Genomic DNA, 107,084 nt, shown 5'->3' on the forward strand with positions numbered 1-107,084 from the left:
AATCTGAAATAACCAATTAAAATATTTTAATTAACGAGCACAGTGCTTTTCAAACATTGAAAATATTAATCCGGTATAATTCGTGATCTATAATATAAATTAATTATTGTCTTATCAAATTTTACAATAACTTACAACATCCCTCAACTCTAAGCTCATTTAACTAAAATTCATAGACCAGAAGATGCCATAATACTTTTATAGCAGTAGTGGAGTACAGGCGTGAATCCTAGCAAGGCAGACATTGGGTGCGTACCATAACTTTTGGTTTTTCTGAAGTGCTTGCAGTGAGTACTGTTCGGCTTGCTAATTTTGGCGGCGGCTTTTTTATAAAAACAACATATACCGTTGATTTTGTAACTAAACGCAAACCATTTGATCTTAGTATCAACCACGAATTATATTGAAAAAGATTCATCAACACAAAATGAGAATTCGCTTATTGTGTTTAGTTGGTCCTCGTTCAACAATACTTTCAAATCCATTATGTTGATAGCAAAGCGTTTTATACAAGAAGGCCACTGGGTTATCAGATGTCTTGCACCGCCAAGGACGGTATTATTTCACCAATGTTTTTGCCAGATCAAAGTCGAAGGCCAAACATATATGAATTGTAAAACGTCCGAACCAAAAAATCAGCATTGCATTACACAGCCGCCCCGTTGACTGCTAAACGAATTATATTACCAAATTGTCACAAAATTTGTGAGTAAATCTGTTTTGCGTGCGTCATGATGTGTGAATTAATAGATTCAACTTGGCATAAGACGTGAGTAGATTGTCTAACTCTAAACAATGCTCTTCGATTATATGTTGCTCTTTTAATTAAAACAAATAAAATAATATGCAAGCGGTCAAAGCTATAAATAAAACTAAACGTCAACACAATATAAATACAACATGTTATGCACCTCTGATCACATAAATAAAAATGAAGAACATTTTTCAAAAGAATCTTAATTAAGATGCTAGGTTGTAACTTTATAATTTGTCATATATTCTAGTTGATTTTCATCTTTATGTTCGTATGAGAAAATTTCGGTGATCTAAACAGTACGGTGGCGCCATCTCTTAGCTAAATGAATCAACGATAGCTCACTATGAACGTTTTACTCGCGAAAAAAATCTACTATAGGGCAAGCGCGAGTGCTGCGGAACTTGACATAAAGGCATTTTAAGTTTAGGTATATGTTTAGATATTGTTTCAAACGAACACGAATTGACAACTGCTGACAATTTTAATTAAAAAAAGCAAGAAACTGATAAGGATAAATATTGGTTATTCCAGTTACTTTTAATTCTTGTAGGATTTATTTCACTGTGAGTGTCTGATGAATGTCTGGGCAATTTTTCTAACTTTAAAGGTTCTTAATTCGTATAAGAAGTAATTCATGGTACCAAAATAAATAACAGTTATTTAACATTATAACAGAAGGGTTATTTTGATAATATCCTGAAAAGCAACCCACGCTTTTTTTTTACAATAAAATCATTTTTTCTTACTCTTTTTAATTCAAATTTATTAAAAAATATATATTTTTAGTTGGATTTTCTATAAAAGCGTATTTTGTTAGTTTTTTTAAACTGTTATTTATTTTTAATTTTTTAGTTGAATTTAAATTTTTTCAATATATTTTTTTTCAATTTTATTTTTAATATTGAATTGTCATCGGTCCTTAATAAGTATACCAAATTTTGAGTCAATCTGACGTTTTGAAAGGGGTCAACATCATGTTCAAAGATTCCGTTACAAACATACATACGTCTGAAGCTATATAAGCGTATTAAAATGGCGGCTGTGTCGCGATCTTGTATAGTCAAAAACATTTGCTTCAGAATGACGGTCGAGGGACGAAACAGACGACTGTATTTCTATGGAGTAAACACAAGAGACCTTTCTTCATCACTGATAGTCGACTCCACCGAAGGCGTTTCGAATCTTATCCTTCTTATCTTATTCTAATCTTCTGTCCACTAAGACAAGTTAGTTACATCAATTGTGGCTTAAACTAAAATCGAAAGTTTAGCGACTAGTGACGATCAACTCCTAGTTTCAATCATAATGGAACACTCTTTCGGAGTGTCAACTATCTGGAAGTAGTGAAACTATAAAATTGGTTTAAGCTGTTCTTTTCAAAATGGCCGCTTAAGATCAACAGCTTTTGCTATATTTCAGACTCACTCAGTAGCAGTATTAAGTCCTCGCGTATCTTCTTGTTTCTTATATGTTAATGCATTGCCTTAGGTACCTACTGAATTTGCCAACAATTCTATTTTCGATTTAGAAAATTTTGAAACGCGTGAATTCACTTTAGCAGGCATTGTGTTGGATGAATTCAAACAAAGAGTATATTTAAATTTTAAGAACCGAGATAAACATATTAAAACCTCATCTAAATTGAACTGGGCTGTGTTTTTCTCGTAATTATATTCTGAAAGAAGTTAAGCACTATGTTTTTTTAATATTTAATTTAAAGCAAGATTGCAATTCTAGTTGCATTCTAGTTGCAAGTTGCTATTCTATGCTAAACTTAACGTAGACCGCTTGTCTCAAGACTGGTGTTGGCTTATTAGGCTCATAGGCGATCAGGTGCACATCTAAATATGAAATGATAAGTTTGTGGCATTTGCAATGGCAGAAATGGCAGTTTCGTGGTTGCTAATGCAGCTCAGGCTTCATGCTACATTGCCTATCTAGTTTGCTGTGTTCATCCCACAGAGCCGACTTTGGAAATGACTTTAGTGAAATTGAACTCTATGTGCATGGATGTTAAAACTTTAGTATTTCTGATTCATTACCGGCTAACCTACTATTAATAATGAGACGTTTTGAAAGTATACATTTTGGTCTTATGTACATATACATCAAGAAGCGAAAATAGAAAAATATTATGATATACAAATAGCTTTGTGAATAATAAATATGTGGGTAGATACACAAAATCTAGTACTATAATAAAATTGCGTAAATTTTTTAGACGGCTCAAATCCCAGAGGCTTTCGGTAAGTCAAATAAGGATTCTTCAACATAAGGCTTCTACTGTGATAATTTGGGCTATTAAATAGCTCAATAATCTAAAGAATAGATGCGGTGAAGCGAAACCAGTAATGTTTTCATTAAGCTACCGACTAGATAACAAAAGCACATTGTACTACTGTCAGAAAATACCGGGAAAAGATCAATAAATAATACACGAAAGGTTGCTTATTCATCCAAATTTATTTTATCACCTTCAAAGAATGCTTTTTCAGAAACGATACACTTACGCCAACGAGTAATCCAATTATCAAAACATTTTTTAACGCTTTTTCCGCAATTGAGTTCAGTTCTCGCCGCGAATTATCCTTTATCTCTTTTACCGAATGAAATTTTGAATTTAGGAGAAAGAAAGAAGTCGACTGGAGCCATATCTGGTTAATAAGCTGGTTGCTCGATGGTATATGTTAAGTTTTTGGTCAAAACTTTCTTCGCAATTGTAGCCTTGTGAGAAGGCGTGTTATCTTGGCGCAAAACCTAAGACCTTTTTCGTTGAATTTTTTCTCGTAAACGCCTCATAACGCTCAAATACTTTTTTTTTTTTTTTTATTGCTTAGATGTGTGGACGAGCTCACAGCCCACCTGATGTTAAGTGGTTACTGGAGCCCATGGACATCTACAACGTAATTGCGCCACACACCTTGAGATATAGTTCTAAGGTCTCAGTATAGTCACAACGGCTGCCCCACCCTTCAAACCGAAACGCATTACTGCTTCACGGCAGAAATAGGCGGGGCGGTGGTACCTACCCGTGCGGACTCATAAGAGGTCCTACCACCAGTAATTACGCAAATTATAATTTTGCGGGTTTCATTTTTATTACACGATGTTATTCCTTCACCGTGGAAGTCAATCGTGAACATTTGTTGAGTACGTATTTCATTAGAAAAATTGGTACCCGCCTGCGGGATTCGAACACCGGTGCATCGCTTCAACACGAATGCATCGGACGTCTTATCCGTTAGGCCACGACGACTAATCCTCCTCCCTGCGTCGATAATCCTCAATGCTGAGGGTCGTGGCCACCTCTGACAACTTTCTCCTGGATTATCCCGCGCCATTCCTGCCTATCCTCGGCTGTGTCTATAGCAATGTGGACTGAAGTGAACTGAACGCTCAAATTTTATTCTTTTTTTCCGTTTAATCGTTCTGCATGAATCCCGGAGTGCACAACACCGCGATTGTCAAAGAAAACAATCAACATGACCTAGACTTTTGATCGAATTTGACGTGGTTTTTTCGGTTTCGTTCCAATTGGAAAGCGCCACTGCAAAGCTTGTTGACTAGTTTTCATGTCAAAGTAACAATGCGTTTCGTGAATGTTGATTGACTCGTTCTAGAATGTCCTGGGACTGTTTTCAGGGGGATTTTCAGGACTAGCCAAGCAGCAACATGTTTCATACCGAAATGATTGTTTAAAATGCTACAAAGCGACTCGTGGAACACAAAAAAGTTCGGCTGTTATCTCTCTCAAGCTTGCGATGTTAACTTCAGTTGCAAACGTTGATGGCTTATCAGAATAAGGCACATCTTCCATCAAATCTCGACCGCTTTTGGATGCTTTATATCCATCATAAGCATGTGTGTTTTATAAAGTTGACTGTCACTGTAACACTTTTGGTGACTCCGAACACGAATTTCCATTAACGCTGCAAAATTTAAGACAAACTTTTGTTCGATGTTTTTGTCCATTATGAAATTCGACATACCCTAGACTACACAACAGTATGGACGTATTTCAGTTCACTTGAAGGTAGAAAAGTAACAGTAATTTTTTGACATATTTATGTATAGGTACTAGTGGTCCCCCGGTAGTCGAAATTCGACTACAATTAATTGAAATTATAAGTTTGTACACTACTATGATTCTATTGTCAAAGACTATTATACTTCTATAATTACAGATTTCGCCAAGACTACACTTTTGAATATTGTTTGAGACAAATATTAATAAAGACAAACAATATTCAATTTATTCTCAACTTATCTACAAACTTTAACAATAAACAAAATCGTAGATATGCGTGTGTGTCAAATCTATCTTAGTGTGTGTATTTTTTTTTTAATTGGTTTACTGTATTTTTTTTGCATTATTTAAAAAAAATTATTTGAGTTGTGCACTTCTTCTCTATATTTTTTATAAGTGTGGGTAATTTCAAACTCCACCGTCCGCGCAATTTTGGTAAAAAGGGGTACAAAGTTTTTGCTTCACGTATTTACATATAGATCATAATTTGTATTCGATTAATTATTATTGCCTTCAGTCATCGATTGGTGTATATAGCAGTCATTTTTATTTCATTTAGCCTTATCTTTAAATCTGTTATGAGGTATTTTAATTAGATTTCACAAATTTTTGCGAAATGTTATCTTTTTTATATAAATGGTAAAATGTATAATTAGCGAGTGTTCTTAAGTGGAATTTATGTTACGTTTTGATTTAGATGGCCTCGGGTATCCTGTAAATTGAACTTTTAACTCTAGAATCGCGTACGATTAGGATACAGACATAATGTTGAGTCATCTGTTTATGGCCATAAACACAATGTTTAGTTGTCGATCTAAGACTGTAAAAACTATAACTTTTGAAATCCCCGAAACTGTAAAACAAATAAAAGCAAAAGCTGTATTAAGTCCTCGTGTGTGTTTAAAAAAATATATTTTCGACATTTCAACAAATACAAATCTATCTATGAATTGTTGTTCGTTAGTCTCGCTAAAACTCGAGAATGGCTGGACCGATTTGGCTAATTTTGGTCTTGAATTATTTGTGTTAGTCCAGAAAAGGTTTAAAAGGTAAATAAATATGAAAATGCCCGTAATTAAATAAAAATAACAATTTTGTTTTTCCTTTGATGTGTATCCCGTCGGACGGATTCCTTTTGTTTGTTTTAAGTTTATTTTATACAAAAGTTAGGCCTTTTATTTATCGATTAAGGCACTACGAAGTCTGCCGGGTCAGCTAGTATTGTATACAAATACAAATTTATACATACATTATACATTTATTTAAAGCGATTCGAAGCGATGCGAATTAAACACTAAGGGTTCGAACATCTTAATGCAAGACATTGTTCGCATTCCAATGTCGCACAAATATTCTGTTTTTCGAAGATGCTAAAATAATTTTGAACGTTGTTGCTCTTTTACAAATATTTTGAATCTTATTTCTACGTAATTATCATATTCAATGTTCGGGATTATAGGGAAAAAAGTGCCTAGTTTGCCGTATAAGCAGAAGTTATAATTACGATTATTAACGAATTATTACATATGGTGTTGTATCAAGTTTTACTGCGCTAATGGAAACAGGCAGTTCAGCTCAGGTGCTAACTTGAACTGTTGAACTCAACCCTGACTTCCTTATCTTGTGTTTACCCAATGCTTGCTTAAGCAATTACCCTTACCCTTGAATCTTTCTCAATCTGATACATAGGATGTCCTAAAGTAGCTAAATTGTTATTCATCGAATTAGCATGAAAGTACACTATTAACAAATAGTAATAGTAGCAGTAGAAAATAATTAAAAACCTGAAGTTCAAAGTCAGGAAATTTCAGTGCTATCAGCCGTTTGGCTTGGATTTTTATGATATACCTATATATACATATAATATTGTATTCAGAAAATTAGAACAGTTTTGAAGTTATGAATGCGAAAGTGTGTTCATTTAATTTTTTAGGCAGTTTTTTATTTCATTTTTTCTTGCTTAGATGGGTGTACCAGCTCACAGCCCACCTGGTGTTAAGTGGTTACTGAAGCACATGGACATCTACAACGTAAATGCGCCACCCACCTTGAGATATAAGTTCTAAGATCTCAGTAAAGATACAACGGCTGCCCCACTCTTCAAACCCAAACGCATTACTGCTTCACGGCAGAAATAGGCAGGGTGGTGGTACCTACCCGCGCGGACACACAAGGGATCCTACCACCAGTAAAAGATCCTACCACCACGGATCTATTATGCACACTTACGTCGGCCATCGTGTTGAACATAATCAGACCAGAATCGTCCACAGCTGGTGGATATAGTTCCCTTTAAGTTTCGCATTATGACCGGTCCTGCGCTGCCCGTATGTTATTGCCTCCCGCGACCTTTAACAAGTCGTCGGTCCAAGTTGTGAGAAGGCCCTATCTGCGCTACGTCTTCCGATAATTTTTTCATTGCTTAGATTGGTGGACGAGCTGACAGCCCACCTGATGTTACGCGGTTACTGCAGCCCATAGACTTCTACAACTTCAATTCCGCCACCCACCTTGAGATGTGGGTTCCGAGGCTTCAGTATATGTAATCGCTACTCAAGAACTTCAGTGACCATCAGTTCTACGAGCGATGTGCCCTGCCCACTACAACTTCAACCTCGGAATCCTTCGGGCTACGTCGCTTAACATAGTTCTATAGCAAATCTTCACATTCCTGTTCTGATATTTGCCAAGCAGTCAATAAATTGTATATACACATATGTCCTCCCGAAGACTACATAATGTTCCCAGTAAGATATCGATTTGGGGATAGTAATCTAGTTTGAGCTGGATTTGAGCCCAATGAAATATATCTCTAGCTATCGGGCTAGTCACAATACATTCATGTGGGTCAAAGAGACTATTGTCTCTAAAGAGTCTATTTAGTCAACAACAGGGCCGGTTCTCATTAATGATTAGCGCTTAATGAATTGTATTTTTATATTCAAATGAATTGTCGTACTCGTCGAATTAAATGCAAGATATTAGCTTTTTCCGTAGCACTTAGTCTACGACAATTCAATATGATAAAAAATTCTGTGATAAATATTCGTGTTATGAAGAAAAACAAGAGGAAAAATTTTCATTATGCCTAAGGCTCGCTCAGAATTAGTTTTCAACAAAAATAAACACTTAATATTACGTCGTTAAATGTGATAGCACCCGTAGTCGAGACGTCTACGGAAACCGAAGGACGCGACCAAGGCCGCACCACAGCTGGCACATTTATCGATTATAAAATTCAGACTACTTAATAGTTATATGTATATGGTAATTCGATTATTGTTTAGATATGGAAAGCGTTGGTGCGACCATATGGATGCGTAAGGAACTAAGTTACATTGAACACTTTCACAGTTTAATCTGATTATTTTAAGTTAACTTAAGATGCAGCTTCTAGCATTTTGCTTTTTACATAGTTTTGTGACTATGTTCGTAATTAAACTAATTAATTAAAGCGGTAATTAAAGAATATGGAAACATAAAGAAATTCACTAAATAGAGGAGACGATCGGTGACAAAAGGGGGAAATTTTAAGCGAAGTCTAGACAAAACAATTATCTACCGGATATGTCGCCATCGGATGAAGGAGTGAGTTCATTTAAAGGGTATATAATTAGGTTTTTTTTTAATAATTTTGGAGGAAGTACGTACGTATAGAGGTCATCATCGATGGTCGTTGAACTCGTAGCCTCGACTATCACGGTGTTCATCACAAAATCTTCCCCTAATTTTCGATTTTTGAAAAATTTTCGATACATTAACTTTTTTACAATCGGATATCGGTCGATATAGCTCTATTATAAGCTCAGGGATTACGGTGCAGTAAACCTGGTGGCATACTGGAATTGGTTCTTGGCTTGTTTTCGAATACCTTATACCGGCGCTACCGCTCAGAAATATGTATGTGTAGGCAGGCGGTTAGGGAAGATGTTAGCAGCGTGACGTGGCTTTGTTCCGGCGTCTGATAGTTCAACATTAGTGACGTCACAGCTATTTCTTTTCAATTTCGAAATTAACTCGTAACATTTTTATTTAAACTCAATACAAAAACGTGTTTAAACCTATTTAAAAACATAAGATAAGATAAGAGTTGCACGAGTTCGGTTTTACGATGCTATTTATTTGTTATTTTTATTGACGCAATTCGTCGCGACAAAGCCAGTGCGATCGGCGAGGGTTAAAGGGGCGCATGCTCGACTTTAACCTTGAAAAACTTCCTGGTTCACGGGCAGAGCGAAGCGTAGCTGTCACCTGAATTCTAGGTCAATGTGACTATAGAAACTTCGTATTGTATAACTGTTTGCGACGTAATATTTCAGGCGACTTAAATAGCTATTTACGAATCGGCACTTGCTAAATCAGGACTTGTTATGATGGCTACGTTTCTGATGAAATAGCGATAATTAATAATAATAAAACTATATAGGTCTTAGTAGTTGTTTTTTAGTTAGTCATTTAGGATTTTTTTAAAACGCACGTTATTCCATTATGAATATTGGGCTCTGATCTTAAATTCCTGATGTGACAGACCAGTTAATTGATAACACACATAAATATATAACGCGGAATCCACTATCTGTAATAAATAAATATTTACTAATAATCATACCACATTAACTGGTCCCGTGCTAAGTTCGTAAAGAACTTGTGTTACAGGTTCCAGATAACGGAAATAAATGTAAGATTTTTATTATACACATACATATATTTAATATACATCCATAACCCTGGAAAAGACATTTTTATATTTATCATACAAATATCTTTCCTTGGCGGGATTCGGACCCGCGACCCCCTTGTGTAGAGACCATGTCACTTACCACTACACCAGACGGCCGTTAGGTTAGGTTAATATGTAATAAGCAGTACCGATTTATATTTATTTTATTACAAGAAGTTTACGATCCGATCAATTATGTGAAACAACTGTTTTGTCGTGGTCTGAATTACAGGAAGAGGCTACAGTTACATAGCATTTAAATGTTATGATGACAGATATTCCGTCCTTATATATTCACTGTATTCTGAATCATTAAGTCTTAATCCAATATCGATCCGTGCTAAGTCAAAAAATTAGTAAAATTAAGCGGTACTTGTGCGACGTATCTAGTTTTTTTCCATAATATTTGTACGTGTAAAAATTTTCTAAGCAAAATGATTTCTGATGAAGGATGCTACGGTAATTATGAACATCATTTGTAATACTAGGGTTCGCCCAAATTTCAAAATTCGATCATAATCAGTGATACCTCAAGACTGAGATTATTTTAATATAAATCACATTCTATATTGAATTCTATTCTATTAGTATACTATATATATTAGTATACAACTAGTATAACACATATTTAAAAAAATTGACAAAACTAAAACTCGTCAATAGTTATTTAACAAAAAGAACAAGAAAATCGGTAGAATATATTTATGTAAATTTACTGTTTTATAAATTCAAAATTGAGTCCAACATAACAAACCTAATAATTTTTTTATATATATAATAAAGTTCAATTAAAAAAAGCATGTTCTACATTAACATCAATATGCACATGCACGCATACTGGCGCATGCTAGATGCGCGATTTATGTGCAATGAAGGTTGACCTTGGAAATAAGTTAGATTTATCTAATTAGTGACCTAGAATCGATCGATTGGTCATTACATATTTAAATCGACATTGGCCGGGTGAGTGTGTATGTGTCATTTCAACTTTGTTACTAGTTACCTTTGTTGTTTACATAGTCTATAATTTAGAATTAAGATTAGGAGCACCCGAGAACCAAATAAGCATCCTAGTCAAAAGTCGCAAGAACAAGCTAGATGAAACACGCCAACAGGTCTGTACACCGTTGTGGAACATTTATGTGCTGTGTTTCATGTCCTGCAGTTGATATAATTATTAAAAAGACGATTGTGGACTCAATAATTACGCGCATGCAATGTACGTAATTCAAAATCACATTTATATTTATTTCATATTACCTATTTTAATAGACATGTTTGTAGTGTCATCGGTTACTACAGCAACGGAAATAAGGTTTCGAAGCTAAGTCAATACTAATATTGACTTTAAGATTTATACCGATTTTTATTATTTAAAAAATTCGTTGTATTCTTTATGTTGGATTATAGTTGTGGAAGAAAAACCCGCTTCACTCGAGCTCTTCCTGGACAAATAAAACCATCTTCTCTTTAAGCATCTAAAGCAATGCCCTGCCAAACAATGTCTTCATGGATGAGTGAAACCGGAATTAAGAACAGCACATTGATGAAGGCAAAAAATAGTTGGTATTTTCTACATGTCGCAGATATAATTTAAACTAATTAAAATGTCACCTTTATTATTTTTTACCTTTCAAATATCTCACATCTTACGTAATTTCGAACAACGGCTATTCTGTAATAAAGATAAAGAAGGTTTTAAAGGTATTGTAACATAATAATCTGAGTGATACTTGAATTATTCAAGATGCACTCTATCTACTCCATCGTTGATGCGAACGTCTTATTATTATATCCTTTATTAACTTCGATGAGCAAGTAAAGAAAGAAAGAAAGAAATCATTTATTCGCTAAACATAGTAAAAATTAGTTATTACATTAGTTAAAAGCAACGTGTATGCTTTGTCATTATTTGACATGCGAATTTTGGAAAACATGGTTTATCGTCGCGTCGATTTGTATTTGCTACATTAGACATCTTGGTGAATCTATTGGGATAAGTTTTAACAAAAGATGCAACTTCTTATAAAACGAAAGTCCACCGATGCTAAGAGGAAATACGGATGTGCAAGACGAACAGTTTTAAAAATTCGATTCTACCTTCTAACCTCCACAAATAGAGCATAAGAGACAACCGCTGTTTGGAATAAAAATTCACGTGTAAAAAGTTTAAATCGTTATTTCATATTCCTTACTGTTTCTTGATTCTGATTCGACGATTCTTTTTGATGACATATTTACTTATTGTTATTGTATATTTTACTACTACATATCGTAATCTATACTAATATTATAAAGAGGAAAGATTTGTTTGTTTGTTTGTTTCGAATAGGCTCCGAAAGTACTGGACCGATTTGAAAAATTCTTTTTCCATTAGAAGCCGACATTGTCCCTGATGAACATAGGCTACTTTTTTTAATTTTTTTTTTTTTTTTTGTTTCCTGTGTATTTTAATGTTTCCGAAGCGAAGCGAGGGCGGGTCGCTAGTTTACAAATAAATGTGTATGTTTTTGTTCACTTAAAACTACATACATTTTTTGTTGGCTTAGAAGGCTCCCTACACTTTTAATTAATTTATTTAAGCAATTAAGTATACTGGGGTGATATTGCCAAGTGTAGTCGGAGTGGGTTCGGTGTTTTAAGTGACACGAGGCCGTCCCCGGGGACAATTGATATCAGCTCTGGTCACCCTTTCGCAGTCGAAGCCCGCTCAAAACTATATATTGCCAGATCTCAGGGAAAAATCGAGGCAGTGAATGCGCATATTAACTAGCCAAGAATTCCGCCCTACCGCTCAAAAAGGCTCCAAACTGTGATAGAAGCCCGATCTGATTCATCAAGAGAAAAATTCGAAAGGACTCACATGAGGAATTGGAGATACAAGTCCGCTGACACCGCCGCCGTGACAGAAATATTTTTCTTTGACGTGGTGACATCTTATAGGGTGATCCGAGGACAGAAATGGCAGTCAACAAGTGCCAGCTGCTGACGGTATACGGTGTGTTCTCCATATTTTTTCTCCATATTTTCTTAGATTCAGCTGTAAGGACAGCCAGTCGTGTGTCTGTGAACCGGGAAAGAAGGAACGGTCCTGAGTATTGTCTCCTTTGAGTGTCTATCAACAGCCGACAAAGATTAGCCTTCGCGCATGAGCTGAGTGTCCCGATAAACCCAAGAAATTTAAGTGAATTGATGACGCTGCAAAATAGAAATTGATGAAAAAGAACAGAACGTTACGAAATATTTTAACTTGTACCTACTGAATTTATTTGAACTCTGTTAAAATGTTGAATTTCAATTAGATTTTACTTAAATTATATGTTTAAAATTAAATACAACTTTTACAAATCTATACAAATATTATAATATAAAGCTGAAAAGTTTGTTTGTTTGTTTGTTCGTTTGAACGTGCTAATCTCAGGAACTACTGGTCCGTTTTGAAAAAATATTTCAGTGTTAGGTAGCCAATTTATTGAGGAAGGCTATAGGCTATATTACATCTCTCAAAGATAAGAGTACTAATAAAGAATGTTTCAAAATCGGTTTTTTTTCCCTTTTGAGAGCTTCCGCTGCGGAAACGGTTAAAGTTTCGCTAAAATAATGTATGAAACAATTGTTAACCTTTAAAAGATTTCAAAACAAGATTTCAAAGGCTTTGACAACTATAGATTTTTTTGGATATCTCCAGGATCCCATCATCAGATCTTGATGATTACAGGAACATTCGGGAAGCCTACCCTTTCGAACAAAAAAAGTTTTTTTTATCAGAATCGGTTTAAGCATTCTCGAGAAATCGGTGAACATAAATAGATAAAAAATTATGGTCGAATATGATAACTTCCTCTTTTGAAGTTTGGCACCTTAAATAGCTCCTTAACATTCTGTTATTCAAAAATATTTTCACTCTCTACGTAAATGAGGAGGTGGGTAAAATTTAGCGTTATGCCAAAGTAACTATTCCACGCGGACGAAGTCGCGAGCAAAAGCTAGGGATTTAAATAAAGGGAAAGTAACTGCTAGACCACATTCTTTACAATACACATTGTTACGCTGCGTGTACATTAAAAAGAAGGTAATATTAAGTAATTAGTGAAGGCGCAATAATACAATTTATATAATATGTATACATACTATTTGCAAAAGTAAGTTTTAAATATTAGAAACCAAACGAACACACTTAGCCAGGTTGTTTGACTTCGTCGTCAACAGATGTCACTGCTCTGAAAATATTCAACCTATCCAAATGTCCTTATGTCATTGTAGTCAATAGAAAGGAGTTTTCACCTATTCATTGTCGCGGTAACTACAATGCCCGAGTACCACAATATTTTTCAAGTTTACCCTTCGAAAGAAAGAGGTCTGCTAAAAGCGAAATTAAATTAGTGACTAATTAATTCATTCGCTAGTAAAAGGGTACAATATTTTCTATTGTGTTAAAAATTACTAAATACAAGATTATATGTCGTATTCAATATAATGATTGTTGTAGAAATGTCCGGTCGGGCAATCAACGCTCATATGCGGTACTGACTTTTATTATTAACTTAATTGTTATGTGTTTAAAATACTTTACCTGGAAGATATTTTAGTAATACATTTTTTTTGAGTCAGCAGGAAATCCAGCATTGTGCTTGGGAAAACAGCAATAGCAAACCTTCCTCTCCAGACCAAGCCCTTATTCTCGGCCATCTGTCTTTACCAAGTGGCAAGGTATCTTCCATTGCAAAAATGTTATCAAATTAATTTATTTAAATCTAGGGCGCATCAAGGAAATTATTCATTTTTTAAAGAAATCCGATGAATAATGCAAATAGCGCTATGAAATGAAATTTTATACACAATTAATATAATTTAAATACATTATACTCGTAAAAATGCTATTGGTATAAATTTCAACATTTAATGCGTAGTAATAATTTGAAAATAGTTTAGCAAAACAAGATTGCGTTCCGATTCTGTACTAGATTGTTCCACGAACGGTCTCATTACACCCTATATGAATATGCTACCATGACGCGCTTTTTATTCAATCTCTCTTTTATTTGTACTAATAATACGGATCGATCTGAATATCCGGTTTCAAAAAAGAAACGTTTAAACAAAACTCGTTTGTCGCCCGATCGAAATTCAGTCCGTTCTTTTCTTTTTATTTTTTACAGCACTCTTCAGCAGCGCTCGGGCACAACTGTAAAACAAAACTGGCGAGTTGATTGTCTTCTCTGTTCGTTTAACCATTTTTTTACAGTGTGAATGGAATTCCCGAGTTTCCCGCCATTTATTTATGGTTGTTGGAATTTTCACAAAATGTTAACAAGAATCGAACATTTACTTTTTTTTTTCCTTATGTAGTTTCAATGACAACCTATTGATAACAAAATGTGGATTAAAAAAATAATTCTTTGCTTACACAAAAATATAGAACTTGTTACGTTGAAAAAAAATATTGTTAATACGCTACAATAAGACCGAGCAGCACAGAGGCAGCTGTGGGCTGAGTGATACAAAGATCAGCAGTAAGATTCCGATGAAACGTGGTTAATGAGGACGCAGATAATTAACAGTTGCGATACTCTTTTTGGTCATCAGAGAGTGTGATAGGAACTGTTACACTCGACTTGATAAAATATGATCGATCTACAATAATCTGCATACATCTACAACAGTCTACACTAATATTTGTATCAGTGGGAAATGTGTTTCGTTTGAACGCATTAACTTGATGTAATATCGTCGTCACAAGAACTGCTCTAGTCTGATTTTATTGAAGTCATAAAAGTTATTTGTTTTATCTTGTATTCTAAATCGTATGAAAAGGTTATCATTGTAAGCAAACCTCTCCTTTCCAACTTTCGTAATTGATGGGGAAAACAGTAAAAAAAATTCAATCCACATTTTTTATGTTCATTTTGTTAACACGGTATACATATCTGAAGTGATTTCCGTGGCTTATGACCAGAAGTCGGAAGTAGGTAGATTGATTTAAGGTCGTTGACGTCAAACGTAGAGGATAATATTGATATGCCTCCAAAATACTGGAACATCATATTTATTTTGATATTTGTTCCGGAATTTCGAAATTAGCATAAATCTGTGTTTGAGGTGAAAAACGTATTAATAATATCAATCTACACTGCCGGCGTTAGCTAATGGTGAAAAAAAACATTACTTTATTTTATACAAAAACACCTTGGAATAGTTACACCGTATTTTGTCTCTTTCTGTTGAATTAGAAAAGACACTTGTCAGTATGAGGCAAAACTTAAACAGGGCTTTTTGATACTTTATCTCATGTTCATCTATGTTCACAACGTATCGACCGCACGCAACGACCAATCAGAAGCAAGTATCCTGTATGACTCATTGGGTGTTTGTTAGAAAAATCGATGCGCGTGCGCTGTGTTCCAGGTATCTCACTCGCTTACCTCGATTCGTAGAGTGCGCTGCTAACGTAGTTCAAATCCGGGAACTTGTTCCGGTACTTCCCGCACATTATGGATAAAATGGCATGTCCATATTATAATATCTTGACGCAAGTATATAAAATCATTCTACCTACTCCGACCACTACTTATGACATTTAAATAAGAAACTCAGTTTTTATAAGAGTTTGCTCGAGGCTAATGAATAGTGTTAGAAGCTGCATTTCTAGTAGATTTCAAAAACATTTGCATTGTTTCATTTTTTAGATTACCTACAAATTACATATCTAATAATAACTATTCTGCAGTTTGTGCTGTTTATTAGATTATGCTTTTTTCTAGTAACTGCTACATACCTTTGAACTTGGATAATACAACTGACATTATTCAAACAAAAAACAGTAAGTGCTTAGTAAACTCTGTGGCTTTCACGGGTAGAAGTAATAATTTTAATAGTAAATAATAAAACGAAAATAAATAAAGTGAAAATAATAAATAAAAAAAGTTAACCGTAGGTAAGTGGCGAAACAGCAAAAATCCCAAAGGATCGAATTTTTTATTCCCAAATTTGTGGGATAAGCAGGTTTGTTTCCTCTTTCCTGACTTTACTTATTCTAATCGATTTACACTATGACAAAAAAGTCACAAATAAGGTACACGTGTACATGTGACTATATTTGTATAGTGTGTTTACTAGCAAGAATAATAAGACTGTGAAAAAAATCCCACAGCTCTGCTTTTGTCTCTCAGTCAATAAAAGTTTTTGAAACAAATTTTTGGGGCTTTAAGAGGGGGCTCTTACAGAAACCGTTCAATTATATTAAGAGTCTCCGTTATTGTTACGCCATCGGGAACTGAAGTAAGGTAAGCAGTACAGCTGCCGTTTATTGTGCCTCAGAAAAGGGAGGGATAACCTTATAAATACACAAAATTTTAATCTTGAATTGTGTTGTATTCAGTCAGTGTTCAGTGTTCGTAATTCGTTCATTTTCAGAAAAATAATAATATAGTAAGCTATGCTGTCGTTGGAGTTGACAGACTTCTTAGAAAGAGTAAGTAGCATTACTATTTTTGCGTACTTAAATAATATTTATTGATATACCTTCAATTTTCTTTGCTAATTATTCGGAATCATGTTTGATTTAAACACATCGACTTTTAAAAATTTTAAGCTGGCAACTATAGACTTTGTTGATTCTATGCGAATTAAATTACCAAGTACTGGCAACATTGTGTCAAACTTTAGAATGATCACGTTTAAAATTCAGTGAATAGAGTTGTGTTTGTTTTATTTACGATAACACGGCGATATTGTTTAACAATTGTTTTTTCTTCAAAATGCAACAGTGAACTATAGCAAATGCAAGTACAGAGACGTTCGAAGGCATCGACGAGGAGGGACTTTGATGGTAGTTTAGAGCCGAATTTAGATTTGGTGTCTAGTAAAATAATGGAGACTAGATACTATGAAGGTTGCGGGCGGGAAGGCCCAATTCGATGTATATTCCTAGGGGAATTCCACCCTGTCGCAGGCCCAAAGATTTCATGCCAGGTACGTAACACTTCTAGGAACCTCATGAGTCATCGGTCACGCTGATTTAGATACTCTTTTTCGCAATGCGCAAATTTTATCGATTTTTTTTCTAAGCTGTGCACATTTAACGTAATTCACTGTTTGTATTAATTCATTTAGATTTCTTTGAATAAATTTCATCTTATGCATGCGTAATTGTTAAATTGCTTCAAATTTTTTTTCTCGGTTTATGCTGTACAGCAGCAATAAATAAGGTTATTAGCATTAATTATTGCAACCACAATAATGATTGGAGTGACATTCCTTTCCCTATATGTGGGAATGACATTACTGTAATGTACATATTTTTTTTAATTGCTTAGATCAGTAGATGAGGTCATGGCCTACCAGGTGTTAAGTAGTTATTGTAGCCCATATACATTTACAAGTTAAATTCCATCATCCACCTTGAGACATGAGTTCTAAGATCTCAGTTTTTACAGTACAACAGCTGCATATTACTGCTTCACAACAGAAATTGGCAAGGTGGTGGTACCTACCTGCGTGCACTCATAAGATCCTACCACTAGTACATACTTTGTAATTAATTAGAAATGTAATATTTAACAAAAACTAGATCATCATTTGTTACTCCAAAAAAAAATTTATTATAATTAGTTTATTCTTGGGCCAAAAATAAATAAATAAAGTAAAAATAACGGAAAGAGTAAAGGAACATACACAAACTTACCAAACCATTAAAATATGAAAATGATACTTCCAAATTAAAATTTAAATTAAAAAGTGCACTGACTTGGAAGAATATTTAAATATCAGCCATAAACAATTAAAAATCGCACTTAAATTAAACTGTAATAGTATTGAAGTTTGTTCTGACTTTCTCAATCAGCAGTACTGCAATGTAGTAGGCACAATCTGAATGGTCAGTTCATGGATGAATTTGGGACACAGAAGGTTAATAATAGAATTAAAATCATACCCCATAGCAATGCAACAGTGTTGTTTTGGAAAATGAAACATGCACAGAACTACAATAACAATGTTGTTGATAGATCTTTCTGTTGTTACTAGAGAATAGTTGAGCAACCTAAAATCATATGATATTGGTCTTCCAGTTCATAATTGTGCTATCTGTTGCTCTAGTTGATGTTATAATAAATGATTTTTGATAAAGTAACTAGTAAAACAGTCAAAGTAGTTGACAACAAAGATACAATGTTGTTAGTTGTTTATGTGATTGCAGTATTGCAAGTGTCCATATCAAATAATGAGGTTATTGTTCTAATAAGTGCAGTTCACAACAAATATCTTTGTAATGATAACAGTATAATTTTAAATATAACATTCTGAGTATGTTACATCTTGTAAACAGTCTTTGTTTGTCATAATAAAACAAGTCTTATACTAATTGATAATTTTTTACTGCCTTTGAAACTACACACACTGCTTACTATGTAGTCAACAATCACCTTCTCTCAAGGGCATCAGCAATATCCAAGGTCACAAATGCACAAAATTGCCTAACTGCTGAGTATTCCTAAGAACTTAAATCCCCACGTATGTCACTGTTAATAAATAAAATATAATTAAAATGTTTCAGTTCCCGGAAGACTATATTTCAAAAGAAGTTTTCGATTCAATAAGTGCATACATCATTCCTAAACCACAAATACAAAAATGCACTATGACCATGTAAGTATTTTGATTCAAGGTGTGATTAATTTGAAATGTTAGAAATGTAGACTAAACTGGGCACAATTTAAAGCCTAAATGTTAGTGGTAAATCTTTTTTTAATTAATTAATATAACTAATAAAATTCATTAAATTGATATAAGAATATTAATTAATTACTGGATGAACCAACAAATAAACACATTAACCCTTTCACCTTGCTTGTCAACTTATCAGAGATTTAGTTGTATTAGCAAAAAAGCAAAAGTATATAAATTGGAACTAAGATTACCATTAATATTCAATTGCTAACATATTTTTATTTGTTATTTTCAGAAATGCACTAGGGCACAAAATTGTTGGGTATCCAATTCGCATAGACAACCCCAGATATGAACGTAATGTGTACCTCTTCAATATCTGCTTTGTATGTGATAGTTGGTCCAAGACAGTGCAGTATGAGCCTGTTGTCAAAAAACTTGGTGAGCATTTGGTAAGTAAATCACTGTTACTACCTTTATCCATATTGGCATTATTTTAATTTCAGCTGTTATGTAAGCCTGTTCCCTCCTGAGCTAGCTGTATTTAAATTACTTTTATTGCCCTTTTTTGACAATTGGAAAGCTGATGAGTGCTGTATTTATTAAAACCTCAGTCAGGAGAGTTATTAAATATGATACTTATTATAATTAAATATAATATTCTGTTCTATATAAAATGGGTAAATGGTGTCATAATCCCTGGTTTTAACTAGTTACTGGAGCCCATACATATCACAATATGATACATAGTCGAAATTTCGACTGTTGCATATAATGGCCGTATCCCACAAAACACAGCACATTCGCTGCATAAATATGGCGATGGCGACCTCAGGATGAGCACTACGAATAGTAACTATTGTATTCACTGTTATATCATTTGACAATGATAGGTATAAATATAGTTTGTCTGAAGATTTCTGAATTTGTAATTAGTATGGTTCAATATGCAGACTATGCAGTTCCCGTTCTAATGTATAGCTACCATTAAGTTATTAGAATTTTAAACTAGTATGGGTTAATATAAGATAAGACAATTAATTCATTGTCATGGCATTATTATATTATACGTAAATTCAGTACAAATCCAAAAATCCGGCCTACATTAGGGAGGACCTTGAAATTGTCAATTAATAAAAAGAAGAAAAAAGGCGCCAACAGGGTGTGTCATAATGTTCCAAAGGCAAACTTCTGGGTTTTAAAAATAGGGGAACTGTACAATGAATTCGCCCTTGAAACTCAACTAAGTGTATTTTTGTTATTTTTACACCCCGTTGAGGCTTAATAATCTTCGTTTTCCTTGAAAATTTAAGTTAGATATTTTTACTATTCTAAATAAAGAGCAATTAGCTGAAATTTTGCAGACTGGCGTAAATAATACTAACTATTTACCAACAACAGACTCAGCAGACTATTATTTATATAATATTATATACATATTTATATAAGGCTTGGTATTCAGTAGAAGATGAAAGTTTGTCTGACTCACATCTTTTATATTAATAATTATAATATTTAATTACTAGGGATCTTGGGGGAAAGGTCATCCCTTAGTCATGAATCTGTCATTAGCTTTAGCCAATGTAAAATAAACAATATGTTCACGCAGTTTTTAATCAAGTAAATTTAAACGTTTACAGACAATAATGGAAGAAGAGACCGGGTTCGTATCTAGCGGGTCGTCCAAACTGCCCACTTTGCTGGCGCATCTTCTACACGATCTGAACACTCACAGGAAGGCAACCTTAGTTGGTAAATGAACCTTCATAACATTAATATTTATAAAAAAATGAATTTGGCATTGCTAGCCAACTTAGTTTTTGGCTCCGGTGTCAGCAAGAGTCACAATGGTCGAATACACCAATGAAGGTACAGTCAGTGAACATACGACGTTATTTATAATAAGTAGAAACAAAGGCTATCTCAAAGGTTATCTTATTGTGATGTGCCAAGACGAATGAGATTCAAACATCAAACTTTATACAAAGTATTTCGAAGTAAGCACATTCATATCGAGGGGTGAAAGGCTGTTTGGTTTAAGCGACATTTTTGCAACTTTACAGGAAAGCCCTTTAAAGTTTAAAATTTGAAAAAAATATCAGTACAAAAAGCTTCTCCAGCTATTTGAAACTTAATTCAAGTTGAATGAAACACATCGAACTGCTGATGCGAATACCAAATAAAACACACCTTCAATTACAAAGATAAATGTCGCGTATTAAGCGAAATGTCGCTTAAACCAAATGGCTTTTCACATGTCGTTAAGTAGAGGAAACAAAGAAGGAAATTGTTTATTGTCCAGCGCAAACCCGAATTTTCTTCGTTCGCTTTGACTTATAAGTGGCTTTTCAGGGCTTATATTTGATAAATTTGTTTTTTATTTTCTAAATACATCTACGAGGATGTATTTGGCTATTGGCGTTCATGTTTCCCTAGCTAGTGCGTAGCTGAACCTAAACCCAAAAAGTGTACGTGATACTAAAAAACTAACACGAATTGTGAGAAAATGGTCCGCTCCTAAAATTGTCACATAACCTGGAATCTTTTAGTAACAATCAAAGTTTGAAAAGTTGAAGATGCCCGACAATATGTATCTAATATTTAGAAACATTTACATTACATCGTTCTATACTTTACTTGATATATTACTACTTGCGAACATTATGCATGGTTTTTTATACTCACGTCATTTGTAATTCAATTCTATTTTCTCTCGCATCACATTAAGCTCGTCAAACAAATCTTTGTTTTTTGCTATAGATAAATCAACATTTGACTTTAGTATATCTCGTTACCTCAATGTTGCCGATTGCGATTGTTGTTATTAATATAGGTACTATGTTGTCTGGTACTTATTCAGGGAAAAATTTATACTAACATTAGAACTAATAAACATCGTTTTAGGAACAAGAGCCTTGCATTATATATGCTTTTTTTACGAGACGTTGGGTTTCATAGGGTTTAAGAGCTCGTTAGCTCAGTTATAAAGTGCCTCAGTTATAAATCACTCATAGGCCTTCAAATTCAATTCAAATTCAAAATCATTTATTTCAACTTGGATGTCATCAAAAACACACTTGTTGAATGTCAAAATGTAAAAGAAAATGTTAACTCTACCACCTTATGGGGAAAAAACAGAAAATATGTAAGGCATAAATGTATACTAAAAATTAATGCAGGAATTCATAGAACTGTAACACCCTATAACAAAAATGAAGCCCAGTTAAAAAGAGCATATTGGCATAGCACAGCGATGTGAGCGTAACAAACAAACGTAAATTAATAAAACAATAAAATACCGCGAATTGGAATTGGTTTTGTTTTTCAAATTGTAAGCGAATTGTTTTTAATTTTAATTGTTGAAGTGAGACTTCTTTAGGCGCGTTGAGAGTCAAATTTAACTCGCGACAGATTCGTTACGGCTAAAGAGAAAAGATACAATTTAGGAAGAGCGAGAGTGAGAAAATAGACAGAGCGTCTCGCGAACCACTCGACCGTGGAGAGAGGGAAAGGACAAAATGAGCTAAGTCGTTTCCTTATACACAGCATTCCCTATTACAAGACAAATTTAATTTAAGTATGGAAAATGAGGAAAACCTATACTACACACCGCAAAAGAAGTTTCACTTCTTTCACGTGCACCAAATTGCCGCGAATTTTTTTTTTCTTCTTTAGAACCAAGGTATTAAATAGGAGATAAACTCATAAATCGTTTGTTTGTGGTTGGCACGTCCAGAAACTGAGATCTGGTTTCTGGTCTGACAGAACGTGGCCGTTGATGACATCCACCTAAACATTGACCACCTGTGGCTTATCTACTTCAACAGAAGGAGACACAGTCATGCACCTCAAGGTCTTGGAGGTCCGCAAAGATCCACCTCCAGTTCACGACTACGACGTGCCCGTTTTGGTGGCGTCGGTGGGCCTACCCCGTCCTGGACGACCTCGCAGGCCTATCCCACCCGAGGGTACCGAGACACAGAGCCAGGAGCATTTGGATGTAGAAGATGACGAGCCTTTTGAAGTAGACATGGCTGCTGAATGGGACCTGACTACCAGACAGGTGATTATTTTCTTTCGATTGAGGGTTTGAGGGTGTCTTGGTAGACCATATTTTATTTTATTTTAAAATTGTTTTATTACTAATTTATTTTTAGAAATATTTGAATCGTTGCATATACATAATAATATACACCATGTAATTTTACTTTATTATTTCACTCGCTCGAGATATTTGTTGTGTAACTTAATATATTCGGCACGTAAGCGAAGATTATACAATTTATTAACTTATCAGCTTATTTTATAAAGAAAATTAACTACGCTAAAAATATATATCCGAGAATCAGAGCGAGAGAAACATTTTGAGGAATACCGAGGAACAGCTCGTCACCTCCCTCGTCTTCTCATTTTTTCTTTACGGCAGAGAGACTTGGCCCTCAACGCCCAACTCAGTAACGCATTTGAGATGTGGCGTTGGAGGAAAATGCTCGGGATTCATTGGACAGAATACCGAACCAGCGAATCCATTTTTACCGGAGTGCAGAGGAGTTTAGATTTCGTTAGATACATTTCTAGAAGGAGAGGTGACAATTTATAAGAGTTGCTAATAACAGGCAAGGTACGCGAAAGAAGGCCCAGTGGCCAGAAATCCAATGCGCTGGTCGAACCAGATACGCTCTCCTCTCAATACCTCTGTCCACGATGCCGCGCAGCCGAAGCTAGGCGGTGCTGGCGCAAGATAGTCTCGGAAAAAGTTATTAAGGGAGGTCACGACCCTCAGCATTGAGAATTATATATGCAATGAAGAGGACAATAGGTACTCGTATACAATAAATGATACTTTTTATCACGGTCAGTGGCATGATCCGAGCAACTGCCGGGTTAGTTGATATTATAAATAGGAACGGTCACTGCGTCGTGGTTGTACTGGACCAAACTTAATTCCGACTGGATAAAATACTAACACTGGTGCTCCGCGACACCCCGCTGGAACAGAACCAACGTCTATGCTGCTATCAGGCGATAGCAGCGATGACGTGAACGCCGGCTGCAAATGCCGTCGCCGCGTTGTACCATCCTTCGGGTACCAGTGCCCTAGAGTGACGGTAGCATGCGGCCCAGCTTCAACTCCCGCAAGTCACCGCGAGCGTGTGCTCTGCCGTGTTGTCGCGGCATCTACTGCAGTGATGGCACTCCGGTATCGACTCCCTCCGGGCAATGAGGTGCAAGTAGCGGCCAAAGCGGCCAGCCGTGTCCCGTAAACACCTGCGTCGTCGGAAGGTGAAACGTCCTCGCTCGCGATTCACCAAGTTCGAGAGGATCGGGCGGATGGACTCTATGGGTCCGTCGCTCGTGGGTGGGGTCCGCAAAGCGGCGACTACGGCCCGCAGTCGAAGTAGAGACCTCGAATTCCGCCGCGCTGAGTTCCTCAAATCCGCTGGGTCGCGGCTCTTCCCTGGAACGAAGGTCGCATTGGAATCGCGCAATTCCTCAGCGAGCCTCTGCCTCTGCCTCCGCCAGAAATATTAATCACCTGGAACCAGCTATACACGGTCATCTATTCCTAAACTAGTATTCTATGTACCTGTTCATCACATCACACATATTGAAACATTATCATCGTTTTGACATAAAATGATGTGGCCGTCCACGCAGTATTCGCAAAAATACAGTTCAAATTACATGATGAAATCTTTAAACGTAAAAAATCTTGTCTGTGGAAATAAATATAACACAACATATAGAGTTTTTTAAAGATATCTTAGGGCTTACAGCTTAAAAGTGACTCACTGGTCATTACTTGATCGATGACTTCAAATAAATGCAGCCGTAAAATGAAGGTAACTTCTAAAGCGTTATGCAAAGCGCACATTTTTTAATATGGGCTTAAGCTACATTAACTTATGCGATGGTTTGGTGGGATGTTAGCAGTCAAGGAGTACCTCGGGTCATAAAGGAAATTATGTTGTTTTTACAGCGACGCTGGCTTCATTCTCTTCAGTGTTTTCGTAGTGATTAAGACTCACTATCCAATGAATTATATTTATTGGATTTCAAGGAAGGAGTACTGGTGGCATTTCCAGTTTCATCAAGACAGGTGGACGTGCAAGAAGGGTGGGATTTGCTAACAGCTGCCCGATCGCCCCCGAAAGAGACCTAACTGCTCAAAGACAGCTGCTTCACGAATGCATCTACTACCGGATCGGAATCGCGACCCGCTAAGAAAATCCGGCGAGAAACTCAGCGGGCTGATATATGGATTAGGTTGCGCGTCAAACTCTTTGCTGAGTTCGACTACGGTTACCAGAGTCCCTAAGCCTGCTCTTAGTTTTAGAGCTGAAAGCATCTAATTTAAGAGGTATTGAATCTGATGAAACCGTAAAAACGTACCTAGGGCGTCAACGGTAATTGTTCTTACGTGTACCGGATTCGGGGAGTTGTCAGCGGCTGCAACGTTAGGCGATTATCGTGACGGATGTATTGTGCGACAATAGTTAGTCGTATTTATAGTAGAAAAGTGGAGGTAACTTAGTCATGAATTCTTTTGAATACCGTTATAAACAATTGGTTACACGCGTTGGGCTTGTAATAGTTAATCAATCATATCAACATTAAGGAAACAGTTAACTTTAACTAATGTTAGTTAACTAAACAGTAATGTTGCGCAGACATGGCCATTCTGACCGGCGATGCGAGCCTTGCACCAGCTTGTGCATACTGTCAGAGAGTTCTGATGTTTATCTGAAACAAGATAAGGACTCCTTCTGGGATTGGCACATGTGTGCCTTTTTGGCGGTGTACTCTGTGGCACTAAGACGGTTCGTCTTAACCATTTAGTTTAAGTCGGTTGACACACTGTAGTGCCTTGGCCATTTCGTAAACTTTGGTACTTATTCGGGCACTTTTACGTGGAACCAACTACATATACGAGTAAATGTTGTCATTAGTAAGAGCCATCAGGAAGGCTCTCACCGTTATTATTAAGTAGCGTTCATTTTCAAGAAACCTAGGAACCTGGTTAGGAATACTAAATTTAAGAAAAAGAGAGCCTTTGTTTCTAGGGCGGTAGTTGTTAAAACAAAGTACCCTTCATCTTTCTGCGACATCTTCTGTTGCACGTGACTGGTGTGGTTATATTTATTGAAATAGAAACTTACCCTTCATCTTAATTAGACGAGTATCTGGTTTTGTTACTCGCCCATTCTGACTTGCGAAGTAGATTGTAACTAGTCTGGCCATAAATACTGTTACATAAAAACTTTTCTTTTTTCAACTTTTTAATTATTTTGAATTTGGAACACGTATATTATTTTAAAAACTTCTTTCGATTTTGCTCCATTTCACATATTTTTCCTGATCGTTATCAAATTATAATATGGAATGGGGTGTTAAAGACGAAAGGATTCAGTGATCGCCTTGCACAAAGTGGGTATGGAGCCGTCGGCCATATTCCTTCACTTCAAAAGCTTGGTATCAGCCGTATGTTCGCATATCGTACTATCAACAAATACAACGACACTTCGTCTGTCTAAGACCAGAAAAGATCGGGGAGGCCGCGAGCTGTTAGAACTACAGAGGCTGTTAATGCTGTTAAAGCCAGAATTCGTCGAAACCCCATGAAGCAAATAATCTTATCCCGAGAAATGAAGATTCCCACTAGTACTCTGTCGCGTATTATAAAACAAGATCTGAAGCTCGGTGCTTATCGTCAATATAAGACATAGGACATATCTAGGATTTGCCCTAAATCAATCTTTACAATTAAAGAGAGTGGATCGATCAAAACACCTTCAGTCGCCATACGCAGGTGAAAGGCACAGAAATATCCTCTTTACCGATGAAAAAATTGTCACGATTGAAGAATACTTCAATAAAAAAAATTACAAAGTCTACTAAAGTGGTCGGAAATGTACATCGTGGTCATCATCATGCGTCAGTGATGGTTTGGTGGGGCGTGACTTATCAAGGAGTCACAAAACTACATTTTTGTGATAAAGGGGTGAAAACTTCAGCCAAAGTGTATCAAGATACAGTCTTGGATCAGAGCAGGAGTCTGCACCTGGTCACAAGACGCGAACTACCCAAGCCTGGCTTGAAACCAACGTTCCGGACTTTATAAGAGCTGAAGACTGGCCCTCATCTAGCCCAGACCTCAACCCTTTATACTTCAAATTATGATCAGTTTTAGATTTCCTTCGAGGCGGTGCGTGTGTTGGCGGAGACGCCGCCATGGGAGCTGGAGGCGGAGTCGCTCGCTGCCGACTATCGGTGGCGCAGCGAGCTTCGTGCTCTGGGAGGGGCGCGTATCCTTAATAGTGAGTTGCGGGCGCGGAAGGCCCATTCTCGGCGGTCCGTGCTCGAGTCATGGTCGAGGCGGTTGGCCAACCCCACGTGGGGTCTACGGACCGTCGAGGCGGTTTACGCGGTTTTTGATGACTGGGAGAATCGTGGTCGAGGATGCCTCGCCTTCCGTCTGGTGCAGGTGCTAACTGATCACGGCTGCTTCGGGAAGTACCTGCACCGGATAGGAGCTGAGCCAACGACGAGGTGCCACCATTGTGGACCCGACCTGGACACGGAGCATACGCTTGCTGTCTACCCCGCTGGGAGGTGCAGCGCCGTGTCCTTCTCGCAGAGATAGGACCGGACTTGTCGCTGCCTGGCGTCGTGGCGTCGATGCTTGGCAGCGACGAATCTTGGAAGGCTATGCTCGACCTCTGCGAGTGCGCCATCTCGCAGAAGGAGGCGGCGGGGCGAGTGAGGCAAAGATCTCCTCCTTTTGGACTCCATCGGCTTTGTGCGGGAAGGAACCTCTAGGCGTGGGGTGGCGTGCTCGGCACGCTCGCCCGTAATTCGAAACCGGTTGATGGTAGGCCGCATTTCCTCGACCGCTCTAGGGGAAGGTGTAGCGCGGCACCATCAATGCGAGCTCTTGGCCCGTCGACCGAGGGAACCGACGGTCGTGTCGCTGGCGGCCGCCGGTCCGGCGTCCGGGGGACGGTGGGATGGATGTAATATACTCTGCGTTAACCCTGTCCCGCCGTCTAAATAGCTCCGACTGGGTACCGCCCGGTCCGGGGTAGGGTGCCGGCTGTGAGCGACAGAAGTTTTTAGTGAGGTTCAACTCTCAATTACCCCACCCGCACGGCGGTTGGGGATCCGGCGATTTTCTCCTGAGGAAAAAAAGATCAGTTTTAGCGGACATAGCCTACTTTAAACGACACGGCGACATTGAGTCTCTTAAAAGATCTTTGTAGCAAGCAGTGGCGAAATTTCCCTTGAAAACAGTGTGTAGATCCATAGATTCGTGGCCAAACAGATTAAAGGCATGTATGTATAAAAGCCAAAGGTGGCCATTTCGAATAGAAATTATTTTTATTTTTTTGGTGAGACTAATAAATATGTAGGTATAAATTTTAATAATATTACACTATTTCATTAATTATGTAATATAAATACAAAAAAAAGGGGGTATGCACAAAATAGTGTAGAGGCTGTTTTATCGCCGGCCGGTAACATAGTGACGACAAGCCCGAACCCGAAAGGTGCTGAGTCATTTAAGTGTCTAACTCCCTTTCCTGCACAAACTAAGACAGATCAGGCAAGTACGCTTGCTTCCAGTAACTCTATGTCGATGGAACGTGAAATATGCGCACAAATGTCAGAATCATCGGACAGTCAACATATAGTTAATATTGACAGAATACAAAACCATTTAACCTCAAAGTCGAAGGAGCCCACTATGGCTGATATAGTAAGACACGGCAAATTTATACTGAGAGATAAACCAAACGATGAATGGATTTCTGTACAAAAACGTAGGTTAGAAACCGTTTTGCGGGAAAAACTGGGAAAGCTGTGACGAAACTAAACGGGAAATTTAAAGCGGCCGAAATCAAAATCCCTTTGTTTATCTCTAACGTAAACAAAGAGACCACCGAAGATGATATCTGCCAATATATTAAATTTAAAACATCTGAAGTTGTTTCGTTGGAAAAAAATTATAATGAAAAAGGACCCTATAAGAAGACCCTATAATGCATTTAAAGTTTTAGTGAACAAAAACAAATTGAAATGTTTTTGAACGACGAGATGTGGCCCGATGGAATTACATTTAGACGTTTTATCCATTTTAGCGGTAGAACAAAAGAAGGAGAAAACGCTTCACAAAGCGATGAGTTTAACAATATAAATGGATAGTACTGCAAAAGTGAATATAATTACATTTAACTGCAAAAATGTGAAAAGGTCGTTGAATTGTGTACGTACATTGTGCAAGACGGCTGACATTATATTGCTACAAGAAACTTGGCTATATTCCCATGACTTATCTTTTCTTGAAAATATCCATGAAGAATTCAGTTATACTGGGAAGTCCTCAGTCGACACTTCAGCCGGTATTTGTAAAGGCAGACCATATGGAGGCCTTGCCATATTATGGAGAAAAAGTGCATTTAATTACGTATCTATAGTGAAAAGTCAGAGTAATCGAATATGTGCTGTAAAAATATTAGTTAATAATCGATCATTTATGGTTATTAATATGTATATGCCAACAGACTGCAATGAAAATTTACCAATGTTTGCACAATGTCTTGGTGAAATGTATTCTCTAATAACAAATTGTAATATTGAAACTGTGTTTGTGTTGGGGGACTTCAACGCACATCCTGGTGAGTCTTTTTGCGATGAGCTTATTGGTTTTTGTACTGAGCAAGACTTAATATTTGCAGACATAGAGTATCTTGGTGCATTGTCGCAAACTTGTACTTTTATTAGTGACTCGCATGGGTGCAAGCGTTGGCTTGATCGCTGTCTTATTACACAGTCTGCGTCTAATGCAATCCTGGATATTAAGATTATTTATGATTTATTCTGGTCAGACCACTTTCCATTAAAAATTATGTGTGATATAAATGTTATACGAGAAAAAAGGTGTGATATTAAAGTTGCTTGTAATGGGATACGTTGGGGAGAAAGAAATATAAATGAAATAAATAAATATTTAGATTTATGTAATAGTGAATTAAAGAACCTAGACTTAAAAGATTTTGAATTATGTGCAGATAAATTTTGTGATAATCTACACCATAAAAGTTTGTTAGATAAAATGTATAAAAAAATTGTAAATATATTATATAATGCTGCCTGTAATAGTAAAGCACCGGGAGGTATTATAGGAAAAAACAGAGGTATAAAGGGTTGGAATAAACATGTAAAAGAATTTCATAAACAAGCAAGGATTATGTTTAAATTATGGATGTGGTATGGGCAACCCAGCTGTGGCCCTATTTTTGAGGACATGAGAATAGCTCGTAAAATCTTTAAATCTAGATTAAAATGGTGCATTGAAAACCAAGAAAAAATTGAAATGGACATTTTGGCTTCTCTTCATTCAAAAAAAGTTTCTCATCATTTTGGAAGAGTACTAAAAAAATTTGATAAATCACCAAGTCTTCCAGTTAGCGTGGAGGGTGAGAGTGACTACATTGGAATAGCAAATATATTTAAAGATCATTTTAAAGTAATTTCTCCATTAAAAACAGCATCGTTGAGGAATGGTGCTGAGTTCTGTCAATCAGGTTTGCCAGTTCATTTTACATGTAAAGAAATAAAAACTGTGATAAAGGGTATGAAAAGAGGCAAGTCTCCTGGTAATGATGGACTCAGCATCAAGCATTTCCAGAATTCTGGTGTTCACCTGCCGAGAGTTTCGACTATGTTGTTCAATTTGTTTGTAGGGCATTCTCACTTACCAAGGGACATGTTGGACACAATAGTTGTACCTATTGTAAAAAACAGGACAGGAGACATAGCGCACAAGGGAAATTATAGACCAATTTCACTGGGAACCGTCATAGCCAAGGTGTTTGACAGCGTGCTTGACTCGCATCTCAGTAGATACACTAGACTACATGATACACAGTTTGTATTTTGTGCTGGGCTATCTACTGAGAGTGCCATTTTTGCACTGAAGCATGCTGTCAAATACTACACTGATAGGAAAACACCAGTGTATGCCTATTTCCTGGACCTATCAAAAGCCTTTGACCTTGTTTCCTATAATATCTTGTGGGAAAAGCTACTGGGAGAGGGTGTACCTCCTTCATTTGTAAATATATTATCGCTGTGGTATGAGAAGCAGAGGAACTTTGTAAGGTGGTCCAATGTACTGTCAGACCCTTACAAACTAGAATGTGGTGTAAGGCAGGGTCGTTTGACCTCCCCGAGGCTCTTTAATATCTATGTAAATAAGCTACTTGAAGAGCTCAGCAGCACACATGTTGGTTGTCATGTAGATGATTTATGTCTTAATAACATTAGCTATGCAGATGACATGGTGCTGCTGAGCCCATCAATATGTGGGTTAAGAAAGTTGCTTTCCATATGTGAATCCTATGCTGAGGATCATGGCCTAAAATATAACCCTAGTAAAAGTGAGCTGTTGGTGTTCAGAGGTGTAAACAAAAGTCCACCTCATGTCCCGCCTCTAATGCTCGGTGGCTTACTTGTACAAAGAGTAACACAGTTCAAATATCTAGGGCATATTGTAACTGAGGAATTAAAAGATGATATGGACATGGAAAGGGAACGCAGGGCATTGGCTGTCAGAGGGAATGTAGTGGCACAAAGATTTGCGGGTTGTTCAGTGCCGGTCAAAATTCCCCTCTTCAAGGCTTACTGCCAATCCTTTTACACAAGCGGTCTTTGGGCTACTCATACCCAAAAAACGGATAATGCCCTGCGCATACAATATAATAATGCCTTCAGGGCGTTGTTGAGGCTTCCACCTTATTGTAGTGCATCAGGCATGTTCGCCGATGCGCACACAGATGACTACTTCGCGATAATGCGCAAAAAGATGGCATCCATTATTCGTAGAGTAGGAGGAAGCACCAACAACGTCTTGAGGGTACTAGCTGAAAGATTGGATGGCCCGACCCTGGGTAGGTTCATCAAGTTGCATGTTCTACATGCTGCTTGATGGGGCTGCCAGGGCCGAAGTTGATTTATTTATTTAAATGCTAACAGTTCGTAAGTTCTTTGTAATACTAACACAATATGAGACTGATTTCTTGAAATAAAAGGTTTTTTATTTATTATTATTAAAAAAATGCATTTACGTTTGTAACAGAACTTATGGAAGGACTAGGTATAGTGAACTCGATTAATGTTTCTCACAGTTGACTCGTTTCTGTCTACATTCTCTAATCGAGTCATTCTATTTACAGATTCTACCGTACATCAATAGCTACAACCACGTGTCCAAGATAGCGGCCGACACGAACGTCGAGAAGACCCTGGTTAAATCCTGCATTCAGAACTTGGTCTACTATGGAGTGGTGAGTACAATCTATACATATAAAAATGAATTGCTGTTCGTTAGTCTCGCTAAAACTCGAGAACGGCTGGACCGATTTGGCTAATTTTGGTCTTGAATTATTTGTGGAAGTCCAGAGAACGTTTAAAAGGTAGAAAAATATGAAAATGCTCGGAATTAAATTAAAATAACATTTTTGTTTTTCCTTTGATGTATCCCCCGTCGGACAGATTCCTTTTGTTTGTTTTAAGTTTACTTTATACAAAAGTTTAGGTCTTTTATTTATCTATTGAGGCACTACGAAGCCTGCCGGGTCAGCTAGTATTATACTAAGAATCAAAATCATAAGACTATTTTTAATTTATCATGGCCATTTTGATACTTTATATTTTGAATTTCTATTTTTAGAAGGCAAGAAAAAATTTAATAGTATGTAATGATCTGTAATTCGATTGTTTCGTAATAAGTTAACAATTTTTTTTTTTATTTAGGAATGACTTACGTATGAGAAGGAACTTTTCTTATCTGGAAATGTGCCGATATTGGAGATGATACTGCTACTGAGCCTCTAAACTGAAATATCCACATTAAAACACAATGTAATTAGTAAACGTGTGCATTTACATAACTCTTCATTTATCCGTCCTATTGTAGTTTTCTATATTCAAGCGTTAATAAAATTCTTCTTGAATCTAAGCAGATGTTATAGGATTAAAAAGAAATTATAAAATACTGTGGAATTTGAGACTCCGGTTTCTCTGTATCTAATAGTAAAATAAATTTAATTTTCAGCTCAATTTACTATATCTGTGGTTAAAAATAAAATCACCAGTGGCAATTGTATTTCTGTTCGTGACTTATATACATATGCAGACTGAAAATGATCTCGAATGTGCTAGAATGTTACGTCGTTTTATAACAAAGGTTGGGGTATGAAATATGATTTGAAATCTTTATCTGATGTGGACATCAAAATAAACAAAACGTCTCTTGTAGCTCGAAAACATTGTTTAACGTCGAGACCTAAGAAAATAAATTGCAAAGAAAATATATAACTGATAAGAGTACGCTGATTTCAAAAATTACTTACTGACTGAAGAACTGTGTTGTGAAACGTATCAAGATTATAATAAATTTAAGATCTAGTCTGGATAAAGAAACTTTCTTTTTATTCGAATAGTCTGTAATAATTGAAAGACTAATCCGCACTTGTTAACATCTATTTTATCATTATTTTTTTATTGTTTAGGTAGGTGGACGAGCTCACGTCCCACCTGGTGGTAAGTGGTTATAGGAGCGCATAGACATCAAAAACGTAAATGCCGTCATCCAACTTGAGACATGAGTTCTAAATTTCAATTTTATAGTACATCGGCTGCCTCGCCCTTCAAACCGCATTACTGCTTCAGGGCAGAACTAGGCAGGACGGCGGTACTTATCCTACATCCTGCGGACAGAATGAAAAGCAGTCTACGTCGCCCAAAACACGTCATTTCGGATTCTCCTGATCCACTAACGGTGCTTTTAGGTACCTCAAGCACTGGTCATCGTTCTCGTCGAACCCGTCGCTTGCGACGAAGGACTCGACGAGTAAATTAACCCACAAACACAGGCCACTGAGTTTCTTGCCGGATCTTCTCAGTGGCTCGCGTTTTCGTTCCGGTGGTAGATTCTGCGAACCACAGCTCTTGCTAAGATTCGTGTTAGCAACGTCGTTAGGTTTGAGCCCCGTGAGCTCACCTACTAGTTAAGGTTACGCTGAAATAGCCTGTCAAGGCTCAGCTCAGCTCAGCTTAGGTAGGAAAAAAAAAGGTACCTATCCGTGCGGGCTCACAAAACGCCCTATCACCACTCATAATTCCTATTTGTTATTCTATTATATTAATCTAAACTGTTCGTCTTGAAATAAATAAACTACAGCCAGTGTCGGCAATCCGATCTTTACTCTGAAACAGTTAATGGAGAAAAAATGGGAGTATGCACAAAGTATTCATTCGCTCTTTGTTGATTTTGCTAAGGCCTACGACAGCATAGATAGACCGACTCTATATAGAATCCTCACCCGCTTTAAAATCCCACAGAAACTTGTTAGAATGGTGGAGGTTGGTACTAGGGAAAGTAGAATGACGGTACGAGTTGGCGCTTCTCCCACTGATGAGTTTGACGTTGTGACTGGACTCAGGCAGGGGGACGCTCTGTCACCAATGCTGTTCAACCTAGCACTTGAACACGCCATACGCAAAGTGAACACACTTAATGGCGGAGTGTGGCTCAACGGACAGCATAGGGTGATAGGATATGCCGATGACCTCGCTCTACTTGGAGAAAGAAAGCAGCACGTAATAGACGCACTCAATTGCCTCCAACAAGAAGCCTCTCGGATTGACCTTCGTGTCAGCCACGAGAAGACAGAGTATCTTCACATGCATCGATACAAAAACATAAGCGAGAAGACCTAGTTGTAGGAAATACGAGGAGTGGCCAAAATCAGGTTCCTTGGCTGTACTGTAGCAGACACCAATGACAAGGAAGATGAGATCGAAATGGTGGTCCATGAGGTGTGGGGAGTAGATGTTGTTGATTGAAACACGTATTGTCTGTACGACGACTTCTATTATACTGCACTACTGACTTACACACTACAACGTGTACAAAATACCCTACGATGCAGTGCAGCCCTAAATCCGGTTCTCTCTTCGAAGCTACTAAGCAGGCGCACCAAGATTCGGATATACAAGACTGTTGTCAGACCGATCTTATTCTATGGATGCTAAGCATAAACGCTTACACAGACAGAAGAGGCAAAACTTCTCGTGACGGAGCGAAAGGTATTGAGAAAAATACTAGGGCCAGTTCAGAAAGAAGACGGTTCTTGGCACGTCCGGAAAAATTAGGATGTGCAGAGGCTTTTTGGTGAGCCAAATATTCTGGGGGAGATGAAGGCACGGAGGCTCGGATGGCTCGGACATGTAGTACGTATGGAGCAGGATCGGGCTGTGAAACGGGTGTACGCGGGTGCACCGGAGGGACGCCGCCCCGTAGGGAGGCCCAAGTACCAATGGTTTGACGCTGTGGTAGGAAATTTACGTAAGCTCCAAAAGTCGGACTGGCAAGGTGTTGCGAAGCGCCGGGATTAATGGCAGTGCTTATTGTCGGAGGCCCAGACCCACTTCGGGATCATAGCGCCAGCTCAGCAGTAGTGGTAGTAGTGTCAACAACGGGAAGCACACAAATATACCAAGCCAAAAGTATTTAAATTAAATAATTTATTGAAAAAAAAAAAGAACTATATTATTATTGTATTAATTAACGATGTACTATATCACTGTTTGAATTGTCTTTTGGCTGAATATTTTTCCGTTCCGTTTCCCGTAGCTTATTGACATGCGCGAACAAGAATTTACTGTATAACAATTATGAGGTAGTCGGATAGCAGCATTGGTCGCGTAACGGCGTGCTGTCCGACTTAAATAGTTAAAACAGTTTAAATTAAGTTTTAAAATAAGAAATACAACGAAAAAAACAATATTTTAAAAGTACTTTTCGGGAAACGGGAATCAAAAAATATAGTTTTCGAATTTCTTTGTTTTAAAACTACACAATTGTACCAAATATTGTATGCAGCCTTATTCTGCCACATAAAAACAGATAATATATATTTAAAGTGTGTAAAATTCAAATTCCATTCCATTTTTAACTAAGTACGTATTACGATATATACCTATAATACAAATAGCCGGATGAGTTGTATCTCGGAAATCGATAAATTATGTGTGCGCATGTACTCTCTCGACTCTGCGCATTACTTTGTTCCGCAAGCATGAACGCTCCTCTTGGATATAAATATTGATAATCACGATAATAATTTTAAAGGAATAAAAAAAAAACAAAAAAAAACACATTGTTTAAAGAAAGAACGGTATAATATCTGAGATTATTTTACGCAAGATACGGTTTGTGTTAGAAATTTTAAAAAAAATTGGTTTTAGAAATAAATGGTTGCGCCGCACTTTAGCATTAGGTACGCGGATGATTAACTTAGATTTTCACACGATAACGTCATCAGGATTTTTACTATTTTACCGTCACATTTCTTTATGTATCACGGATGGAGACACGTGGTACGTCGGGAAATGTACGGTAAAATATGATTGCATTTTCAACAAACCAATTATGCTGTTTTCATAATCAGACTGTAAATTATCACAAAGGCGTTCGAACTGTAATAATCTACTATTGTTGCTGAAACTGTTAGTGTATGTGGAAATGAACATGTTGAGTGTACATATGAATACTGAAGATCTAATCTAAAGAAGATACTGTAATGCACCATAATCTACGAAGAATGATGTTGAAGATTTTACTCGAGCTCCTGGGTGCGAGATGAAAGGTTCTGAACGGCTACTGGATATGGTGAGATTAATCCTCGTTATACACGACCATTTTTAGTTGCCAAAAATAAAAACATCGCGCTGTCGGAGTCCCGTAACCCTTTGTGAGAAAATTGAAGAACGGAACCCACATTAATCGATCAATAGTTAACTTTGACTCATGCAATCCTATCGCTATTTCACCCGTAGAGGAAATCCCCAGTGTACACAATTTCACTAAACCTTATCATCGGAAAGTATCTTAAACCCCGACTATGCATATTACGACATACATATATGCTCTTCTGTATTGCTACTGGTAATTTGTTTTTGGTAATTAAAAATGTTGTAGATAATAACGTGATTTACCTTATCACCATTGTTTACATATAGAGCTAAGAAGATTCAATGTTGACGAATATCTAAGAAATCTGATAGTCATCATTTGGTGTTGGGTACTCAAATCCAAAGCGTTGTACCTTGTAAAATTAATTAATGCTACGTGACCATAGAGAGTGTGGGTGATCTTAGAGCGCAATACTCAATCGTAGTCGAGAAAAATATTAAAATAAAAAAAAACATTTATTTTAATAAGTACATCGAGGAATACTCATAATATGTCTTTACCTATCAACTTACCGTTTAATAATAGGTACGTGCCATTTGAAAAGTAATCCAAATGAATTTCATTTTTAAATATATTCTAGGTGTTTTCGAATTTTGTGATTTATCAATTTACTCAAACGGAAACTTACCCCTAAAAAGTCGTGGTTACTGTTTAGTGGTTTACTCTCAGTGTAATTCATCACAGCTGCTTACGAAATAGCACCAGCATTACTGCGGAATTATACTGTGAAGAACTGGACACAATTTTGGAGAAGCTTGAAGATTGTCCGCGCTACTCCTCTGACGCGACAGCGCTCGACTTCATACAGCACAACAAACCTCCTCTAAGCTACAAGAGCTAGGGTTCGAAGTTTTACGCCATCCACCGTATTTACCAGACCCTGCATCGGCAGACTTGTACTTTTTTCAAAGTTTGAACAACTTCTTGACATTGAAGAAATTCATTAACCGAATGACGGTAGTACAAAATGCCTTAGAAGAGCTTTTCGTCCTGACTTCTTCAAGAAGGGCATCGAGAAATTACCACAGCATTGGCAGAGAATGGATACAAAGAGTGCATATTTTTGATTGATAAAAATAAAAAAAAAATAAAAAAAATAACATTAACTTTCTGTATACTGAATGGCAAATTCATAGCCAAATACTATATTTAATTTTATAAAGGTAAACGATGATTGTTTCCAGAAAAAATCTAACGACAGCCTACTCCTGTAAAAAAATGCGCATTCATTTATTGTGCAAAATTTGACAAAATTTGTGTTTTGATTTTATGATAAGTTTCATATTGTTTTGTGTATTCCTTAAGATGATTGATTAAAAAATGTGTAAAGCTTTAAATTTTTTATCACATATATTCTTTGTATTTGTTAACAATGATAATCAACAATTTGATAATACACATGTTTATTAATTTACTACTTTATTAAAATTAAATAGCAATATTTAAAAGAACTTTGGCTTTTGCATCTCTCCCTTTACATTCCTCTATTTTTTGAAAGTACGAATTATTAAAAAGTTATAAATTATTAAATTCGCAGTTCGACAATGTACAAAAGTCGAAAAGAATAGAGTTATTAAACTTTAATAAATATTTTTTTTTTCCTTGTCTTTTTTTTCTGGGCAAAGATCAAGTAGTGCGCTCCATGGTCTGAGTATATCAGATATATTTAAGTGAGTATTTATTTATTAAGTACACATGGAACTATCGTTCGATTTGAGTACCCCACGCCCTTGCCATCTCCTCAAATACAGTTATACGATGTACTGAGATGAATTAGTACTCCCTACTTATTGAACTCACTAATTATTAAAAATTATTTTGTGTAATTACAGGCATATTTTTGAGTTGAAATTTAATATGCCTCTTTCGTAGTAAATAACGAAGTGTGCCCAAATCTATAATTATGGACATAACTATTTACCTACATGGCTTGTTTGAAGTTCTTATTGGCAAAGTAAGAAAACCAACTATGTTCGTTGTCTACGTTTTATACTGAAATTTAATTTGAAGCTATCAGGATACGAACTTATCGAAAATTAACAATTTTCGAAATTATCTACCTCAGGACGCTTATATTTACGCGCATGTCCCAATAGTTCGTTGACCTGGGAATATCTGCAGTGCACAAAATGGCGGAAAGATAACTAGACAGCGGCTGCGCCGCACATGCTCGGAAAGATTCGAAAGTTTTGCGCATGTCTTGCTTTCCACTGGCAGTATGATTGTTTTTTTGAAAATATTGAATACAAAAACAAGAACAGTTCAAAACTGTTTACAAATAACTCGCAGAAGAAAACATGTTACTCAAGAGCATATGAAATTTGTTCACACAGGATGACGATGTTTTCGTTTGGCCTATTTGTTCTGATTGCGCATGTCACACCGCGCACGGATACAGCCTTCTACGGCGATACAGCTCTACAACGCGTCAGAATTTTGTTGTGTACTGCGGAGTGAACAACCGTAGTATACGACAGGATTCGAGTCAAAACCCTAGAATCTTTTCGTGTGGTAGCAAATGTTCTGTGATTCTTCTCAGTAGTTTGCGCTCTTGGCAGAGTGTTCGCGGTCAATATTTCGACTAGTGGTGGGCTTGATGAGACGTCGCCATTTCTCGCGTAACGCGGCCCTGCTTGTGCACACGTTGACGGAACCGCTTAGAGCTGCCTTCATTCCGTCGGTCCATCGTAACTGTGATCTGCCGCATTTGTGATAGATCTTTCAAGATTGATAATTCCGAATGTGCATTATAGAACATTTAATTGCAATGCATAGTAATGCCCGAGATGAACGATGGAAGTTGAAACGATTAACCTCATCCACGTGTTCATCACATGTTCTCCGTAATAAGTGTGTACGGCAAAAGAAGTATTATCACATCGAGTTGCGGTGACCAGGCTAATATTCAAGTTTGGCATATATTTATAATGTTTTTCTTTACGTGTTCACCTAAACTCCATAATATGTCTAGGCATACGCCTAATGAAACGTATACCCGTGTTCTCAAGCTCCCGTGTGGCAGTTCCAGGTGCGTATGTTATTTTATCTATTATTTAAATCAGATGTTCTTTAAGGACCATATATTGCTGGGCTGCTTGCTGGATATATTTACAATTGGCTACAAAACGCGTTAAAGAAACCCGGCGAGTAACAACGCGAGTCTAACAATAAAAAAGCGAATAGAAGAAAAAATATAACTGTTAATTTATAAAATGTTTTTCAAATTTGTACTTGACAAAATATGTAAATTTTTTTTTAAATATGGGAACCCACTTTCATATATTGAAATCGTTTTCAAACTAACTGACTTTAATGTACATACTGATATGATATTTTACCGCGTACTTAAGTAAATTACCTTGACGGCACATGTGGATTACAATGCTCGTACAAGTACAATACTCACTGGTCGGCGGATGTCACGTCACAGTTTTCTTTCCTATTTGACCCAGCAACATCAGTCGAAATGAACGAAAGCCGTTTACGAGCATCAGTTAAAATATTTTCTTGCCAATAAATTTCAAATATTGCGTAATATTGTATATACAGTTAGCTTTTGGATTAAAGCGCGAAAATCTTTCAGGAATTTGCATCTAACAAAGTCAATGAATCTAAACTAACTTAAATCAGCGCCGGCAAACACTTTTAAACGTAATAATTTCAAATGTTACTAAAAACCGGGAATAATGGAGTATTCTAATAAACATTGGCGTCCATCCGAGACCGTTAAAGATTACGCTGGTCTGCTCATATTAACTAGATTGATATACTGTAATTCTGGCTTATGATAAAATAACGTTTGGAATACTAAAGGCACCATAGCACAGTCTATGTAAACTTAAAAACAATAAAATTTACATGCGTTCTGGGTGAGATTACATGTTGACTAGTTCGAATTTGTATTCAACATAAAGGCGGCCTTTTGAAACAAACGCCATTTTAAAGTGCTGCTTTTAAGTTCATTTATTTATTTTATTTTAAAACGAAATGTCCCCCATATAAAAAAGGTGGAAATCATGCGTTTTCATGTTACTGAGACTCCAGTCATTTTTATGTGTAATCTGATTTACCGGTGCAAGAGTGAATCGAGAGTCATGAGCTCGATTCTCACTTCGGGAAAACCTTCAGCTGACGAACAGATTCATTGCTCTTTGTCTGGGGAATAGGAGACAGGTAGGTAACCTTTTGTGGTTTATCAGTGCAAATTTTAACCTTACGACAATAGACATAGGTTAAAATTTAAAAAGCGCTATGATAGTGCTGCATAAAGGCGTGTCTCTCATTTCGTATTGATTTAATACCCGCGCATGCTCACTACTCTTCACCATAGCCACTCCATATTCGGTTTGTGGCACGCAATATATGTACGTGATGCGATCATAAAATATTATGAGAATGATTGTATACTTTCGTTCAATAATTACTTTGTTTTGTTTATTTCGGTTGATAGATTGTTCTGTCCTATATACTCAAACACAGTAACTATCTATCACGTTGTCATAGGTAAACGAGCGATGGGCAGCAAATTTCAGTAACTGGATATTTTTTTGGTTTTTTTTTTATTCCTTAGCCCATAGACATCTATAACGTAAATGCCGCCACTCACCTTGAGATATAAGTTCTAAGGTCTCAATATAGTTACAACTGCTGCCCTACCCTTCAAACCGAAACGCATTTTGCTTCACGGCAGAAATAGGCAGGGTGGTGGTACCTACCCGTGCGGACTCACAATAGGTCCTACCACTAGTAATTACGCAAATCATTATTTTGCTGTTTGATTTTTATTACACGATGTTATTCCTTTATCGTGGAAGTCAATCGTGAAGATTTCTTACCCGCCTGCGGGATTTAGAATCACTGCAGTGCTAGCACTGCTGTATCGCTACATACGAATGCACCGGATATCATATCCTTTGGGACACGACGACTTCAAATGACTAAAAGAACAAAAACACTTATTTCAGTGAATTGTATGAATGGATAATGTGAAATTTGTTGAACTAGGAGAGTTTCGTGTCGTAGTTTCAATATATATAGATTACGCAACGATCAATCGGAGTATGTGTTATAAATAATTATATAAGACATGCAATCCTAACCAGTCAGTACTGAGAATTGAGGACAGATAGGGTGTTGCCGGAGAAACCTTTGGCGACACTCTGGATAGATTTCCTATAGCCTAAAAATTTTGGTTGCATTATTATATTTTTAGGCAGAGGCCCAATAAAAGGTGTTCAATCAATATCACGTGAGAGGTAGAACACATGCGCAGTAGACAAACGTGTACTGCATTCAAATTTCGACTTAATGTCCGTGCAAAACTGTACAGATAAGCCAAGTCGGAGCTCGAGTATGGTCATCGATGCGCAGACTCGCAAATACTGACTCCATCCTAAACTTCGTTTCGTTTAACGCGCAGTTAATTCATTTCAGTCTCTTCGTCGGGTTGCGCGCTTGTTTTGAGCTATTAGCAAATATTGATCGTTTATACGGTAGACTGTTTGCTCTATATTACAAAACAGAAAATAGTGGTTGTGTCGTCTTGTGATTAGAAAATATTGCCAGTAACCTCACAATCGGATCTAATGACCGCAACGTGCAGTCGTTGCACACGGCGCCATCTAGTCAACATGCATCTGCCGACTCCATCAGTCGCAAATTAGAAAGATTTTGTTTCAAGAATATGTATTTATTTAATGTTTTTCGTGAGTAAAATTCTAGTGACACGGTCCTCGTCTGATTTTGTGCTCAGTACCAGTAAGTAATTATTTAAATAGCGTTTTTATCATATTCTCGCGATTATCCAACACAGCAGGGTGAACCGCGCATGTTTTTTTTTTTTTGCCCTTGTAGGCAGACGAGCATACGGCCCACCTGATGGTGAGTGGTTACGGTAGCCCATGGACTTCAGCAATGCCAGGGGCAGAGCCAATCCGCTGCCTACCGCTAAAACCGCTAGACCACACTTTAATTCAAAAAAGGCTAGACTGCGCACGCTCGAAACTATCGATGCACCGCAGCGTGCAGTCGTTGCACACGGCGCCATCTAGTTAACATGCATCTGCAGACTCCATCAGTCGCAAATTAGAAAGATTTCGCTGCAAGAATTTTTTTGTATGTTTTTCGTGTGTAAAATTCTAGTGACACGGTCGTCGTCTGATTATGTGCTCAATACCAGTAAGTAATTATTTAAATAGCATTATTATCATACTGTCACGATATCCAACACGGGAGGGTGAACTGCGCATGTCTAGACCACACCTTAATTTAAAAAAAAGACTAGACTGCGCATGTTCTAAACAAAATATCGATGCACCGCAACGTGCAGTCGTTGCACACGGCGCCATCTAGTCGATATACATCTGCCGACTCCATCAGTCGTAAATTGAAAGATTTTGTTTCTAGAATATTTTTCTGATATTTTTCGTGAGCACAATTCTAGTGGCGCGGTTCTCGTCTGATTATGTGCTCAGTACCAGTAAGTAATTATTTAAATAGCATTTTTATCATACTCTCACGATATCCAACACAACAGGGTGAACCGCGCATGTGTAGACCACACCTTAATTTAAAAAAAAAAGGCTAGACTGCGCACGCTCGAAACTATCGATGCACCGCAGCGCGCAGTCGTTGCACACGGCGCCATCTAGTCAACATGCATCTCCCGACTCCAACAGTCGCAAATTAGAAAGATTTTGTTTCAAGAATTTTTTTCTGATATTTTTCGTGAGCACAATTTTAGTGACGTGGTCCTCGTCTGATTATGTGCTCAATACCACTAAATAATCATTTAAATAGCATTATTATCATACACTCGCGATATCGCGATAGACTGCGCATGCTCCAAGCTATCAATGTACTGCCGTGTGCACTCGTTGCACTCTCCGTCATTAAATAAAGGTACATCGGTCGACTTCAGCAGTCCTAAATTGGTAATATTACGTTCGAGAATTATTTTAAAAGTAAATTAAATACTCAACGATTTTCTGTTTCGTGAACTCGGAAATTTCTCGTCGGCTCAAATCATGTGATGTGGTCCTCTTCTCTTAATGTCAACAATACCAGTAAGTAATTATTGAAATAGCATTTTATCATACTCTCACGATATTCAACACGGCAAGGGTGAATCGCGCATGTCTAGACCACACCTTAATTTTTAAAAAAGACTAGACTGCGCATGTTCTAAACAAACTATCGATGCACCGCAACGTGCAGTCGTTGCACACGGCGCCATCTAGTCATCATGCATATCGCGACTCCATCAGTCGCAAATTAGAAAGATTTTGTTTCAAGATTTTTTTTTCTGATATTTTTCGTGAGTACAATTCTAGTGACACACGGTCCTCGTCTGATTTTGTGCTCAGTTCCAGTAAATAATTATTTAAATAGCATTTTTATCATACTCTCGCGATATCCAACACAGCGGGGTGAACCGCGCATGTGTAGACCACACCTTAATTTAAAAAAAAAGGCTAGACTGCGCACGCTCGAAACTATCGATCCACCGCAGCGTGCAGTCGTTGCACACGGCGCCATCTAGTCAACATGCATCTCCCGACTCCATCAGTCGCAAATTAGAAAGATTACGTTTTGAGGATTGTTTTTAGAGGTTTTTCGTGAACACAATTCTAATGACGCGGTCCTCGTCTGATATTGTGCTCAGTACCAGTAAGTAATTATTTAAATATCATTTTTATTATACCCTCACGATATCCAACAAGGCAAGGGTGAACCGCGCATGTCTTGACCACACCTTAATTTAAAAAATGGCTAGACTGCGCACGCTCGAAACTATCGATGCACCGCAGCGCGCAGTCGTTGCACATGGCGCCATCTAGTCAAGATGCATCTGCCGACTCCATCAGTCGCAATTTAGAAAGATTTTGTTTCAAGATTTTTTTTTCTGATATTTTTCGTGAGTACAATTCTAGTGACACACGGTCCTCGTCTGATTTTGTGCTCAGTTCCAGTAAATAATTATTTAAATAGCATTTTTATCATACTCTCGCGATATCCAACACAGCGGGGTGAATCGCGCATGTCTAGACCACACCTTAATTTTAAAAAAAGAGTAGACTGCGCATGTTCTAAACAAACTATCGATGCACCGCAACGTGCAGTCGTTGCACACGGCGCCATCTAGTCAACATGCATCTCCCGACTCCATCAGTCGCAATTTAGAAAGATTTTCTTTCAAGATCTTTTTTCTGATATTTTTCGTGAATAAAATTCTAGTGACACGGTCCTCGTCTGATATTGTGCTCAGTTCCAGTAAGTAATTATTTAAATAGAATTTTTATCATATTCTCGCGATTATCTGACACAGCAGGGTGAACCGCGCATGTCTTGACCACACCTTAATTTAAAAAATGGCTAGACTGCGCACGCTCGAAACTATCGATGCACCGCAGCGCGCAGTCGTTGCACATGGCGCCATCTAGTCAAGATGCATCTGCCGACTCCATCAGTCGCAAATTAGAAAGATTACGTTTTGAGAATTGTTTTTAGAGGTTTTTCGTGAACACAATTCTAATGACGCGGTCCTCGTCTGATATTGTGCTCAGTACCAGTAAGTAATTATTTAAATATCATTTTTATCATACCCTCACGATATCCAACAAGGCAAGGGTGAACCGCGCATGTCTTGACCACACCTTAATTTAAAAAATGGCTAGACTGCGCACGCTCGAAACTATCGATGCACCGCAGCGCGCAGTCGTTGCACATGGCGCCATCTAGTCAAGATGCATCTGCCGACTCCATCAGTCGCAATTAGAAAGATTACGTTTTGAGAATTGTTTTTAGAGGTTTTTCGTGAACACAATTCTAATGACGCGGTCCTCGTCTGATATTGTGCTCAGTACCAGTAAGTAATTATTTAAATATCATTTTTATCATACCCTCACGATATCCAACAAGGCAAGGGTGAACCGCCCATGTGTAGACCACACCTTAATTTAAAAAAAAAGGCTAGACTGCGCACGCTCGAAACTATCGATGCACCGCAGCGCGCAGTCGTTGCACATGGCGCCATCTAGTCAAGATGCATCTGCCGACTCCATCAGTCGCAATTAGAAAGATTACGTTTTGAGAATTGTTTTTAGAGGTTTTTCGTGAACACAATTCTAATGACGCGGTCCTCGTCTGATATTGTGCTCAGTACCAGTAAGTAATTATTTAAATATCATTTTTATCATACCCTCACGATATCCAACAAGGCAAGGGTGAACCGCCCATGTGTAGACCACACCTTAATTTAAAAAAAAAGGTTAGACTGCGCACGCTCGAAACTATCGATGCACCGCAGCGCGCAGTCGTTGCACATGGCGCCATCTAGTCAAGATGCATCTGCCGACTCCATCAGTCGCAAATTAGAAAGATTACGTTTTGAGAATTGTTTTTAGAGGTTTTTCGTGAACACAATTCTAATGACGCGGTCCTCGTCTGATATTGTGCTCAGTACCAGTAAGTAATTATTTAAATATCATTTTTATCATACCCTCACGATATCCAACAAGGCAAGGGTGAACCGCCCATGTGTAGACCACACCTTAATTTAAAAAAAAAGGCTAGACTGCGCACGCTCGAAACTATCGATGCACCGCAGCTCGCAGTCGTTGCACATGGCGCCATCTAGTCAAGATGCATCTGCCGACTCCATCAGTCGCAATTTAGAAAGATTTTGTTTCAAGAATTTTTTTCTGATATTTTTCGTGAGCACAATTTTAGTGACACGGTCCTCGTCTGATATTGTGCTCAGTTCCAGTAAGTAATTATTTAAATAGAATTTTTATCATATTCTCGCGATTATCTGACACAGCAGGGTGAACCGCACATGTCTTGACCACACCTTAATTTAAAAAATGGCTTGACTGCGCACGCTCGAAACCATCGATGCACCGCAGCGTGCAGTCGTTGCACACGGCGCCATCTAGTCAACATGCATCTCCCGACTCCATCAGTCGCAATTTTGAAAGATTTTGTTTCAAGATCTTTTTTCTGATATTTTTCGTGAATAAAATTCTAGTGACACGGTCCTCGTCTGATATTGTGCTCAGTTCCAGTAAGTAATTATTTAAATAGAATTTTTATCATATTCTCGCGATTATCTGACACAGCAGGGTGAACCGCGCATGTTTAGACCACACCTTAATTTAAAAAATGGCTGGACTGCGCACGCTCTAAACTATCGATGCATCGCAACGTGCAGTCGTTGCACACGGCGCCATCTAGTCAACATGCATCTGCCGACTCCATCAGTCGCAAATTAGAAAGATTAAGTTTTGAGAATTGTTTTTAGAGGTTTTTCGTGAACACAGTTCTAATAACGCGGTCCTCGTCTGATATTGTGCTCAGTACCAGTAAGTAATTATTTAAATAGCATTTTTATCATACCCTCACGATATCCAACAAGGCAAGGGTGAACCGCGCATGTCTTGACCACACCTTAATTTAAAAAATGGCTAGACTGCGCACGCTCGAAACTATCGATGCACCGCAGCGCGCAGTCGTTGCACATGGCGCCATCTAGTCAAGATGCATCTGCCGACTCCATCAGTCGCAAATTAGAAAGATTACGTTTTGAGAATTGTTTTTAGAGGTTTTTCGTGAACACAATTCTAATGACGCGGTCCTCGTCTGATATTGTGCTCAGTACCAGTAAGTAATTATTTAAATATCATTTTTATCATACCCTCACGATATCCAACAAGGCAAGGGTGAACCGCCCATGTGTAGACCACACCTTAATTTAAAAAAAAGGCTAGACTGCGCACGCTCGAAACTATCGATGCACCGCAGCGCGCAGTCGTTGCACACGGCGCCATATAGTCAACATGCATCTCCCGACTCCATCAGTCGCAAATTAGAAAGATTACGTTTTGAGAATTGTTTTTAGAGGTTTTTCGTGAACACAATTCTAATGACGCGGTCCTCGTCTGATATTGTGCTCAGTACCAGTAAGTAATTATTTAAATAGCATTTTTATCATACCCTCACGATATCCAACAAGGCAAGGGTGAACCGCGCATGTCTTGACCACACCTTAATTTAAAAAATGGCTAGACTGCGCACGCTCGAAACTATCGATGCACCGCAGCGCGCAGTCGTTGCACATGGCGCCATCTAGTCAAGATGCATCTGCCGACTCCATCAGTCGCAATTTAGAAAGATTTTGTTTCAAGAATTTTTTTCTGATATTTTTCGTGAGCACAATTCTAGTGACACGGTCCTCGTCTGATATTGTGCTCAGTTCCAGTAAGTAATTATTTAAATAGAATTTTTATCATATTCTCGCGATTATCTGACACAGCAGGGTGAACCGCACATGTCTTGACCACACCTTAATTTAAAAAATGGCTTGACTGCGCACGCTCGAAACCATCGATGCACCGCAGCGTGCAGTCGTTGCACACGGCGCCATCTAGTCAACATGCATCTCCCGACTCCATCAGTCGTAAATTAGAAAGATTACGTTTTGAGAATTGTTTTTAGAGGTTTTTCGTGAACACAATTCTAATGACGCGGTCCTCGTCTGATATTGTGCTCAGTACCAGTAAGTAATTATTTAAATAGCATTTTTATCATACCCTCACGATATCCAACAAGGCAAGGGTGAACCGCGCATGTCTTGACCACACCTTAATTTAAAAAATGGCTAGACTGCGCACGCTCGAAACTATCGATGCACCGCAGCGCGCAGTCGTTGCACATGGCGCCATCTAGTCAAGATGCATCTGCCGACTCCATCAGTCGCAATTTAGAAAGATTTTGTTTCAAGAATTTTTTTCTGATATTTTTCGTGAGCACAATTTTAGTGACGTGGTCCTCGTCTTTTTATGTGCTCAATACCACTAAATAATCATTTAAATAGCATTATTATCATACACTCGCGATATCGCGATAGACTGCGCATGCTCCAAGCTAGCAATGTACTGCCGTGTGCACTCGTTGCACTCTCCGTCATTAAATAAAGGTACATCGGTCGACTTCAGCAGTCCTAAATTGGTAATATTACGTTCGAGAATTATTTTAAAAGTGAATTAAATACTCAACGATTTTCTGTTTCGTGAACTCGGAAATTTCTCGTCGGCTCAAATCATGTGATGTGGTCCTCTTCTCTTAATGTCAACAATACCAGTAAGTAATTATTGAAATAGCATTTTATCATACTCTCACGATATTCAACACGGCAAGGGTGAATCGCGCATGTCTAGACCACACCTTAATTTTTAAAAAAGACTAGACTGCGCATGTTCTAAACAAACTATCGATGCACCGCAACGTGCAGTCGTTGCACACGGCGCCATCTAGTCAACATGCATCTCCCGACTCCATCAGTCGTAAATTAGAAAGATTACGTTTTGAGAATTGTTTTTAGAGGTTTTTCGTGAACACAATTCTAATGACGCGATCCTCGTCTGATATTGTGCTCAGTACCAGTAAGTAATTATTTAAATATCATTTTTATCATACCTTCACGATATCCAACAAGGCAAGGGTGAACCGCGCATGTCTTGACCACACCTTAATTTAAAAAATGGCTAGACTGCGCACGCTCGAAACTATCGATGCACCGCAGCGCGCAGTCGTTGCACATGGCGCCATCTAGTCAAGATGCATCTGCCGACTACATCAGTCGCAAATTAGAAAGATTACGTTTTGAGAATTGTTTTTAGAGGTTTTTCGTGAACACAATTCTAATGACGCGGTCCTCGTCTGATATTGTGCTCAGTACCAGTAAGTAATTATTTAAATATCATTTTTATCATACCCTCACGATATCCAACAAGGCAAGGGTGAACCGCCCATGTGTAGACCACACCTTAATTAAAAAAAAAAGGCTAGACTGCGCACGCTCGAAACTATCGATGCACCGCAGCTCGCAGTCGTTGCACATGGCGCCATCTAGTCAAGATGCATCTGCCGACTCCATCAGTCGCAATTTAGAAAGATTTTGTTTCAAGAATTTTTTTCTGATATTTTTCGTGAGCACAATTTTAGTGACACGGTCCTCGTCTGATATTGTGCTCAGTTCCAGTAAGTAATTATTTAAATAGAATTTTTATCATATTCTCGCGATTATCTGACACAGCAGGGTGAACCGCACATGTCTTGACCACACCTTAATTTAAAAAATGGCTTGACTGCGCACGCTCGAAACCATCGATGCACCGCAGCGTGCAGTCGTTGCACACGGCGCCATCTAGTCAACATGCATCTCCCGACTCCATCAGTCGCAATTTTGAAAGATTTTGTTTCAAGATCTTTTTTCTGATATTTTTCGTGAATAAAATTCTAGTGACACGGTCCTCGTCTGATATTGTGCTCAGTTCCAGTAAGTAATTATTTAAATAGAATTTTTATCATATTCTCGCGATTATCTGACACAGCAGGGTGAACCGCGCATGTTTAGACCACACCTTAATTTAAAAAATGGCTGGACTGCGCACGCTCTAAACTATCGATGCATCGCAACGTGCAGTCGTTGCACACGGCGCCATCTAGTCAACATGCATCTGCCGACTCCATCAGTCGCAAATTAGAAAGATTAAGTTTTGAGAATTGTTTTTAGAGGTTTTTCGTGAACACAGTTCTAATAACGCGGTCCTCGTCTGATATTGTGCTCAGTACCAGTAAGTAATTATTTAAATAGCATTTTTATCATACCCTCACGATATCCAACAAGGCAAGGGTGAACCGCGCATGTCTTGACCACACCTTAATTTAAAAAATGGCTTGACTGCGCACGCTCGAAACCATCGATGCACCGCAGCGTGCAGTCGTTGCACACGGCGCCATCTAGTCAACATGCATCTCCCGACTCCATCAGTCGTAAATTAGAAAGATTACGTTTTGAGAATTGTTTTTAGAGGTTTTTCGTGAACACAATTCTAATGACGCGGTCCTCGTCTGATATTGTGCTCAGTACCAGTAAGTAATTATTTAAATAGCATTTTTATCATACCCTCACGATATCCAACAAGGCAAGGGTGAACCGCGCATGTCTTGACCACACCTTAATTTAAAAAATGGCTAGACTGCGCACGCTCGAAACTATCGATGCACCGCAGCGCGCAGTCGTTGCACATGGCGCCATCTAGTCAAGATGCATCTGCCGACTCCATCAGTCGCAATTTAGAAAGATTTTGTTTCAAGAATTTTTTTCTGATATTTTTCGTGAGCACAATTTTAGTGACGTGGTCCTCGTCTTTTTATGTGCTCAATACCACTAAATAATCATTTAAATAGCATTATTATCATACACTCGCGATATCGCGATAGACTGCGCATGCTCCAAGCTAGCAATGTACTGCCGTGTGCACTCGTTGCACTCTCCGTCATTAAATAAAGGTACATCGGTCGACTTCAGCAGTCCTAAATTGGTAATATTACGTTAGAGAATTATTTTAAAAGTGAATTAAATACTCAACGATTTTCTGTTTCGTGAACTCGGAAATTTCTCGTCGGCTCAAATCATGTGATGTGGTCCTCTTCTCTTAATGTCAACAATACCAGTAAGTAATTATTGAAATAGCATTTTATCATACTCTCACGATATTCAACACGGCAAGGGTGAATCGCGCATGTCTAGACCACACCTTAATTTTTAAAAAAGACTAGACTGCGCATGTTCTAAACAAACTATCGATGCACCGCAACGTGCAGTCGTTGCACACGGCGCCATCTAGTCAACATGCATCTCCCGACTCCATCAGTCGTAAATTAGAAAGATTACGTTTTGAGAATTGTTTTTAGAGGTTTTTCGTGAACACAATTCTAATGACGCGATCCTCGTCTGATATTGTGCTCAGTACCAGTAAGTAATTATTTAAATATCATTTTTATCATACCTTCACGATATCCAACAAGGCAAGGGTGAACCGCGCATGTCTTGACCACACCTTAATTTAAAAAATGGCTAGACTGCGCACGCTCGAAACTATCGATGCACCGCAGCGCGCAGTCGTTGCACATGGCGCCATCTAGTCAAGATGCATCTGCCGACTTCATCAGTCGCAAATTAGAAAGATTACGTTTTGAGAATTGTTTTTAGAGGTTTTTCGTGAACACAATTCTAATGACGCGGTCCTCGTCTGATATTGTGCTCAGTACCAGTAAGTAATTATTTAAATATCATTTTTATCATACCCTCACGATATCCAACAAGGCAAGGGTGAACCGCCCATGTGTAGACCACACCTTAATTAAAAAAAAAAGGCTAGACTGCGCACGCTCGAAACTATCGATGCACCGCAGCTCGCAGTCGTTGCACATGGCGCCATCTAGTCAAGATGCATCTGCCGACTCCATCAGTCGCAATTTAGAAAGATTTTGTTTCAAGAATTTTTTTCTGATATTTTTCGTGAGCACAATTTTAGTGACACGGTCCTCGTCTGATATTGTGCTCAGTTCCAGTAAGTAATTATTTAAATAGAATTTTTATCATATTCTCGCGATTATCTGACACAGCAGGGTGAACCGCACATGTCTTGACCACACCTTAATTTAAAAAATGGCTTGACTGCGCACGCTCGAAACCATCGATGCACCGCAGCGTGCAGTCGTTGCACACGGCGCCATCTAGTCAACATGCATCTCCCGACTCCATCAGTCGCAATTTTGAAAGATTTTGTTTCAAGATCTTTTTTCTGATATTTTTCGTGAATAAAATTCTAGTGACACGGTCCTCGTCTGATATTGTGCTCAGTTCCAGTAAGTAATTATTTAAATAGAATTTTTATCATATTCTCGCGATTATCTGACACAGCAGGGTGAACCGCGCATGTTTAGACCACACCTTAATTTAAAAAATGGCTGGACTGCGCACGCTCTAAACTATCGATGCATCGCAACGTGCAGTCGTTGCACACGGCGCCATCTAGTCAACATGCATCTGCCGACTCCATCAGTCGCAAATTAGAAAGATTAAGTTTTGAGAATTGTTTTTAGAGGTTTTTCGTGAACACAGTTCTAATAACGCGGTCCTCGTCTGATATTGTGCTCAGTACCAGTAAGTAATTATTTAAATAGCATTTTTATCATACCCTCACGATATCCAACAAGGCAAGGGTGAACCGCGCATGTCTTGACCACACCTTAATTTAAAAAATGGCTAGACTGCGCACGCTCGAAACTATCGATGCACCGCAGCGCGCAGTCGTTGCACATGGCGCCATCTAGTCAAGATGCATCTGCCGACTCCATCAGTCGCAAATTAGAAAGATTACGTTTTGAGAATTGTTTTTAGAGGTTTTTCGTGAACACAATTCTAATGACGCGGTCCTCGTCTGATATTGTGCTCAGTACCAGTAAGTAATTATTTAAATATCATTTTTATCATACCCTCACGATATCCAACAAGGCAAGGGTGAACCGCCCATGTGTAGACCACACCTTAATTTAAAAAAAAAGGCTAGACTGCGCACGCTCGAAACTATCGATGCAGCGCAGCTCGCAGTCGTTGCACATGGCGCCATCTAGTCAAGATGCATCTGCCGACTCCATCAGTCGCAATTTAGAAAGATTTTGTTTCAAGAATTTTTTTCTGATATTTTTCGTGAGCACAATTTTAGTGACACGGTCCTCGTCTGATATTGTGCTCAGTTCCAGTAAGTAATTATTTAAATAGAATTTTTATCATATTCTCGCGATTATCTGACACAGCAGGGTGAACCGCACATGTCTTGACCACACCTTAATTTAAAAAATGGCTTGACTGCGCACGCTCGAAACCATCGATGCACCGCAGCGTGCAGTCGTTGCACACGGCGCCATCTAGTCAACATGCATCTCCCGACTCCATCAGTCGTAAATTAGAAAGATTACGTTTTGAGAATTGTTTTTAGAGGTTTTTCGTGAACACAATTCTAATGACGCGGTCCTCGTCTGATATTGTGCTCAGTACCAGTAAGTAATTATTTAAATAGCATTTTTATCATACCCTCACGATATCCAACAAGGCAAGGGTGAACCGCCCATGTGTAGACCACACCTTAATTTAAAAAAAAAGGCTAGACTGCGCACGCTCGAAACTATCGATGCAGCGCAGCTCGCAGTCGTTGCACATGGCGCCATCTAGTCAAGATGCATCTGCCGACTCCATCAGTCGCAATTTAGAAAGATTTTGTTTCAAGAATTTTTTTCTGATATTTTTCGTGAGCACAATTTTAGTGACACGGTCCTCGTCTGATATTGTGCTCAGTTCCAGTAAGTAATTATTTAAATAGAATTTTTATCATATTCTCGCGATTATCTGACACAGCAGGGTGAACCGCACATGTCTTGACCACACCTTAATTTAAAAAATGGCTGGACTGCGCACGCTCTAAACTATCGATGCATCGCAACGTGCAGTCGTTGCACACGGCGCCATCTAGTCAACATGCATCTGCCGACTCCATCAGTCGCAAATTAGAAAGATTAAGTTTTGAGAATTGTTTTTAGAGGTTTTTCGTGAACACAGTTCTAATAACGCGGTCCTCGTCTGATATTGTGCTCAGTACCAGTAAGTAATTATTTAAATAGCATTTTTATCATACCCTCACGATATCCAACAAGGCAAGGGTGAACCGCGCATGTCTTGACCACACCTTAATTTAAAAAATGGCTTGACTGCGCACGCTCGAAACCATCGATGCACCGCAGCGTGCAGTCGTTGCACACGGCGCCATCTAGTCAACATGCATCTCCCGACTCCATCAGTCGTAAATTAGAAAGATTACGTTTTGAGAATTGTTTTTAGAGGTTTTTCGTGAACACAATTCTAATGACGCGGTCCTCGTCTGATATTGTGCTCAGTACCAGTAAGTAATTATTTAAATAGCATTTTTATCATACCCTCACGATATCCAACAAGGCAAGGGTGAACCGCGCATGTCTTGACCACACCTTAATTTAAAAAATGGCTAGACTGCGCACGCTCGAAACTATCGATGCACCGCAGCGCGCAGTCGTTGCACATGGCGCCATCTAGTCAAGATGCATCTGCCGACTCCATCAGTCGCAATTTAGAAAGATTTTGTTTCAAGAATTTTTTTCTGATATTTTTCGTGAGCACAATTTTAGTGACGTGGTCCTCGTCTTTTTATGTGCTCAATACCACTAAATAATCATTTAAATAGCATTATTATCATACACTCGCGATATCGCGATAGACTGCGCATGCTCCAAGCTAGCAATGTACTGCCGTGTGCACTCGTTGCACTCTCCGTCATTAAATAAAGGTACATCGGTCGACTTCAGCAGTCCTAAATTGGTAATATTACGTTAGAGAATTATTTTAAAAGTGAATTAAATACTCAACGATTTTCTGTTTCGTGAACTCGGAAATTTCTCGTCGGCTCAAATCATGTGATGTGGTCCTCTTCTCTTAATGTCAACAATACCAGTAAGTAATTATTGAAATAGCATTTTATCATACTCTCACGATATTCAACACGGCAAGGGTGAATCGCGCATGTCTAGACCACACCTTAATTTTTAAAAAAGACTAGACTGCGCATGTTCTAAACAAACTATCGATGCACCGCAACGTGCAGTCGTTGCACACGGCGCCATCTAGTCAACATGCATCTCCCGACTCCATCAGTCGTAAATTAGAAAGATTACGTTTTGAGAATTGTTTTTAGAGGTTTTTCGTGAACACAATTCTAATGACGCGATCCTCGTCTGATATTGTGCTCAGTACCAGTAAGTAATTATTTAAATATCATTTTTATCATACCTTCACGATATCCAACAAGGCAAGGGTGAACCGCGCATGTCTTGACCACACCTTAATTTAAAAAATGGCTAGACTGCGCACGCTCGAAACTATCGATGCACCGCAGCGCGCAGTCGTTGCACATGGCGCCATCTAGTCAAGATGCATCTGCCGACTTCATCAGTCGCAAATTAGAAAGATTACGTTTTGAGAATTGTTTTTAGAGGTTTTTCGTGAACACAATTCTAATGACGCGGTCCTCGTCTGATATTGTGCTCAGTACCAGTAAGTAATTATTTAAATATCATTTTTATCATACCCTCACGATATCCAACAAGGCAAGGGTGAACCGCCCATGTGTAGACCACACCTTAATTAAAAAAAAAAGGCTAGACTGCGCACGCTCGAAACTATCGATGCACCGCAGCTCGCAGTCGTTGCACATGGCGCCATCTAGTCAAGATGCATCTGCCGACTCCATCAGTCGCAATTTAGAAAGATTTTGTTTCAAGAATTTTTTTCTGATATTTTTCGTGAGCACAATTTTAGTGACACGGTCCTCGTCTGATATTGTGCTCAGTTCCAGTAAGTAATTATTTAAATAGAATTTTTATCATATTCTCGCGATTATCTGACACAGCAGGGTGAACCGCACATGTCTTGACCACACCTTAATTTAAAAAATGGCTTGACTGCGCACGCTCGAAACCATCGATGCACCGCAGCGTGCAGTCGTTGCACACGGCGCCATCTAGTCAACATGCATCTCCCGACTCCATCAGTCGCAATTTTGAAAGATTTTGTTTCAAGATCTTTTTTCTGATATTTTTCGTGAATAAAATTCTAGTGACACGGTCCTCGTCTGATATTGTGCTCAGTTCCAGTAAGTAATTATTTAAATAGAATTTTTATCATATTCTCGCGATTATCTGACACAGCAGGGTGAACCGCGCATGTTTAGACCACACCTTAATTTAAAAAATGGCTGGACTGCGCACGCTCTAAACTATCGATGCATCGCAACGTGCAGTCGTTGCACACGGCGCCATCTAGTCAACATGCATCTGCCGACTCCATCAGTCGCAAATTAGAAAGATTAAGTTTTGAGAATTGTTTTTAGAGGTTTTTCGTGAACACAGTTCTAATAACGCGGTCCTCGTCTGATATTGTGCTCAGTACCAGTAAGTAATTATTTAAATAGCATTTTTATCATACCCTCACGATATCCAACAAGGCAAGGGTGAACCGCGCATGTCTTGACCACACCTTAATTTAAAAAATGGCTAGACTGCGCACGCTCGAAACTATCGATGCACCGCAGCGCGCAGTCGTTGCACATGGCGCCATCTAGTCAAGATGCATCTGCCGACTCCATCAGTCGCAAATTAGAAAGATTACGTTTTGAGAATTGTTTTTAGAGGTTTTTCGTGAACACAATTCTAATGACGCGGTCCTCGTCTGATATTGTGCTCAGTACCAGTAAGTAATTATTTAAATATCATTTTTATCATACCCTCACGATATCCAACAAGGCAAGGGTGAACCGCCCATGTGTAGACCACACCTTAATTTAAAAAAAAAGGCTAGACTGCGCACGCTCGAAACTATCGATGCAGCGCAGCTCGCAGTCGTTGCACATGGCGCCATCTAGTCAAGATGCATCTGCCGACTCCATCAGTCGCAATTTAGAAAGATTTTGTTTCAAGAATTTTTTTCTGATATTTTTCGTGAGCACAATTTTAGTGACACGGTCCTCGTCTGATATTGTGCTCAGTTCCAGTAAGTAATTATTTAAATAGAATTTTTATCATATTCTCGCGATTATCTGACACAGCAGGGTGAACCGCACATGTCTTGACCACACCTTAATTTAAAAAATGGCTTGACTGCGCACGCTCGAAACCATCGATGCACCGCAGCGTGCAGTCGTTGCACACGGCGCCATCTAGTCAACATGCATCTCCCGACTCCATCAGTCGTAAATTAGAAAGATTACGTTTTGAGAATTGTTTTTAGAGGTTTTTCGTGAACACAATTCTAATGACGCGGTCCTCGTCTGATATTGTGCTCAGTACCAGTAAGTAATTATTTAAATAGCATTTTTATCATACCCTCACGATATCCAACAAGGCAAGGGTGAACCGCGCATGTCTTGACCACACCTTAATTTAAAAAATGGCTAGACTGCGCACGCTCGAAACTATCGATGCACCGCAGCGCGCAGTCGTTGCACATGGCGCCATCTAGTCAAGATGCATCTGCCGACTCCATCAGTCGCAATTTAGAAAGATTTTGTTTCAAGAATTTTTTTCTGATATTTTTCGTGAGCACAATTTTAGTGACGTGGTCCTCGTCTTTTTATGTGCTCAATACCACTAAATAATCATTTAAATAGCATTATTATCATACACTCGCGATATCGCGATAGACTGCGCATGCTCCAAGCTAGCAATGTACTGCCGTGTGCACTCGTTGCACTCTCCGTCATTAAATAAAGGTACATCGGTCGACTTCAGCAGTCCTAAATTGGTAATATTACGTTCGAGAATTATTTTAAAAGTGAATTAAATACTCAACGATTTTCTGTTTCGTGAACTCGGAAATTTCTCGTCGGCTCAAATCATGTGATGTGGTCCTCTTCTCTTAATGTCAACAATACCAGTAAGTAATTATTGAAATAGCATTTTATCATACTCTCACGATATTCAACACGGCAAGGGTGAATCGCGCATGTCTAGACCACACCTTAATTTTTAAAAAAGACTAGACTGCGCATGTTCTAAACAAACTATCGATGCACCGCAACGTGCAGTCGTTGCACACGGCGCCATCTAGTCAACATGCATCTCCCGACTCCATCAGTCGTAAATTAGAAAGATTACGTTTTGAGAATTGTTTTTAGAGGTTTTTCGTGAACACAATTCTAATGACGCGATCCTCGTCTGATATTGTGCTCAGTACCAGTAAGTAATTATTTAAATATCATTTTTATCATACCTTCACGATATCCAACAAGGCAAGGGTGAACCGCGCATGTCTTGACCACACCTTAATTTAAAAAATGGCTAGACTGCGCACGCTCGAAACTATCGATGCACCGCAGCGCGCAGTCGTTGCACATGGCGCCATCTAGTCAAGATGCATCTGCCGACTACATCAGTCGCAAATTAGAAAGATTACGTTTTGAGAATTGTTTTTAGAGGTTTTTCGTGAACACAATTCTAATGACGCGGTCCTCGTCTGATATTGTGCTCAGTACCAGTAAGTAATTATTTAAATATCATTTTTATCATACCCTCACGATATCCAACAAGGCAAGGGTGAACCGCCCATGTGTAGACCACACCTTAATTTTAAAAAAAAGGCTAGACTGCGCACGCTCGAAACTATCGATGCACCGCAGCTCGCAGTCGTTGCACATGGCGCCATCTAGTCAAGATGCATCTGCCGACTCCATCAGTCGCAATTTAGAAAGATTTTGTTTCAAGAATTTTTTTCTGATATTTTTCGTGAGCACAATTTTAGTGACACGGTCCTCGTCTGATATTGTGCTCAGTTCCAGTAAGTAATTATTTAAATAGAATTTTTATCATATTCTCGCGATTATCTGACACAGCAGGGTGAACCGCACATGTCTTGACCACACCTTAATTTAAAAAATGGCTTGACTGCGCACGCTCGAAACCATCGATGCACCGCAGCGTGCAGTCGTTGCACACGGCGCCATCTAGTCAACATGCATCTCCCGACTCCATCAGTCGCAATTTTGAAAGATTTTGTTTCAAGATCTTTTTTCTGATATTTTTCGTGAATAAAATTCTAGTGACACGGTCCTCGTCTGATATTGTGCTCAGTTCCAGTAAGTAATTATTTAAATAGAATTTTTATCATATTCTCGCGATTATCTGACACAGCAGGGTGAACCGCGCATGTTTAGACCACACCTTAATTTAAAAAATGGCTGGACTGCGCACGCTCTAAACTATCGATGCATCGCAACGTGCAGTCGTTGCACACGGCGCCATCTAGTCAACATGCATCTGCCGACTCCATCAGTCGCAAATTAGAAAGATTAAGTTTTGAGAATTGTTTTTAGAGGTTTTTCGTGAACACAGTTCTAATAACGCGGTCCTCGTCTGATATTGTGCTCAGTACCAGTAAGTAATTATTTAAATAGCATTTTTATCATACCCTCACGATATCCAACAAGGCAAGGGTGAACCGCGCATGTCTTGACCACACCTTAATTTAAAAAATGGCTAGACTGCGCACGCTCGAAACTATCGATGCACCGCAGCGCGCAGTCGTTGCACATGGCGCCATCTAGTCAAGATGCATCTGCCGACTCCATCAGTCGCAAATTAGAAAGATTACGTTTTGAGAATTGTTTTTAGAGGTTTTTCGTGAACACAATTCTAATGACGCGGTCCTCGTCTGATATTGTGCTCAGTACCAGTAAGTAATTATTTAAATATCATTTTTATCATACCCTCACGATATCCAACAAGGCAAGGGTGAACCGCCCATGTGTAGACCACACCTTAATTTAAAAAAAAAGGCTAGACTGCGCACGCTCGAAACTATCGATGCAGCGCAGCTCGCAGTCGTTGCACATGGCGCCATCTAGTCAAGATGCATCTGCCGACTCCATCAGTCGCAATTTAGAAAGATTTTGTTTCAAGAATTTTTTTCTGATATTTTTCGTGAGCACAATTTTAGTGACACGGTCCTCGTCTGATATTGTGCTCAGTTCCAGTAAGTAATTATTTAAATAGAATTTTTATCATATTCTCGCGATTATCTGACACAGCAGGGTGAACCGCACATGTCTTGACCACACCTTAATTTAAAAAATGGCTTGACTGCGCACGCTCGAAACCATCGATGCACCGCAGCGTGCAGTCGTTGCACACGGCGCCATCTAGTCAACATGCATCTCCCGACTCCATCAGTCGCAAATTAGAAAGATTACGTTTTGAGAATTGTTTTTAGAGGTTTTTCGTGAACACAATTCTAATGACGCGGTCCTCGTCTGATATTGTGCTCAGTACCAGTAAGTAATTATTTAAATAGCATTTTTATCATACCCTCACGATATCCAACAAGGCAAGGGTGAACCGCGCATGTCTTGACCACACCTTAATTTAAAAAATGGCTAGACTGCGCACGCTCGAAACTATCGATGCACCGCAGCGCGCAGTCGTTGCACATGGCGCCATCTAGTCAAGATGCATCTGCCGACTCCATCAGTCGCAAATTAGAAAGATTAAGTTTTGAGAATTGTTTTTAGAGGTTTTTCGTGAACACAGTTCTAATAACGCGGTCCTCGTCTGATATTGTGCTCAGTACCAGTAAGTAATTATTTAAATAGAATTTTTATCATATTCTCGCGATTATCTGACACAGCAGGGTGAACCGCACATGTCTTGACCACACCTTAATTTAAAAAATGGCTTGACTGCGCACGCTCGAAACCATCGATGCACCGCAGCGTGCAGTCGTTGCACACGGCGCCATCTAGTCAACATGCATCTCCCGACTCCATCAGTCGTAAATTAGAAAGATTACGTTTTGAGAATTGTTTTTAGAGGTTTTTCGTGAACACAATTCTAATGACGCGGTCCTCGTCTGATATTGTGCTCAGTACCAGTAAGTAATTATTTAAATAGCATTTTTATCATACCCTCACGATATCCAACAAGGCAAGGGTGAACCGCGCATGTCTTGACCACACCTTAATTTAAAAAATGGCTAGACTGCGCACGCTCGAAACTATCGATGCACCGCAGCGCGCAGTCGTTGCACATGGCGCCATCTAGTCAAGATGCATCTGCCGACTCCATCAGTCGCAATTTAGAAAGATTTTGTTTCAAGAATTTTTTTCTGATATTTTTCGTGAGCACAATTTTAGTGACGTGGTCCTCGTCTTTTTATGTGCTCAATACCACTAAATAATCATTTAAATAGCATTATTATCATACACTCGCGATATCGCGATAGACTGCGCATGCTCCAAGCTAGCAATGTACTGCCGTGTGCACTCGTTGCACTCTCCGTCATTAAATAAAGGTACATCGGTCGACTTCAGCAGTCCTAAATTGGTAATATTACGTTCGAGAATTATTTTAAAAGTGAATTAAATACTCAACGATTTTCTGTTTCGTGAACTCGGAAATTTCTCGTCGGCTCAAATCATGTGATGTGGTCCTCTTCTCTTAATGTCAACAATACCAGTAAGTAATTATTGAAATAGCATTTTATCATACTCTCACGATATTCAACACGGCAAGGGTGAATCGCGCATGTCTAGACCACACCTTAATTTTTAAAAAAGACTAGACTGCGCATGTTCTAAACAAACTATCGATGCACCGCAACGTGCAGTCGTTGCACACGGCGCCATCTAGTCAACATGCATCTCCCGACTCCATCAGTCGTAAATTAGAAAGATTACGTTTTGAGAATTGTTTTTAGAGGTTTTTCGTGAACACAATTCTAATGACGCGATCCTCGTCTGATATTGTGCTCAGTACCAGTAAGTAATTATTTAAATATCATTTTTATCATACCTTCACGATATCCAACAAGGCAAGGGTGAACCGCGCATGTCTTGACCACACCTTAATTTAAAAAATGGCTAGACTGCGCACGCTCGAAACTATCGATGCACCGCAGCGCGCAGTCGTTGCACATGGCGCCATCTAGTCAAGATGCATCTGCCGACTACATCAGTCGCAAATTAGAAAGATTACGTTTTGAGAATTGTTTTTAGAGGTTTTTCGTGAACACAATTCTAATGACGCGGTCCTCGTCTGATATTGTGCTCAGTACCAGTAAGTAATTATTTAAATATCATTTTTATCATACCCTCACGATATCCAACAAGGCAAGGGTGAACCGCCCATGTGTAGACCACACCTTAATTTAAAAAAAAAGGCTAGACTGCGCACGCTCGAAACTATCGATGCACCGCAGCTCGCAGTCGTTGCACATGGCGCCATCTAGTCAAGATGCATCTGCCGACTCCATCAGTCGCAATTTAGAAAGATTTTGTTTCAAGAATTTTTTTCTGATATTTTTCGTGAGCACAATTTTAGTGACACGGTCCTCGTCTGATATTGTGCTCAGTTCCAGTAAGTAATTATTTAAATAGAATTTTTATCATATTCTCGCGATTATCTGACACAGCAGGGTGAACCGCACATGTCTTGACCACACCTTAATTTAAAAAATGGCTTGACTGCGCACGCTCGAAACCATCGATGCACCGCAGCGTGCAGTCGTTGCACACGGCGCCATCTAGTCAACATGCATCTCCCGACTCCATCAGTCGCAATTTTGAAAGATTTTGTTTCAAGATCTTTTTTCTGATATTTTTCGTGAATAAAATTCTAGTGACACGGTCCTCGTCTGATATTGTGCTCAGTTCCAGTAAGTAATTATTTAAATAGAATTTTTATCATATTCTCGCGATTATCTGACACAGCAGGGTGAACCGCGCATGTTTAGACCACACCTTAATTTAAAAAATGGCTGGACTGCGCACGCTCTAAACTATCGATGCATCGCAACGTGCAGTCGTTGCACACGGCGCCATCTAGTCAACATGCATCTGCCGACTCCATCAGTCGCAAATTAGAAAGATTAAGTTTTGAGAATTGTTTTTAGAGGTTTTTCGTGAACACAGTTCTAATAACGCGGTCCTCGTCTGATATTGTGCTCAGTACCAGTAAGTAATTATTTAAATAGCATTTTTATCATACCCTCACGATATCCAACAAGGCAAGGGTGAACCGCGCATGTCTTGACCACACCTTAATTTAAAAAATGGCTAGACTGCGCACGCTCGAAACTATCGATGCACCGCAGCGCGCAGTCGTTGCACATGGCGCCATCTAGTCAAGATGCATCTGCCGACTCCATCAGTCGCAAATTAGAAAGATTACGTTTTGAGAATTGTTTTTAGAGGTTTTTCGTGAACACAATTCTAATGACGCGGTCCTCGTCTGATATTGTGCTCAGTACCAGTAAGTAATTATTTAAATATCATTTTTATCATACCCTCACGATATCCAACAAGGCAAGGGTGAACCGCCCATGTGTAGACCACACCTTAATTTAAAAAAAAAGGCTAGACTGCGCACGCTCGAAACTATCGATGCAGCGCAGCTCGCAGTCGTTGCACATGGCGCCATCTAGTCAAGATGCATCTGCCGACTCCATCAGTCGCAATTTAGAAAGATTTTGTTTCAAGAATTTTTTTCTGATATTTTTCGTGAGCACAATTTTAGTGACACGGTCCTCGTCTGATATTGTGCTCAGTTCCAGTAAGTAATTATTTAAATAGAATTTTTATCATATTCTCGCGATTATCTGACACAGCAGGGTGAACCGCACATGTCTTGACCACACCTTAATTTAAAAAATGGCTTGACTGCGCACGCTCGAAACCATCGATGCACCGCAGCGTGCAGTCGTTGCACACGGCGCCATCTAGTCAACATGCATCTCCCGACTCCATCAGTCGCAAATTAGAAAGATTACGTTTTGAGAATTGTTTTTAGAGGTTTTTCGTGAACACAATTCTAATGACGCGGTCCTCGTCTGATATTGTGCTCAGTACCAGTAAGTAATTATTTAAATAGCATTTTTATCATACCCTCACGATATCCAACAAGGCAAGGGTGAACCGCGCATGTCTTGACCACACCTTAATTTAAAAAATGGCTAGACTGCGCACGCTCGAAACTATCGATGCACCGCAGCGCGCAGTCGTTGCACATGGCGCCATCTAGTCAAGATGCATCTGCCGACTCCATCAGTCGCAAATTAGAAAGATTAAGTTTTGAGAATTGTTTTTAGAGGTTTTTCGTGAACACAGTTCTAATAACGCGGTCCTCGTCTGATATTGTGCTCAGTACCAGTAAGTAATTATTTAAATAGCATTTTTATCATACCCTCACGATATCCAACAAGGCAAGGGTGAACCGCGCATGTCTTGACCACACCTTAATTTAAAAAATGGCTAGACTGCGCACGCTCGAAACTATCGATGCACCGCAGCGCGCAGTCGTTGCACATGGCGCCATCTAGTCAAGATGCATCTGCCGACTCCATCAGTCGCAAATTAGAAAGATTACGTTTTGAGAATTGTTTTTAGAGGTTTTTCGTGAACACAATTCTAATGACGCGGTCCTCGTCTGATATTGTGCTCAGTACCAGTAAGTAATTATTTAAATAGCATTTTTATCATACCCTCACGATATCCAACAAGGCAAGGGTGAACCGCGCATGTCTTGACCACACCTTAATTTAAAAAATGGCTAGACTGCGCACGCTCGAAACTATCGATGCACCGCAGCGCGCAGTCGTTGCACATGGCGCCATCTAGTCAAGATGCATCTGCCGACTCCATCAGTCGCAAATTAGAAAGATTACGTTTTGAGAATTGTTTTTAGAGGTTTTTCGTGAACACAATTCTAATGACGCGGTCCTCGTCTGATATTGTGCTCAGTACCAGTAAGTAATTATTTAAATAGCATTTTTATCATACCCTCACGATATCCAACAAGGCAAGGGTGAACCGCTGCCTGAGGAGGAGGTTCGAGTGCACAGGCCGGTCAAAATGGCTGAATTGAGAGTGACCGGCCTGGACGACTGCACCACTAAGGATGAGGTGGCGGCGGCTATTGCCGCCCGGGGCAACTGCGCCCTGGAGAGTATAACCGTAGGCGAGCTGCGCCTCGGTTATACCGGGGCTGGCTCTGTTTGGGTGCGTTGCCCGGTAGAGGCGGCCACCTCCTTGGCTGCTCCTCCGCCCGGGAGACCGTCGGGGGAACCGGGCAGGTTGCGCGTGGGCTGGATAGCGGCCCGCGTGCGCCTTCTCGAACCACGCGCCTGGCGGTGCCTCAGATGCTTCAGCACTGGGCACTGCCTTGCTAAATGCGCGAGTGCCGTTGACCGCAGCGGATTGTGCTTTCGCTGTGGTCAGCCGGGACACAAGGCGGCCGTGTGCTCGGCTGCGCCGCACTGCTTATTATGTGCGGCGGCCGGGCGCAAGGCTGACCACCGGGCCGGGGGCAAGGCCTGCCCTCCGGCCAGCAAGAATGCTGAACGAAATCGGCGCCGCCAAGCTAAGCGGCGTCAAAAGAAGCGGTTGGCCGGGGGAGCACCGGCCGGCACTTTGTCCCCCGCTGAGGCGTTCGCGCCCGATAGCGGGGGCAATGGAGTAGGGGAGGGAGCGATGGATGTGGTTCAGTCTTAATGGATCACACCTATCGCTTCCTGCAGGGAAACTTGAACCACTCCGCTGGGGCTCAGGACATGTTGCTCCAGACCATGGCGGAGTGGTCAATTGACGTGGCTGTGGTCGCCGAGCCATACTTCGTTCCCCCAGCGGATGACTGTTGGTTTGGGGACGTTGATGGCTTGGCGGCCATACATATCAGAAGGACCGCGATGGTCCCCCCCCTGGCGATGGTGACCAGGGGCCCCGGGATCGTCGCGGTACAGTTAGAAAATATCGTCGTGATCGGGGTGTACTTTTCTCCGAATCGGCCTACCGTCGAGTTCGAGCGGTTCCTGGACGGGCTAGAGGTGATCGCTCGTCACCTCGCTCCCCGTTCAGTGATACTGGCGGGGGACTTCAATGCGAAGTCTGTCGCTTGGGGTTCCCCATTCACGGACGCTCGTGGTAGGCTGCTGGAGGAGTGGGCGGTCGCGGTCGGTCTCTGTATCGTTAATAGGGGCTCGATCGCGACTTGCGTGCGGTGGACGGGCGAGTCTATCGTGGACTTGACGTTCGCGAGCTCGCCCGTCGCGCGGCGCGTCCTCGGCTGGAGAGTGGTGGTGGGGGCGGAATCGTTGTCCGATCACCGGTATATCCGGTACGATCTTTCTGCCCCTGCGCCGACGCCGGCTGCAGGTGCCCGCGGGGTTGACCCCCCGCAGAGTGCATCCCGGTCATTCCCTAGGTGGGCACTGAAGCTCCTGAACAGGGAGCTCCTGGTGGAGGCCTCTATGGTGGCGGCGTGGGCGCCCAAGCGCCCACAACCTGTCGATGTGGAAACCGAGGCCGAATGGTTCCGGGGCGCGATGCACCGCATATGTGATGCCTCGATGCCCCGGGTCGGCTCTCGGCACTCTGGACGGCGACAGTCGCCCTGGTGGTCGCCCGAAATTGCAAGACTGCGTGCGGTCTCCATTCGGGCGAGCCGCCGGTGCACTAGACACCGCCGTCGCCGCCGCCTGCGGCGCGACGAGCCCGTCGCGTTCGCGGAGGAGGAAGCTCGGCTGCACCGCGAATATCGCGCTGCGAAGGACGCCCTGCGGCTGGCCATCAGGCGGGCCAAGGAGCAGAACATGGAGAGACTCTTGGAGGCGCTCGAAGCGGATCCGTGGGGGAGCCCATACAAATTGGTACGCGGCAAGTTGCGCCCGTGGGCCCCCTCTATGACTGAGCGTCTCCAGCCCCAGCAGCTGCGGGACATCGTTTCGGCGTTGTTCCCGCAGGAGCGGGAGGGTTTTGTCCCTCCCGCTATGGGCGGGCCGTCTGACACCGTCGACGGCCAAGCTCCTGCTGAGGTGCCTCGTATTACCGAGGCAGAGCTCCGGGTGGCCGTTGTCAAGATGACTGCGAAAGACACGGCCCCCGGCCCGGACGGAGTCCACGGCCGGGTATTGGCCTTGGCCCTCGGTGCCCTGGGGGACCGGCTCCTTGAGCTATATAATGGCTGCTTGGAGTCGGGACGGTTTCCGTCGCTCTGGCGGACGGGTAGACTTGTGTTGTTGAGGAAGGAGGGGCGCCCGGTGGATACAGCCGCCGGGTATCGTCCTATCGTGCTGCTGGACGAGGCGGGAAAATTGCTGGAACGTATTCTGGCTGCCCGCATCGTTCGGCACCTGGTCGGGGTGGGGCCTGACCTGTCGGCGGAGCAGTACGGCTTCCGGGAGGGCCGTTCGACCGTGGATGCAATTCTTCGCGTGCGGTCCCTCTCGGACGAGGCCGTTTCTCGGGGTGGGGTGGCGCTGGCGGTGTCTCTTGACATCGCCAACGCATTTAACACTCTGCCCTGGACCGTGATAGGGGGGGCACTGGAGAGGCATGGAGTGCCCCTCTACCTCCGCCGGCTGGTTGGGTCCTATTTGGGGGCCAGGTCGGTCGTATGTACCGGGTACGGTGGGACCCTTCATCGTTTTCCGGTCGTGCGTGGTGTTCCGCAGGGGTCGGTTCTCGGCCCCCTCTTGTGGAATATCGGGTACGACTGGGTGCTGAGGGGCGCCCTCCTCCCGGGCCTCCGCGTTATTTGTTACGCGGACGACACGTTGGTCGTGGCCCGGGGGGATGATTTTAGGGAGTCTGCCCGTCTCGCCACAGCGGGAGTGGCCCTCGTCGTCGGAAGGATAAGGAGGCTGGGTCTCGACGTGGCGCTCAATAAATCCGAGGCTCTGTGGTTTCACGGGCCGCGGAGGGCGCCACCCGTTGACACCCACATCGTGGTTGGAGGCGTCCGGATAGGGGTCGGGGTGCAGTTGAAGTACCTCGGCCTCGTGTTGGACAGCCGGTGGGCCTTTCGTGCTCACTTTGCGGAGCTGGTCCCCCGATTGATGGGGACGGCCGGTTCTTTGAGCCGGCTGCTCCCGAATATTGGGGGACCGGATCAGGTTGTGCGCCGTCTCTACGCGGGGGTGGTGCGATCGATGGCCCTGTACGGTGCACCTGTGTGGGCTGAGCCGCGCAACCGGGCCACTATGGCTCGGTTCTTGCGCCGGCCGCAGCGCACCGTTGCCATCAGGGTCATCCGCGGATATCGCACCGTCTCCTTCGAGGCGGCGTGTGTTTTGGCGGGGACGCCGCCATGGGAGCTGGAGGCGGAGTCGCTCGCTGCCGACTATCGGTGGCGCAGCGAGCTTCGTGCTCGGGGCGTGGCGCGTGTCCCCGAGAGTGAGCTGCGGGCGCGGAAGGCCCATTCTCGGCGGTCCGTGCTCGAGTCGTGGTCGAGGCGATTGGCCAACCCCACGTGGGGGCTACGGACCGTCGAGGCGGTTTACCCGGTCTTTGATGACTGGGTGAATCGTGGCGAGGGACGTCTCACCTTTCGTCTGGTGCAGGTGCTGACCGGGCACGGATGCTTCGGGAAGTACCTGCGCCGGATAGGGGCTGAGCCGACGACGAGGTGTCACCATTGTGGGCACGACCTGGACACGGCGGAGCATACGCTCGCTGTCTGCCCCGCTTGGGAGGTGCAGCGCCGTGTCCTGGTCGCAAAGATAGGACCTGACTTGTCGCTGCCTGGCGTCGTGGCGTCGATGCTTGGCAGCGATGAGTCATGGAAGGCTATGCTCGACTTCTGCGAGTGCACCATCTCGCAGAAGGAGGCGGCGGGGCGAGTGAGGGAAAGCTCTCCTCACTACGCAGAAACCCGCCGCCGCCGAGCAGGGGGTCGGGACCGGGGTCGTATCCGTGACCTGGCCCCCTAAGAGCTAGGGGTCCCACCCGTTTTGTGCGGGGAGGGACCCAGACGAGGGGTGGCGTGCTCTGCACGCTCACCCGCAATAGGAAGCCGGGTGATGGTAGACCGCGTTCCCCCGACCGCTCTGGGGGAAGGTGTAACGCGGCGCCATCAAAGCGGGCTCTCGGCCCGCTGAACGAGGGAACCGGTGGTCGTTTCGCTGGCGGCCACCGGTCCGGCGTCCGTGGGACGGTGGGATGGATGTAATGTGCTCTGCGTCAACCCTGTCCCGCCGTTTCAATAGCCCCGACTGGGCTCCGGCCCGGTCCGAGGTAGGGCGCCGGTTGTGAGCGGCAGGAGTTTTTAGTGAGGTTCAACTCCCACATACCCCACCTGCCGCGCGGGTGGGGATCCGGCGATTTTCTCCTGTGGAAAAAAAAAAAAAAAAAAAGGGTGAACCGCGCATGTCTTGACCACACCTTAATTTAAAAAATGGCTAGACTGCGCACGCTCCAAACTATCGATGCACCGCAACGTGCAGTCGTTGCACACGGCGCCATCTAGTCAACATGCATCTCCCGACTCCATCAGTCGTAAATTAGAAAGATTACGTTTTGAGAATTGTTTTTAGAGGTTTTTCGTGAACACAATTCTAATGACGCGGTCCTCGTCTGATATTGTGCTCAGTACCAGTAAGTAATTATTTAAATAGCATTTTTATCATACCCTCACGATATCCAACAAGGCAAGGGTGAACCGCGCATGCTTAGACCATACCTTAATTTAAAAAGAAGGTTAGACTGCGCACGCTCCAAACTATCGATGCATCGCAGCGTGCAGTCGTTGCACATGGCGCAATCTAGTCATCATGCATCTCCCGACTCCATGAGTCGCAAATTAGAAAGATTACGTTTCGAGAATTATTTTTCTGATATTTTTCGTGAGCACAATTTTAATGACGCGGTCCTCGTCTGATTATGTTCATAATACCAGTAAGTAATTATTTAAATAGCATTTTTATCATATTGTCGCGATTATCTGACACAGCAGGGTGAACCGCGCATGTTTAGACCACACCTTAATTTAAAAAATGGCTGGACTGCGCACGCTCGAAACTATCGATGCACCGCAGCGTGCAGTCGTTGCACATGGCGCCATCTAGTCAAGATGCATCTCCCGACTCCATCAGTCGCAAATTAGAAAGATTACGTTTTGAGAATTGTTTTAGAGGTTTTTCGTGAACACAATTCTAATGACGCGGTCCTCGTCTGATATTGTGCTCAGTACCAGTAAGTAATTATTTAAATATCATTTTTATCATACCCTCACGATATCCAACAAGGCAAGGGTGAACCGCCCATGTGTAGACCACACCTTAATTTAAAAAAAAAGGCTAGACTGCGCACGCTCGAAACTATCGATGCAGCGCAGCTCGCAGTCGTTGCACATGGCGCCATCTAGTCAAGATGCATCTGCCGACTCCATCAGTCGCAATTTAGAAAGATTTTGTTTCAAGAATTTTTTTCTGATATTTTTCGTGAGCACAATTTTAGTGACACGGTCCTCGTCTGATATTGTGCTCAGTTCCAGTAAGTAATTATTTAAATAGAATTTTTAACATATTCTCGCGATTATCTGACACAGCAGGGTGAACCGCACATGTCTTGACCACACCTTAATTTAAAAAATGGCTTGACTGCGCACGCTCGAAACCATCGATGCACCGCAGCGTGCAGTCGTTGCACACGGCGCCATCTAGTCAACATGCATCTCCCGACTCCATCAGTCGCAATTTTGAAAGATTTTGTTTCAAGATCTTTTTTCTGATATTTTTCGTGAATAAAATTCTAGTGACACGGTCCTCGTCTGATATTGTGCTCAGTTCCAGTAAGTAATTATTTAAATAGAATTTTTATCATATTCTCGCGATTATCTGACACAGCAGGGTGAACCGCGCATGTTTAGACCACACCTTAATTTAAAAAATGGCTGAACTGCGCACGCTCTAAACTATCGATGCATCGCAACGTGCAGTCGTTGCACACGGCGCCATCTAGTCAACATGCATCTGCCGACTCCATCAGTCGCAAATTAGAAAGATTAAGTTTTGAGAATTGTTTTTAGAGGTTTTTCGTGAACACAGTTCTAATAACGCGGTCCTCGTCTGATATTGTGCTCAGTACCAGTAAGTAATTATTTAAATAGCATTTTTATCATACCCTCACGATATCCAACAAGGCAAGGGTGAACCGCGCATGTCTTGACCACACCTTAATTTAAAAAATGGCTAGACTGCGCACGCTCCAAACTATCGATGCACCGCAACGTGCAGTCGTTGCACACGGCGCCATCTAGTCAACATGCATCTCCCGACTCCATCAGTCGCAAATTAGAAAGATTACGTTTTGAGAATTGTTTTTAGAGGTTTTTCGTGAACACAATTCTAATGACGAGGTCCTCGTCTGATATTGTGCTCAGTACCAGTAAGTAATTATTTAAATAGCATTTTTATCATACCCTCACGATATCCAACAAGGCAAGGGTGAACCGCGCATGTCTTGACCACACCTTAATTTAAAAAATGGCTAGACTGCGCACGCTCGAAACTATCGATGCACCGCAGCGCGCAGTCGTTGCACATGGCGCCATCTAGTCAAGATGCATCTGCCGACTCCATCAGTCGCAAATTAGAAAGATTACGTTTTGAGAATTGTTTTAGAGGTTTTTCGTGAACACAATTCTAATGACGCGGTCCTCGTCTGATATTGTGCTCAGTACCAGTAAGTAATTATTTAAATAGCATTTTTATCATACCCTCACGATATCCAACAAGGCAAGGGTGAACCGCGCATGTCTTGACCACACCTTAATTTAAAAAATGGCTAGACTGCGCACGCTCCAAACTATCGATGCACCGCAACGTGCAGTCGTTGCACACGGCGCCATCTAGTCAACATGCATCTCCCGACTCCATCAGTCGTAAATTAGAAAGATTACGTTTTGAGAATTGTTTTTAGAGGTTTTTCGTGAACACAATTCTGATGACGCGGTCCTCGTCTGATATTGTGCTCAGTACCAGTAAGTAATTATTTAAATAGCATTTTTATCATACCCTCACGATATCCAACAAGGCAAGGGTGAACCGCGCATGCTTAGACCACACCTTAATTTAAAAAGAAGGTTAGACTGCGCACGCTCCAAACTATCGATGCATCGCAGCGTGCAGTCGTTGCACATGGCGCAATCTAGTCATCATGCATCTCCCGACTCCATGAGTCGCAAATTAGAAAGATTACGTTTCGAGAATTATTTTTCTGATATTTTTCGTGAGCACAATTTTAATGACGCGGTCCTCGTCTGATTATGTTCACAATACCAGTAAGTAATTATTTAAATAGCATTTTTATCATATTGTCGCGATTATCTGACACAGCAGGGTGAACCGCGCATGTTTAGACCACACCTTAATTTAAAAAATGGCTGGACTGCGCACGCTCGAAACTATCGATGCACCGCAGCGTGCAGTCGTTGCACATGGCGCCATCTAGTCAAGATGCATCTCCCGACTCCATCAGTCGCAAATTAGAAAGATTACGTTTTGAGAATTGTTTTAGAGGTTTTTCGTGAACACAATTCTAATGACGCGGTCCTCGTCTGATATTGTGCTCAGTACCAGTAAGTAATTATTTAAATATCATTTTTATCATACCCTCACGATATCCAACAAGGCAAGGGTGAACCGCCCATGTGTAGACCACACCTTAATTTAAAAAAAAAGGCTAGACCGCGCACGCTCGAAACTATCGATGCACCGCAGCGCGCAGTCGTTGCACATGGCGCCATCTAGTCAAGATGCATCTGCCGACTCCATCAGTCGCAAATTAGAAAGATTACGTTTTGAGAATTGTTTTTAGAGGTTTTTCGTGAACACAATTCTAATGACGCGGTCCTCGTCTGATATTGTGCTCAGTACCAGTAAGTAATTATTTAAATAGCATTTTTATCATACCCTCACGATATCCAACAAGGCAAGGGTGAACCGCGCATGTCTTGACCACACCTTAATTTAAAAAATGGCTAGACTGCGCACGCTCGAAACTATCGATGCACCGCAGCGCGCAGTCGTTGCACATGGCGCCATCAGTCGCAAATTAGAAAGATTACGTTTTGAGGATTGTTTTTAGAGGTTTTTCGTGAACACAAGTCTAATGACGTGGTCCTCGTCTGATTATGTGCTCAATACCACTAAATAATCATTTAAATAGCATTATTATCATACACTCGCGATATCGCAATAGACTGCGCATGCTCCAAGCTATCAATGTACTGCCGTGTGCACTCGTTGCACTCTCCGTCATTAAATAAAGGTACTTCGGTCGACTTCAGCAGTCCTAAATTGGTAATATTACGTTCGAGAATTATTTTAAAAGTGAATTAAATACTCAACGATTTTCTGTTTCGTGAACTCGGAAATTTCTCGTCGGCTCAAATCATGTGATGTGGTCCTCTTCTCTTAATGTCAACAATACCAGTAAGTAATTATTGAAATAGCATTTTATCATACTCTCACGATATTCAACACGGCAAGGGTGAATCGCGCATGTCTAGACCTCACCTTAATTTTTAAAAAAGACTAGACTGCGCATGTTCTTTTTTTTTTTTTTTTTTTCCCTACCTATGCTGATAGCCTTGAGAGGCTATTTCAGCTTCACCCTAACGTTAGTAGGTGAGCTCGCGGGGCTCAACCGGAGAGTTGCTAACACTGACCCTAGCAAGAGCAGTGCTTCGCTGAATCTACCACCGGATCGGAAACGCGACCCACTGAGAAGATCCGGCGAGAAACTCAGTGGGCTGTGTCTATGGGTTAGTTCGCTCGTCGAGCCCTTCGTCGCAAGCGACGGGTTCGACGAGGACGGTGACCGGTGCTTGTGGTGCCTAAAAGCACCGTTAATGGATCAGGAGGATCCGTAATGACGTGCTTTGGGCGACGTCGACGGTTTACCATTCGGTCTACTGGGTCGGGTATGTAATTTCCAGCGGCTACGATGAGAGGGTTCTCATGTCGTGCCGCCTTCTCAAAATGGCGCAGCGATGCCGACTGTAGATACTTACTAAAAGAGTCGAGCTCCAGGTCGTCGTGGAGATCCACATTCCTAAGGAACCAAGGCGCTCCGACGGCTATCCTGCAGAATCGTGATTGAATAACCTGAAGGGATTTCAAGTTGGTGCGGGCTGCGTGAGCGAACACTATGCTTGCATACGTCATGACGGGGCGTATACAAGTTTTGTAGAGAGTTACCTTATTACGGAGGGACAGTTTGCTTCGACTACAAAGCATTGGATAGAGTCGTCCTAGAATAAACGCGGCGCGGTCGCGTACCGTTTTTATATGGGGACGGAATGTCATCCCTCTGTCGAGGGTGACGCCTAGATATTTGACCTTCGAGACCCACGGAATGGGCTGGCCAAAGAGAGTGATGGGACTAACGGCGGAGGTGTTTGCGCGCCTACTACGGAGTGGGATGCTCGAAGTGATGTTCGGAGGGCGACCCCTTTTGAAGAGCACCGCTGCGCTTTTCGTGGGGTTGATGTCTATTCGCCACTTCCGGAACCACTGTCCCAGGGTGGCTACTGCGATCTGGAGTCGCCGATGAAGCAGCGACATCTTCCTACACGAGTAGTAGATAGCCGTGTCATCGGCGAAGAGCGCTAGATGGGTCTCCGGAGACCGGGGTATATCATTGATATACAAACTAAATAATAACGGGGAGAGCGCGGAGCCTTGCGGGACTCCGGCGGTCAGTCGACGGGGACGAGAACGAGTTCCCTCTACTCGATATCGAAACGAACGGTTCGACAAGAAGTCTCGTATGATGAGCACGAGTCTGTCTGGCACTCCCATGTTGTACAGTTTATAAATTAAACCGTTGTGCCAGACTTTGTCGAACGCCTTCGCGATGTCGAAGAAGAGGGCGCCGGTCGGGATTTGTTTACGCCTATTTAGTCCTATCAGAATGTGCTCCGTGAGGCGGTGCACTTGTTGTACGCACGAGTGTTTTGAGCGGAATCCGAACTGTTCGTCTATGAGAATTTTGTTCGCGGTAACAAAATCCCAGAGGCGTTTCCTAAGGAGCCGTTCGTAAATTTTTCCTATCGTCGAGAGGAGACTAATCGGACGGTAACTAGAAGTTTCGTTTGTCGGTTTGCCCGGCTTATGTATACCGATAACGTCCGCTTCTTTCCACACCGCGGGAAAGATGCAGTGCGTCATAGCGGCATTTAAAATTGTAGCCAACATTGCTATCAGTTGGACTGGCAAGAGTTTAAGCGCGCGGTTGTGGATGCCGTCGGAGCCGGGTGCCTTCCTAGGTTGTAGGTTGTGGATCGCGTCTCTAACTTCGTCAGTGGTAATGGGGGGTAACGCGTCCGAGGGCGGCAGGGAAGCTCTGCGCTCGACCTCCCTGTCGACTAACTCGGTGTGTTCGGGGTCCGCGTGTTGAGTGCTGGTGGTGCACTGCTCTTGCAGTGCATCGGCCAGCAGCTCAGCCTTGTCATCGTCATCGAATGCCGGTGGTTGGCCTGAAGGGCGTACGAGGGGAGGCATAGTAGCGGTAGTTTCGGATTTGAGAGTCCTAGCTAGTCGCCAGTATGCTTGGTGGGAGGGCGCGAGTTGTTCTAAATAACTATGCCAATTATCGTTACGCGCGTCGCTTAAGCGGGAGTGGACTTCGCGTTGTAGACGACGCATCTGAATCCGGTTTGAATGCGTGGGAAGACGATCGTAGGCCCGGATTGCCGCGTTCCTAACTCTTAAGAGATTCCTAAGATCGGGGGACAGTCTGATGCGGTGGAAGCTGTCCTCCACATCGACTTCTTTAGAAGATCTAATGATCGCGGAAGAGATGTGATCGGTAATGATGTTTATGGATTCGACGGTGTCCTCGGGGGATGGATTCGAATCCGGGCTGTAAGGGAGGATTGGCGGAGCGGCGTCGGCTAGGCACGTGCCCAGCTTATTCCAATCCACCATGGTCCTCGTAACAGTGACTGGGTTGTGAGGGCGACCGAGCTGCATAACGACAGGTCGGTGGTCTGAGTCGAGCTCTGACATTGCTTCGATGGAACGCAAGCGCAGAGTTACGTTCCTAAGCAATGCCAGGTCTATAGTGCTCGGACGGAGCGCGATGTTATACGGATAACATGTTGGAGTTGGGGGACCGACTATTTCAAAGGTGAGGTCGTCTATAAACGCGTCGAGACGCCTACCGTTAACGTTTGTACGATGGCAGTTCCACCTAGTGTGGTGGCAATTTAAATCGCCTGCCAGGATGACGGAGTCTCCCATGCCGAACAGTGACTCGATGTCACTGCTCAGGAGGGGCTTGTCCGGGGGGAGATAAACGGATGCGATGACGATCGGCTGGTGTCCCGTCAGCGAGATACGGCACACTGACGCCTCGATATGTAAGAGCGAGGGAGTATCGAGAGGGACAACGTGCAGGGCCCGTCTATAGTAAATGGCAGTCCCGCCTTTCGAGGCGGTGAGTCTGTCATTCCTAACCATGACGTAGTTCGCGACTTTCGGGTCGCGACGCGAGGGCTTCAGACAGGTCTCCTGCACTAACAAGATATCTATAAGATTGTCGCGGAGGAATTCGAAAATTTGATCGCGTTGCCGCGCGAGTCCGTTAGCATTGTAGAATGCTAACGTAAGGGAATACGGTTTTTCTCTACCTTTTTGCGCCATTGATTACCGGTAAAGATTTTATAACGTACGCGACACGGACTCGTAAACGTCCATGTGGTCGAAGGCGGCCGCGAGCCGCTGTTCGGGGGTTACCGACCTACGGATAGCGTCAGCGAACGATCGCAGACGGTCGAAGTTCACCGCGGTGACGAAGTCGCGCACGAGCGCGAAGTCGTTGACGGCAGAGGGTTGCGGGGGACGGAACGCGGGCGCGAGGCGAGGTGCGAGCAGAGGCTGGGGCGCGGGGCGTGTCACGAGCGGGGGCGGGGGTGCGGTTTCCGTTCCCGCCTTAGTATACGGCAGCGGTTTTTTCCACGCCGAGACCGTGGGAACTGCAGCCGGCACGAAGGCGGGTTTCGGCACTGAAGGTGCCGAAGTCTTTGGGCCGACGGTTCGCGGAGCCGGGTGAGTTGGACGTTTTCGCGGAGCCCTAGGACATCCACGGTAGTTCGCGGGGTGCCCTTGCTTAAGGCATAGGACACAGCTTGGAGGTTCGGTCGCGGTTTCCCTAACACGCGAGCAATCTGATGTGGCGTGGTCGCCGAGGCACTTTACGCAGCGGGGGCGCGCGTGGCAATTACGAGCCGAGTGGCCGTAAAGCTGGCATCTGTAGCACTGCCCGGGAGTGCCACGTCTATGGGGGGCTTCGATGGAGACCCCGGATAGGCCGCAAACTGTCGAGAGGCATGAGATTTGCTTTTTTGCCTCCGGGGTTGGCTCCAACGCGACGAGTATCATGTTGTAGGGCTGCTTGCCCCGCCCACTGTGCATCCGATGCACACTAACTATAGGGAGTGCCTGAGCGATCAGGTCCTCCTTAACGTAGTCTATGTCTAGTTCTTTCGGTACTCCGCGTATTACTACGCGGAGCTCGCGGTCCTCCTGAAGAGCATAGGTGTGGAAACCTATGTTCTCCTTTCGGAGGTATGCTGAGAGGGCCCTATGGTCGCCCGGCGTTGCGACCTTAATCTGAATCCCATGCGCGACGTTACGCGCATGGGTGTAGTTAATTTTATTTGCCTGAAGGGCCTGGGATACGCGATTCCACGCTGTCTTCTCTTGAAGTATCAGCGGGGGCGGGGCAGCTACTTTAGGAGCGGGCGCGGGCTTGGGACGCGGCGGCGGGGTTACGCGGCGAGCGGAGTCCGACTCCGGTGTCACGACTACCTGCGGGCGGGAGGCGGTCGCGGATTTTGTTTGCTTCGTCGTGGAGCTCCGGGACTCCACGGCGCGAGTACGCTTTTTACCGCGCGTTACGGTTTGGAACCCATCCGAAGTTCCAGGCTGAGGGCTTGACGCGGATTCGAAATCCATCTCCGATTCGGTATCGGAGCCTGAACTCGAAACGATCGAGGTCGCGACGGACGAAGCGCGCGATGACGTAAACGACGCGGACGCGGGGGTGGGGGTAGCGTTAGGCGCTTCGTGAGTCGCATCGTCGGAACGTGCGCTCGAACTTAACGCGGCGGCGGGGGGCGCGCGGCGTGCCTCCGAGGCACGGTTGAAATATGCGGCGACGGACGCGGGGGGGGAGGGATTGCCACGGGAGGCCCTATAAGCTAAGTACTCGGCCCTAATTGACGGGTACCTATCCCGGAGGAACCCGACAATGTCACTAGCACTTTCACTGACACTTTCTTCATGCTGCATTTTCGGTCTTCTTGCCCGGGGGGGGCGGCCCCGGGACTTTTGTTGAACTCGCCGAAAGGCGAGGCCCCGGATAGGATTTGTAACCCCCCTGTGCTGCAGGACAGCAAGGAGCAGGGGGGGGGAATGCCTATGCCGTGAAAACGGCAATCGGCGGGGAAAAGGAAAGGAACCCGCTCGGGCTGTATAGTGCTACAGCAGGCAGAATCGCGAGCGGGGGTCTAGTCTTGAAAAAGACTGTTGTTTTTGGGAAGGGTTAGGAAATCGCTAGCCTGTGAGTGCCACAGGAAGCTGAACGTAGCGATTGGTTTTGCCTTGAAAAAGGCAGTTGGTAAAGGGTGGGTTCGCGGTTACAACACTTTAGCGCACAAAAATGGACTCCGAGACGCAAATCGCAAGCGACCAACGGATCGGCACGTCCGCACTACTGAATTGTAAGCACGATGTATTCACGGTCACTACACTGTCGAGCACAACTGTGAGTTCAGAGACGCAGCTCGCAAGCGGGCCACGGATCGGAAAGCACGTCCGCGCACGACCGAGTCGTGAGCGAGAATGTTTGCGCATGTTCTAAACAAACTATCGATGCACCGCAACGTGCAGTCGTTGCACACGGCGCCATCTAGTCATCATGCATATCGCGACTCCATCAGTCGCAAATTAGAAAGATTTTGTTTCAAGATTTTTTTTCTGATATTTTTCGTGAGTACAATTCTAGTGACGCGGTCCTCGTCTGATTTTGTGCTCAGTACCAGTAAGTCATTATTTAAATAGCATTTTTATCATACTCTCGCGATATCCAACACAGCAGGGTAATTCGCGCATGTGTAGACCACACCTTAATTTAAAAAAAAGCCTAGACTGCGCACGCTCCAAACTATCGATGGTTCGCAACGTGCAGTCGTTGCACACGGCGCCATCTAGTCAACATGCATCTCCCGACTCCATCAGTCGTAAATTAGAAAGATTACGTTTTGAGAATTGTTTTTAGAGGTTTTTCGTGAACACAATTCTAATGACGCGGTCCTCGTCTGATAATGTGCTCAGTACCAGTAAGTTATTATTTAAATATCATTTTTATCATACTCTCACGATATCCAACAAGGCAAGGGTGAACCGCGCATGCTTAGACCACACCTTAATTTAAAAAGAAGGTTAGACTGCGCACGCTCCAAGCTATCGATGCATCGCAGCGTGCAGTCGTTGTACATGGCGCAATCTAGTCATCATGCATCTCCCGACTCCATGAGTCGCAAATTAGAAAGATTACCTTTCGAGAATTATTTTTCTGATATTTTTCGTGAGCACAATTTTAATGACGCGGTCCTCGTCTGATATTGTGCTCAGTACCAGTAAGTAATTATTTAAATAGCATTTTTATCATACCCTCACGATATCCAACAAGGCAAGGGTGAACCGCGCATGTCTTGACCACACCTTAATTTAAAAAATGGCTAGACTGCGCACGCTCGAAACTATCGATGCACCGCAGCGCGCAGTCGTTGCACATGGCGCCATCTAGTCAAGATGCATCTGCCGACTCCATCAGTCGCAAATTAGAAAGATTACGTTTTGAGAATTGTTTTAGAGGTTTTTCGTGAACACATTTCTAATAACGCGGTCCTCATCTGATATTGTGCTCAGTACCAGTAAGTAATTATTTAAATATCATTTTTATCATACCCTCACGATATCCAAGAAAGCAAGGGTGAACCGCGCACGTGTAGACCACACCTTAATTTAAAAAAAAAGGCTAGACTGCGCACGCTCCAAACTATCGATGCATCGCAGCGTGCAGTCGTTGCACATGGCGCAATCTAGTCATCATGCATCTCCCGACTCCATGAGTCGCAAATTAGAAAGATTACGTTTCGAGAATTATTTTTCTGATATTTTTCGTGAGCACAATTTTAATGACGCGGTCCTCGTCTGATTATGTTCACAATACCAGTAAGTAATTATTTAAATAGCATTTTTATCATATTGTCGCGATTATCTGACACAGCAGGGTGAACCGCGCATGTTTAGACCACACCTTAATTTAAAAAATGGCTGGACTGCGCACGCTCGGAACTATCGATGCACCGCAGCGTGCAGTCGTTGCACATGGCGCCATCTAGTCAAGATGCATCTGCCGACTCCATCAGTCGCAAATTAGAAAGATTACGTTTTGAGAATTGTTTTAGAGGTTTTTCGTGAACACAATTCTAATGACGCGATCCTCGTCTGATATTGTGCTCAGTACCAGTAAGTAATTATTTAAATATCATTTTTATCATACCCTCACGATATCCAAGAAGGCAAGGGTGAACCGCGCATGTGTAGACCACACCTTAATTTAAAAAAAAAGGCTAGACTGCGCACGCTCGAAACTATCGATGCACCGCAGCGTGCAGTCGTTGCACACGGCGCCATCTAGTCAACATGCATCTGCCGACTCCATCAGTCGCAAATTAGAAAGATTACGTTTTGAGAATTGTTTTTAGAGGTTTTTCGTGAACACAGTTCTAATAACGCGGTCCTCGTCTGATATTGTGCTCAGTACCAGTAAGTAATTATTTAAATATCATTTTTATCATACCCTCACGATATCCAAGAAGGCAAGTGTGAACCGCGCATGTGTAGACCACACCTTAATTTAAAAAAAAGGCTAGACTGCGCACGCTCGAAACCATCGATACACCGCAGCGTGCAGTCGTTGCACACGGCGCCATCTAGTCAACATGCATCTCCCAACTCCATCAGTCGCAATTTAGAAAGATTTGTTTCAAGATCTTTTTTCTGATATTTTTCGTGAATAAAATTCTAGTGACACGGTCCTCGTCTGATATTGTGCTCAGTTCCAGTAAGTAATTATTTAAATAGAATTTTTATCATATTCTCGCGATTATCTGACACAGCAGGGTGAACCGCGCATGTTTAGACCACACCTTAATTTAAAAAATGGCTGGACTGCGCACGCTCCAAACTATCGATGCATCGCAACGTGCAGTCCTTGCACACGGCGCCATCTAGTCAACATGCATCTCCCAACTCCATCAGTCGCAATTTAGAAAGATTTGTTTCAAGATCTTTTTTCTGATATTTTTCGTGAATAAAATTCTAGTGACACGGTCCTCGTCTGATATTGTGCTCAGTTCCAGTAAGTAATTATTTAAATAGAATTTTTATCATATTCTCGCGATTATCTGACACAGCAGGGTGAACCGCGCATGTTTAGACCACACCTTAATTTAAAAAATGGCTGGACTGCGCACGCTCCAAACTATCGATGCATCGCAACGTGCAGTCCTTGCACACGGCGCCATCTAGTCAACATGCATCTGCCGACTCCATCAGTCGCAAATTAGAAAGATTACGTTTTGAGAATTGTTTTTAGAGGTTTTTCGTGAACACAATTCTAATGACGCGGTCCTCGTCTGATATTGTGCTCAGTACCAGTAAGTAATTATTTAAATATCATTTTTATCATACCCTCACGATATCCAACAAGGCAAGGGTGAACCGCCCATGTGTAGACCACACCTTAATTTAAAAAAAAAGGCTAGACTGCGCACGCTCGAAACTATCGATGCACCGCAGCGCGCAGTCGTTGCACATGGCGCCATCTAGTCAAGATGCATCTGCCGACTCCATCAGTCGCAAATTAGAAAGATTACGTTTTGAGGATTGTTTTTAGAGGTTTTTCGTGAACACAATTCTAATGACGTGGTCCTCGTCTGATTATGTGCTCAATACCACTAAATAATCATTTAAATAGCATTATTATCATACACTCGCGATATCGCAATAGACTGCGCATGCTCCAAGCTATCAATGTACTGCCGTGTGCACTCGTTGCACTCTCCGTCATTAAATAAAGGTACATCGGTCGACTTCAGCAGTCCTAAATTGGTAATATTACGTTCGAGAATTATTTTAAAAGTGAATTAAATACTCAACGATTTTCTGTTTCGTGAACTCGGAAATTTCTCGTCGGCTCAAATCATGTGATGTGGTCCTCTTCTCTTAATGCCAACAATACCAGTAAGTAATTATTGAAATAGCATTTTATCATACTCTCACGATATTCAACACGGCAAGGGTGAATCACGCATGTCTAGACCACACCTTAATTTTTAAAAAAGACTAGACTGCGCATGTTCTAAACAAACTATCGATGCACCGCAACGTGCAGTCGTTGCACACGGCGCCATCTAGTCATCATGCATATCGCGACTCCATCAGTCGCAAATTAGAAAGATTTTGTTTCAAGATTTTTTTTCTGATATTTTTCGTGAGTACAATTCTAGTGACACACGGTCCTCGTCTGATTTTGTGCTCAGTACCAGTAAGTAATTATTTAAATAGCATTTTTATCATACTCTCGCGATATCCAACACAGCGGGGTGAACCGCGCATGTTTAGACCACACCTTAATTTAAAAAATGGCTGGACTGCGCACGCTCGAAACTATCGATGCACCGCAGCGTGCAATCGTTGCACATGGCGCCATCTAGTCAAGATGCATCTGCCGACTCCATCAGTCGCAAATTAGAAAGATTACGTTTTGAGAATTGTTTTTAGAGGTTTTTCGTGAACACAGTTCTAATGACGCGGTCCTCATCTGATATTGTGCTCAGTACCAGTAAGTAATTATTTAAATAGCATTTTTATCATATTCTCGCGATTATCTGACACAGCAGGGTGAACCGCGCAACTTTAGACCACACCTTAATTTAAAAAATGGCTGGACTGCGCACGCTCCAAACTATCGATGCATCGCAACGTGCAGTCGTTGCACACGGCGCCCTTTAGTCAACATGCATCTCCCGACTCCATCAGTCGCAATTTAGAAAGATTTTGTTTCAAGATCTTTTTTCTGATATTTTTCGTGAATAAAATTCTAGTGACACGGTCCTCGTCTGATATTGTGCTCAGTTCCAGTAAGTAATTATTTAAATAGAATTTTTATCATATTCTCGCGATTATCTGACACAGCAGGGTGAACCGCGCATGTTTAGACCACACCTTAATTTAAAAAATGGCTGGACTGCGCACGCTCCAAACTATCGATGCATCGCAACGTGCAGTCGTTGCACACGGCGCCATTTAGTCAACATGCATCTCCCGACTCCATTAGTCGCAATTTAGAAAGATTTTGTTTCAAGATCTTTTTTCTGATATTTTTCGTGAATAAAATTCTAGTGACACGGTCCTCGTCTGATTTTGTGCTTAGTTCCAGTAAGTAATTATTTAAATAGCATTTTTATCATACTCTCACGATATCCAACAAGGCAGGGTGAACCGCGCATGTCTAGACCACACCTTAATTAAAAAAAAGGACTAGACTGCGCACGCTCCAAACTATCGATGCATCGCAACGTGCAGTCGTTGCACACGGCGCCATTTAGTCAACATGCATCTCCCGACTCCATCAGTCGCAAATTAGAAAGATTACGTTTCGAGAATTATTTTTATATGTTTTTCGTGAACACAATTCTAATGACGCGATCCTCGTCTGATTTTGTGCTCAGTTCCAGTAAGTAATTATTTAAATAGCATTCTTATCATACTCGCGATATCCAACACAGCAGGGTGAACCGCGCATGTCTTGACCACACCTTAATTTAAAAAAAAGGCTAGACTGCGCACGCTCCAAACTATCGATGCACCGCAGCGTGCAATCGTTGCACACGGTGCCATCTAATCATCATGCATCTCCCGACTCCATGAGTCGCAAATTAGAAAGATTACGTTTCGAGAATTATTTTTCTGATATTTTTCGTGAGCACAATTTTAATGACGCGGTCCTCGTCTAATTATGTTCACAATACCAGCAAGTAATTATTTAAATAGCATTTTTATCATATTGTCGCGATTATCTGACACAGCAGGGTAAACCGCGCATGTTTAGACCACACCTTAATTTAAAAAATGGCTGGACTGCGCACGCTCCAAACTATCGATGCATCGCAACGTGCAGTCGTTGCACACGGCGCTATTTAGTCAACATGCATCTCCCGACTCCATCAGTCGCAATTTAGAAAGATTTTGTTTCAAGATCTTTTTTCTGATATTTTTCGTGAATAAAATTCTAGTGACACGGTCCTCGTCTGATATTGTGCTCAGTTCCAGTAAGTAATTATTTAAATAGCATTTTTATCATACCCTCACGATATCCAACAAGGCAAGGGTGAACCGCGCATGTCTTGACCACACCTTAATTTAAAAAATGGCTAGACTGCGCACGCTCCAAACTATCGATGCATCGCAACGTGCAGTCGTTGCACACGGCGCCATTTAGTCAACATGCATCTCCCGACTCCATCAGTCGCAAATTAGAAAGATTACGTTTCGAGAATTATTTTTAGATGTTTTTCGTGAACACAATTCTAATGACGCGATCCTCGTCTGATTTTGTGCTCAGTTCCAGTAAGTAATTATTTAAATAGCATTTTTATCATACTCTCGCTATGTCCAACAGAGCAGGGTGAACCGCGCATGTGTAGACCACACCTTAATTTAAAAAGAAGGTTAGACTGCGCACGCTCCAAACTATCGATGCACCGCAGCGTGCAGTCGTTGCACACGGTGCCATCTAGTCATTATGCATCTCCCGACTCCATCAGTCGCAAATTAGAAAGATTTTTTTTCAAGAATTTTTTTCTGATATTTTTCGTGAGTACAATTCTAGTGACACACGGTCCTGGTCTGATTTTGTGCTCAGTACCAGTAAATAATTATTTAAATAGCATTTTTATCATACTCTTGCGATATCCAACACAGCAGGGTGAACCGCGCATGTGTAGACCACACCTTAATTTAAAAAAAATGGCTAGACTAAGCACGCTCCAACCTATCGAAGTACTGCAGTGTTCACTCGTTGCACTCCCCATCATTAAATAATGGTATTGGTAATATTACGTTCTAGGAATATTTTAAAAGTGAATTAAATACTCAACGATTTTCTGTTTCGTGAACTCGGATATTTCTCGTCGGCTCAAATCATGTGATGTGGTCCTCTTCTCTTAATGTCCACAATACCAGTAAGTAATTATATAAATAGCATTGTTATCATACTCTCGCGATATCCAACACCGTAGGGTGAACCGCGCATTTGTAGACCACACCTTAATTTTGAAAAAAAACTAGACTACGCACACTCCAAGCTATCGATGCACTGCAGTGTGCACTCGTTGCACTCTCCGTCATTTAGTAAAGCCACTTCGGTCGACTCCAACAGTTCTACATTGAAAAGATGTCGCTGAATAAATGTTCTAAAATGTAAACTATATACTCCGACGGCTTGTCATTGCGAAGGCTTAGTTCTAGTGACGCATTCATCTTCTCTTTATGCTCAATACCAGTAAATAATTAATGAGATGGTAATTTTACTTACGCGGAAACCAAGCTTTAATTTAAATTTAGAATTTCGTAATAACATTATTAATTGTCTAAATGCTTATTATGGTCAAAATCTACGCACGTATTTTACATTTCATAAGGCATGAGGTTACATCTCTGCGCATTTTTAGGCCACACCCGCAACAATAGAAATCTGAATCGGTCATCTTTCGCGGTCTCACGTGAATGTCCTTGAAAGGTTCCGAAATTGACGAATTGTCTATATTGAGATAATTATTCAAGGTCAATATATATTATTATACGTCTTGGTTCATTATGACGGGTGGGACCACAAAGAGTATAATATCAAACGAAATAATTGCGAAGTAAACGTATTGGTACTGGTCGTATGTACGAATTGAATTAGCATACTAAATACATTTTATCTCCGCCTATTTAATAGGCCCTGTGGTATCGTTTTCATTAATCCCTCTTTCGCACGTGATGAACAATCTGTACCTTCTAGGTCCGGGTTATGTAAGCTATAACTTTAATCACTTTCGTCTCACAAATATTTGTGTCCGTAAACCATAAAATAAACTAAACTTTATAACTTCCTCAAACGAAAAAATAAAAACTATTGTTAAAAACGCCAGGAACTTCGGATTGCTTTCGGAAATCGAAGAAAAAGTTATACGAAATTTACAAAGGGTTTTGATCTTAATGTTCCTATAAAAATGCTACTAATATTGTTGAATTTTTGTCCTATTTATCGTTCCAAATGAGTTGAACAAGTTTGTTATTTTCTAACTCGTTAACTGTCGCGTTTAACTGAATGAACGGTCTAACGGTACCTTTGTTTTATAAATCGAACAGTTAAATCAATCAATAAATGAGTTTTTGTACGTAAGTACTATTTACGATGGAGAATTCTTTTAACATTTTTGACGTGGTTTACATTGTCGACACTGTGGCCACGTTTCGGATTGATTTGATGGCTTTTGGCTTAAAAGCGTATCTTTTAGGGACACCTTGTATAATTGTCTCAAATTATTAAATCAACAAGTATCTATTCTACTTCCTTTTTTTTTAAAAAGCTAATATTGTAGGCCAGGAGAAGACTACTGCATTTCATGTAAATGAAACTTTGCCATCCAAAGTTAGACAAGCACATGATGCATTTTCTTTAATGCAACATCAAAGTCGCAACAGATAATGATATGTGGTGTCAAGCTTTTCAGGGTTTAATATTTTGTGTTTGATGAGTATGACATGGTATTAATTGAGTTGATTTTAAGCATTGTTAAATAAATTTATCGTGGCAAAGCACAATTATCTATTGTTGCAGATCACTTTGATTCCGGTCTTGAAGTTCAATAACATGTACAGAGCGACACCAAACTTGAGCCGACTATTCAATGAACCAGAGCTACAGAAGTCCTGCATGACATTCATCATCAAGGGCTCCGAACTGAAAGAGAAGGTACGATTTAGTCGGTTATTGATCTACATAGAATCGAAAAATTCCAAGCTACAGAATTTTGACCCCTTAGTCTTAAAATGAACAATTCGTTTCAAAACGATGTTCAAATGTGGATTTAATGAAACGTGGCCCGTACTCCAGACTGGTATCGTCAACCGAAAAGCTGGGTACTGGTATCGAGCGATGCGTTAGCACTATCGTTCAAATCCTCAGCCAGATTCCTATTTTCCTAAGGAAATGTACTTCACACTTGTTCACGATTGACTTCTGCAATGAAGGAATATCATAGTATATTAAAAATCTATGAATTTACGTAATAATTGATTCGGTATGTTATATGAGCTCGCTCGAGTAGGTACTACCATCCTGCCTATTTCTACTGCGAACCATTTCGGTTTGAAGGGAGAGATAATAACGACTTCGATCTCGTGTCTCGAAGTATATGACGTCAATCAAGCTGTCATAGACTCCCAAAACCACTTAACACCAGGTGGGGCCGTGACTTGTTCACGATTCAAGCTCAAATATATATATGGGTAGCCAACAGATCCGTAGTATAGCTATTATAAATTAAGCGTTGCATACACTCCTAGATTTGTAGACAAATAGAGCTGTAGTTCATTTCATTGTTGCTAGAACGAGTCGGATCCATCGTAAAGCAGGGCAAGACCATAAGAAGAATACAAAAAAAAAGGTTTCAAAAAACCTTCCCGGAGATACCAGGGTTTTATTTGATAGTGTAGTCGTGTAGGTCAATATTTCATGCCGCTCAATGAAGTAAAAACAGCGACTCAAAAGTCGGAGAAGATTGTAGAAACAGAATTGATGTTGACAATCGACAGGAGAGATTGATGGTGTAGTTGTAGAATAGATTCGATGTTGTCTCTTGAAAATATCGACCGGTTTCACGGTGAATGTTGTAAATCGCATTGTATAATCGAGTATAAATTTAAAAAAATCGTTAAATATAACTTAATACTAGGCTAGATAAATTTTATGACCATTATGATCTTCTTTGAAATGTCAATCAATAGCTATATGAATTGTGAATTTACGATATTCGCCGGTGAGAAAGCTCGGTATTCTGTGTCGTAGATAGAATTGGTGTTCATAGATGTCGCTAAATAACTCTGGTCCGTTTAAAACGGACAATCTAATTGTCAATGTAATCTGTGTCATAAGGCACAACTTACACATCTTGGATCTACTCCAAGCTAACTATCTACATAGCTGTCACATGGTTCTCCGGCCTCCTAGGCGAAAGCTCCAGTTGTCCCCGACACTACTGTAGCTTGTGAATGCGGGAACGCCATTACTTCTCAAGTTACTTTAGCGTTTCAACTATTTGATTCTTCTTCGTCTAACCTCTGGCATCTCGCTATGAAGGGACAGCTGCTATTTCGGTGCATCCTACGAAGTGGCAGTTCCTCAGGGCCAAAAATCTCGACACGATATGACGTTGTCAGCATTCCATGTGTAATTATCGATATCGATCGAGTGGTATAGTCTAGCTAAGGAAGTCAATTTCAGCTCGCAGGAGCATTTTTTAGGTCAATGCAGTGAAATTGTGTCACAAGTTCATTGTGTGAACAATTTTTATTTTCAATGAAAAAATGTTATCTTTAAACTACGAAGCCCTTATTTAATAGGAAAGGTACAAGTGTGTTTCGGGTACTTTCATAGTCACTTGAATGTTCTCCAATGTGGAACCAGATTTGTCTGTGTAGAAAAGTTTAGAAAACAGCTCTTTTCTTTTTTTTTTCTTTGCCGTTAAAGTAGAAGTTCTGCAATTTTCCGTTTTCATTCACATTTTTTCTTTTTTTTTAACTGCAATGCGTAATAATATGCAAACGTTTAAATATTACTTCAATAAATGATAATTGATGTGTAAATGTGTATGTGTGCATGTCATACTGGTGGAGGCGTCAAGAAACCGTTACAAAGATATTTTCATATATCGGTATCGATCGAAGTACTCAAAAACAATACGCTTCACGAATTATATTTTTAAAAAGTGTTATGGAATTAAAATTCCGTTATATCCTTTACCAAAATATAATTAATATATCATGAAAATAGTTCGTAAGTGCTGCGCGTATTTAATCATAGTTTTAAGTGTAATCACTATATATGCAAAAAATTATAAATGGGATTTGATAAAACGTAAAAAGATTACGTTCTGAAATATTCATTGAATTGTGTATACACATCAACATTGTCTACTGATATTTAATCCACTAATGATTTTTAAGAAAAGAAAAGTTCGCTAAGTTTTTTTACAAAATTAGCTATAGGATGAATTCCAATTAAATTATTATTAAAATCATTAGATGCAACTAATATCGCAAAATTCAAATTTATTTCCTACTACATATTTAAGTATCTTCCAAAAAAATCTAATCGTATAATCTATTCTGTACTTTAAACAAACATAAAATTGGATTAATTTAATTGAGTAATAAAAGTAGAGGTAGCCAAATTAAGGACTTAAATGGCAAGTCTTAAACAAATTCTGAAACCGTAATACTTATTTATAGTTAAAAAAACGATCACAATATAGTAAAAATAATAATGAAGAAGACAAATTTGTTTCAAGCGAACTTTTCGAACCAATGAAATCACAATGTTGATATGTGTTGTTTATAAGAATCTAAATATACACATAATAATATTTATATCACGACTCGGTCGAGAAAAAGGAAAGAACAGCACTCTGTGACATTAAACACACATGTATATGCAAGAACACCATTACTTAAAAATTCACTGGCCTACTCACAAAATAAACATAATATTATACTTGTCCCTGTCATACTAATATCTGATTATATTATTTCTATGCCATAGAAAACATTAAAACAAACATGTAATACTTTTGAAAAACATAGTCCTAGACCGGATACATGTTGGCCAACCATGTGATATAGATTAAATTATATTTGGAACAATAAGTAAGGGAAGCAAATTTAACAAGGTGTTCTTATAATTACTTATTTTATGAATTCACTCACCAGCACACTACTACTAAAGGATACACGCGAAAACGTACTTTGAAGTTAGATGCTACTTTGACTTCCCAAAGTCTTTAGCCATCCAATACTGAGTCTTAACACTCTGCGAAACTTTATCACTTTCTTAATTTTTAAGCTATGAGTTACCAGTTTTCCCTGGACTCTGGGCCTTTTCAACTTATTTAAATTGACATGAACCCGATATATTTGTCAATTGATTTACAGTGACACCTCGCAATACATAATTGTACATGAAATACTACATTTACACTCTTTCCCATAACACACGATAGATGTGCTTACGATTCCGTCATCAAAATATAAATATGATTTAATAAAAATGTGTATAGATAGATTTTAAGTTTTAAAATGAAAATAGTTTTCAATTGCTCTGCGTTTACTTTCCGTAGTTACAAGTCATACCAGTTGTATGCAAGGAGGAATGAGAGACTTGGCTAGAGTGAGCGCTGCGGAATGAACAGATCCCAATTTTTCTTTTATACCCTAATCCGGCTGGTATGACTACTTTACCAATAAAATCCTTAACGTAATGATTCAGTATGGGTTGAGGCCATATGGTAAGTATGTAGGATGCCTAATGTCCGATCGGCAATAAGTGGATTACGGATTCTTATTAATGAAGAACAAGAATCAATAATCACCTTATTGCTGAAATCCGGATGTAAGCTATCCTCAATTCGACACAGATTACAGTAGGACAACAACAAGAATTTCACCAAATACGAGGAAGACAGCACGGACTACTATCAAACAATGGTTACAAAGCCCCTGAGAAAAAACAAAGAAAAATGGGTGGCACTTTAACCTTGTCGAAAACTGAACTGGTTTGTCTAGTGGATCCGACACGACTCTTCGTAATAGTAGACAACACTGTCATCGCCACGGTATTGTATAAAGTCAGAAGGTTTTGTGTCAATTTTTATTACCTAATTATTCAGTATAACAATCGACAAAGGTAACCAAATTCAATTTAGTCCAATAACAGAAGATATTAAATATATATAGTATATTGAATGATAAATGGATTATTTAATCTCAATGTAATAACTTTCTTTTTATTGACTCTTTTAACTCGTACATACATGGCTTTAATCTATTTTATGTACTTCAACATATTAACAACCGCATATTTTTGCAGGCAATCAAACAGCACCCCACATCATTAAATAGCATCGTATCCATAACTGTTAATCATCATAAGTCAATTAGAAGAGCCATCCGTTGAAGACAATAAACCCGCCATGCTACTGCTGAACTGCAGTGCTCAATGCCAATAACAAATATACCCCAGAGTACAAAATATCACTTCGGCAAAACACTTCAGAGCACTGCGCAGTGTCTGTTTTAAAGCGAAAAGCAAATCAACATATCTACTACACTCACGATGACAAACTAACCAGAGCCCAACCAGGATGTCTGTTATGAAAAAGGGAATCTTTTATAAACAAACAATGGATGGGTTACCGAACAAAACGAGGTATCAAAATAATCGTCGTGATTGTTTTAATGTATTAAAGAGTAGTCCCGCTGCTCCCGCCAATTTTAATGCGGATTTCAATTAGGGTACAATCTGGTCATCTTGTTCCTTCATGCACAATGATAAAACTCAAATTTATTTTATTTTAATATTAATCTTTAAAAAAATTATTTATAGTAAGAAGTCGTTATAAGTCGGATAGTAAGAATTCAGAAATATCTTCCTGTGAGATCATTTGGAAGTTGAATGACACTTGGTACAATTACCCGTGTCCTTATTAAATATTGCTCAGTTTATTTGATTGGTTACATTATAAATGGCTTTTTTAATCAAGACTTTGTCTTTGAACGTTTGAAGTGATTGAGTTTTCAATGCTTAAATTGTCTCGACTGTTCAACAATCATACATGTTGCTTCAACCCTCCATTTCGAAATATGAATTTTCACCGTCACAGAATTTAAATCTGACATATACATACGAGTATATACCATGATATACGTATATCTGTAGATTTCTCACATTACATATTCTTTAGTTGCGCAAATGTATATGTAATATGTATACTTGTTTCATCTTTGTTTACTTATTTTTTTGTATTCTTGAAATGCTTTACTGGAATTGGTTGGTACGATTTTGTTTAAAGTCAAGGCGTTTTTTTTTTATTGTTAATAAAATACGCATTAGTGTCGGTTTAAATTAATGTACAATAGGACTAAACATACATTCAAGAGTTTTAGCACTGCCTGTGACTGTTTAGTTTCATGGTTGAGCGTATTTATAGGTACTTATTAGATAAAAATCAGGAAAAAGTAATACAACCTAGAATGTTGCTGATTTTAAATATGTTGCGCCGCCTCTGAACGATATAACGAATAGAGTCCGATATGCAGTTACATGTTAAAAAACACAGAGTAGCGACAATACAGGAGTTGACAAACACTACAGCGCTAAACGATACTCATACATGAATATCCCGACATTGGACTTCAACTTTTTTCTTTTCTTTTTCTTGTGCGAAACACATTACTGCTTCACGGCAGATATAGGCAGGGTTGTAGTACCTACCCTTGTGGACTCGCAAGACGTCCTACCACCAGTAATAATTTAAATAGCTTATGATTACATGAACACATAAAACAGATACACACATATAGCTAAAATAAAAACCATATACTGTAGTTGTTACGGCATATTAATGAAGGTGCAAAGTGACTAGATTTTCAGGTATATTGTTGAAAGATCCCCGGGTAAACATATCACAGGAACAGTCCAGTCACCTGGTCCCTCTGTTTTCTGGGGAGAAGAATACAGACACGACACACTTGCCTATTGTATGAGCGACTAAAAACGATCTTGATCATGCGAGTGTCCAAGTGTGTGACTAAGTTGCTAGTCGTTGTCGAAAAGCTTACTTGTTCTGCATATAACCCCAAACCACACTTGTTTTCCTATATTAGTCGTAGTCCTGATTTGATCCATGTGCCCTGCAGATTGTTCATCTATTGACACTGTTTTTTTAAAGATATGGAAACCTATCTTTTTTGTTTTTGTTGCGCGATTTTTTTTAGTTGTAGTTTATTTCTAAGCTTTTTATACTCCTATTTTACAGAAATATTAAATATATTTTTTTTACAATAAAATTTCATTTCTTCCTCGAAATATGCATGTTTATTATATTTTATTCTAAACCACAAAACGATTATCCATCGTACCATATAGTTGAATGGGAAGCAACATAGTCATACCAAGTTCCAAAACTCTTCCGGAGATAATGTAAATTACATTCATAGTCTTCGTTCTGAATAATTAACTAAGTTTTAAATCTTACGTTTTACTGGTGGTAGGACCTCTTGTGAGTCCGCACGGGTAGGTACCACCACCCTGCCTATTTCTGCCGTGAAGCAGTAATGCGTTTCGGTTTGAAGGGCGGAGCAGCCGTTGTAACTATACTGAGACCTTACAACTTATATCTCAAGGTGGGTAGCGCATTTACGTTGTAGATGTCTATGGGCTCCAGTAACCACTTAAAACCAGGTGGGCTGTGAGCTCGTCCAGCCATCTAAGCAATAAAAAAAACTATTATACATTTTTATATTAATTACGATTATAATTACTTTTACGATTTTAATCTCGTAGTTATTTCTTAATATTATAAAAACAGCGGTTAGCAGACTATTCAAATGTCGACGACCTTAGTCGTCACTGAAAAGGAAAATTGTTTAGTATTCGTTACGTCTGTAGTAATAATAAATCCCGAGATTAAACCATAAAAGTAATTCTAATTATGTCTACGACACGCGAAAATCGTAGAAAATACATGTTTAGGAACCTGTGATTTGCTTCTACAAAATCTGTGAAAGCGTTAGATGGAAATCCCGACTTTACTATGGTATCAGTGAAGGCAAAAAAGAGAGAACGCCATCTCTTGTGTAACCAGCGTATTAACTTTGAACATCCATTTTGAAGAATCTAGGAGCTGAAGTAACTAAAAGATCCTCTGGAGTTCCTGGGAATGGCATGTACGTAAATAAAACAAATTCCCAATCGTCCATATCCCAAAAAAACATCCCTACTGGGTACCTGTCAACAGGTTTAAATACATCAACCAAAATTCATTATTTTGTAAAGAACTAATACCTAATTGTAATAGTATAATAAAAAAAAACAGTCGACTCAGTAGAGATAATAATGTCTATAATAATGTTGTAGAAAATTAGAAATGCATATGCCGTACACTCTTATGCTCTATATATCTCGCAATATCATGTGGACTTTTCATTTTTTTTTCTTTAAGACATACGTAAAGAAGTCTGTTCCACGATTTGCAGCTTGTTAGTTGATAAATAAGGCATAGGTGACGGTAGCGTCTAAGCTGTTGGCGGATCTGCTAAGTGACTACAGCATATTGCGAATGTATATAATGTGTTTCTAATCTATAATTGATTATGGAAAATTACATAAATAATTCTCTTTATTCAGCCAACTCTGTCAGACGTCCTGGAGATACTGTGTTCGCTGCAACAAGGTACAACCCTGAGGACTGTCAGCGACCGCTTCTCCAACTCTGCTCGACCCAACTTCGACATCAGACGACTGGTTGTCTTCGCTCAGATCCACGGCCTCATCAAATGCTTAAAAAGGTAATAAAGTCGATAAAAGCTTTATTCACCAATACAATATATATTTATTTGTAGTGCCTCCAATAAAATTTTCAATTAATCCTAGGTATCCAGTATATCTTCGAAATCCTCCTCGGCATAACGGTTTCAACACCCGCGTAGACCCCGTTCTCGGCATACGCAGACTGTTCACTGGCAAACATTGCGCCGATGAAATCTGCTGTCTCGCTCGCATCGACCTCCCGACCCTCGAGCAAATCATTGAAGAAGACCCGAACGTCGCTATTATATGGAGATAGAGGACCCACGACCCCGTTGCAGACGAAATTTTCCTTAGAGACATTAACGAACACGAAATCACAATCCTAAATGAGTGTCAAACACTTTCATGCGATCAGGCTGGACCTGGTTAACTTCGGCGCATACTCTCTGCAATCAAACGAACAATACATTACGACTTCAATTTTAGATTAGCAGTTTCGACAATTCATAAAATATTTAATAGAATAATTGTTTGTGTTAAAATAATTTTTATTTCTAACTTTTCTTAAACTTTCGAATTTACTGACAAAAAGTTTTTAACTAGACTAATTGAAACAATAATTAAACAATCGCGATACCTCACACGTTGTGTATTTAAAGAATTTTGAAATGCTGACTACCTATTAATTGTTCATTTTTAATTATTTTAGATTCAAATGTCAATTTAAACAAGCTGATCAAATTACTGTAACTATAGGACGTTAATCTTTACGCCCCGGGGTGTAAGTGGCTAAACTGCCAACAATCTAGCCAAAGCCAACCTCACCTGCCCGCGGTGCACCCTGCCGACCAACGAACGAGGCTCTGGCAACCTTCCCCTTCCCCTTCTGTTCTCTCTTACCCAAATTCAACTATTTCTTACACGTCTCTTATTCTTCTTGACGTCTCTGAAGCGACAGTATGCGCCGAATGATACTCAATATATTGTCGTCTCGGGCCCATCTTACATTGCCGCCACGTATGGTTGGTTACGATTAACAAAATATACTAAGATCTTATTATCATAATCATCAAATTATGACTGTATACGCACACATTGGTAAAATTTGAGGTCCGGGATCAGTCCTGAGCACGAAAGTGAAAATGTTAATATTAAGAATTTTGCCCATATGAAAATTCATTGGAGCTGTTAATTCATGGTCAGAGGCAGTATGCTCCATTAGTACGATTCAAACCTTGAATTTTACAAATGTTCTGGTCCTATCTACATTTTGGTATGTTTTCCACTAAAGTGCTATTTTTCACCTTCAGTACGTGTTGTGTAAAGATGTTTCCTCGAACTTACAAATGTAGCCTAATTTAATGACCAGAACCAAACCGCTCTTGTCGCTGATGTCAACGCAGTTTTAAATAATTTTAATATTCCTGTTCTTGATCCAAATTTTAGTATGGCAGGCGTAGAGAGTTAATCATCTTCAGCACGACACCTATGGTATGTCAGTTGTATACGTTCTGATAGACTTGGACCTCAACGCACGCCGTGGCTATGTTTCTTTTGACCTATCATTTCAGAACCCCCTCTTGTTGAATAAACAATCAGCAGTTCGTTTGTTTTTCATATATTAAGTTAAACGTAAGCTGAGTAAAGTATGGCTGCTGATTTGCTGAACTGATGTGATTGAAACATAGAGCGACGTTCGGTGAGAATGGACATTTTGCGCTAAGTACTGAATTAAGTATAGATTCCGCGAAGTAAATGTAAAGAAATTGTAAAGAATGTATACCAAGCACGGTTTTTACTTTGGTTGTAGGTTTTAAATCTTCCCCTTCTTGTTTCCTCCCCTCGCCTTCTTCCTACCATTTATCCCTGTCTTTACAACACCTACAGAATCAAACTTGAAGTCACATCATGTCTTCTACTCCTACCCAAACTTTTCAGTAGCAAGGCAACGATACGAGATTCGTCGCAAATTTGTTTCTGTAAAAGCGAGGAGAACGGAACATATGTATTTACCTAAAACGCACTTGTTTAGATGTTACGAATGTAACTGGGAGAGTGAAGAACTCTGGTAATGTTATCTGGAATGTCACGAGTCTAAGCTATTGTTTGTCTGCGTAGACTGCGATTCACGTTTTAGATAACATTGATTGGCTTGTTTTGATCGACAACGGCGACACATCTCGTTTCCTGGTTCTTGTAGTTGTAAGGTGTTCTGTGAACGTGCTGTAAATTAGGTTTAAGAATAACCAAGTAACTGGACGTGCCGTAGTACGGACTCGTTTCGAAGATGTTATCACAATCATTCTAAACTTGTCCGCACGTCGTTGGTTTGTATCTCTAGAAGCCACTTCGTCCTCGCGACGATTATTGTTATTATAAATTGTGATCGGTATACGTGCGTTCTTCTACTAAACACATATACCGATCATCCTATATCGGCAATTTAAAAATTTGCTGATATGGCACACATAAAATGTATTTCTCTATAGCGTAATGCATCAAATGTAAGTAAAGCTTTTCCCCAGTTTGATGATTGATGCGATCAGTCATTGTGCTCCACGTGAGCTGCGCTAAATATAAAAAATAATTCAAAATGTAATTGTTTTATTTCATTCAAACCCTTAGAATTAGTTCACAGTGAGCAAATTAGAATTTCGTGAATTCACTTACCGTACTTACCGATAGAATACTTTAAAAGGTTTAAGGAGATTTTATAAAAATCTTAATATTAACCAAAACAACAATAAATTTAAATCAGGGGATACGGGTACGCGACTCCGGCCACCTCTAGCTTCTACTTTCTCTTTCACGAATTCTTCTAGCACCCTCGATCTATTATTTCTGATGGAACAGCCTACGGTGACCGGTTCCAGTGAGATATACCCTCCAACCGCGAAGTATTTTCGCCTTTTACCCGTTTTAAAACAGTAAATAATCCGATAGAAACAATGGCAACGGCCAGAGGATCTTCGATTATAATAGCCTAACTGCTATTAATCGGAAGATACGGGTATGCGACCCCGGCCTCCTCGAGCTACCACTAACTGCCTCAAGCCCATAAGCTTTCTGCAGTAGTGGTATCCTAACCTTAAATTCCTATCTGTCCCTATGCCGTAGTAGCTTGGATGACTTTTTAGTCTCCAACTATAAATGCTACTGAGCCTGAACTGGTACAACTACAAGTTCGGGATCTTCGTTCCTAAGCTTCCAAAGAGCTACCTCGCTGGATCGCATGACGACCAGTAGTGGCTTGGATACGACAAAAAAAAACTCGTCCCGTCTCTTCACCTGGTTTATCAAACGGACCGTATGTTGGTAGTAGGTCTGAAAGACACCTCTTTTTACTGAAAACTGAAATTTAGACTCATTTCTCAAAGTCTATGAGCTCTGGTGACTTAACACCAGGTAGGCCGTAAACTTGTCTATCTATACTAGTAATAAAAAAAAACAGTCGCACCGCCAGACGGCCGCCGCAGTGTGTCGTTCTATCAACTAGACGACTCTGCCGGCTGGGCTTCCTATATGTGGCCTGTGCGTCTGGTTGCAGTACTGACAGTGATATACTCCGCTAGAAAAGAGGAGAAGTCTCTGGCAAGGAAAGTAACGGCCAGAAAGCCTTCACAGTCGTGCGGCGGACCATCAAGACCAAGAAACTAAACACAAAATCTTTAATGGACAACGGCGGAAGCACCCTTTCAAGATTGAAAGAATATACTATAGCGGATGCTCTTCATTGCTGAGTATCTTCAGTTCCAGTAATTACTGGAAACAGGATGAACAATAGTGCAAAAACTTCTGAGCGGTAAAATCTTGATGATCTACGAGCTGATGAGGCTTAGATATACAATTAGGATGCGGACCTTAACCTAACAGCTTCTAAGGTCTGTTGTGACTATTGATGCCTGGAGAACGAGAGTTCAGAGGTATTCCAATTTGGAAATCGAATCGTGTCAGTTTCCGTTACCATGGAAGATTACACTTGTTATCTTACAAAAGAAGGGACATCCTGTAGACGGAGCCAAAGTCTCGCCTTACCATGTAAAAGCCATTGACCAGAAGAAGATCCGTGTCCAACAGTTAATCAAAAGAAGATCCCTTCTATCAGCGGATCAAAACTGCTTACGAGAGGAACACTTAGTATTGATGCGTGATCGTTTCTCGCAGATTAATCGTATCCCTGAACATATGTATATATCACGTTCAAAAATCTTCGGTAACTAACCGAAATCACGAAAAGTCATCATTGGCAATCTCAAATGACACACTTCAGAAGTCGTCGTGGCCTAACAAATGGATGACCCCGGCATACACGTATTATCTGTGTTCAAATCCCGTAGGCAAGTACCATTTTTAAAAATGAAATACCTACTTACCATAAATGACTTTCATGATTTAGGAAAAATATCGTGTTACAAAATTACTGATGGTACGGCATTTTGTAAGCCGGTTGTTGAATTAAATGAAAGTAAAGCAGTTTTATAACACGTAGTTCTAATTGAGAGCGTTCTAACAATTACCCGGAAACGGAATCACAGATATAACATAGACTATCTTAATGTATAAACTAGAGATATACTCATCACACCAATAGACTATAAAGTAGGGTTCAACTTTCTAATTTCAACACTCTCACCAAATTTGAACCCTCTAACTTAAATACATAGATATCATTAGAACATATAAAACAATCTGAACTTAAAACACAATTAAGTCATCAAACTGACCAAAGCTTATATTAAGTTTAATACAGTATTAACAAACTATTTCAATTTCTTAATACCAAGCTTACTCCTAAGATACTGAAACTTATCCCTAGGCAGAGCTTTAGTGAATATATCAGCATATTGTTCTTTAGTACAAACATAATTTAAATCTATATGTTTTTCATTATATTTTTCTTTAATAAAATTATATTTAACATCAATGTGCTTACAGCGTTTGTGATAGTCCACATTTTTAATTAAACAGATTGCACTTTGATTGTCCATATTTAAGCATATAGAATCTTGATTAAATTCACCAATATCTAATAACATTCTCTTTAACCACAAAGCTTCTTTTGTCGCAGAGCAAGCAGCCATAAATTCTGCCTCTGTGGTGGATAAAGCAACACTTTGCTGACGTTGTGTTGCCCATGTTATGGCGGCTCCATTTTTAATGAACACATACCCAGTTAATGATTTTCGGGTGGCACTATCTTTAGCAAAATCAGCATCACTATAAGCTTCAATTTTATTTTGCTGAGATGATGTGTAACAAATGCCATAGTCCTTAGTTTCTTTTAAATATTTCATTATTTTCTTGACTACATTCCAGTGAGTGTGATCAAAACAATTAAGATATCTGCTTACCAGACTAACTCCATACATGATGTCAGGTCTGCTTACCACAGCCAGATGCATTAGTGATCCAACTGCCTCTCGGTATGGAATATTCTTGTCCACATACTCAGTGCTTTTCTCCAGAATGGTGTGTGGACTTACTGGGATATTATTGCAGTTCGCATCTTGCATGTTATATTTATACAATAGTCTCTCAATATATTTTGACTGATGAATAAAGACATATTTTTCAGATTTTTCAATTTGTAATCCTACAAAATTATTTGAATCACACTGTTTTATTTCAAAATTTTGCTTTAATTCTTGCATTACTGTATTTAATGAATCCTTTGACTTAGAAAGTATAAGCCCATCATCAACATACAATAATAAATAAACTTTGTTCTGGTTTACTTTTCCAATATACAAACACCTATCTGCATGACTATTGTTGAAACCAAATTTCTTCAGTGATGCGTCAAACTTTTGGTTCCAACACCGTGGTGCTTGTTTAAGGCCATAAAGAGAACGATTGAGTTTACATACCATATTTGCATTAGTATCCAAACCTTCAGGCGGTAACATATATATGTCTTCTTTGACGTCACCATATAAGAATGCAGTTTTGACATCAAACTGAATTATATTCAAATTATGTTGTGCTGCTTCTGAAAGTAAAACTCGAACTGAATCATACCTCACTGTAGGAGAATATATCTCTTTATAATCAATTCCTTGTTTCTGGCTACAGCCTTTAGCACATAGCCTTGACTTAAAACACGGACCCGATGGGTCATCTTTTATTCTGAAGACCCATTTACAGCCAATCACTCGCACTCCTTCAGGTTTCATAATTAATTGCCAAGTTTTATTCTTTGCATGTGCTTGTAGTTCTTCCTCAATTGATTGTTTCCATTTTGCAGCATTAGCATTTTCAATAGATATAGCTTCATCATATGTTTCTGGGATATTTTCCTGTCCTACAATTTCTTTTCTACACATATAGGTATTTCCTTGCATTTGACACAGTCTTGCTTTAGATCTTGTAGTTACATTTGACATTACTTCCTGGTGATCTATATTTATCTCTGGTTCATACAAAGATCCTTCATCTGAGTAAAAATCATCACTGGATTCATCCTTAATACCTTCAATGCTTTCAGATACATTTTGTAAAGTTGTGCCACTTTCAGTCACAGAAGTATCTTCACAGGTATTTGGGACTGATGCTGATAAAGGTACCACAGCATAATTTCTTTTTACTGAGCTTTCTAGAAAAATCACATCTCTGCTTATAATGATTTTTCTTGTTTTGGGATCTAAAAGCCTGTATCCTTTGGTTTGTTCACCATATCCAATGAATATCAATTTATTTGTCTTTGAGTCCCACTTCTTAGCTTTTTCTTTAGGAACATGTACCATCACTTCACAGCCAAAAATTTTCATATGTGTGATATCTGGCTTTTTACCACTCCACATTTCTTCCGGTGTTAAAAAGGCTAAAGCTCTTGTTGGACATCTATTGGTGATGTAAGCTGCAGTTGACACAGCTTCTGCCCAATAATGCTTCTGAAGTTTTGCATTTAAAAGCATACATCTGGCTCTTTCTAATAATGTGCGGTTCATTCTTTCCGCTAAACCATTTTGTTGTGGCGAGTACGGAGTGGAGGTTTGATGTATAATTCCAGATTTCTTAAGAAAACCTTGAAATTCATTGCTCAAGTACTCAGCCCCATTATCTGTGCGGAGAGTTTTTATTGTCAAATCAAGTTGATTTTCAACTAATACTTTAAATTCTTGAAATTTTTGGAATACTTCAGATCTTCTTTTTAAAACATATACAAATACTTTCCTCGTAAAATCATCGATGAATGTAAGAAAGTAGCGTGCTCCTCCCATAGACAGTGTCTCCATTGGACCACAGACATCAGAGTGAATAAGTTCTAGCTTTGCTTGTGCTCTGGAACCTTCTGAAGGGAATGGAAATCTTGTCTGCTTCCCTTCCAAACATGAGATACATATCACTTTGTCTGTATTTTCTAATGTGACTCCTGCACTTTCTGATAGTTTATTTAAATCTTCAAAATTTAAATGTGCCATTCTCTGATGCCATAAATAAGAATCATTCTCTGTTGAAGCTGATGTGTATGCTGGAACACTGTGTGTAACTAGCCTGTACATATTATTTATCATTTTAGCAGCTGCAACTTGCTTGTTTGTTTTATTTAAGATTTTACATCCTTGTTTGTCAAATTGTACTTGACAGCCACTATTTATTATTTGACTTACAGAGAGAAGATTAGTAGCCAACTCAGGAACATAGAGAACATTCTGCACCTTGATAGTTTCTAACTGGCCTTGCATATTGACAACATTAAGATTTACCTTTCCACAAGCTTTTACAACTAACTTTTTGTCATTAGCTACTTTTATTGTGGAAATTGGAGGTGTAATTTCATCATATAGCCAGTCACGATTCATTGTCATATGCATTGACGCTCCAGAATCAATGTACCAATTATTGTCGTTGTTCATTGTTGCAGATAACACAGCGACATAACCAGAATCTGTGTTCTCATTAGACTTCTGTTCCTTTTTCTTATTTCGGCAATTTTTACTTATGTGCCCATATTTATTACACACATAGCACCTTGGACCTTTACCAGTTTTAGTTTTATCTTGAGTTTGTTTGACAAATTGATTCCCCTTGCTTCTGACATACAATGCACTGGACTCTGAGTTTCTCACATCTTGTAGAAGCTTAGTCTTCACTGAATCAGCCGTTATTGTCAGACCTGAACTTTCTAGTGCCATGATCATTGGTTGATATATATCTGGTAATCCAGCAAGTAATAAAGTCCCGAGCCATTCATCATCGACTTTAAAACCAATGTTCCTTAACTTATGGGCAGCGGTCATAATCTTGTTAACATAATCTTCTATGTTCAGACAATTTTCAAGCGTGGTATTGATAAGATCTCTCAACAGACCCACTCGGCGTGTCAAACCCGTGTCATCGAAAGCTTTGGCTAAATTATTCCAAACTTCCTTGGCTGTTTTGGCTTCTTGTATATGTACATAATTGATTGGATGTACTAATAAGATAATTTTTGACTTAGCTTTTGTATCAAGTTTGGGATCAATTGTTTCATTGTCTTTCGCGGTGACACAACTCCATAATTCTTCGTGTTCGAGATATGTTTGCACTGCAAATCTCCACGTAGGATAGTTTTCCCTTCCAGTCAGCTTTTCAATCAGTGCCATCGTATTATTTGACGACATTTTTGCTGATTAAGAAAACACGTGCAGAGTTTTGAGGTTATACTGAACTAGTGTTTTGTACTGATATTTGAAATTTTACACTTTTCACTATTACTACTTTACTTTTAATAAAAATAGGTGGCCTGGGCCCATAACCTGTTGAATTAAATGAAAGTAAAGCAGTTTTATAACACGTAGTTCTAATTGAGAGCGTTCTAACAATTACCCGGAAACGGAATCACAGATATAACATAGACTATCTTAATGTATAAACTAGAGATATACTCATCACACCAATAGACTATAAAGTAGGGTTCAACTTTCTAATTTCAACACTCTCACCAAATTTGAACCCTCTAACTTAAATACATAGATATCATTAGAACATATAAAACAATCTGAACTTAAAACACAATTAAGTCATCAAACTGACCAAAGCTTATATTAAGTTTAATACAGTATTAACAAACTATTTCAATTTCTTAATACCAAGCTTACTCCTAAGATACTGAAACTTATCCCTAGGCAGAGCTTTAGTGAATATATCAGCATATTGTTCTTTAGTACAAACATAATTTAAATCTATATGTTTTTCATTATATTTTTCTTTAATAAAATTATATTTAACATCAATGTGCTTACAGCGTTTGTGATAGTCCACATTTTTAATTAAACAGATTGCACTTTGATTGTCCATATTTAAGCATATAGAATCTTGATTAAATTCACCAATATCTAATAACATTCTCTTTAACCACAAAGCTTCTTTTGTCGCAGAGCAAGCAGCCATAAATTCTGCCTCTGTGGTGGATAAAGCAACACTTTGCTGACGTTGTGTTGCCCATGTTATGGCGGCTCCATTTTTAATGAACACATACCCAGTTAATGATTTTCGGGTGGCACTATCTTTAGCAAAATCAGCATCACTATAAGCTTCAATTTTATTTTGCTGAGATGATGTGTAACAAATGCCATAGTCCTTAGTTTCTTTTAAATATTTCATTATTTTCTTGACTACATTCCAGTGAGTGTGATCAAAACAATTAAGATATCTGCTTACCAGACTAACTCCATACATGATGTCAGGTCTGCTTACCACAGCCAGATGCATTAGTGATCCAACTGCCTCTCGGTATGGAATATTCTTGTCCACATACTCAGTGCTTTTCTCCAGAATGGTGTGTGGACTTACTGGGATATTATTGCAGTTCGCATCTTGCATGTTATATTTATACAATAGTCTCTCAATATATTTTGACTGATGAATAAAGACATATTTTTCAGATTTTTCAATTTGTAATCCTACAAAATTATTTGAATCACACTGTTTTATTTCAAAATTTTGCTTTAATTCTTGCATTACTGTATTTAATGAATCCTTTGACTTAGAAAGTATAAGCCCATCATCAACATACAATAATAAATAAACTTTGTTCTGGTTTACTTTTCCAATATACAAACACCTATCTGCATGACTATTGTTGAAACCAAATTTCTTCAGTGATGCGTCAAACTTTTGGTTCCAACACCGTGGTGCTTGTTTAAGGCCATAAAGAGAACGATTGAGTTTACATACCATATTTGCATTAGTATCCAAACCTTCAGGCGGTAACATATATATGTCTTCTTTGACGTCACCATATAAGAATGCAGTTTTGACATCAAACTGAATTATATTCAAATTATGTTGTGCTGCTTCTGAAAGTAAAACTCGAACTGAATCATACCTCACTGTAGGAGAATATATCTCTTTATAATCAATTCCTTGTTTCTGGCTACAGCCTTTAGCACATAGCCTTGACTTAAAACACGGACCCGATGGGTCATCTTTTATTCTGAAGACCCATTTACAGCCAATCACTCGCACTCCTTCAGGTTTCATAATTAATTGCCAAGTTTTATTCTTTGCATGTGCTTGTAGTTCTTCCTCAATTGATTGTTTCCATTTTGCAGCATTAGCATTTTCAATAGATATAGCTTCATCATATGTTTCTGGGATATTTTCCTGTCCTACAATTTCTTTTCTACACATATAGGTATTTCCTTGCATTTGACACAGTCTTGCTTTAGATCTTGTAGTTACATTTGACATTACTTCCTGGTGATCTATATTTATCTCTGGTTCATACAAAGATCCTTCATCTGAGTAAAAATCATCACTGGATTCATCCTTAATACCTTCAATGCTTTCAGATACATTTTGTAAAGTTGTGCCACTTTCAGTCACAGAAGTATCTTCACAGGTATTTGGGACTGATGCTGATAAAGGTACCACAGCATAATTTCTTTTTACTGAGCTTTCTAGAAAAATCACATCTCTGCTTATAATGATTTTTCTTGTTTTGGGATCTAAAAGCCTGTATCCTTTGGTTTGTTCACCATATCCAATGAATATCAATTTATTTGTCTTTGAGTCCCACTTCTTAGCTTTTTCTTTAGGAACATGTACCATCACTTCACAGCCAAAAATTTTCATATGTGTGATATCTGGCTTTTTACCACTCCACATTTCTTCCGGTGTTAAAAAGGCTAAAGCTCTTGTTGGACATCTATTGGTGATGTAAGCTGCAGTTGACACAGCTTCTGCCCAATAATGCTTCTGAAGTTTTGCATTTAAAAGCATACATCTGGCTCTTTCTAATAATGTGCGGTTCATTCTTTCCGCTAAACCATTTTGTTGTGGCGAGTACGGAGTGGAGGTTTGATGTATAATTCCAGATTTCTTAAGAAAACCTTGAAATTCATTGCTCAAGTACTCAGCCCCATTATCTGTGCGGAGAGTTTTTATTGTCAAATCAAGTTGATTTTCAACTAATACTTTAAATTCTTGAAATTTTTGGAATACTTCAGATCTTCTTTTTAAAACATATACAAATACTTTCCTCGTAAAATCATCGATGAATGTAAGAAAGTAGCGTGCTCCTCCCATAGACAGTGTCTCCATTGGACCACAGACATCAGAGTGAATAAGTTCTAGCTTTGCTTGTGCTCTGGAACCTTCTGAAGGGAATGGAAATCTTGTCTGCTTCCCTTCCAAACATGAGATACATATCACTTTGTCTGTATTTTCTAATGTGACTCCTGCACTTTCTGATAGTTTATTTAAATCTTCAAAATTTAAATGTGCCATTCTCTGATGCCATAAATAAGAATCATTCTCTGTTGAAGCTGATGTGTATGCTGGAACACTGTGTGTAACTAGCCTGTACATATTATTTATCATTTTAGCAGCTGCAACTTGCTTGTTTGTTTTATTTAAGATTTTACATCCTTGTTTGTCAAATTGTACTTGACAGCCACTATTTATTATTTGACTTACAGAGAGAAGATTAGTAGCCAACTCAGGAACATAGAGAACATTCTGCACCTTGATAGTTTCTAACTGGCCTTGCATATTGACAACATTAAGATTTACCTTTCCACAAGCTTTTACAACTAACTTTTTGTCATTAGCTACTTTTATTGTGGAAATTGGAGGTGTAATTTCATCATATAGCCAGTCACGATTCATTGTCATATGCATTGACGCTCCAGAATCAATGT

The 107,084-nt window shown here is 40.2% G+C and overlaps 1 protein-coding gene, 1 long non-coding RNA gene and 1 other non-coding gene across 7 annotated transcripts; all 3 read left to right on the plus strand.

The window, feature by feature from the left end:
• Window positions 1-10,778: 10,778 nt before the first annotated feature.
• On the plus strand, window positions 10,779-12,884 carry LOC134199599 (uncharacterized). The gene is made up of 2 exons (XR_009974161.1): window positions 10,779-11,066; window positions 12,204-12,884. It is a non-coding gene; the product is annotated as an uncharacterized LOC134199599 (long non-coding RNA).
• A 3,197-nt stretch (window positions 12,885-16,081) lies between these two features.
• On the plus strand, window positions 16,082-97,553 carry LOC101743877 (GATOR complex protein NPRL2). Of its 5 annotated transcripts, none has more exons than XM_062670886.1 (12): window positions 16,102-16,324; window positions 16,429-16,506; window positions 16,918-16,975; window positions 17,271-17,475; window positions 19,058-19,149; window positions 19,466-19,622; window positions 20,811-20,922; window positions 22,998-23,233; window positions 32,406-32,516; window positions 87,214-87,348; window positions 94,837-94,997; window positions 95,083-97,553. In XM_062670886.1, the coding sequence occupies exons 4-12, from the start codon at window positions 17,284-17,286 to the stop codon at window positions 95,273-95,275; spliced, it is 1,389 nt and encodes a 462-aa protein (XP_062526870.1). In that variant the 5' UTR covers window positions 16,102-16,324; window positions 16,429-16,506; window positions 16,918-16,975; window positions 17,271-17,283; the 3' UTR covers window positions 95,276-97,553. The 5 variants fall into 5 exon arrangements, with proteins under 5 accessions (XP_012544817.1, XP_004924940.1, XP_062526870.1 ...); XM_021347153.3 differs by having other exon boundaries at window positions 16,439-16,506; XM_012689363.4 differs by lacking the exon at window positions 16,429-16,506 and having other exon boundaries at window positions 16,082-16,324.
• Window positions 36,565-36,647, plus strand: Mir2762 (microRNA mir-2762). Its single transcript, NR_107331.1, has one exon. It is a non-coding gene; the product is annotated as a microRNA mir-2762 (primary transcript).
• Window positions 97,554-107,084: the final 9,531 nt, after the last annotated feature.

This window comes from Bombyx mori, chromosome 1, assembly GCF_030269925.1.
Source record: "Bombyx mori chromosome 1, ASM3026992v2".
In the NCBI taxonomy this organism is placed as follows: domain Eukaryota; kingdom Metazoa; phylum Arthropoda; class Insecta; order Lepidoptera; family Bombycidae; genus Bombyx; species Bombyx mori.

What these genes read in the sequence shown, in the direction of transcription:
- LOC101743877 (XM_012689363.4), top strand. Translation starts at nt 17,284, where the DNA reads ATGCAAGTACAGAGACGTTCGAAGGCATCGACGAGGAGGGACTTTGAT. An exon ending in CAAAAATGCACTATGACCAT is followed by an intron (nt 19,150 to 19,465) that starts GTAAGTATTTTG and finishes TGTTATTTTCAG; the next exon opens with AAATGCACTAGGGCACAAAA. An exon ending in AAAAACTTGGTGAGCATTTG is followed by an intron (nt 19,623 to 20,810) that starts GTAAGTAAATCA and finishes AAACGTTTACAG; the next exon opens with ACAATAATGGAAGAAGAGAC.